This window comes from Jatropha curcas, chromosome 1 (assembly GCF_041381405.1).
Source record: "Jatropha curcas cultivar XTBG-Jc1 chromosome 1, XTBG_Jcur_1.0, whole genome shotgun sequence".
Lineage (NCBI taxonomy): Eukaryota > Viridiplantae > Streptophyta > Magnoliopsida > Malpighiales > Euphorbiaceae > Jatropha > Jatropha curcas.
The window spans coordinates 34,788,549-34,909,180 of record NC_143151.1 but is presented as its reverse complement, the minus strand read 5'-3'; the positions used below and the strand labels follow the sequence as shown (position 1 = coordinate 34,909,180).

The following is a 120,632-nucleotide window of genomic DNA, read 5'->3' as shown; positions in this document are numbered from 1 at the left end:
TCAAGTTGCCTCGACATTCTTTATGGAGAGGCTGCTTCTAAAAAAAAGAAAAAAAAAAAAAAAAAGGAAAAATGGGTCAAAAGGAACCTCTGCACAAAAGAAAGAAATCAAGGACAAAGCTACAGGAAATCAAGTTGTCAAAAAACGGGTCAACTGCAAGCTCTCCGTTAAATTCAAACCCATCAAGGGTAGATGACAAATCATCTCAGCCATAAGGACAAAGACCACAGCGGCTGCTCACATTTTGAAAAGCAAGTTAAAAGAAGCAGTCATTTCCACAAATTGGATGACAACAAACAACTTGAAAATGAAGCGCCTAGCATGGTACAAGTACAAGTGTCCTTATAAACAAGGATCATTTCTCAAAACAAAGGAAAGGAAGAGTCTCCTCAAAATTCCTTATGGAGAGGAGAACCATTGAGGAAATAAGTTTCAAATTCAGAGGAAGATAAAGTTCAAGAAAAAGAATCAAATTAACCTCAAGAATTCAAACATGGTGAAGCCAAAGCATAAAAGCTTCTTCAACACTCAAGCCACTCAAGTTACCACCACAATGTGGGTATTCAAAACTCTTTGTGATGAATACAAGTCATATTTCAGTCAACCAGTGGTAAAACCACTACAACAACAAAGTCAGATTCGCCTAAAGTCATCACTATCATACGAACTCGAGTCAATAAGTTGATTCAACATCAAATCGGGAAGGAATCCCGCGAAGAAATCAAGCCAGAAATGAATTCTGCATCAACACCCAGTCGGGAAGGAATCCCGCGAAGAAATCAAGCCAGAAATGAATTCTGCATCAACACCCAGTCGGGAAGGAATCCCGCGAAGAAATCAAGCCAGAAATGAATTCTGCATCAACATCAAATCGGGAAAGAATCCTGCATAGACATCCAGTCGGGAAGAAATCCCGCAAAGACATCAAGCCGGGAAGAAATCCCGCAAAGACATCAAGCCGGGAAGAAATCCCGCAAAGACATCAAGCCGGGAAGCAATCCCGCGGAGAAATCAAGTCGGGAAGGAATCCCGAAGAAATCAAATTGGAAATGAATTCCACAATCAGCATTAAGTCGGCATTGAATTTTGCCTCAACAGCAAGTCGGAAATAAATTTCGCACCAAGACGGAAAGGAATTCCGCACTAACATCAAGCCGGAGATGAATTCCGCATCAGCCGAGCACGAAGTTCGCATCCTGGAAGGAACTACGAAAGACCTGATTCTCCCCATCCCCCGAAGAGCTCTTGGAGATACGTAGGCAGCCACAAAGGCCCGGTCACAAACATAAGTTTGCATCATAAATAACATTTTCTCTTTGCCAACATAAATCCATGCATTTGATCATTTCATTTTAAAAAAAAAAAAAAAAAAAAAAAAAAAAAAAACAACGGCGGGGTTTCCTCCTCTGCCCATCCTCAAAATTTGCGTTTCGGACAACCACCGACTCCCATAAATCATTTTTATGGTCGACGGTGGGGGGCAACTGTGAATACTCAAATTTTGAGGCTCAAAAAGCCTATTGGTTGACTTTGCTACAGTAAATTTGACTGTGCTACAATGAATTTGCTACAGCAAATTTAATTGTGCTACAGTGCATTTTCTACAGTAACTTTGACTCACAAGGCTCAAAGAGCCAATTTTTCCGGACTGCAAACAGTCCGGCCGGACCGGAGGCCATTTCGGAAGTTCACCGAAAATATATCAATATGGTACTTGAAACGTCCGGAATTTTACGAGGATCGCGGAACAGGTCCCGGAATATTTTTCGGAGGTCCGAAACTCCCAAAACAGCTCCCGAAGCGACACACGGTGGCCGCACCGGCCACGGCGGCGCCAGCCCCCACCAAGCGCGGGCGACAGCCCTCGCCCAGCGCGGGCGGGGCCTGGCGCCCAGCGCGGGCGAGAACCCTCGCCCAGCGTGGGCGGGGACCCTCGCCCAGCGCGGGCGAGGCCCCTCGCACCGCGCGCGGGCGAGGCCCCTCGCCCCGCGCCCTGGGCGAGGCCTGCCGCCAGCACACGCGGGGCCTCTCGCCCTGCGCGGGCGGGGCCTGTCGCCCCACCGACAGGGCGGTAGCTACCGCCGAGCCTGGGCGGCAGCTACCGCCCAGATTTTCTGGCGGTGGCTACCGCCATGCACGGCGGCAGCCACCGCCCGGGACCCGAAAATGGCCTATAAATAGGCCATTTTCAGGCTGTTTTTGGGCACCTTGTCCGTTTTGACGGACGAATCCTTCTCCCTCTCACGCTCCTTGCATTTTCTTTACCGCTTTTTGCATTTAATTTAATTTTTATTGCATTTTTATTGTGATATTTGACCATTAAAATCAAACAAATTAAAATTAATTAATATTTCCTAAGCGAGGAGCTTAATCCGGAGTTAAGAAGCGGTCGTCGATTAAATCAGGTATGTAAACAAAACTCTGCCTATTTAATTTTAGCACTTCATGCATATTTCTCTTCTACTCTTAATAATTCTACAATTGCATAAATGCATCCACGTCATTATTTTTGGTAAATAAACTGCCTTAATTAATTTGATTAAGCTTAAATGCCCGGTTAATCAATAATCGTGGTATTAAAGTTTTAATCCGACAATATTGGCTAAAAGAGCCTAGTTAATTAATAACTACGGTTCAACTGCCTTATTTCGAACAAATCCGGCTTAAGTCCAATTAATCCATAAGTGTGACTAAAAGCCTAAATCAACATTTTTTGGCAAAATGCCTACAAATCAACCTTTTTCGGCTAAAAGTCGTAAAACCGAACCATTTTGGCGAAACGCCTTAAAATCAATCTTTTTTTCGACTAAAAGTCGTAGAATTGGACCATTTTGGCCAAAGGCCTAAAATCAACCATTTTAGCGACAAATCGCTTAAAATCGACATTTTTGGCAAAATGCCTTAAAATCAATCATTTTCGGTTTAAAACCGTAAAATCAACCATTTTAGCGACAAATCGTTTAAAATCGACATTTTTGGCAAAATGCCTCAAAATCAATCATTTTCGGTTTAAAACCGTAAAATCAACCATTTTAGCGACAAATCGCTTAAAATCGACATTTTTGGCAAAATGCCTTAAAATCAATCTTTTAAGCGACAAATCGTTTAAATGAACCATTTTGGCACAAATGCCTAAATCAATCAATTTTTGGCAAAATGCCTAAACAAAATGCACAAAGCATACACACACTCATGCACAAAGCATACACACTCATGCACAAAGCATACACACTCATGCACAAAGCATACACACTCATGCATTAAGCATACCCATTCAAAGCCCTCTAAAAGAGGCCTATCGAACTACGTTGACTTTGATCTTCCATTCAAACGGAAGTACGTAGGCACGTTCGGGATTTCACCCCGGGTGGCAAGTCGAAATCATCGAAATCACTCAAACATTTCATTAATCCATCATTCACCTTGCAAAGCATTCATTCATTGGTTAGTTCATCAGCATGACATAGTCTCGGGATCCATCTCGGGTTCGCAGACTGTGCCTTAAACATTGGGATAATTAATCTAGTAACTAGGTTAATTAAAAATGGAGTCACTTAGGGTTTTTTCCTAGTTTACCCTAAAATAATTAAACAAGGTGGCGACTCACACACTCACGTGCATTTCTTCCTTTAGTCACATGCATTCACATGCCTATATGACATTTGGGGAAGGGGTTCACAGCTGCTATAGGCTCAATGAGGCAATATTTTAGGGTCTTATGGTCCAATCGGTATGCCTATCTCGGCTGTTAGATGCTTCATTAAGGATTGCAAACTCAATATAAATTAATGCGCAAAATCGGTGCCACTCCGGAAGCATTTGGCAGTTTTAGCCCAATATCTCTCTGTCTGTCGCTTATCACGCCATTTCGAGGCCATAATATTTCCTTTAAGACATGCAGGAAACATTGTAATCATTTTTGAGCAATTTCGAGCCGGTGCTTTCGGGCCCCAAAATCGTAGGTATACCCCTTTGGTCTTAGAAGCCCTGTGTGAAGCCCTGTTCCGGAGCCAATATCTTCTGTACACCTGATGGGCAGCTCCTATAGGCTCAACGAGGCAATATTTTAGGGTCTTATGGTCCAATCGGTATGCCTATCTCGGCTGTTAGATGCTTCATTAAGGATTGCAAACTCAATATATATTAATGCGCAAAATCGGTGCCACTCCGAAAGCATTTGGCAGTTTTAGCCCAATATCTCTCTGTCTGTTGCTTATCACGCCATTTCGAGGCCATAATATTTCTTCTAAGACACGTAGGAAGCATTGTGATCATTTTCGAGCAATTCCGAACCGGTGCTTTCGGGCCCCAAAATCTTAGGTATACCCCTTTGGTCTTAGGAGCCGTGTGTGAAGCCCTGTTCCGGAGCCAATATCTTCTGTACGCCTGGCGGGGAGATCCTATAGGCTCATCTGGGGGATACTTTAGGGTCTTATGGTCCAATCGGTATGCCTATCTCGGTTGTTAGATGCTTTATTAAGGATTGCAAACTCAATATAAATTAATGCGCAAATTCGGTGCCACTCCGGAAGCATTTGGAAGTTTTCGCCCAATATCTCTCTGTATGTCGCTTATGATGCCATTTCGGGGCCATAATATTTCCTCTAAAACATGCAGGAAACATTGTAATCATTTTCGAGCAATTCCGAGCCGGTGCTTTCGGGCCCCAAAATCGTAGGTATACCCCTTTGGTCTTAGAAGCCCAGTGTGAAGCCCTATTCCGGAGCCAATATCTTCTGTACGCCTGACGGGCAGCTGATATAGGCTCAACGAGGCAATATTTTAGGGTCTTATGGTCCAATCGGTATGCCTATCTCGGCTGTTAGATGCTTCATTAAGGATTGCAAACTCAATATAAATTAATGCGCAAAATCGGTGCCACTACGGAAGCATTTGGCAGTTTTAGCCCAATATCTCTCTGTCTGTTGCTTATCACGCCATTTCGAGGCCATAATATTTCTTCTAAGACACGTAGGAAGCATTGTGATCATTTTTGAGCAATTCCGAGCCAGTGCTTTCGGGCCCCAAAATCTTAGGTATACCCCTTTGGTCTTAGGAGCCCTGTGTGAAGCCCTGTTCCGGAGCCAATATCTTCTGTACACCTGACGGGGAGCTCCTATAGGCCCATCTGGGGGATACTTTAGGGTCTTATGGTCCAATCGGTATGCCTATCTCGGCTGTTAGATGCTTCATTAAGGATTGCAAACTCAATATAAATTAATGCGCAAAATCAGTGCCACTCCGGAAGCATTTGGCAGTTTTAGCCCAATGTCTCTCTGTCTGTCGCTTATCACACCACTTCGAGGCCATAATATTTCCTCTAAGACATGCAGGAAACATTGTAATCATTTTCGAGCAATTCCGAGCCGGTGCTTTCGGGGCCCAAAATCGTAGGTATACCTCTTTGGTCTTAGAAGCCCCGTGTGAAGCCCTGTTCCGGAGCCCATATCTTCTGTACGCCTGACGGGCAGCTCCTATAGGCTTAACGAGGCAATATTTTAGGGTCTTATGGTCCAATCGGTATGCCTATCTCGGCTGTTAGATGCTTCATTAAGGATTGCAAACTCAATATAAATTAATGCGCAAAATCGGTGCCACTCCGGAAGCATTTGGCAGTTTTAGCCCAATATCTCTCTGTATGTCGCTTATCATGCCATTTCGGGGCCATAATATTTCCTCTAAGACATGCAGGAAACATTGTGATCATTTTCAAGCAATTTCGAGCCGGTACTTTTGGGCCCCAAAATCGTACGTATACCCCTTTGGTCTTAGAAGCCCAGTGTGAAGCCTTGTTCCGGAGCCAATATCTTCTGTACGCCTGACGGGCAGCTGCTATAGGCTCAATGAGGCAATATTTTAGGGTCTTATGGTCCAATCGGTATGCCTATCTCGGCTGTTAGATGCTTCATTAAGGATTGCAAACTCAATATAAATTAATGCGCAAAATCGGTGCCACTACGGAAGCATTTGGCAGTTTTAGCCCAATATCTCTCTGTCTGTTGCTTATCATGCCATTTTGAGGCCATAATATTTCTTCTAAGACACGTAGGAAGCATTGTGATCATTTTCGAGCAATTCCGAGCTGGTGCTTTCGGGCCCCAAAATCTTAGGTATACCCCTTTGGTCTTAGGAGCCCTGTGTGAAGCCCTGTTCCGGAGCCAATATCTTCTGTACGCCTGACGGGGAGCTCCTATGGGCCCATCTGGGGGATACTTTAGGGTCTTATGGTCCAATCGGTATGCCTATCTTGGCTGTTAGATGCTTCATTAAGGATTGCAAACTCAATATAAATTAATGCGCAAAATCAGTGCCACTCCGGAAGCATTTGGAAGTTTTAGCCCAATGTCTCTCTGTCTGTCGCTTATCACACCACTTCGAGGCCATAATATTTCCTCTAAGACATCCAGGAAACATTGTAATCATTTTCGAGCAATTCCGAGCCGGTGCTTTCGGGGCCCAAAATCGTAGGTATACCCCTTTGGTCTTAGAAGCCCCGTGTGAAGCCCTGTTTCGGAGCCCATATCTTCTGTACACCTGACGGGCAGCTCCTATAGGCTTAACGAGGCAATATTTTAGGGTTTTATGGTCCAATCGGTATGCCTATCTCGGCTGTTAGATGCTTCATTAAGGATTGCAAACTCAATATAAATTAATGCGCAAAATCGGTGCCACTCCGGAAGCATTTGGCAGTTTTAGCCCAATATCTCTCTGTCTGTCGCTTATCACGCCATTTTGAGGCCATAATATTTCCTCTAAGGCATGTAGGAAGCATTGTAATTATTTTCGGGCAATTCCGAGCCAGTGCTTTCGGGCCCCAAAATCGTAGGTATACCCCTTTGGTCTTCGGAGCCCTGTGTGAAGCCCTGTTCCGGAGCCAATATCTTCTGTACGCCTGACGGTCAGCTCCTATAGGCTCAACGAGGCAATATTTTAGGGTCTTATGGTCCAATCGGTATGCCTAACTCGGCTGTTAGATGCTTCATTAAGGATTGCAAACTCAATATAAATTAATGCGCAAAATCGGTGCCACTCCGGAAGCATTTGGCAGTTTTAGCCCAATATCTCTCTGTCTGTCGCTTATCACGCCATTTTGAGGCCATAATATTTCCTCTAAGACATGTAGACAGCATTGTAATAATTTTCGGGCAATTCCGAGCCTTTGCTTTTGGGCCCCAAAATCGTAGGTATACCCCTTTGGTCTTAGGAGCCCTGTGTGAAGCTCTGTTCCGGAGCCGATATCTTCTGTACGCCTGATGGTGAGCTCCTATAGGCTCATCTGGGGGATACTTTAGGGTCTTATGGTCCAATCGGTATGCCTATCTCGGCTGTTAGATGCTTCATTAAGGATTGCAAACTCAATATAAATTAATGCGCAAAATCGGTGCCACTCCGAAAGCATTTGGCAGTTTTAGCCCAATATCTCTCTGTCCGTCGCTTATCACGCCATTTTGAGGCCATAATATTTCCTCTAAGACATGTAGGAAGCATTGTAATTATTTTCGGGCAATTCCGAGCTAGTGCTTTCGGGCCCCAAAATCGTAGGTATACCCCTTTGGTCTTCGGAGCCCTGTGTTAAGCCCTGTTCCGGAGTCGATATCTTCTGTACGCCTGACAGGCAGCTCCTATAGGCTCAACGAGGCAATATTTTAGGGTCTTATGGTCCAATCGGTATGCCTATCTCGGCTGTTAGATGCTTCATTAAGGATTGCAAACTCAATATAAATTAATGCGCAAAATCGGTGCCACTCCGGAAGCATTTGGCAGTTTTAGCCCAATATCTCTCTGTCTGTCGCTTATCACGCCATTTGGAGGCCATAATATTTCCTCTAAGACATGTAGGAAGCATTGTAATTATTTTCGGGCAATTCCGAGCCAGTGCTTTCGGGCCCCAAAATCGTAGGTATACCCCTTTGGTCTTCGGAGCCCTGTGTGAAGCCCTGTTCCGGAGCCAATATCTTCTGTACGCCTGACGGGCAGCTCCTATAGGCTCAACGAGGCAATATTTTAGGGTCTTATGGTCCAATCGGTATGCCTAACTCGGCTGTTAGATGCTTCATTAAGGATTGCAAACTCAATATAAATTAATGCGCAAAATCGGTGCCACTCCGGAAGCATTTGGCAGTTTTAGCCCAATATCTCTCTGTCTGTCGCTTATCACGCCATTTTGAGGCCATAATATTTCCTCTAAGACATGTAGACAGCATTGTAATAATTTTCGGGCAATTCCGAGCCTTTGCTTTTGGGCCCCAAAATCGTAGGTATACCCCTTTGGTCTTAGGAGCCCTGTGTGAAGCTCTGTTCCGGAGCCGATATCTTCTGTACGCCTGATGGTGAGCTCCTATAGGCTCATCTGGGGGATACTTTAGGGTCTTATGGTCTAATCGGTATGCCTATCTCGGCTGTTAGATGCTTCATTAAGGATTGCAAACTCAATATAAATTAATGCGCAAAATCGGTGCCACTCCGGAAGCATTTGGCAGTTTTAGCCCAATATCTCTCTGTCGGTCGCTTATCACGCCATTTTGAGGCCATAATATTTCCTCTAAGACATGTAGGAAGCATTGTAATTATTTTCGGGCAATTCCGAGCCAGTGCTTTCGGGCCCCAAAATCGTAGGTATACCCCTTTGGTCTTCGGAGCCCTGTGTGAAGCCCTGTTCCGGAGTCGATATCTTCTGTACGCCTGACGGGCAGCTCCTATAGGTTCAACGAGGCAATATTTTAGGGTCTTATGGTCCAATCGGTATGCCTATCTCGGCTGTTAGATGCTTCATTAAGGATTGCAAACTCAATATAAATTAATGCGCAAAATCGGTGCCACTCCGGAAGCATTTGGCAGTTTTAGCCCAATATCTCTGTGTCTGTCGCTTATCACGCCATTTGGAGGCCATAATATTTCCTCTAAGACATGTAGGAAGCATTGTGATCATTTTCGGGCAATTCCGAGCCGGTGCTTTCGGGCCCCAAAATCGTAGGTATACCCCTTTGGTCTCAGGAGCCCTGTGTGAAGCCCTATTTCGGAGCCGATATCTTCTGTACGCCTGACGGTGAGCTCCTATAGGCTCATCTGGGGATACTTTAGGGTCTTATGGTCCAATCGGTATGCCTATCTTGGCTGTTAGATGCTTCATTAAGGATTGCAAACTCAATATAAATTAATGCGCAAAATCGGTGCCACTCCGAAAGCATTTGGCAGTTTTAGCCCAATATCTCTCTGTCTGTCGCTTATCACGCCATTTTGAGGCCATAATATTTCCTCTAAGACATGTAGGAAGCATTGTAATCATTTTCGGGCAATTTCGAGCCGGTGCTTTCGGGCCCCAAAATCTTGGGTATACCCCTTTAGTCTTAGGAGCCCTGTGTGAAGCCCTGTTCCGGAGCCAATATCTTCTGTACGCCTGATGGGCAGCTCCTATAGGCTCAACGAGGCAATATTTTAGGGTCTTATGGTCCAATCGATATGCCTATCTCGGCTGTTACATGCTTCATTAAGGATTGCAAACTCAATATAAATTAATGCGCAAAATCGGTGCCACTCCAGAAGCATTTAGCAGTTTTAGCCCAATATCTCTCTGTCTGTCGCTTATCACTCCATTTTGAGGCCATAATATTTCCTTTAAGACATGTAGGAAGCATTGTAATCATTTTCGGGCAATTCCGAGCCTGTGCTTTTGGGCCCCAAAATCGTAGGTATGCCCCTTTGGTCTTAGGAGCCCTGTGTGAAGCCCTGTTCCGGTGCTGATATCTTCTGTACACCTGATGGGCAGCTCCTATAGGCTCAACGAGGCATTATTTTAGGGTCTTATGGTCTAATCGGTATGCCTATCTCGGCTGTTAGATGCTTCTTTAAGGATTGCAAACTCAATATAAATTAATGCGGAAAATCGGTGCCACTCCGGAAGCATTTGGCAGTTTTAGCCCAATATCTCTCTGTCTGTCGCTTATCACGCCATTTGGAGGCCATAATATTTCCTCTAAGACATGTAGGAAGCATTGTGATCATTTTCGGGCAATTCCGAGCCGGTGCTTTCGGGCCCCAAAATCGTAGGTATACCCCTTTGGTCTTAGGAGCCCTGTGTGAAGCCCTGTTCCGGAGCTGATATCTTCTGTACGCCTAACGGGGAGCTCCTATAGGCTCATCTGGGGGATACTTTAGGGTCTTATGGTCCAATCGGTATGCCTATCACGGCTGTTAGAAGCTTCATTAAGGATTGCAAACTCAATATAAATTAATGCTCAAAATCGGTGCCACTGCGGAAGCATTTGGCAGTTTTGGCCCAATATCTCTCTGTCTGTCGCTTATCACTCCATTTTGAGGCCATAAAATTTCCTTTAAGACATGTAGGAAGCATTGTAATCATTTTCGGGCAATTCCGAGCCGGTGCTTTTGGGCCCCAAAATCGTAGGTATACCCCTTTGGTCTTTGGAGCCCTGTGTGAAGCCCTATTTCGGAGCCGATAACTTCTGTACGCCTGATGGGCAGCTCCTATAGGCTCAACGCGGCAATATTTTAGGGTCTTATGGTCCAATCGGTATGCCTATCTCGGCTGTTAGATGCTTCTTTAAGGATTGCAAACTCAATATAAATTAATGCGCAAAATCGGTGCCACTCCAGAAGCATTTAGCAGTTTTAGCCCAATATCTCTCTGTCTATCGCTTATCACTCCATTTTGAGGCCATAATATTTCCTTTAAGACATGTAGGAAGCATTGTAATTGTTTTCGGGCAATTCCGAGCCGGTGCTTTTGGGCCCCAAAATCGTAGGTATACCCCTTTGGTCTTAGGAGCCCTGTGTGAAGCCCTGTTCCGGTGCTGATATCTTCTGTACACCTGATGGGCAGCTCCTATAGGCTTAACAAGGCAATATTTTAGGGTCTTATGGTCTAATCGGTATGCCTATCTCGGCTGTTAGATGCTTCTTTAAGGATTGCAAACTCAATATAAATTAATGCGGAAAATCGGTGCCACTCCGGAAGCATTTGGCAGTTTTAGCCCAATATCTCTCTGTCTGTCGCTTATCACGCCATTTGGAGGCCATAATATTTCCTTTAAGACATGTAGGAAGCATTGTGATCATTTTCGGGCAATTCCGAGCCGGTGCTTTCGGGCCCCAAAATCGTAGGTATACCCCTTTGGTCTCAGGAGCCCCGTGTGAAGCCCTGTTCCGGAGCCCATATCTTCTGTACGCCTGACGGGCAGCTCCTATAGGCTTAACGAGGCAATATTTTAGGGTCTTATGGTCGAATTTGTATGCCTATCACGGCTGTTAGAAGCTTCATTAAGGATTGCAAACTCAGTATAAATTAATGCGCAAAATCGGTGCCACTGCGGAAGCATTTGGCAGTTTTAGCCCAATATCTCTCTGTCTGTCGCTTATCACTCCATTTTGAGGCCATAATATTTCCTTTAAGACATGTAGGAAGCATTGTAATCATTTTCGGGCAATTTCGAGCCGGTGCTTTTGGGCCCCAAAATTGTAGGTATACCCCTTTGGTCTTAGGAGCCCTGTGTGAAGCCCTATTTCGGAGCCGATAACTTCTGTACGCCTGATGGGCAGCTCCTATAGGCTCAACGCGGCAATATTTTAGGGTCTTATGGTCCAATCGGTATGCCTATCTCGGCTGTTAGATGCTTCTTTAAGGATTGCAAACTCAATATAAATTAATGCGGAAAATCGGTGCCACTCCGGAAGCATTTGCCAGTTTTAGCCCAATATCTCTCTGTCTGTCGCTTATCACGCCATTTGGAGGCCATAATATGTCCTCTAAGACATGTAGGAAGCATTGTGATCATTTTCGGGCAACTCCGAGCGGGTGCTTTCGGGCCCCAAAATCGTAGGTATACCCCTTTGGTCTCAGGAGCCCAGTGTGAAGCCCTGTTCCGGAGCCGATATCTTCTGTACGCCTGACGGGGAGCTCCTATAGGCTCATCTGGGGGATACTTTAGGGTCTTATGGTCCAGTCGGTATGCCTATCACGGCTGTTAGAAGCTTCATTAAGGATTGCAAACTCAATATAAATTAATGCGCAAAATCGGTGCCACTCCGGAAGCATTTGGCAGTTTTAGCCCAATATCTCTCTGTCTGTCGCTTATCACGCCATTTTGAGGCCATAATATTTCCTCTAAGACATGTAGGAAGCATTGTAATCATTTTCGGGCAATTCCAAGGCGGTGCTTTCGGGCCCCAAAATCGTAGGTATACCCCTTTGGTCTTAGGAGCCCAGTGTGAAGCCCTGTTCCGGAGCCGATATCTTCTGTACGCCTGACGGTGAGCTCTTAAAGGCTCATCTGGGGGATACTTTAGGGTCTTATGGTCCAATTGGTATGCCTATCTCAGGTGTTAGATGCTCCATTAAGGATTGCAAACTCAATATAAATTAATGCGCAAAATCGGTGCCACTCCGGAAGCATTTGGCAGTTTTAGCCCAATATCTCTCTGTCTGTCACTTATCACGCCATTTTGAGTCCATAATATTTCCTCTAAGACATGTAGGAAGCATTGTAATCATTTTCAGGCAATTCTGAGCCGGTGCTTTCGGGCCCCAAAATTGTAGGTATATCCCTTTGGTCTTAGGTGCCCTATGTGAAGCCATGTTCCGGAGCCGATATCTTCTGTGCGCCTGATGGGCAGCTCCTATAGGCTTAACGAGGCAATATTTTAGGGTCTTATGGTCCAATCGGTATGCCTATCTCGGCTGTTAGATGCTTTATTAAGGATTGCAAACTCAATATAAATTAATACGCAAAATCGGTGCCACTCCGGTAGCATTTGGCAGTTTTAGCCCAATATCTCTCTGTCTGTCGCTTATCACGCCATTTTGAGGCCATAATATTTCCTCTAAGACATGTAGGAAGCATTGTAATCATTTTCGGGCAATTCCAAGCCGGTGCTTTCGGGCCCCAAAATCGTAGGTATACCCCTTTGGTCTTAGGAGCCCAGTGTGAAGCCCTGTTCCGGAGCCGATATCCTCTGTATGCCTGACGGTGAGCTACTAAAGGCTCATCTGGGGGATACTTTAGGGTCTTATGGTCCAATTGGTATGCCTATCTCACTTGTTAGATGCTCCATTAAGGATTGCAAACTCAATATAAATTAATGCGCAAAATCGGTGCCACTCCGGAAGCATTTGGCAGTTTTAGCCCAATATCTCTCTGTCTGTCACTTATCACGCCATTTTGAGTCCATAATATTTCCTCTAAGACATGTAGGAAGCATTGTAATCATTTTTGGGCAATTACGAGCCGGTGCTTTCGGGCCCCAAAATCGTAGGTATACCCCTTTGGTCTTAAGAGCCCTGTGTGAAGCCCTGTTCCGGAGCCGATATCATCTGTACGCCTGACGGGCAGCTCCTATAGGCTCAACGAGGCAATATTTTAGGGTCTTATGGTCCAATCGGTGTGCCTATCTCGGCTGTTAGATGCTTTATTAAGGATTGCAAACTCAATATAAATTAATACGCAAAATCGGTGCCACTCCGGTAGCATTTGGCAGTTTTAGCCCAATATCTCTCTGTCTGTCGCTTATCACGCCATTTTGAGGTCACAATATTTCCTCTAAGACATGTAGGAATCATTGTAATCATTTTCGGGCAATTCCAAGCCGGTGCCTTCGGGCCCCAAAATCATAGGTATACCCCTTTGGTCTTAGGAGCCCAGTGTGAAGCCCTGTTCCGGAGCCGATATCTTCTGTACGCCTGACGGTGAGCTCCTAAAGGCTCATCTGGGGGATACTTTAGGGTCTTATGGTCCAATTGGTATGCCTATCTCAGTTGTTAGATGCTCCATTAAGGATTGCAAACTCAATATAAATTAATGCGCAAAATCGGTGCCACTCCGGAAGCATTTGGCAGTTTTAGCCCAATATCTCTCTGTCTGTCACTTATCACGCCATTTTGAGTCCATAATATTTCCTCTAAGACATGTTGGAAGCATTGTAATCATTTTCGGGCAATTACGAGCCGGTGCTTTCGGGCCCCAAAATCGTAGGTATACCCCTTTGGTCTTAGGAGCCGTGTGTGAAGCCCTGTTCCGGAGCCGATATCTTCTGTACGCCTGACGGGCAGCTCCTATAGGCTCAACGAGGCAATATTTTAGGGTCTTGTGGTCCAATCGGTATGCCTATCTCGGTTGTTAGATGCTTTATTAAGGATTGTAAACTCAATATAAATTAATACGCAAAATCGGTGCCACTCCGGTAGCATTTGGCAGTTTTAGCCCAATATCTCTCTGTCTGTCGCTTATCACGCCATTTTGAGGCCATAATATTTTCTCTAAGACATGTAGGAAGCATTGTAATCATTTTCGGGCAATTCCAAGTCGGTGCTTTCGGGCCCCAAAATCGTAGGTATACCCCTTTGGTCTTAGGAGCCCAGTGTGAAGCCCTGTTCCGGAGCCGATATCTTCTGTACGCCTGACGGTGAGCTCCTAAAGGCTCATCTGGGGGATACTTTAGGGTCTTATGGTCCAATTGGTATGCCTATCTCAGTTGTTAGATGCTCCATTAAGGATTGCAAACTCAATATAAATTAATGCGCAAAATCGGTGCCACTTCGGAAGCATTTGGCAGTTTTAGCCCAAAATCTCTCTGTCTGTCGCTTATCACGCCATTTTGAGGCCATAATATTTCCTCTAAGACATGTAGGAAGCATTGTAATCATTTTTGGGCAATTCCGAGCCGATGCTTTCGGGCCCCACAATCGTAGGTATACCCCTTTGGTCTTAGGAGCCCTGTGTGAAGCCCTGTTCCGGAGCCGATATCTTCTGTACGCCTGACGGGCAGCTCCTATAGGCTCAACGAGGCAATATTTTAGGGTCTTATGGTCCAATCGGTATGCCTATCTCGGCTGTTAGATGCTTTATTAAGGATTGCAAACTCAATATAAATTAATACGCAAAATCGGTGCCACTCCGGAAGCATTTAGCAGTTTTAGCCCAATATCTCTCTGTCTGTCACTTATCACGCCATTTTGAGTCCATAATATTTCTTCTAAGACATGTTGGAAGCATTGTAATCATTTTCGGGCAATTACGAGCCGGTGCTTTCGAGCCCCAAAATCGTAGGTATACCCCTTTGGTCTTAGGAGCCCTGTGTGAAGCCCTGTTCCGGAGCCGATATCTTCTGTACGCCTGACGGGCAGCTCCTATAGGCTCAACGAGGCAATATTTTAGGGTCTTATGGTCCAATCGGTATGCCTATCTCGGCTGTTAGATGCTTTATTAAGGATTGCAAACTCAATATAAATTAATACGCAAAATCGGTGCCACTCCGGTAGCATTTGGCAGTTTTAGCCCAATATCTCTCTGTCTGTCCCTTACCACGCCATTTCGAGGCCTTAATATTTCCCGTAAGATAGCATTGTAATCATTTTCGGGGCATTTCGAGCCGGTGCTTCCGGGCCCCAAAATCGTAGGTATCCCCTTTGGTGTTTGGAGCCCTGTTTGAAGGCCTGTTCCAGAGCCGATATCTTCTTTACGCCTGACGGGCAGCTCGTATAGGCTCTTCTAGGCAATATTTGAAGGTCTTATGGTCCAATCGGTATGCATGTCTCGGCTGCCCAGGGTGTCATTAATAGTATCATAGGCCATATAAATTCATGCGCAAAATCGGTGCCACTCCGGAAGCATTTGGCAGTTTTAGCCCAATATCTCTCTGTCTGTCCCTTACCATGCCATTTTGAGGCAGTAATATTTCATCTAAGACATGTAGGAAGCATTGTAATCGTTTTTGGGCCATTCCGAGCCGGTGCTTCTGGGCCCCAAAATCGTAGGTATACCCCTTTGGTGTTTGGAGCCCTATTTGAAGGCATGTTCCGGAGATGATATCTTCTTTACGCCTGACGGGCAGCTCGTATAGGCTCTTCTAGGCGATATTTGAATGTCTTATGGTCCAATCAGTATGCATCTCTCGGCTGCCCAGGGTGTCATTAAGAATATCATAGGCCATATAAATTCATGCGCAAAATCGGTGCTACTACGGAAGCATTTGGCAGTTTTAGCCCAATATCTCTCTGTCTGTCCCTTACCACGCCATTTCGAGGCCATAATATTTCCTCTAAGACATGTAGGAAGCATTGTAATCATTTTCGGGCCATTCCGAGTCGGTGCTTCCGGGCCCCAAAATCGTAGGTATACCCCTTTGGGGTTTGGAGCCCTATTTGAAGGCTTGTTCCGGAGCCGATATCTTCTTTACGCCTGACGGGCAGCTCGTATAGGCTCTTCTAGGTGATATTTGAAGGTCTTATGGTCCAATCGGTATGCATATTGACAGCGTTTTTCGCAAGTGTACGAAATCGCAACAAGTAGTATAGAGTAAGAGAGTATCGTATCCACAAGGATTATTTATCAATTACCAAAATTATGTTAACCTATTATTATTTAGACGATGATAAAAGAGATTCGCTGTAAGGTAATTAAAATTTAAAGTAAAAATAGAAGAGATCGAACACAAAATTTAGGTGAAAAGAAATCAGAGGATTAAGCTACTAGGGAATTTGATTTCACTTAATTCTATCCAGCTTATTCTATTAGTTCATTAATCAACTTTAATTGTTCAAGTAGGAGAAACAACCCTAAAGTTACTAACAAGTTCTCTCGATTTATTGTTAGCTATTCTAATCCAGTTTAATTACCTATCTTTAATAGTGAAATTAAACATAAATCAAATCATTAGGTTTTATGGTTGTTTTGTGAGTTCACAACTTAATGATTTATTAACTTGTGAAAACCCCCCTTGAGTCAAACCATATAGCTTCCGCATCAAGTTATTATTCTCAAGTAAATTATTATCTTTTTCATATCACTAGCCCTTCTCCCGAATGTGATTATTGAAATAATTCAATCCAGGGGAAATTTTCTGCCTGGAAGCATTAAGCACAATAATAAGTTATAACAAGAACAATGAAAAATAAATCTAATATTGTAAACTGGAATCGAATTAAATTACATCAAATCCCTAGTATAAGAGTTTAGCTGGACATAGTAATTAAATTAAATTCAATCATACTTGAGTCATTCATCATTTTTAAAGACAATAATAAAGAAAGAAACAAGATGAAGAGTTTAGAATAAAAACTGTATCACAACTATGTTGATGGCTTCCTTGAATCTTAGCACAATTATTTGATGCTTGAAATTCTTGAGAGAGAGAGAGAATTATGTAAAGAGTTGCACAAAAATGAGATCCCTAGCAATGAGAAGTTTTCCTCTTTATATAGAGCTCCTGGAGGTGAGTCTGATTCCTTTTAGGAAATAGAATCCTTATTTAGTGAAAAATCCTTTTTAGGAGATCATGACTGTTTAGGCTTTTGATTTCCTCTTGAATAGGACTCCTTCTTCTCCCAAAATAGGTCTAGGTCTTGTTTAGTGTGTTTAGGAAACTCCCCGAGGTCAGCCCATGTGAGAAAAAGCTTGTTTTGCGTATCTAGTTCACGCTGGTTCTGCCTGGGCAGCACGGGCGTGCTTCTTGGCACGGGCTGGGTGTGCCTTAGTCTAGAAGTCTGGCTAGTGAAACACGGGGTGTGCTAGGCAGCACGGGCTAATGATTTCCTGAGGCACGGGCGTGCTGTCAAGCACAGGCAGGGCGTGCTTTCTTCTGGAAGTCTGCCTAGAATTGCCATGGGCGTGCTAGGCTTGGCACGCCCTGGTCCCATTGTAGCACGGCCGTGCCTCTTGACACCACCCTGGTCGTGCTTTCTTTTGTCTCTCCTTTGGTTTCCTTGGCTTCTAGCATGGTTGTGCGTTCTAGCATGGCCTGGGCGTGCTAGAAGCTAAGTATCTTGCATTGTAAAGTTCTTTTCTGCGCCAAATTCCTACAATTATCTCTTAGATCAAGCAGATTAAGAATCAAGGAAGCTTTGAATACAATCATACTAGAAGTGAATTAAAATCAAATTAAAGTAATAAAAACTAACTGAAATTCTAATAAAAACTATATTAAAAACACTATGAAATTAACACCTATCACATATCTCGGCTGCCGAGGGTGTCATTAAGAATATCATAGGCCATATAAATTCATGAGCAAATTCGGTGCAACTCCGGAAGCATTTGGCAGTTTTAGCCCAATATCTCTCTGTCTGTCCCTTACCACGCCATTTCGAGGCCATAATATTTCATCTAAGACATGTAGGAAGCATTGTAATCATTTTAGGGCCATTCCGAGCCTGTGCTTGCGGGCCCCAAAATCATAGGTATACCCCTTTGGTGTTTGGAGCCCTGTTTGAAGGCTTGTTCCAGAGCCGATATCTTCTTATGCCTGACGGGCAGCTCGTATAGGCCCTTCTAGGCGATATTTGAAGGTCTTATGGTCCAATCGGTATGCATATATCGGCTGCCCAGGGTGTCATTAAGAATATCATAGGCCATATAAATTCATGCGCAAAATCAGTGCCACTCCGGAAGCATTTGGCAGTTTTAGCCCAATATCTCTCTGTCTGTCCCTTACCATGCCATTTCGAGGCCATAATATTTCCTCTAAGACATGTAGGAAGGATTGTAATCATTTTCAGGTTATTCCGAGCTGGTGCTTCCGGGCCCCAAAATCATAGGTATACCCCTTTAGTGTTTGGAGCCCTGTTCGAAGGCCTATTCCGGAGCCGATATCTTCTTATGCCTGACGGGCAGCTCATATAGGCCCTTCTAGGTGATATTTGAAGGTCTTATGGTCCAATCGGTATGCATATATCGGCTGCCCAGGGTGTCATTAAGAATATCATAGGCCATATAAATTCATGCGCAAAATCGGAGCCACTCCGGAAGCATTTGGCAGTTTTAGCCAAATATCTCTCTGTCTGTCCCTTACCAAGCCATTTCAAGGCCATAATATTTCTTCTAAGACATGTAGGAAGGATTGTAATCATTTTCAGGTTATTCCGAGCCGGTGCTTCCGGGCCCCAAAATCGTAGGTATACCCCTTTAGTGTTTGGAGCCCTGTTCGAAGGCCTATTCCGGAGCCGATATCTTCTTATGCCTGACGGGCAGCTCGTATAGGCTCTTCTAGGCGATATTTGAAGGTCTTATGGTCCAATTGGTATGCCTATCTGGGCTGCTTGTTGAGTCATTAAGAATTGCGTACGCCATATAAATTAATGCTCAAAACTCGTGCCACTACGGAAGCATTCGGCAGTTTTATCCCGATATCTCTTTGTCTGTCGCATACCACGCCATTTCGAGACCATAATATTTCCTCTAAGACATGTAGGAAGCATTGTAATCATTTTTGAGCTATTCCGAGCCGGTGCTTCCAGGCCCCAAAATCGTAGGTATACCCCTTTGGTCTTAGGAGCCCCGTGTGAAGGCCTGTTCCGGAGCCGATATGTTATTTACGCCAGACGGGCAGCTCGTATAGGCTCTTCTAGGCGATAGGTCTTATGGTCCAATCGGTATGCCCATCTCGGCTGCTTGTTAAGTCATTAAGAATTGCGTAAGCCATATAAATTAATGCTCAAAATCCGTGCCACTACGGAAGCATTCGGCAGTTTTATCCCAATATCTCTCTGTCTGTCGCATACCACGCCATTTCGAGACCATAATATTTCCTCTAAGACATGTAGGAAGCATTGTAATCATTTTTGGGCCATTCCGAGCCGGTGCTTCAGGGCCCCAAAATCGTAGGTATACCCCTTTGGTCTTAGGAGCCCTGAGTGAAGGCCTTTTCCGGAGCTGATATCTTCTTTACGCCAGACGGGCATCTCGTATAGGCTCTTCTATATGATATTTGAAGGGCTTATGGTCCAATCGGTATGCCTATCTCGGCTGCTTGTTGAGTCATTAACAATTGCATACGCCATATAAATTAATGCTCAAAATTCGTGCCACTCCGGAAGCATTTGGCAGTTTTAGCCCAATATCTCTCTGTCTATCGCTTACCATGCCTTTTTTGGGCCATAATATGTCCTCTAAGACATATAGGAAGCATTGTAATCCTTTTTCGGGCCATTTCGAGCCGGTGCTTCCGTGCCCCAAAATTGTAGGTATGCCCCTTTGGTCTTAGGAGCCTTGTGTGAAGGCCTGTTCCCAAGTCGATACCTTCTTTACGCCAGACGGGCAGCTCGTATTGGCTCTTCTAGGCGATATTTGAAGGTCTTATGGTCCAATCGGTATGCTTATCTCGGCTGCTTCTTGAGTCATTAAGAATTGCATACGCCATATAAATTAATGCTCAAAATTCGTGCCACTCCGTAAACATTCGGCAGTTTTAGCCCGACATCTCTCTGTCTGTTGCATACCATGCCATTTCGAGGCCATAATATTTCCTCTAAGACATGTAGGAAGCATTGTAATCATTTTCGGGCCATTCTACAGTAACTTTGACTTCACCACAGTGTCAGTGCCGGACTGCAAACAGTCCGGCCGGACCGGAGGCCATTTTGGACATTTACTGGAAGTATGCCAATATGGTACTTAAAACGTCTGGAATGTCGCGAGGATCACAAAACTGGTCCCGGAATAATTTTTGGAGGTCCAGAACTGCCAGAAAAGCCCCCGGAGCGAGATAAGGGGGGGGACCACCGCACACAACCAGGCGGCCACCTGTCGCCCAGCCAGGCGGCACCTGCCGCCCTGGGTCCGATTTTGGCCTATAAATAGGCCATTTTCAGCCTAATTTTGACACCCCTGTCTGTGTTGACGGACGATCTTTCTCCCCCCACGCTCTTTGCGATTCTTTTACCGCTTTTTGCATTTTAATTTAATTTTTATTGTGATAATTGTGAACCCCTCCCCCAAACATCACTGGCATATGAATGCATGTGACTAAGGACAAAAATGCACGTGAGTGTGTGAGTCGCCACCTTGTTTAATTATTTTAGGGTAAACTAGGAAAAAACCCTAAGTGACTCCATTTTTAATTAACCTAGTTACTAGATTAATTATCCCAATGATTAAGGCACAATCTACGAACCCGAGATGGATCCCGAGACTATGTCATGCTGATGAACTAACCGATGGATGAATGTTTTGCAAGGTGAATGATGGATTAATGAAATGTTTGAGTGATTTTGACTTGCCACCCGGGGTTAAATCCCGAATGTGCCTACGTACTTCCGTTTGAATGGAAGATCAAAGTCGACGTAGTTCGATAGGCCTTCTTTGAAGGGCTTTGAAGGTGTATGCTTAGGGCATGAGTGTGTGTATGCTTTGTGCATGTTTGTTTAGGCATTTTGCCAAAGGATCGATTGATTCGATTAGGCGTTCGCCGCCAAAAGTGTTGGTTTTAAGGCATTTGTGCCAAAAAGTGGTTGTCGGGCGATTTGTCGCCCAAAATCGGTGTTCGGGCTTATTATTGCCAAAATTGATGTTCGGGCTTATTATTGCCGAAAATGATTTTGTCGGGCGATTTGTCGCCAAAACGAGTGGTTTTAAGGCTTTTAGCCAAAATGTTGATTTAGGCGATTCGTTCGCCAAGAGTGTTGATTGGGCGATTGTCGCCAAAATGATTGATTTTAAGGCTTTGAGCCAAAACTGATTGAATTAGGCAATTAGTTTGCCAAAAGGTGTGATTTAGGCGATTGTCGCCAAAATGATTGATTTAAACGATTTGTCGCTAAAAACAGTTAATCTCATTTATAAGCAATTTATTTGCTAAAAAATCGATTAGACCGTAGGCAATTAGTTGCCAAAATTGATTGATTAAATGTAGGCAATTTTATTGCCGAAAAACATGATTGAATGAGGCCGTTAGCCACAATTATTGATTAATTGGACTTTTAGGCGAGACTGTTCGAAATAAAGGTAATTGAACCGTAGTTATTAATTAACTAGGCTCTTTAGCCAATATTGTCGGATTTAAGCTTTAATGCCACGATTATTAATTAACCGGGCATTTAAGCTTAATCACGTTTTTTTTTTATCAAAGCAGTTTATTTGCTAAAATAATAACATGAATGCATTTATGCAATTATAGAATTGTTAGGAGTAGAAGAGAAATGTGCATGAAGTGCTAAAATTAAATAGGCAGAGTTTCATTTACGTACCTGATTTAATCGTCGACCACTTCTTAACTCCAAATTAAGCTCCTCGTTTAGGTATATTAATTAATTTTAATTTTATTTAATTTTAGTGGTCAAATATCATAATAAAAATGCAATAAAAATTAAATTAAAATGCATAAAGCGGTAAAGAAAGGACGCAAAGAGCGTGAGAGGGAGAGGGTTTCGTCCGTCAACACAGACAGGAGTGGCCAAAAATGAAGAGGTAAGTGGCTATTTATAGGCCAAAAACGGGCCTGGGGCGGCAGCTGCCGCCGGCGCCGGCGGCAGGTGCCGCCGAGGCTGGGCGGCTGCTGCCGCCCAGGCGGTGGGGCGGCAGCTGCCGCCCATGCTGGGCGGCATGTGCCGCCGAGGCTGGGCGGCTGCTGCCGCCGTGACCGGCGGCCGGCGCCGTCGTGTCCGGCGGCCGACGCCGCCGTGTCCAGTGGTGGCCACCTTGTCTCGCTCCGGGAGCTTTTTTGGGAGTTCTGGACCTCCGAAAAATATTTCGGGACTGGTTCTGCGATCCTCGTGAAATTCCAGACGTTTTAAGTACCATATTGGCATACTTTCGGTGAGTTTCCAAAATGGCCTCCGGTCCGGCCGGACTGTTTGCACAGTTGCTGTAGCAAAGTCAAATTTACTGTAGCAAAGTCAAATTTACTATAGCAAAGTCAAATTCACTGTAGAAAAATTTTATTATTCACAGTCCGGGAAAGCTGGCTTTTTGAGCCTCAAAATTTGAGTATTCACAGTTGCCCCCCACCGCCGACCATAAAAATGATTTATGGGAGTCGGTGGTTGTCTGAAATGCAAATTTTGAGGATGTTGCCTCTTAGAGGACTTGAAAAAATGTTTTGCCTCTTAATGAGGGCTTGAAAAGAGATTTTGCCTCTAAGAGGACTTGAAAAGATGTTTTGCCTCTTAATGAGGGCTTCAAATGAGATTTTGATGTTTTGCCTCTTAATGAGGGCTTGAAAAGAGATGTTGCCTCTTAGAGGACTTAAAAAAATGTTTTGCCTCTTAATGAGGGCTTGAAAAGAGATTTTGCCTCTTAGAGGACTTGAGAAGATGTTTTGCCTCTTAATGAGGGCTTGAAATGAGATTTTGATGTTTTGCCTCTTACTGAGGGCTTAAAATGAGATTTTGCCTCTTAGAGGACTTGAAATGATGTTTTGCCTCTTAATGAGGGCTTGAAAAGAGATTTTGCCTCTTAGAGGACTTGAAAAGATGTTTTGCCTCTTAGAGGACTTGAAAAGATGTTTTGTTTTATTTTTGTTTTTTCTTTGAGAACCAAGGGTCCACCTAAAGTCGAAATGATCAAATAGCTTGGTTTTGGATGAAGAATGGTTGGCTATTGGTTAGGGTTTCACCCTAGGTTTTATGTAAAAAGAGGTCGACGATAGTTGGGTTTCACCCTGGGTTGTGTATGTTAACACTTGCCCCTGAATCCGACCTGGAGGATTTCACCCCCTGTTTGATGCCTTTATTAGCTGAAATAGAATTTCTTCTTAATGAAAGACTAGAAATTCCGTGATTACTTCTGTGATGGGAGAATGGTGAAGGTTCTTATCACTTCTTGCCCCCAGAATGGTGCTGACCATGGAATACTTCAAAACATTAGTGTTGTACTTGTCCAATCGATTGAGGAATCAAAGAGAACAAAGCCACTTATATGACTCGAGGAAACAGACAATGTTGATGACATCGCTCGTCTGAAAGGATCGAAGAAACGATGGTCCGAGTGGAGACGAGGTATTAAAGAATTACCTCTCAACGATTATGTTTGACATTTTTTTTTTCCGAGGAATGACTCAAAGAGTGACGCTTTCAAAATGAACTTTTGAGAATGACTCAATTTTTTGTGACTCCTTGTGGAATGACCACTGGTGATGGAGACTTGATTTTAGAGACTCGATTTAGAGACTCAAATTTTTCTTGTAGTGAATTTTGAGTCGAAGGAACTTAGTGTTCATCCTACAAAAATGGACTCTTTAAAAGAATTCATGAAAGCACTTTTTTTTTTTTTTTTTTTTTTTTTTACCTAGTAGCCGCCCTTTCGGGTTTTCGACTCTAGCAGGCTCTTTGCCCTAACTTTTGCCTAGACCGCCCCTTCAGGTGTTCAGCCTAGCGGGCTCAATTCTTGCCTGAAGCCGCCCTTTCGGGTTTTCAACTTCAGCTTTTATTTTTCTTTTCTTCTCTTTTTTATTTATTTATTACTTTTTATTGGCAAAGAGAAAATGCTTTTTATGATGCAAACTTATGTTTGTGACCGCGCCTTTGTGGCTGCTCACGTATCTCCAAGAACTCTTCGGGGGATGGGGAGAATCAGGTCTTTCGTAGTTCCTTCCGGGATGCGAACTTCGTGCTCGGCTAGTGCGAAATTCATCTCCGGCTTGATGTTAGTGCGGAATTCCTTTCCGGCTTGGTGCGGAATTTATTTCCGACTTGCTGTTGGGGCAAAATTCAATTCCGCCTTAATGCTGATTGTGGAATTCATTTCTGATTTGATTTCTTCGCGGGATTTCTTCCCGGCTTGATGTCTTTGCGGGATTCCTTCCCGATCGGATGTCTTTGCGGGATTCCTTCCCGACTTGATGTTGATGCAGAATTCATTTCTGACGTGATTTCTTCGCGGGATTCCTTCCCGGCTTGATGTCTTTGCGGGATTCCTTCCCGGCTGGATGTTAATGCAGAATTCATTTCTGACTTGATTTCTTCGCGGGTTTCCTTCCCGGCTTGATGTCTTTGCGAGATTCCTTCCCGACTTGATGTTGATGCAGAATTCATTTCTGACTTGATTTCTTCGTGGGGTTTCTTCCCGACTTGATGTTGATGCAGAATTCATTTCTGACTTGATTTATTCGTGGGGTTTCTTCCTGACTTGATGTTGATGCAGAATTCATTTCTGACTTGATGTTGATGCAGAATTCATTTCTGACTTGATTTCTTCGTGGGATTTCTTCCCGACTTGATGTCTTTACGGGATTCATTCCAGACTTTGATGACGTTGAATCAACTTATTGACTCGAGCTCGTATGATAGTGATGATCCTAGGCGAATCTGACTTTGTTGTTGTAGTGGTTTGACCACTGGTTGACTGAAATATGACTTGTATTCATCACAAAGAGTTTTGAATACCCACATTGTGGTGGTAACTTGAGTGGCTTGAGTGTTGAAGAAGCTTTTATGCTTTGAGTTTGTGGCTTCGCCATGTTTGAATTTTTGAGGTTAATTTGATTCCTTTTCTTGAACTTTATCTTCCTCTGAATTTGAAACTTATTTCCTCAATGGTTCTCCTCTCCATAAGGAATTTTGAGGAGACTCTTCCTTTTCCTTATTTTGGGAAATGATCCTTGTTTATAAGGACAGTTGTACTTGTGCCATGCTTGGCGCTTGATTTTCAAGGTGTTTGTTGTCATCTAATTTGTGGAAATGACTGCTTCTTTTAACTTGCTTTTTCAAAATGTGAGCAGCCGCTTGGTCTTTGTCCTTATGGCTGAAATGATTTGTCATCTACCCTTGATGGGCTTCAATTTAACGGAGAGCTTGCAGTTGACCTGTTGTTGACAACTTGATTTCCTATAGCTTTGTCCTTGATTTCTTTCTTTTGTGCAGAAGTTCCTTTTGACCCTTTTTTTTTCTTTGGCTTGTTTGGAAGCAGCCTCTCCATAAAGAATTTCGAGGCAACTTGATCCTGAGATGACTTGAGTAGTGTATGGATGGCATTGCGACTTCATGCAGACCCACCCAATTCCTAACATAACTTCTTTATTCTGTAGCTTTTAAGCTCAAAATTCAGACACCTCTCTGTCGGAGCTTCTTCCATTCTTGGGTTTTTGGAGAAACCATTCTGGCCCTAACCCCTTCAATCGGCTTCGCCTCGGTACTGTTTGAAGTCTTGCGTACCCTTTGCTGGATCCTTTCCATGATTACCCTTCAAAACTTCCCCTTTGATGGCGCTTCTTAGGATGCCCCCAGTTTTGATTGATGCAGAGCAAATGAAAGGATGAATGCATTTTTCTTTGCCAATTTTTATTATCTTTTTTTTTTGTCATCATTTTTTTTCAATTTTTTTATTATTATTTTTTTTTCGATTTTTTTTTCGATTTTTTTTTTTTTTGCTTTCACAGGAAAGAATATGGAAAGAGTATAAACATGATTAGAACGTAAACTGATCCCTTTTTATTGATAAGACAAAATTTGTGTACAAAAGACACTTAGATTTACAAATTTGAATTGAATGAAAACTTGAAAGGAAATGAAAATGAAAAGAAAAAAAGAAACTAGATCCTAAAAGATAGACTCTAGGTGGACTGGGATTGGATGGGCTGTAGTGGCTTTGTTCTTCTCGATGCTTCAATCGATCAAACATGTTGTTGTTGGTCTTGAACGATTCCTTTGTTCTTTCGGAGGTTTGACATCAATCTTCTCAGACACAAACTTCATTCATTTCTAAGAAAAGTTCGAAAGGATCGAACGATTCTTGTTCAGCAATTTTTTTTTTTGCATTAATCCCATGGTTAGGCAAGGGATTGGTTGATGTCCAGCTTGCTTTTGGGGATGATGGACCCATTGTCAACTAGGTCTTGTAGACAGTTTTTCAAAGTCCAGCATGATTCGGTCTTATGCCCATGTCCTTGATGGTACTCACAGTATTCATTGGCTTTGAAATTCCGAGGCAGGGGGTTTGGTAATGGCCTTGTTTCTAAGGGCTTTAGTAAATTTGCTTTCACTGTTTCTCGGAATACCAAAAGGATTGGCATGCCGAGGTCGGTATATTGCCTCCTTGGCTGATTGTTTCCCAAATTCCCAACACGTAAAGGATTCGTGGGGATTATACTGGCTATTTCATTTGTCTCACTGGACCCAGCATGATTCTGCTTCTTGTATGAGTCTTCTTTGAGTTGACCCAACTGGATTAAGTCTTCCACCTTAGTTGCAGTCGCAATGAGCGATTGGAACGTAGGCAAGAACTGTGTTTGAAGCCGTGACTGGTAGACAGGCAGTAAATTCTTGATTATTATGTCAACTTGTTCCTGTTCAGAGGGTCGATTGATCATTTGAGCAGCTTTGGCTCTCCACCTCGAAAGGAATGAGGAGAAGGGCTCATTGTTCTTTTGTTTAGTGGTTTCTAGCTCCCTCCGGGTAACATCCACTTCGATATTATAATGGTACTGCGTGTTGAAAGCATTGCATATGTCCTCCCAATTCTTCATTTTGGAACGATCCAAGCTTACAAACCATCTTAATGCAGCACTAGTCAAAGATTGCTGAAACAACTGAGCAAGGAGCTCGCTGTTCAGGCCAAACGGGTTGAGGGCACCCACATACATTTTCAGGTGCGTTTTGGGACAAGTGGTTCCGTCAAACTTATCCATATTGGGCATCTTGAATTTTGTCGGTAATCTTGCTTCGGGGAACAAGGACAAGGAGTCCATGTCCACCACTTCCTTGTGTGTCTTAAGGGCAGTGATTGACCTTTCCAGGAGTTCTAGTTTTTCTCTCATTTTTTGAGCTTCCAGCTCAGAAGCAGTTCTGGAGGGCATGTCATCCAGGTCAAGGGCAGGGTTTGTCGGTTTAGCACTAGGTCCCTGATTGGAGGTAGCAGGTCCACTTCCCCCAAGAGAAGCCCCATTTCCATTACCCAGCTCAGCTATTAGGGCAATCCTCTGTGCAGCTAAGGCCTCATTCATTCTGGCCTCCATCCTGGCTTCCATTTGTTCCATGAGGTTTTGGATGTCAGACAGTGATGCCATTGGTGCAATCGGGGTTGTTGGACTTGTGGGTGAGAGCTCAGTTGGTGTTTCGGGTACAGGTGGTCTTTGGAGGGGTACCTGTAAGAGGACATAGTCAAAATGATTAGACTATCCTATATAAGGTGTTTTCATAGGGTATGTGAGATAGTGTGAGGTAGGGTAATGTTGATATGCTAGGACACCTAGGATGGGACCCAATGGGATGTGATATCTAAGGTAGAGTGCTTAGGGCTAAACACCTCGACTTTTCGAAAGGCCCTAAGTTCTCAAAGAAGATATATATTTTTTTTTGGGCCTTAGGGCCAAAATGTGAACTTTTGGGCCTTTAAGGCCAAATTGGGAATTTTAGGGTCTTAGGGGCCAAATGGCGAAATTTTGGGCCTTAGGGGCCAAATTGGGAATTTTTAGGCCTTAGGGGCCAAAATGCGAATTTTTGGGCCTTTGGGGCCAAGAGGCGAATTTTTAGGCCTTAGGGGCCAAAATGTGAACTTTTAGGCCTTAGGGGCCAAAATGTGAACTTTCGGGCCTTTGGGGCCAAGTGGCAAATTTTTGGGCCTTAGGGGCCAAATTGTGAATTTTTGGGCCTTTGTGGCCAAATTGGGCATTTTTGGGCCTTAGTGGCCAAATTGGAAATTTTTGGGCCTTAGGGGCCAACTTGAGAATTTTTGGGCCTTTGAGGCCAAATTAGGAATTTTCGTGCCTTAGGGGCCAAGACGTGAATTTTTGGGCCTTTGTGGCCAAATTGGAAATTTTTGCGCCTTCAGGGCCAAATTGGAAATTTTTGGGCCTTTATGGGGCCAAATTGAGAATTTTTGGGCCTTTGAGGCCAAATTAGGAATTTTCGTGCCTTAGGGGCCAAGATGTGAATTTTTGGGCCTTTGTGGCCAAATTGAAAATTTTTGCGCCTTCGGGGCCAAATTGGAAATTTTTGGGCCTTTATGGGGCCAAATTGAGAATTTTTGGGCCTTTGGGGCCAAGATGTGAATTTTTGTGCCTCTGTGGCCAAATTGGGGAATTTTGGACTAAAATGTAATTTTCTAGGTCTCAGGGACCAAATGTAATTTTCTAGGTCTCAGGGACCAAAATGTGATTTTTCAGGTCTTAGGGACCAAAATGTGATTTTTCAGCTTTGAAATGGAATGATTTTTTTTTGTGAAGTATGGGATGAATGCGTGAATGCGCACAACATCACGTCATAATCTGTTTAATGATATGATTCACATCATTGGGTGCATACAGTCCTAAAGGATAGGTTCTATAGGCTATGACACAAATAGAGAATCGGCTTACTAAGAGACCCTTGAACCTTGAGTAAGGATATACCTAACCACATGTGAAACAAAGAGTTTCGCGTGGGTCCAACGGTACGCATACTCATGGGCCACCTCCAAAAGGATTAGAGATGGTTTGCGGTAACAGGGAGGACGCTTTGGCTGTCCGTCGGCATAATCAAAGAGACCTGCCGATCAGCGCTACTTGCTATCCAGACTCAGAAGTTTGAACAGAGGAGAAGAAATTCATTTGAAGTTCATTTTTTATGCAATGGAGAAAAGGATTCTCAATCGTGCAAATAAATCAACAAGTTTTAATGTCTTAATCATATTTTAAAATTAAGTCCAAATTTCCTTATCAAGTATTCTTAAAGAAAGAACACTTGATTCGTGCTAGGATATCCTGCAAAACAAGGCACAACAAAATAATACCCTAAAGAAGGGCAAGTTAGTTGATGCAGCAATTTAGTCCACTTTATGCAAAATGATTACAATTCTCCCCAGCAGAGTCGCCAAACTGTGAACCCCTCCCCCAAACATCACTGGCATATGAATGCATGTGACTAAGGACAGAAATGCACGTGAGTGTGTGAGTCGCCACCTTGTTTAATTATTTTAGGATAAACTAGGAAAAAACTCTAAGTGACTCCATTTTTAATTAACCTAGTTACTAGATTAATTATCCCAATGATTAAGGCACAATCTACGAACCCGAGATGGATCCTGAGACTATGTCATGCTGATGAACTAACCGATGCATGAATGTTTTGCAAGGTGAATGATGGATTAATGAAATGTTTGAGTGATTTTGACTTGCCACCCGGGGTTAAATCCCGAATGTGCCTACGTACTTCCGTTTGAATGGAAGATCAAAGTCGACGTAGTTCGATAGGCTTTCTTTGAAGGGCTTTGAAGGTGTATGCTTAGGGCATGAGTGTGTGTATGCTTTGTGCATGTTTGTTTAGGCATTTTGCCAAAGGATCGATTGATTCGATTAGACGTTCGCCGCCAAAAGTGTTGGTTTTAAGGCATTTGTGCCAAAAAGTGGTTGTCGGGCGATTTGTCGCCCAAAATCGGTGTTCGGGCTTATTATTGCCAAAATTGATGTTCGGGCTTATTATTGCCGAAAATGATTTTGTCGGGCGATTTGTCGCCAAAACGAGTGGTTTTAAGGCTTTTAGCCAAAATGTTGATTTAGGCGATTCGTTCGCCAAGAGTGTTGATTGGGCGATTGTCGCCAAAATGATTGATTTTAAGGCTTTGAGCCAAAACTGATTGAATTAGGCAATTAGTTTGCCAAAAGGTGTGATTTAGGCGATTGTCGCCAAAATGATTGATTTAAGCGATTTGTCGCTAAAAACGGTTAATCTCATTTATAAGCAATTTATTTGCTAAAAAATCGATTAGACCGTAGGCAATTAGTTGCCAAAATTGATTGATTAAATGTAGGCAATTTTATTGCCGAAAAACATGATTGAATGAGGCCGTTAGCCACAATTATTGATTAATTGGACTTTTAGGCGAGACTGTTCGAAATAAAGGTAATTGAACCGTAGTTATTAATTAACTAGGCTCTTTAGCCAATATTGTCGGATTTAAGCTTTAATGCCACGATTATTAATTAACCGGGCATTTAAGCTTAATCACGTTTTTTTTTTATCAAAGCAGTTTATTTGCTAAAATAATAACATGAATGCATTTATGCAATTATAGAATTGTTAGGAGTAGAAGAGAAATATGCATGAAGTGCTAAAATTAAATAGGCAGAGTTTCATTTACTTACCTGATTTAATCGTCGACCATTTCTTAACTCCAGATTAAGCTCCTCGTTTAGGTATATTAATTAATTTTAATTTTATTTAATTTTAGTGGTCAAATATCATAATAAAAATGCAATAAAAATTAAATTAAAATGCATAAAGCGGTAAAGAAAGGACGCAAAGAGCGTGAGAGGGAGAGGGTTTCGTCCGTCAACACAGACAGGAGTGGCCAAAAATGAAGAGGTAAGTGCCTATTTATAGGCCAAAAACGGGCCTGGGGCGGCAGGTGGCTGGCGGCAGGTGCCGCCCATGCTGGGCGGCAGGTGCCGCCGAGGCTGGGCGGCTGCTGCCGCCCATGCTGGGCGGCATGTGCCGCCGAGGCTGGGCGGCTGCTGCCGCCGTGACCGGCGGCCGGCGCCGCCGTGTCCGGTGGTGGCCACCTTGTCTCGCTCCGGGAGCTTTTTGGGAGTTTCGGACCTCCGAAAAATATTCCGGGACCGGTTCTGCGATCCTCGTGAAATTTCGGACGTTTTAAGTACCATATTGGCATACTTTCGGTGAGTTTCCAAAATGACCTCCGATCCGGCCGGACTGTTTGCACAGTTGCTGTAGCAAAGTCAATTTTACTGTAGCAAAGTCAAATTTACTATAGCAAAGTCAAATTCATTATAGAAAAATTTTATTATTCACAGTCCGGGAAAACTGGCTTTTTGAGCCTCAAAATTTGAGTATTCACAATAATTGGACACTAAAATTAAACAAATTAAAATTAATTAATATTCCCCAAGCAAGGAGCTTAAATCTGGAATTAAGAAGCGGTCGTCGATTAAATCAGGTATATAAACAAAACTCTGCCTATGAAATTTTAGCACTTCATGCATATTTCTCTTCTACTCCTAACAATTCTATAATTGCATAAATGCATTCATGTTATTATTTTAGCAAATAAACTGCTTTGATAAAAAAAACATGATTAAGCTGAATGACCGATTAATTAATAATCGTGGCAGTTAAGCTTAAATCCGACAATATTGGCGAAAGAGCCTAGTTAATTAATAACTACGGTTCAATTGCCTTATTTCGAATAAATATGGTTTAAAGTCCAATTAATCAATAATTGTGGCTAAAAGCCTAAATCAACACTTTTCGGCCAAAGACCTTAAAATCAACCATTTTGGCGACAAATCGCTTAAATTACACATTTTAGCAAACAAATTGCTTAAATCAACCAGTTTTGGCCAAAGGCCTTAAAATCAGTCATTTTGGCGACAATCGCCCAAAACAAACCTTTCGGCGAACTAATTGCCTAAATCAATCAATTTTGGCACAAATGCCCCAAAGTCAACAATTTTGGCGACAAATCGCTTAAATGAACCATTTTGGCACAAATGCCTTAAAATCAACAATTTTGGCGACAAATCGCTTAAACGAACCATTTTGGCACAAATGCCTTAAAATCAACCATTTTGGCGACAATCGCCCAATCACATCATTTTGGCAAACTAATTGCCTAAATCAACACATTTTGGCGAAAAACCTTAAAACCATTCGTTTTGGCTACAAATCTCCCGACAACCGTTTTTGGCACAAATGCCTTAAAACCAACACATTTGGCGACGAACGCCTAATCGAATTAATCGATCCTTTGGCAAAATGCCTAAACAAAATGCACAAAGCATACACACACTCATGCATTAAGCATACACCTTCAAAGCCCTTCAAAGAAGGCCTATCGAACTACGTTGACTTTGATCTTCCATTCAAACGGAAGTACGTAGGCACGTTCGGGATTTAACCCCGAATGGCAAGTCGAAATCACTTAAAACATTTCATTTTGTCGAATTACATCATTCACCCTGCAAAACATTCATTCATCGGTTAGTTCATCAGCATGACATAGTCTCGGGATCCATCTCGGGTTCGTAGATTGTGCCTTAATCATTGGGATAATTAATCTAGTAACTAGGTTAATTAAAATTGGAGTCACTCAGGGTTTTTTCCTAGTTTACCCTAAAATAATTAAACAAGGTGGCGACTCACACATTCACGTGCATTTCTTCCTTAGTCACATGCATTCACATGCCTATGTGTTTTCGGGGGAGGGGTTCACACAGGCGGGCAGCTCGTATAGGCTCTTCTAGGCGATATTTTAAGGTCTTATGGTCCAATCGGTATTCCTATCTCGGCTGCTTGTTGAGTCATTAAGAATTGCATACGCCATATAAATTAATGCTCAAAATTCGTGCCACTCTGTAAACATTCGGCAGTTCTAGCCCGATATCTCTCTGTCTGTCGCATACCACGCAATTTCGAGGCCATAATATTTCCTCTAAGACATATAGGAAGCATTGTAATCATTTTCGGGCCATTCTGAACCAGTGCTTCCGGGCCCCAAATTCGTAGGTATACCCCTTTGGTCTTAGGAGCCCCGTGTGAAGGCCTGTTCCGGAGCCGATATGTTCTTTACGCTAGACGGGCAGCTCGTATAGGCCCTTCTAGGCGATAGGTCTTATGGTCCAATTGGTATGCCTATCTGGGCTGCTTGTTGAGTCATTAAGAATTGCGTATGCCATATAAATTAATGCTCAAAATTCGTGTCACTACGGAAGCATTCGGCAGTTTTATCCCGATATCTCTTTGTCTGTCGCATACCACGCCATTTCGAGACCATAATATTTCCTCTAAGACATGTAGGAAGCATTGTAATCATTTTTGGGCTATTCCGAGCCGGTGCTTCCAGGCCCCAAAATCGTAGGTATACCCCTTTGGTCTTAGGAGCCCCGTGTGAAGGCCTGTTCCGGAGCCGATATGTTATTTACGCCAGACGGGCAGCTCGTATAGGCTCTTCTAGGCGATAGGTCTTATGGTCCAATCGGTATGCCTATTTCGGCTACTTGTTGAGTCATTAAGAATTGCGTAAGCCATATAAATTAATGCTCAAAATTCGTGCCACTACGGAAGCATTCGGCAGTTTTATCCCAATATCTCTCTGTCTGTCGCATACCACGCCATTTCGAGACCATAATATTTCCTCTAAGACATGTAGGAAGCATTGTAATCATTTTTGGGCCATTCCGAGCCGGTGCTTCAGGGCCCCAAAATCGTAGGTATACCCCTTTGGTCTTAGGAGCCCTGAGTGAAGGCATTTTCCGGAGCTGATATCTTCTTTACGCCAGACGGGCATCTCGTATAGGCTCTTCTATACGATATTTGAAGGGCTTATGGTCCAATCGGTATGCCTATCTCGGCTGCTTGTTGAGTCATTAACAATTGCATACGCCATATAAATTAATGCTCAAAATTCGTGCCACTCCGGAAGCATTTGGCAGTTTTAGCCCAATATCTCTCTGTCTATCGCTTACCATGCCTTTTTTGGGCCATAATATGTCCTCTAAGACATATAGGAAGCATTGTAATCCTTTTTCGGGCCATTTCGAGCCGGTGCTTCCGGGCCCCAAAATCGTAGGTATGCCCCTTTGGTCTTAGGAGCCTTGTGCGAAGGCCTGTTCCGAAGTCGATACCTTCTTTATGCCAGACGGGCAGCTCGTATTGGCTCTTCTAAGCGATATTTGAAGGTCTTATGGTCCAATCGGTATGCTTATCTCGGCTGCTTCTTGAGTCATTAAGAATTGCATACGCCGTATAAATTAATGCTCAAAATTCGTGCCACTCCGTAAACATTCGATAGTTTTAGCCCGATATCTCTCTGTCTGTTGCATACCATGCCATTTCGAGGCCATAATATTTCCTCTAAGACATGTAGGAAGCATTGTAATCATTTTCGGGCCATTCTGAGCCGGTGTTTCCGGGCCCCAAAATCATAGGTATACCCCTTTGGTCTTAGGAGCCCTGTGTGAAGGCCTGTTCCGGAGCCGATATCTTATTTACGCCTGACGGGCAGCTCGTATAGGCTCTTCTAGGCGATATTCAAAGGGCTTATGGTCCAATCAGTATGCCTATCTGGGCTGCTTGTTGAGTCATTAAGAATTGCGTACGCCATATAAATTAATGCTCAAAATCCGTGCCACTACGGAAGCATTTGGCAGTTTTAGCATAATATCTCTCTGTCTGTCGCTTACCACGCCATTTTTAGGCCATAATATGTCCTCTAAGACATATAGGAAGCATTGTAATCATTTTTCGGGCCATTCCGAGATGGTGCTACCAGGCCCCAAAATCGTAGGTATACCCCTTTGGTCTTAGGAGCCCTGTGTGAAGGCCTGTTCCAGAGCCGATATCTTTTTTACGCCAGATGGGCAGCTCGTATAGGCTCTTCTAGGCGATATTTGAAGGTCTTATGGTCCAATCGGTATGCCTATCTCGGCTGCTTGTTGAGTCATTAAAAATTGCGTACGCCATATAAATTAATGCTCAAAATTCGTGCCACTCCGGAAACATTTGGCAGTTTTAGCCCAATATCTCTCTGTATGTCGCATACCACTCCATTTCGAGGATATAATATTTCCTCTAAGACATGTAGGAAGCATTGTAATCATTTTTGGGCCATTTCGAGCTGGTGCTTCCGGGCCCCAAAATCGTAGGTTTACCCCTTTGGTCTTAGGAGCCCTGTGTGAAGGCCTGTTCTTGAGCCGATATCTTCTTTACACCAGACGGGCAGCTTATATAGGCTCTTTTAGGCGATATTTGAAGGTCTTATGGTCCAATCGGTATGCCTATCTCGGCTGCTTGTTGAGTCATTAAGAATTGCACGCGCCATATAAATTAATGCTCAAAATTCGTGCCACTCCGGAAGCATTTGGTAGCTTTAGCCCAATATCTCTCTGTCTGTCTCATACTATGCCATTTCGAGGCCATAATATTTACTCTAAGATATATAGGAAGCATTGTAATCATTTTTGGGCCATTCCGAGCCGGTGCTTCTGGGCCCTAAAATCGTAGGTATACCCCTTTGGTCTTAGGAGCCCTATGTGAAGGCCTGTTCTTGAGCCGATATCTTCTTTACGCCAGACGGGCAGCTTATATAGGCTCTTTTAGGCGATATTTGATGGTCTTATGGTCCAATCGGTATGCCTATCTCGGTTGCTTGTTGAGTCATTAAGAATTGCGTACGCCATATAAATTAATGCTCAAAATCTAAAGGTACCCCTTGGTCTAAAAAGCCCTGTCTGAAGGCTTGTTCCGGAGATGATACCGTTTGTACACCTGACAAGCAGCCCCTATAGGGTCTTCTAGGAGATAGTTTGGGGTCTCATGGTCAGCCAGGCATGCCTATCTCGCCTGATCGATTCGTCGTTAAGAATTGCATAGGTCATATAAATTCGTGAGCAAAATTGGTGCCACTCCTGAACCATTCGGCAGCTTTGACCCAATATCTCTCTGTCTTTTGGTTGGCACCTCAACTCGAGACAATATTATTTTGTCTATGACTAATAGGAAGCATTGAAATCATTTTTGGTTCATTCTGTGCCGGAGCTTTCGGGCCCAAAAATCCAAAGGTATACCCCTTTGGTCTAAGAAGCCCTGTTCGAAGGCCTATTCTGAAGCCGATATCGTTTATACGTGTGACTAGCAGCCCTTATAGGGTTTTCTAGGTCATAGTTTAGGGTCTCATGGTCAGCCCGGCATGCCTATCTTGCCTACTAGATCCGTCATTAAGAACTGCATACCCCATATAAATTCAAGCGCAAGCTTGGTGCCACTTAGGAAGCATTATGCAGTTTTGGGCCAATATCTCTCTATCTGTTGCTCGGCACCCCATTTCGAGGCAATAGTATTTTTTAAGACCTGTAGGAACTAGTGAAATCAATTTCAGGCTATTCCGTGCAGGAGAATCCGGGCCAAAAAAATCCAAAGGTATACCTTTTTGTCTAAAAAGCCCTATCTAAAGGCCTGTTCCAGAGATGATATCATTTGTACGCTTGACGGGCAGCTCCTATAAGCTTTTCTAGGAGACAGTTTGGGGTCTCATGGTCAGCCAGGCATGCCTATCTCACCTACTCAATTCGTCGTTAAGAATTGCATACACCATATAAATTCATGCGCAAAGTCAGTGCTACTCTAGAAGCATTAGGCAGTTTTGGACCAATATCTCTATGTCTATTGCTTGGCATACCATTTGGAGGTAATAATATTTCATCTAACACCTGAAGGAAGCATTGAAATCATTTTCGGGCTATTCTTTGTATGAGCTTTTAAACCCAAAAATCCAAATGTATAACCCTTTGATCAAAGAGGCCCTTTTTGAAGGCCTGTTTCAGAGCTGATATCGTCTGTATGCTTGATGGGCAGCTCGTATAGAGTCTTCTAGGTAATAGTTTGGGGTGTCTTGGTTAGCTCAGCATGCCTATCTCGCCTGCTCGATGAGTCGTTAAGAAATGCATATGCCATATGAATTCATGCATAAAAACGGTGCCACTACAAAAGCATTCAGTAGTTTTGGCCCAATATCTCTCCATCTATTGTTTGGCACGCCATCTTGAGGCAATAATATTTGGTTTAAGACCTGTAGAAAGGATTGAAATCATTTTTGGGTCATTTCGAACCGTAGCTCCCGAGCGCAAAATTCCAAAGTTATACTCATTTGGACTAACAAGCCCTATCTTAAGCCCTCTTCCAAAGTGGATATCATCTGTACGCCTGAACGGCAGCTCATATAGAGTCTTGTAAGCGATAGTTCAGGGTCTTTTGGTCAACCCAGCATGCCTATCTCACTTGCTCAATCCATCATTAAGAATTCAAAATTCATACGCAAAATCGGTGCCACTCCGGAAGCATTCAAAAGTTTTGGTGTAATATCTCTCTATCTGCTGCTTGGCACGCCATTTCGAGGAAGTAATATTTCTTTTAAAACCTGTAGGAACCATTGAAATCATTTTCAGGTCATTCCGTGCCAGAGCTTCCAGGAATAAAATTCCAAAGGCATAACCTTTTGGATTAAGAAGCCCTATCTGAAGGCCTGTTTCGGAGCCGATATCGTCTATATGCCTAAAAGGCAACTCATATAGGTTCTTGTAGGCGATAATTTAGGGTCTTGCGGTTAGCCCAACATGCCTACCTCGCCTACTCGATGTGTCATTGAGAATTGCACATGCCATATAAATTCATGCGCAAAATCTGTGCCACACCGAAAGCATTCTATAGTTTTGGCCCAATAAATCTTTGTCTGTTGCTTGGCATGCCATTTTGAGGCAATAATATTTCTTCTAAAACCTGTAGGAAGCATTGAAATCATTTTTGGGCCATTTTGTGCCGGAGCTTCTGGTCCCAAAATTCCAAATGTATACCCCCTTCGGACTAAGAAGCCCTCTTTGAATGCCTATTCTGGAGCTGATATCAAATGTCGCTGAAGGGCAGCTCGTATAGGGTCTTGTAGGCGATATTTTTGGGTCTTGTGGTTAGTTGGCATGCCTATCTTCCCTACTCGATGCGTCGTTAAGAATTGCATACGCCATATAAGTTCATGCGCAAGATTGGTGCCACTCTAGAAGCATTCAATAGTTTTGGCCAATATCTCTCTGTCTGTTGCTTGGCATACCATTTTGAGGCAATAATATTTCGTTTAAGACCTTAAAAAACATCGAAATCATTTTCAGGCCATTCCATGCTGGAGATCGCGGGCCCAAAAATCCAAAGGTATACCCCTTTGGTCTAAGAAGCTTGTCTGAAGGCCTGTTCTGAAGCTGATATCGTCTGTATGCTTGATAGGCAACTCATATAGGGTCTTCTAGGTGATATTTTGGGGTCTCATGGTCATCTCGGCATGTCTATGTCACCTGCTCGATGCGTCATTAAGAATTACATACACCATATAAATTCATGCGTAAAATCGGTGCCACTTCGGAAGCATTCGGTAGTGGGTAGCTCGTATGGAGTCTTGAGGTTAGCAAACATGCTTATCTCGTCTGCTCCATACGTCATTCAGAATTGCATACCAAACATAAATTCATCCCCGAACTTCATGCCACTCTAGAAGCATTCAGCAATGTTGACCCAATATAGCTTTGCATGACATTTTTTTAGACTATAATATTTCATTTTTTGACTTGTAGGAAGCATTAATATCATGCTAGCCATGCAGGAGCTTACGAGCTCAAAAATCCAAAGGTACACCCCTTTGGTTAAGAAGCCCTATAACAATGCCTGCTCCGGAGTCAATATCTTTTGTACGTTTGACGTGCAACTCGTAAGGTCTTCTGGTTGATAGTATGAGGTCTTATTATCAGCTAAACATGCTTATCTCGCCCGCTCGATACATATTGCATACAAAATATGAATTCATCCCAAAGTCGGTGCCACTCCGATAGCATTCAGTAGTTTTTAATCAATATCTCTTTGTCTATTGCTTAGGACAACATTTTGAGACTATAATATTTCGTTTATTGACATGTAGGAAGCATTGAAATCAAGTTCGAGTCATTCCATGCTAGAGCTTCCACACCTAAAAATTCAAAGGTAGACCCCTTTGGTTTAAGAAACCATATAAACAAACCTGCTCCGGAGCCAATATCTTCTATAAATCTAAAGGGCAACTCATATAGGGTGATAGCCTCGCAAAGCGGGCAAACTTTGTTATGTTATTTTCATATAAATTGCATGAATGCATGATGTTTTTATATATTTTACGTTTGTTCGTGTTGTTTTTGTTTCAAAGTAATTTTAGGAACACAATTGGAGCAAAGGAATAAAAAAGCTTGCTTTGTACAATGAGATCAAAACAAGTTGATTAAAAATAGAAGAAGTTCCTGAAACAGCCTTCGCGACGCGAAGCAGGTCGCAACGTGAAAAATTGCCAAAGTCGCGAGCGCTACCTGAGGTCGCGCGCGCAACTTACACCCAGAAGACTCAGCAGGAAAAGAAAAGCAATATTCGCGAGCGCGACATCCACAGGCGCGAGCGCGACATCCACAGGCGCGAGCGCGAGAAGCACTCCTGAGAGTCAGAAGGTTAGCAAGCAAAAGTCTCGAGCGCGACATCCACATGCGCGAGCGCGAAAAGCATTCCTGAGAGGCAGAGACATTTGGAGCAAAAATTGCGAGCGCGACCATCAACCTCGCGAGCGCGAGTCGAGATTTCCAGGAGACGTAATTGCTGTCTTTTCATCAAAAATACATATCTTTCCATGCAGGGATCGGGACTCTTCCCAAGAGAAGTCACCTCAAGCACATTTTGGCCAACCAATCACTACCAAAACCACCATCACTCTCCTCCTCTATAAATAGCAATCAAAGTGAAGAAAGAAAAATATAATTCATTCATATTCAGAGTTAGATTCAGAAACAGAAAAACTTAGATTGTATTAAGAGAAGTGTGATAGTAATACTTAGAACAAGTTGACGAGAGTCACTTGTTATTGATTGTGCCAAGAACATCAACAAGTTCCTCGAGGTGTGACGCCCTCCGGAGGCTTGAGTTAGATTACTTCTTTCTCTTGTTTTATAGACTTGTTGTATGTTGTTCTTCATAACTCTTCTATGCAAAGCAACAATTTAAGTTGGTAGCATTCAATAAAAGTTCCTTAAGTTATCTTTTGATCTTTGTTTAATCAAGGTTACTAAATTATATTCTCAGAAAGAAATAGTTTAGTAAAGATCAAAGAGATTTAATTCACTTAGTTGAATTTACATATGCATATTTCACTTATTTCTGTTAAAGTTAAATCTATCTTATTGAAATAATCAAAGAATAAGAACTAGGTTTAATATTTAACAAGATAAGGTATTTATTATAAGTAGAAATACATATAATAGATAGAATAATTCTATACTGAGAGGTTGAATTATATCTTACCATATGTAATTAAAGAATTATTCATTGTATGTTACAAGCTTTTGCATATAAAGGGAAAATCCTATGTATGATTAATTATTCTAAGTATCTTACTACACACTGATCTCTAGAGTTAATTAATAATTAGATTTAGCATAACTAGAAATTAAACAAAACTATTCTATATTCATATTTCTGTAAACATATCAATAAGAGTAAAGTAGCAAGTGAACTTAACCCGTTCCTCGTAGGATCGATCTTTTATTACTACGTTGCGATCCGTATACTTGCGGGAACTCAAAAGAGACGCAACATAGGGTCTTCAGGGTGATAGTATGGGATCTTGTGATCAGCCGAACATGCTTATCTCACCTGCTCGATGCGTTAATTAGAATTACATACGCAAGATAAATTAATTGCAAACCGTTTAACAGCTTTCAACGATAGATTTTAGCCAGAAAAAGTCGATAGCGAAGGGAGAGAGGTGATGGGATGGGCAAAGTCTTCATCACAAAGAGAGAGAAAAAAAGGGACATAGAGAGAGAATAAGAGAATAGAGATGATGTTATGATAAATAGCTTTAGTAAAATTTGTGCAAAAACGACAGCATGCTAATTGTGGTTTGAATCAATTAACCGTAAAGTTTTTCTCCAAAATCAAGCAAAATTGAAAATCCTAAATTATTTGAAAATATTTACCATATCTGAAATTGAGAATAATCGAACCAAAGATCCAAAAGATTCGATTTGGCTCAATTTTTCGATATTTTTTCAGAAGGTTGCTCAACCCTACTAAATCGAACGGAAGGTTTAAAAATTTAGGATGGAATGAAAATAGAGAGATTTCAACTGTATTTCTCAAACAGCAATGCATATTAATTGTAGTTTGAAAAATATAGGGATGTAATCGTAATTTTTCGTTATTATTTATTTCTCATAGGCACTGAACTATTATTTCTAGTTCAATTGACCGAGCACCTATGTATATAATATTTGGGAGGAAAGCTGGACTCATTAGTCATTACCGCAGCTAAGGAAAAGGAAAAGAAAACGAAGCGAAACAGAGGGGCCTATCCCTAAGGTGGATTTCAACTTTCAATGAATGAATCTTCCTCTCCTCCAGTTGTTAATGCTAATTCAATCTGAGAGGCTGCTATCGTCAAAAGGACAGTAGAGGATCTGTTTTGTATCAATACTCTGTAAGATTCTAAGGTAATTTAGCTCTCAATTCTCTGATTTCCCAATTTTATCCTATCCTGGTCATATATTGTTAGAACTTCATCAAATTTAATTTATCATTTTTGGGCGATACAAGTGAAATGAAAAATTGAAGTGCGAGTTGATCTGATCATTCCGATTAATGTACCGCCTTGCAAGTTGGAATTGGATCAAGCTCATGTGAGATAGCAAATTTCATTTATCAAACCAAGTACTCCGTTAGTCTCCAGCTCTTCATTCTTGTTCTTTGTGTTTTCATCAGTTGTCCACTTTCGCAATCATAGGAAGAAGAGCACAAGCAGAACAGATATGCATAAGAGTGGAAGTGTGTCGAGGAATGCTAGCAGCACTATTACTGGTATCCAGAATAGCAAATCCCTCTTTCATCAGCAGTCTATCAGGAGGCTGGGGTTGTGTTCCCAAATTGCAACGGCTGGAGGACAGCACTCGTCCCCAATTGTTTTCCCTGAGAAACGTAGTAAGAAGGTCAAAGCCTCTTCGAAACCCGATGATCCACTGGACAAAGCCAAGGTACCAGAGCATAGAATAGACATAATAGGAGGCGGAGATGAGAAGTCTGATTTGTTAGGATGCGTCGTCTTCTCTGGAAAACTCATTTTGGACAAGAGAAAGACTTCCTTCCATGATAACGCTTCTCCCAAAGATGCACAACAGCAAAGCCCTATAGATGTATCCAACCAAGAAGCTGTCGATGCTAAGCTTACTAGCAAGGCTCTTGTTTGGGGCTCTCAGATGCTGCATCTTGACGACATTATTTCGGTAATGCTATATATATATATATATATATATATATATATATATATATATATATATATATATATATATACACACACACATCATTTTGCTACCAAGAATATGAACTGATAAAAATTTTGCCCACATGATATTCACAGGTATCATACAATATTGGTCTAAGACATTTCACTGTTCATTCTTATCCAATAAAAAAGGGCTCTTGCTGTCTATCTTGTTTTATAAAACCTAAAAGAAGTCGGAAGGACTATCGCTTCTTGGCTTCTACAGTGGAAGAAGCACTTCAATGGGTTGGTTGTTTAGCAGATCAGCATTGTTACGTGAATTGTTTGCCTCATCCTTTAGTTTCTTCAAAGAAGCATGCTTCTTCTGAATTACTGCCAACAGACACTCCTCCAGAGTTGCTGTTCAAGTGTAAGAGTCCACCTAAAATGCTCGTCATCTTGAATCCACGCTCAGGACGTGGTCGTTCAAGTAAAGTTTTCCATGGCATCGTGGAACCGATATTTAAGGTCCGTAAATGTAATTTTATTTGCATTTCCATCTGATTTAACATCGTCATTTTTGCAAAAGTGTTCAGAAATTACCATCCAAAATGTCTTTGAGACTATTAGCATGAAATTCCTCTAGATTCATATAATTCACTGCTAATGTATGTCATTTGTATATTAGATAGTTTGTCATTCTTGATGCAAAATGCTTAGTGTTGTTTCTTCCACCTCTCCTCTTCCCCTCTCCCAATCCAACTAGAAAAGGGGATTGAAAAGGCCAAGTTTAACGAGAATTTCTTCTATTAGGTGAACTTGCATTTTCTCTTAACCTGCATATTATAGAATGTTTTTACACCACAAATGAAAAGATACTGGAATCTCTACTATTTCAGGCATCACCACCACTACTATAATTTTGTAATCAAACTCACGAGGCCTTTGATGCTAAAATGCCATGATTTCTGGACATTAACATAATTGCCAACAGGATACTGTCATTGCCATTGCTATGGGATTGCAATTATTGATGTTTCTTACCCTAGCTTTACTTTCCAGTTATTTGCCTTGCACTAAATTTTATGCCTGCTTTAATGTGTCAGTCCTTGATGTATGATTAGCCTAAATAGCCTGTACAAATGATTTATAATTATGCTTATCAAATACAGCATTTCAGCTTAATGAATCTTGGAAATTGCACCCCTTGTTCAACACATTGGCTAGCCCATTATGCTGCATGTACATTAACTTAAACCTAGATAATTTTGAGGAGTTGGCCCAGTTGGGACATCTAACCTTATATTATATCTATCAAGCATCATTCCCGCTGGATTCTCATAATTTGAAGCCATCCAGCCCCTTTTATGGATGTGCAAGATATGAACATTGGAGATAACTATAATCGCAAACCTTAATTGTAGGGTTTAGGAGGAAGGAATTTATGTGGAATTGTTATATTCCTAATGGTAAAATTCTATTGTTCAGTTTGGTCCTGCTAATAATGAATCTGCATTCTCTGTTCTCAACTAGTTATTGCAGTCGTGAAACTACTAATTCTATTTAATTTTGCTAATTCCGTTGAGTACTGAATTCAAATAAGTTCAGTTCATCCAACGGCTTTTACGGATATGAGAGACATGAACTTTTGAGCGTAAGTGCTATTATTATTAATAAAAACTATTATTGCAAACCTTTGTACTTCATAATTTTGGAATAAGTTGATATGAAACCTTTGCGGTTCATTCCTAATTATAAATTACTTGTGTAAGGCCTGATCTTGCTACTGTTTAGTGTTGTTTTAAAGAATCTGCATCCTTGTTCAGAATATATTTTTACCATTTCCATTTCCTGTTTGTGTTTTTTTTTTTTTTTTTTTTTTTTTTTGTGGTGGTGGTGGGGAGAGAGGGGCGTTTTACCCTGTCTTTTCCTTTCTTGTTGTACTTTATCATGAGCAATGAAAAGCTCAATAACATGTTGTGCTAAATATTGTTCCGACACTTAGAGTCAAAGTGTAAACTATGGCAGCTTGCTGGGTTCAAATTGGAGGTAGTCAAAACATCATCTGCAGGTCACGCTAGAAATCTTGCATCTAATGTTGACATTAGCACGTGTCCTGATGGTAATAAGCTACTGTATAACGCCCCTTTCTTTTTTTTCTTGCTTGTGCTTTTTGAGGACTTCCATGATCTTAACCAATTTGCCCATTTATCCATTGCCATACGTTCAGGGATTATATGCGTAGGCGGTGATGGAATTATCAATGAGGTTAGTCTTCTGCATCTAGTTTTGTATTGAAATCCTTGTTTCATGTAATATGTTAGCCTGCATTATGATATAGTATTCTGTCTATTCAGTTTTTATTTGTGGACTTTGTTGGAATGTGCCATGTTGGATCTAGTGAAAAGCCTAGTTATTAGTTCAATATTCCTGAAGTGTGTCACCAAGGGCCTATTTTTTCTTTATTTAATTGTGTTAAACAAATCATGTGAAACCACTTTTTATTTTGCAGGTTTTGAATGGTCTACTTAGTAGAGACAACCAGAAAGAAGGAATTTCCATACCAATTGGAATTATACCTGCTGGTTCAGATAATTCGCTAGTTTGGACTGTTTTGGGTGTTAGAGATCCAGTTTCTGCTGCTATAGCTATTGTGAAGGTAATTGACCAGCGGTTGCTGAAATTCCTAAACAATTTGATATGTTTGATTGTTCATGAATTTGAATAGCCGATTTGGTGCCAGGCCATTTGATCAGCTTGATAATAATCATGGCTATGGTTTTGATGCTTCCCTTATTTTTCTTTTATTTTCTTTTAAAAAAAAAAAAAAAGGAAAGGCAAATGACTCAAAAGGAAGGCTGCTATGATGTAACAATATATTTCCTTATCAGTGAATACTAATGCACTAGCACCATTTTGATCTGTACTGGTAATGCAATTTGCGAAGTTGCAAAATGGCACAGGCTGATAAATATTGTATTTTAGATTGCATCGTATACATACTGTACTAACTGATATGCACATGCACAGGCATGCTAATGGCATTTGAAGTTCTGAAATTACAAATTCCAAATTATGGTCTTCCTTTAAGTTTATATCTCGAGGAAAACCCCACTTGCTATTGACATTTTTTTTATTGTTTTCAGGGGGGTCTTACTGCTACAGATGTCTTTGCCGTTGAGTGGATACAGAGTGGCATTATTCACTTTGGGATGACAGTTTCATATTATGGTTTTGTCAGTGATGGTAAGTTCACAATGATTGTGTCAATGAATGGGGAAGTTAAAAAACCTTAGAAGAACTTTTTAGGTTCGAATTTATATTATCTGAATTGGACATGTAGCATGCAATATCTACAAAACTCACTTTATTATTCACCACGAGCTGTTGCTTGATTAAAGATATACATGTTGAATCTTGAAAATTAAATGAAGCATCTAAGACAAATGATATAACTATGATGTATTAAATGCTATGGTGTAGATGTTTCACACTTTCATAAAGAACATGCTCTTGCCCTAGTGAATGCATTATCAGTATCACATGAGCAATTAAAAGGTCTGTTTTCTTTTGAGGGTGGAAACCAAAGATTGAATCCTTTATGAAGGTTCCATTTATGTGATATGTTATTTAGGTGCTAAGAGATTGTTCATTATTGAAGTGAGATAATTAAATTCTATAAATATTCAGTCATTGATTGATGTCTAGTACAGTATATAACTAGTGGAGGGTGGATTCAATATTTGACATTTGTGTGATTACTGGCTGGAGCTGTTGTATTTCTTCCTTCAAATTCAGCCAGTACTACAGGTAAATGGTTGAGTTTTGTTTCTTGCTTTTTTCATTCTTTTTTTTTTTTTTTTTTTTTTTTTTTTTTTTTTTTTTTGTGGGGGGTTGTTGGGTGGTGTGTGTGTGTGTGTGTTATATAGATTGATGACTGCTCCCAGCTAGCCTGGAATTAAGGTGTAGTTGTTGTTCTAGACTGATGATAACATTTATATCTTGTTGTGGAGACGATTCATGCTTGTGAATTTCTTTACAAATGGTTTCTCAAGACATTCATAGAGATGATTTTTCAATCATCTTTATGTATTTTCTTAATCATTTTTATGTCTTTTCTATGTGCTGCAGTGTTGGAACTTTCTGAGAAATATCAGAAACGCTTCGGTCCTCTGCGTTACTTTGTTGCTGGATTTCTGAAGTTTTTATGCTTACCAAAATACAGCTATGATTTGGAATATCTACCTGCATCAGAAACAGATCGGGATGGAAAACAATCAGAGAGAGAGGTGGTTGACATGTCAGACCTTTACACAGATATCATGAGGAGATCAAACACAGAAGGAATGCCTAGAGCATCTAGTTTATCGAGTATTGACTCGATAATGACCCCTAGTCGAATGTCTGGGGGCGAGTTGGATACAACTTGCAGTAGCACTCATGCCAGCACTGAACCATCTGAATATGTTCGTGCCTTAGATCCAAAAGCAAAACGCCTGTCATCTGGGAGGAGCAATGTAATGGCAGAGCCGGAAGTTATTCATCCTCAATTACCTCTCTCAACAACTCCAAATTGGCCAAGAACGAGGTCAAAGTCGAGGACAGATAAAGGATGGACTGGATTGACCTCTACACATGATTCCTCTAGATGTTCCTGGGGAAATGCAGCAACAAATGATAGAGAGGATATCTCCTCAACATTATCTGATCCAGGTCCAATTTGGGATGCTGAACCAAAATGGGATAGTGAGCCTAATTGGGATCTGGAAAACCCTATTGAATTGCCAGGGCCATCAGATGATGTAGAAGCAGTGATGAAAAAGGAAGTTGTGCCTAGATTTGAAGATAAATGGGAAGTGAAGAAGGGACAATTTCTTGGCATACTGGTTTGTAATCATGCTTGCAGAACGGTTCAGAGTTCCCAGGTGGTAGCACCAAGGGCTGAACATGATGACAATACCATGGATTTGCTCTTAGTTCATGGGAGTGGACGACTAAGGTTATTGAGGTTTTTCTTGCTGTTGCAGATGGGGCGGCATCTTTCATTACCATATGTCGAATACATTAAGGTATGGTCATGTGCTTTTGCACGTAAAAACAAAAGTTTCATTTTAATTCCAGAGAACTGCATACTGAGTCTAGCTTTCTATAGAATTACATTAATCTGCAATTTAACTGACTGATATGACCATGTTCATAATTTAGCTCATTCAGTGAACTTAAGGAGATGGCAAATATATATGTATCATGAACTTGCTGTTTTTGTTTAGAGCATTTCTGCATCGGCAGGTTAATCCAGTAAACCTGAGAATATACAAACTGTAATTGAGACATGTACCATCAACTTGAGATATGGAAACTGTAAAAACCTGAGTGCTCGGACTATCATATCATTTCAAGACTGAAGCCTTAAAAAAATAAAAGTAAAGGGAGAAGTGGGGAGGCTTCTATGTTGGTTTCTGCTTACATGTGCTTATGCACATAAATGTGCTGAATGATCATCATCATTTCATTTTGTTTTTTTGGGGAATGTTTGGAGGTTGAATATATGACCTTGGTCCCAATGGGATTGGAGAGGCCAAGTAGGGGTATACTTAGGCATGCCCGGTTCATTGAACCGCCGGTTCTGGTTCACGGAACCGACGGTTCAAATTTTTTAAAATGTTGAACCTGAACCGGCCCTTGAACCGCCGGTTCCGGTTCCGTTCACGGTTTCCGGCGATATATGTTTTTTTAAAAAAAAAATCGGTTTTAATGTTACATCTTTCTTTTGTACATATTAATATGACTTTAAAAAATATTGGTAAATTTTATTTTAAGTAAATTTTAGAATGCTTATACTCATATAGGAATAAAATTAATTAATTTTACAAAATAATCAAATAAATTATCACTTTATTTTGTTTAAATGTTATTAATTAAATAAATTATAAGAATATTTTGAAAAATGCTTAAAAAGAATGTAATTTTAAACTTAGCAAACAATTTAAAAGGGTAAAAAAAAAGTTAAAAATAATATAAGTTTAAACTAAATATTTCTCTCTTTTTTTACCATTTTACTTTTTAGATTTTTAACTTTTAAAGTAAAGTGTATTTTTAAAAAAAAAATTTCTTAAATAAAGTATATCATGTAGTATAATATTATTGAGACTTTTAAAGATGTATAAAATAGGCTAAGTGATTATCATTTTGAAAATAAACATAAAAAATTTTCGGTTCGAATCAGACCAGAACCGCCGGTTAACTGCCGGTTCTGGTTCATATTTTAACATTCACATGAACCTTAACCGACCCTTGAACCGCCGGTTCCGGTTTAAAATTTTGAACCACCGGTTTCGGTTCGTCTACAGTATGGTTTGGTTCCGGTTCAAACCGAACCGGTGGCCTTGCCTAGGTATACTCGCTCTCTCTGTCGAGAGAAAGTTGGGGTTCCAACTTCCAAGATAGGTCCTTAACCCATCTCTACTCCCAAGATGGATCCAATTGGTTCCTCGTTGTTATTTCATTGTCCTGTTTGCGTGCAACTTTGAGGTAAAGAGAGTTGGTAGGGTAGTGTGAAAATCTCTGCATGATTTCCCTGCGTGTTTGAAGTTTAGGTTCCATGCTTCAAAGAGCCAGTTTTGGATTTTAGATACTAGGCATCCACTTCTTTAAGTGCAACATTTCCCAACTTTCAGTAATGTTCACAATCTAAATATCAAGTTTTCAATCAATATAATTGCTGATCTGAATTTGTCTCAACATCTTAATAAACAAACAACCTCTTAATAAACAAACATTTAAAGTTTTTTAGACATCTGCCAGCAGCCTCAATGATATTAGTTGGATGACAAGCATGAATGTGGGAACTCTAATAGCTGTTTTGGTTTAGGGTTTAAGGATACAACATGGTCACGATCTGGTGTTCTGTATTTGTATCTAGAGGGGAAAAAAATACACATATATGCATGCAGCATTCTAGTAGGCAGCATACTATTTAAGGGTGAAATAGATTTTGTTGCACCATCTAAACCCAACCTCTGCAGGTGAAGTCCGTGAAGATAAAAACTGGTAAACATTCCCACAATGGTTGTGGCATTGATGGTGAGCTTTTTCCCCTTAATGGACAAGTAATCTCTTACTTGCTGCCAGAACAGTGCAGACTTATTGGTCGGTCACCGAGCCATCACATATAGCAACTTCCAGCCATCTTTTTCAACTCTCTGCAAGGTTCTGGTGGTAATTTCTATCTCTCCAAATTGCGATTGTGCTATGTGCAGGGCATTATCTTTAAACAAGCAAAAATATACTTTCTTTTTTATTTTTTTATTTTTTATTTCTACCCCCTCATGATTGTGCCATTGCATACGAGGTCCTTGTAAATGTTTTCTGCGATCATGTATCAGTTGCCTGTTGTTTATTGTGATCCCTACTTTGTTCCATTGTGTATTCTCTTATTCGTTGGCATGAGCTGCTCAATGTATTGAAATTTCTGGCGTTTATTATTCTGTTTTTATGTGCGGGGTGTGGGTTTGTCTCTTTGCTTCCCTCATCATCAATTTGTGACGCATCATGATGTTGATATTGTAAAACACTGTGGTGACATTAGCATTTTTCCAGAATTCTTCATGTGGTGCTAATGTCAGTGGTAGAAACAAACAAACAAATGGGATTTTATATTTCAAAGTCTCGAGGATAAGGTTGTTACTTGAGATGGTAATGGCTGGGGCGTGCAGGTCGTGACTCCATGTTTTGAAAGGGGACGCTTAATGGGTGTGCATACGCTTTGTAGGTCGTCTTTTGCTATCCATAAAGATTGGATTAAGGGGCAACTTTCATCCTCTACCTCTCATTGGAGATCACAGATTTCTCATCCGATGACGTTACATTTGTGGATTTAAAGCTCTGTTAGGTATAAATAAATTCAAAATAAGCTAAACCAATTTCAATTAGAATTTATAATAAGCTAGCAGTGATGGATGCAGAATTCATCATCACAATTTCAAATAAACCTTCTATAGGCCGATTTAGCATTTTTTTTTTTTTTTCATAATATTTTTCTATTTTATATTTTTGGCTACAAAAAATGCTAGGTATATATTTTTTCTTTTATAGCCCTATTCCCAAATAATTAAAATCTCCATTAAATTGTTTTTGTTTTTTTATAAATTTTTGTTCTCGTAAAACTAGATCAAAAAGCAACTCAAAAAAAGTAGCAGTATAGGCAAAAATTATAAAAAACCAAGAAGAAAAGGATAAAATTAAAAAAACAGTCTAATAAATATCACTCAAATTATTTCTGCATTTAACAAAAACAATAATTTGAAAGCGAAATTATTGGCAAATCCTAAAACCTTTTGTCTGATATATAATCTCTAAACAAATAATTAGCATATTATCAAAAGGAAAACAATTGTGATCCAAGATTAAATAGAATACAATATTAGGGTTAATTTTTGTTAGGGAAATATATTTTAAAAAGATAATAATATATAATTTCTATTGCATAAATAAATGAAAAATGTCTAACAATAAAATAAATAAAAATTATCATTATTTTTTAAAACTTTAAATAACTTATTTTGGAAAAATGAATAAGATAGTAATAATTGTAAATCTTCAAAGGGAAAATAATTAATTCGTTTTAAGTTTGACCAAACTAACTAAGTCATCCCTGCGGTTTGATAATATTAATTAATTGGTTCTTAAGATTTAACTCCGTCAAACCACTTGGTCTTTCCATCCACTTTCTCCATATTTTGCCATTAAAACCATTGAAAACGTAAGAGGGATGAGAGATAATTAATCTAAAATGACAATAATTTACCCTTCAACCTAAACTATCTTTCTTCCTCTTCTTTGCGCAAACAACAACAGCAACGCCTCCTCAACGAGGAAGCCCACCATAGCTATTAGTCATTCAGTTGACACTAGCTTCTTTAGAGCTAGTGTCAACTGAATGCATAAACTCAGATCGGCATTGTCATTCAAAGCCGATCTGAGTTTATGCTTAAGTTAAATAATAGGGTGATTGGTGAAATAAGGCTTTGACAGTGAAAGTGGGGTGGGTCATAAGAGTTGAGTGAAATCTGATAATTATGATGACGGTAAATCTGATAAGTTCTCTTAATTTTACAATTTTGCATTGTTATTGTTCTCTACTTTTGAAGATTCAGAACACGTTTTGTAATATTTCATTGTGTTTTTGATAATTATGTCTCAAATATTACTGTGGTATCTATTTGTAGCAAATATTTTAATTTGAATATATGAATCTTTTGATGAATTATAGTTGACACATAATATGTTTAATAAAATGTTTCATAGAGATTTAGTTTCTTGAAACTTTTTAAAAATATATAAATTGTCGCATAGAGATTTAGTTTATTGGAACTCTTTAAAATGTTACTTAATTAATGACAATTAAGGAGAAAGATGATTATTTGATTGTTTGGGAGAAAGAGACAAAAAGGTTGTCTGGTCTTCTGTAGAAACGGAGAAAGATATAAACAAGGTTTTTAGTATTTTCACAACCAAATGTCAAATTTTAATTAATTGGACGTAAGAATCAAATAGTTTGATAGAGATAAATTTCAGCGACTACTAATTAATATTGTAAAACGGTAAGGACTAATTAATTAATTAATTTAGTCAAAAACGTCGAGACCATATAATTATTTTTCCAAATTTTTATTTTATATAGTTACGTTGGAGAGAAGGTTAACTCTGGGATACAAAAATTCAATAGAGGAAAGATCGTTGCCGTATGTACTACTTTACTGTGCGTCTATCCAACGGTTAGCTGAGAAAGTCATGGCCGCATGGAGATGGAGTAAAGGAGAAATCCAGCCCACATAGACTTCTATGACAAATCTAAAAAATTGAAGATCAGTATTTTTGGTAGAGAAAGTGCTGGGAATATGAGCGCAACAACTCTGGCTTTACCGTCGGCCGGGGGAGCAGCCTCAGCCTGTTCCCCCCTCAATCGCGCCACCACCGCAATGACCACCAACAATTTCACCACGACGAAATTACTTTTTAATCCATCATCATCTTCTTCTTGTTCTCTATGTGTGGCTGCTCCTCATAGCAAGATTAATAATGATATGATGATTATCAGCTCCAACATTAAACACCACCGCTGCTCCACTACCTCAGCTAGTATAACGACAAGTGGGAAAACAAATAGGCTGATTTCATGCAAATCGGCTATATCATCTTTGTCCTCTTCGTCAATAACAGTCACAGAAGGAGAAGACGAAGAAGAAGAGGAACAAGCTGAGAAGAAAATTGGGGCGAGGGTTAGGGTGAAGGTTCCTCTGAAGGTGTACCACGTGCCTCGAGTGCCGGAAGTAGATCTGACTGGGAAAGAAGGTAATCTCAAGCAGTACGTCGCTCTCTGGAAGGGCAAACGAATTTCCGCAAATCTTCCTTACAAGGTGGAGTTTACGATGGACATTGAGGGACGTGGCCCTGTCAAATTCTTTGCCCATCTCAAGGAGGACGAGTTTGAGTACCTTGATTAGCATTTTACAATTCAATATGCTTTGCTTCTTCTTCCTCTGTCATACCAGGCAAATACTTTTACCTCCCCTCTCTCTCAATATATCATTATATTAACTTGTCAAATTAATGCAGTGTTATATGTATTTAACATGCTTAATTATTTTGCTATTCTACACTTTCTTGGTATGTATAAATATAAGAAATTCATAACCGCTTCCTTCTATGACCCAATTTCGGGACATCAGTGAAACAACACGGGGGATGAGAAAACTTTTTCTCAAGTACGTTTTCCTCATTCTATCGTCATTTGATATAAAATAATTTGATGCTCTTCAGCCTCTTGCTGCAATTTATATGAATTCCTAGTTCAGTTTCTGAGCTTGTTAGGTCTGAATTAAATTCAATTACAAACCTAAATTCACTTGTCTGGTAAGCACAAAAACTCGTTTGGAATTTTACATCATTAATATTTAGTTATATTTTAGTCATATTGTTAGAATTTGCAAATATATGTTAAACAAGACGGATTAGAAATTTGAGGTTACTAAAAATAGAAGAATTTGCAAAGGGATTCTATGTTTAATGCATAACATGCAAAACACGGCATGTCATTTACAAAAATGAATTGTATTATTGAGAATGAAATGAATTCTATGTTCATTTCCCATTTCTTTGAGGCATTTCTTGTGCTGCTGAATTTAAAATTTCTATCTATTGTATGGATTGATGTTAATATATCCATGAATAATAAAATTATGGCTTTAAGAGAAAAATAAAATTGCTTACAACTTGTAGCTACTGACATATGATTGGTGATACTCTTAATTGTAAAGCATTAATGCTAATTTTGACTGCTAAATGGCTGATGTGAGTATGCCAAGACTGATGAGCTTCACCATAGAGCTTTAATTTCTGTTTCCATTCTTCTTTTGCTCGTCCCTTTTTGCTTCTACTGTACCATGCAATGTTTGATCACTGGCATATCTGAAGCTAATGCTGGTCATTTCCAATAAGATAACTGCTCACGCGCCTGGTTTTCCTGTCATTTTTGATGGGCAACAGTGTTGAAAGATGCAGATCTTTATCTTCTGGACGTGATATGCCTTTTGAATTTATCATATTATTACAATGCGAGGTGCTAATTTTGCCCCATTGTCTTTTTTCTGTTTAGAGAAATAACTACTTTACCCTTGAGTTATTGTAATATATCAAGTACACAGCGTGATGGAGTTCTTTGCCATGGAAGTCCACATTACATCCCTCCTCTATATCTTCACAACCTGCAACAGCCATAAAAATAAAGGTTGGATCCACTCCCTACATCCTTACCACCATTAATACTGTAATCACCGTCACTACATGACCCATAAAATTCCTTGTACAGATAAGTCCTCTCTTTACTCTATTTCTAGTCCTTGCCTCTTTTGAGATCTCTCATTTTCTTCAATACCCAGATGCAAATGAAATCATTACCCACAAGTAATAAATTTAGTGGTTGTAAAAGATCTTGTCCACCTGAATTCAAGTTGCATCTAGACCTATGCACAATATCACAAACTTGAACTCCAGGTACGAAAGAGTTCATATGTGAGAAAATGCTATTTATGTATCTGGATTTTGAAAGTTAACATTGAGATCAATATGGCTGTTTGAAGTTATACATTTATATTTTATAGACAGGGAAATGTTTAATAAAAGACGTGTATATATTGTGAAGAAAAATAAGGCGATTGACAGTGTTTGATGTTTTGGCATTTGATAATGGAAAATCCAAGAACTCGATGTTATTCCATGCTTGATAGCCGATTCTGGTGAGGGCAAATGAAGCTACTTAGACTTTCCATGTCTCCACAGAGCTGGTTGATGGTTCTTGAAAGAAATTAAATATGGGATAAAGTAGTTAACTCACAGAATAATAAAGAATAAGGAATGGGGCAAGTGTGGAGCACGAATTACTCCACCTTATCATAGTATTTCTTGAGCAATGATTTTCAGCATTTCAGATCGCAGCAGCAGTTTCATTTGTTGGGCATGCTGGATTTTGGTAATCATTTAATGTTAAACTGGTTTTTTGTATTCTTTTTTTGGAGAGTCGTTTGAATCTAGTTTGTCCTTGTGACAGTTCAGGTGCATATTCAAGTGGTAGGAATTCACTGAGTTTTCAAGGAATTTTCAAAAATTTTTGGATCTTGAATGAATTCTGCTTTTTGCGTATTGAATGCTCATTATCCAGAGATGCAATCATATCCGTTGTTTCCCTTTATGAACAAATGTTTGTTTGTGACTTCCGAACCAAGACTGCATTATTTGCAATGTCATTCCAATTCTTTAAGGGTTGCATGTTGTAATTGAACAATCCAAACTTCTTTCAAGCAGATAAAAGATATAGTGGTTGTGGTCGTTTAATTTTGCAGCTTCTCTCAAGGAAATTAATCACTAGTGCATTTCCAACGCCGTGCTCTGTAGGTGCCCCTTTCATAGGCCTTGGCACCACAAGCCTCTAGGGTCTTTGATGCAGAGACAAAGGAAATTTCATGTGGGAATTAAATTAATCGTTTTGGCAAGTAACTATTCATTTGTACAGCAGTTGGGAGTTTTTCAAAGAGCATAGAGCAGGGGCATTTGAGTGATTTTATGTTTTCCTAAGGTGCATACTTCAGTTTGTACCAGCCAAACCGGTTCGCTTTGGTCAGTTTTCTCAGAAAGAGCATCGGTTACCAGTTTAAATGGTTGAAAACTGAAATTTTCTTTGGTTGGTCTCGGTTTCATGAATCTGAATCAGTTGGCTTAAAATTGAATTGGCCCAAAAAAAATTTGTAGGAACTGAACCAGTTCGGTTTGATTTCAAATTGAACCTACCGTTATACACCCCATGAAAGAATAACTTTGACTCTAATTGATAGTTACCAAAAATTTAAGGATCCTTTTGGGAGCTAATATTGTAGGAATCTACAAGACAAAGAAGAAGTGAGGGAAAAGAAGGGCCTTTAAGCCTACGAGTAGATTGATATTGCATATTGCCTTCCAAGTATGCAGTCAATTGAGAGATCGTTATGTCCTTTAAAGAGATCTAAAGACCTTGTATACGAGTCTTGACTTCACTAAATCAGCGGACGATAGGAATCTCAATTTGACAAATCCATAACAAAGCGTTTTCTTGTCCAATGTGTTTTGAGAATTTTTTGATGTACCAAAACTTCGTTTTAGACCAATCATAGAACGCTTGGTGAAAAGTAAACCATAAAATTCCAATGAAACGCTGGTATTGACACTTCAGGTGTTACAAATTGATTCATCATACTAAATACTATGCTGTGAACCTTAAAGAACATGTATGCATGAACGTGCCCGTTTCTCTAGCTGCTTAAGCTTTCTTTTCCTGGGCAAGGGGAAGCACTCTAGGCCCAATGCTTGTCTTTTGAATACGACTTTCACAATTATCTTAATACAGGTCTCATACTACTAATTGACATATAATATGACCGAGAATATTCAATGTTCAATCACACAAATCAAAATGCTGCTTATAAGTTTTCATTGGTTCAACAATTTATGAACTTAGATTTTCCTCATCAAAACTAGATGTAGAAATTAAACATCTTACTAATATCATGTAAAAGATGAAAATATTCATCACAAAAACATTCAAAAAAACATCTCATCCAACTGGCAAAAGAAAAAAAAGACTTGTAAATAATACAGATTAAAACTTACTATCAACAGCTCCAAATTTAATTAGATCTTGAAGTACTTGTACCCATCATTAGGGTTGGTCATTCCCTCCTCCCAATCACCTATTCGGCGGCCTCCAAAAACTACCTGCTGAATGCCTAAATATCTGCCATCGAGAAATTAAGAAAATTACAGAACCAGCTTGGAAAACAAGCGAATGAGGGAATTCAGTGAAAAGCAACCCTTGGATCAGACTTACTCCGAACTCAATACAGTTAAGCAGTTGATAAGCACATCTATAGCAAAAAAATCAGATGTCCCAAGATCTACCCTGTTACACATGCATATAATTGATAGTTCAGAGATCTTCTATATGAGAACACGCCACAAGAATTCTTGCGCCACTCCATTCCTTATATAGTAAAGTCTAGGCACTCACCAAAAACGGCCCCAGCTATCTTGAAACTCAACATCACTGATATCATGGAAAGATGATGGCATCACTTTAAAGCCCTTATCTGCATCATAGAGGGGATTGTACTCCATTGATTGATTTGCCAGCTGCCACAAGTGAAATTAACACCTTTCAGTTTCATTTGCATGATAAAACCTATTATAGAGAGAATTTTATTCGACAGCATCTGTCAAATATTTTATGGTACAATTAAATTGTAACTTTTTTAAATGTTGTTATCAGAATATCTCCTTTCATCCTATTAAACATCACCAAAATATGCATGCAATTCAATCATTATGGATTAGAATGCCACAGAATTCGTTAAAACCACTTAGAATTTTTTTTTTTCCTTCTGTAGCTCAATGTTGTACATTCTTTGCTAGAGATATGGGGGTGTCTCATTACTCTTGCCAGTTGGTGGAAGGAAAGATGTTTCTCAATGATCTGCCTTGGTCCATTTCTACATTTTGGTGAATAAGAGAGCTGCTGGAACTTAGGAAACCAACAGCTAGAGGCCACTCTATCCCTTTTATTAATTATAGCTTTCAATGGAATTGGACGTAAAATTTAAACTTAAGCAAGGCTGATAACATGCGTCCTTATTGTGCAACAGACAAAGGATCAATAGGAGATAAAATCACCAAAACTGGGTGACAATGAGTCCTTGCTACAAATATTCACTATATTCATTTCCTTTTGTTTTTATTCCATTCTTTCCTTTTTTTTTTTTTTTTTTTTTTTTTTTTGCACAATACATTCTGCAAAGGAAGCTTCTTTTGCATTTCTATAGAGCTAAACCACTAGTTCCTCTATTACTGCGTTAGATTAGGTTCATTGATACATGGTAATTACAAGTTATTTGTGATTACTTTTGTTTTTCAATAATTTGTGCTTTTCTAGGATCATTGATTTTTCATATACCACCGTGCATTCTTTTTCAAATATGGCAATTCGCTATGATAACCTTCAATTTAACTAGAATTCATATATTTTGTTAAAATCCATCTGTAATACAAACTTTACCCAGATGTAAGAAACATGCAAAATATTTGTAAACTTGTAACGGCACAGGAAACTGGAATTAGAAAGCAAAAGCTTCCATCTCGAAACAAGTTACTCTTGCAGATGTAGGAGCTGTTTATTTCAGCTTATTGGACATCCAACTTATTCTTCAAACAATTAGAAATAAGCTTATTTTGTCTGAATGGAAAAGGCCTTTTGTTTTTTAGAGTTGATTAAATAAACTATATAACTTGTTGAGCATTCACAAGCCAGTAATACATAAAACATTCAATCAAAAAACATATGCATGCATAGAAAACTTGAGCAGTCTTAGGAGGAGACTATAGCCAAACCTGCAAATTTGAAGAATTGAAGGCACCCAAGCGCCCCATAACATACCATGACTGAATAGTCTGCATAGATCTCCAATGGTCAAGAACTATAGATTCTGAAGCAATAAAGCATACCCTTTCCAGTAATTTCCATCTCCAAGATGCTTACAATAAATCTAATAAGAATTTAGAACCACTGGAAATATCAAGAAGGGACATTAGGATATTTACTTACACTGCCGATGAGATCAACATCTCTATCAGATGGAGATCCATACAATTCAAACCATATGAAGGAATCCACAGGATTGAAGCTGTCAGGCACAAGAAAATTTTGAAAAAAAAAAAGAATTGAATGACACAATCCGAGTTAGATGATTACTAAGGCTCCCATTGGTTAGCTTGCTTTTATTACTGCGGAAGAAAAAGGAATAGACAACATTTTTCAGTGCAATATAGGAAAAGAAAAATAAACTCCTTGCTGTAATTCCATTATCTCATATAAAGTGAAAGACACACAAATATAAACTATGAGGAGGCAACAGTAAAATGGAAACATAACTAAAGGGAACTTAAAATGAAACATAAACGTTTTTTTTCTAAATCTAATATGACATGAGATAGAGAGGTGAACAAATGCACACAACTGAATTAGGGATACATACTCTCTAAAGCTGACTTTGAAGGCAAGGACTGAACCCGTTTTTGACTTGTAGAAGTCGCGACCTTTCTTCCTTACTCTATCTTCAACCTGTGTGATAACCAATTAAGGATTAGGGGCATCCTTGTAATAATTGATTTGTCTGTGATTAAGTATGTTATGTGTAAATACTCTTTTCCTCATGAGTTCGGGGTTGCCAATGCTATCTCCAAGAACAGCTCGAAGCTCTTCGTCGTTTTTGCAAGCATCTTCAAGAACTCTGCAACAAATCAAATATTAGTACTCATTGCGGCAATAAAACAAAAACAAAGTGGAGAGGACAGAGTTTGACTTGGCCCAGGAAGGATAGTTATGAAGACGATCGAGTTCGCGTTTCCTCTTCTCCTCCCGAATCCTTGCTAATCTCCGTCCTCTTGCCGTTGTCCCTGAGATAACCGCACTATTCTTTTTCTGAGCATCATCATCGCCAGAAGAAGAAAAAGAAGTAGCGCTGAGTAGCAGACGGCCAGGTATCAACTTTCTTTGGGAGTGACTCGGTGCATTTGCGCAGCTGCTGGAAATCCATCCAAACCGCAACTCCATTCCCAACCTTATCGACATTTTCTAATTTTGTGTTCTCTTACTCACTTCTACCCCGCGCTCCTCTCTCCGACTCTTCCTATGCCAATTCACTTATCCAACAGAAAATAACACATGCGTGCGGCCACTCTAAACGGCCTTGGCGTTGGCCTAGGGTATCAGAATTGGCTTATTGGGTTGTACAGAATCCATCCAATACACCACGTGGTTAGAGAGTCAACATTCATCTGGTAATCTTGCAAATACTATTTGAATACAAGCGCTAATTCATTCAATTAAATGAGCAGATTAGAAAAATTTATCAAATTAATTTCGGGATGGAATAATATTTGTATCCAAAGTCCTCGCGGATTCTTAGAGTCACATTTTGCAATATTTCGAGTTTTATAAGATTTAATGCCGATGAGCAATTATTCAGCTATATTACAATAAGTCAAATCTAAGGATAACGCCACTTCTTACAATAGCATGCTAAAAATTACTGATTTAATTGAATGATTGTTATTTGAATTTGGCTTCTTCCATCCATGCTATAGTTCAAATTTTTCCATTGCTAACATTATACACGCACAGACACCGATGTTCGAATGCTAAACTCTATGAGATAGGCTTCAAGATGTACATCTTGCACGCATGGGAATCCACGGTCGCTGTCAGGTTCCCCACGAATCGTGTCTTCAATGTCTTGTGCTGCATCAGATAACACAAAGCCCAAATACCAAATTAGTGTCAATGTTGGATGGATGCTCAACACTCGGTGCAAACAGAAAAACAGCTAAATAATACCTCCCAAACATCTCTTGCTTGGACTGAACTTTCAAGGGGAATCCCAACATCATCCCAGTTGGCGGTGATTGAACCGCGCCAAGGGCCTCGGTTGAGCAGTAGAACAACTATTCTGTAGCCTGTGAGAGGTCCAGCCCAAATCTGTTGCCAGAAGCAATAAATGATTTCTGATAAATATACAGGGTAAGCAAAACATGATCACTTATTTGAGATAATTCTTTATTAAATTTACCTCAAAGTCACCTTCCATCCTAACCTTCTTAGCTTGAACACCAAGTCGATCTATATTAAATGGTCAGGCAGAAGTCAGAATTTAGACACACAAAAAAGACAGATGAGATCACTCTTCAGCAAAATGCTACATGTTACCTTGGTTAATAGCAATAACCTCCTTATTGGAAATGATTTCCATTACCTCTTTTGTCATATTCCTTACATCGCAACCAAGAAGAAGAGGAGCCTGCACAAGTTTCCATTGGAATCAAATTTTGCTTTTGATTTGATATGAAGTGGTGGGAATCAAGAAGACGCTGTCATCTAACAATACCTTGGACATGGCCCAAATACTAAAATGGACTATGTATTCATCTTTCGTCATTCCTCCATTACCCACCTCAAGCATGTCAGGATCTATTCAAGCCATAATGAGACTCTAAGAGATGAATCCAATTTTATCAAAATCTAAAATTGTAAATTGCTGAATTTTGCTATTATAAAGAACTCAATAACAAACCATTCCAACCACCAGGCCTTGCAAGGTCAGCATAAACCTCATTCATATCTGCTCTAGAGACCATACTGCCAAAAAGAAAAGAATAGTGGTCAATAAAGAATTTTTTTTACCTGGAGTTTTTTGTTATTAACCATAACCTTCCTGAAAGTCCAATAATACCTTTCCCAATTATCAGAAATATCATTTGCTGTTCTCCAGCTATTTCCTACCTTAGCACCCCAAAGAGCAGGATGCATGTCTCCCCTAACAAAGACAAGCGAAATACCTTATCCAATTTTATTGCAAAAAAAGATGATACGGAGCTATAAAAAAAATAGTTGTTATTTACCATTCACAAAGTGAGAAGAATATAGGGCGTCCTGTCTTCATCAAAGCACGAGTCATTATCGGGTATCTGCAGAAACAAGAAAATTATAGAATTTTTTAGTATTGATATTTGGAAACTAGAATCTTAACTAAGAGAATATAGAGAACAGAACAATAATGATTTTGGCAGGATAAATTACCTAACAGTTGGCTTTGTACCATCGTTATTACAATTATCATACTTCAAATAATCAATACCCTGCAAACATAATGCATTACTAGTACAGAATACTGGGATATGGGATTTTCACTTGGTTAATAATTTTAATATTGTAGCTACAATCTATTGCTGGACCTTCCATATTAGTAGAGGCGGCTAAAATTCTTACCCACGAAGCGAAAGTCATAGCATCTTGTTCCTCACGGCCAAGTGAACCTGGCATAGTTTTGCTGCAAGTAAAATACCTGCAATATAATGTGAATCAACCTATTTACTTAGTCATATAAACAGAATAATTATTGAAAATTTTAAGAAAATCATATTCTCCTTGTTTCAGTTAGGTATATAGTAGAGCCACAATACCCTGCATCCGAGTAAATTCCTAACTTAAGACCTTTCCCGTGAACATAGTCTGCCAGAGCTTTCATGCCAGATGGAAATGTTGAGTTCTTAGGCACTAGGTTTCCCTGAAATGAATTAGGGATTAATCCCACTTGTTTCTTTCATCCCTTCATAACAAATAACAAGTTGGAGCATTTGGGAAAAATTGTACAAGAAACAATCCTCTTTGTAGTGGAATTGGAAGGAACAATAAGAAAATTTCAAACCTTTTCATCACGAGCAATTTCTGCCCAGCAATCATCTGTAAGTGCACGAAATTGTCAAGTTGGCTGCTTGTATTATTGACACATCTATGAAAATGTAAAGAGAAAAAGAGAAAGCAATTGGAACGTTACCTATATTAACATATTTATACCCAAGTTTATGAAGACCTGTTGAAACCAGGGCATCAGCTGTGACACAAACAAAATAATAGCAGTGAGATGTTGCGTTTTCAAAATAGAAAATAGAAATGGAATGCAGACTGCAAGCTCAAGGAAAATGATGGATTTACTAAAAGTCCTGCCATATATAGGAACTTGATTACATGATCCTTATTAAATACTAGTATATATGCTTCCTGACATGACAGGTGAAATTTAATTACAATCCGTTAATAAGTATGAATTGATGGTTAAGCCTGTAAGAGAAGAAAAAAAAATGGGAGAATCTGGGTTTTCAACTTTACCGGTTTCTTTGATGACATTCTCATCGATTTTGCAACTGAAGTGATTCCAACTATTCCAGCTGCATTAGTTAAGAGTAAAAAGAAAAGCATAAGGAATGAGAAAGAAAAAGCAGATTCCACATAGGATTATCAACATTCAACTAAAGAATCAGGATAAGAACAGAAGGTCGAACTAAATATTTTAAATTAATTAGTTTTCTTGAAAAATTCATTCGAGCAGATGAGAACCTACATCTATGTTTTTGCCACCAAAAAACCCCATTTACTGTATTTAATAATTCGTATTGGTATTTAAGCAATGTACTTCTAGATACCATTTGCAACTTAACAGCTCAGTTTAGGTTCCCCAATTATAATAATTATTAATTAAAAGAAGAAGAAGAAGGAGGAGGAGGAGGAGAAGATAACTACACTAGAAACTCCTGGAGTCGGAGAGTATATTTTGTAGAATGAATGAACATCACAGGGACAAAATAAATTGGAAGAAAAAAAAAATCTCAATGCTTCAATTCTGATCTAACAGAGGTGATGCGAGGCATAAGGTGGTGAGATTAACAAGAAAGAAACGGATTTATTTTAGACTACATGAGAGAAAGAAAAGAAAGTAATCAGAAATACCCCATGGGAGGAGTGATGGCGAGACCATTGGCAAGGAGGTTGCGTCTGTAGGAACTGTAGTCGGCAGTTATTTTCGTTGATGGGGATCCCTCCAGCATAACCATTTTTGCCATTGAGGACCATGATAACATTATCAGGAACAGACACTCTCCCAAAAGCGAACGTCTCACCATCTTAGCAAAAAGAGTAGAGTAGAGCAGAGTGAAGAGGCGTTGTGCTCGTCTCTGTACACTTGAATGAGTATTTATAGACTCATTTGGATTGATAAAGTTGTTGTTTACGACTTACTTCCTAATTTAATTTCTTTTTATCTTATCCCCAATGATGCGCGGGTGGGGATATCCTATCTATTTGTTTTTTAATTATTAATTATTATATAAAAACTTGCCTAATATAATAATTCCACCGACATTTTAAATGAGTATATTACCATTAGAGTAAATTCCAGCTGATACGACTAGCGAAATCGACCAAAGTTCTTCTCCTCAGAAAGAATCAGAGCAACGAAATCTTATGATTTTGGAAATATTTCTCTCGTTGATAAGCGTTAGAAAGCTAATAAGGAAACTAATATATGTAATTAAAATCATCATAGATTTGTCACAATCACCACCATTTTGTCTGCTGACGAGCACAATCACCATTTTGTCACAATCACCACCATTAAACTGTAAAGAGGGAAAGTTCAAGAAATACTTACCTGCTGAAGAGGACAAGTTGTCAAATTTGACCCACCACCATTTTGCAGGCAAGAAAGAAAAGCATTTGATTTGCTTAACTCTCATTTTGATGTGGATTTTACAAAAGAATATGAGATGTTGGATTCAATATATTTAGTTTTTGAATTAGGAAGAAAATGGGAAAAGAATAATTATAAATCAAATTAAAATTTTATGTTTCCATATTTGTATTCTTTTCAAAATTAAAAATAATTTTCTTCTATATTTATTCTTTTTGTAGGAGTTTCGGGTCAAAATTGGCTACTCACTGGTATTTAATTAAAATAAAACACACTAGAAAACTAAGAAACAACCTCTACCTATTAGAGACAAGAAACCTGAACAAGAAAAAGAAATTCTCAATGGTTCTATTCAGGCACAAAAGGAAAACAGAAGAAAAAACACAACTAATGTTGTCATCCGTGAAACTTTGGCAATTCTCTTTTCTGGTCCAACCGCGTCATTTTTTTCCTGTCCTTTTACGAGTCCCTCTTTTATACTTCCTACCAATCACAGAATGAAATTTGAGAGGTTGCGATGGAGAAGAACATGCCAACATCGACATCCACCTTCAGCAACAATATATCTTTTACAAGTACATTCCCTGAATTTGCACAAAAAATCAGAAAATGATATAGGGTCAGCAATACAACCAGATACCTATTAAAAGATGCCCTGGCCCCTGGCTGTTGGATTTTGCACAGCCCATCAAATCAAACAACTGAGCTGCACAATTATCCAAGTAAAATCACATTATTCAAGCACACCATTACCATGTAATATATATATCATGGACTGACAGTAAATAATTAAAATCCTCCAACGTCTGAAATACAGATCTCAAAGAAATAAAATAGAAGTCCATTTTCTGTAACCACTCCTCCCAGCCATATCTAAGGCATTCTGCATGTTCCATATCATTTCACAATGCATATCTTAATAACAGAGGCAGCTCCAATACGATGAAGGGCAACAACAGCATCACCAGGCTTGCACAACTCCCTCTCCGTTGCTGACTTTAAAGCAGCTTCCAAAATAACCTCAGTGGACTCAGCATCAGTAGCCTTAGCAGATCCTTCTGCCAGAAGAGGAATCAACCCCCTATATATCAGACTATGCCTTGCTGGGGTCTCATCACTGCAGGTCCAATCAAATGAATCGGTTGTCAAGACTGGGACAACCACAGACAGAATTGGAACAGCTGGTCTATACTTGGCAACCAACTTAGCAGTCGTCCCACCACGTGTCAAAACAACAATGAGCTTTGCTTTTGCCTTGTTAGCAGTTCGTACAGCAGAGGATGCCAGACTCTCCAGTGGGCTCATAGGAAGTGGAGTTGATCTTATCATCTCCTTGAAGATAGCTCCATAGTCAAGGGATGATTCTGCTTCAATACAAATTCGGCGCATAATCTTTACAGCAAGCTCTGGGTAGGCCCCAGCTGCGCTTTCACCACTGAGCATAACACAATCAGTGCCATCAAGAACAGCATTAGCAACATCAGTTGCTTCAGCACGGGTTGGTCGAGGAGACTTGATCATGGATTCAAGCATTTGAGTAGCAGTGACCACAGGCTTGCCCACAAGATTGCACTTGTATATCATCATTTTTTGTGCCAGGAAAATTTTCTCAACAGGAATTTCCATTCCAAGATCACCACGGGCAACCATGAATGAGTCAGTCTCCCGCAATATCTCGTCAAAGTTAACAACTCCTTCCTGGTTCTCAACCTGAGGAAAACCACAGAAATGAAATTATTAATTATTAACCAAACAAACAAGATCAGATAACTGTTGGAGAAACAAATAACAACTATCAACATCTCTAACTCAATTAATTTCCAAGATAAAATTAACTTCCACATAAACACATATAGGGAAAGCACAAAATCCCAAAAAGTCCGTAAAGTCACGGATTATGCAGATTGCCTAATGAATGAACTGATAACAACCAGAAATCAAGTACAAAAAGGGATCACCATACCTTTGACATTAATTGTATATGTTTAGCATGTGAACCAAGGACCTTACGCACGTGAACAAGATCCGACCCCTTGCGAACAAATGAAAGAGCAATCATATCAATCTTGTTGGGAACACCCCAATCCAAGATGTCTTCCTTATCCTTCTCTGTTAGAGTGGGAAGATCCACCACAACGCCAGGAAGATTGACATTTTTCCTCTCACCTAGTGTTGCTGTGTTCTCACACCGACATCTCACACTTCCAGCATCTGGATCACAAGATAACACAGTCAGAGAGATGGTACCATCTGCACACAAGATGGTATTTCCAGGTTTCACATCCACTGGCAGTTTTTTGTAGCTCATGGAGATCATCTCTGCATCACCCTTGATGCTATAATCAGTCGTGACAGTGATTTCCTGACCTTCCTTCAGTTGAATAGGTTTTCCATCCTTCAGGAAACCAGTCCGTATCTCAGGTCCCTACCAAAAGAAAAAAAAAAAAAAAAGAAGAAGATGAAAAGAAGAAAGTCAATATTAACTGTTACAATGATAACCCTATATCAGCATGAGTTTGTCAGTACAGCAAAAGCTTTTTGGCTGTAATGTTTGCACGAGAAGTGGAAACATATAGTGGATCACTCGAACAGGACAGAACCAAGAGTAACAAGATAGGGTTGGATTGAAGATACTATACCCTATTTCATTTTATAGCAATTGAACTCTTCAATCTCATCCTTCATAAAAGGAGAAGAAAAGGACTGCAAAAGGACTGCTAGCAGTCCGTACCAGCACAAGTAATTCAAGATCTTGTAGATGTTAGTAATTGTAACATCATGTAGATAGTCAGTGAATTTGTGAAGCTTCACTACAAAAGATCATCCCAAGTTCCAACACAGAAAACAAAACTGTATGAGCTTGAAGAAAAAAAATGAAAAAACCAAGAAAATCAAACACAAAATGCCAACTTCACAATCAATTGCAAAGTAAAAGGCCAGTTTCCCATTTCCTTGGCAGATATAGCTGCATGCCAGGAATATCTGCAATACCAATATGGATGCCTTAAGCATGTAGAGGAAAAGAAAAAGAAAGGTGGATTGTCATTGTTAGGGTTTGATCCCATGACATGGGCAAGACTTGACATTAACATGGATGCTTGAATATTATCAGAAGCAATAAATATATGACTATCCCCAATGACACCCCTTCAAGATGTATCAAACCAGTTCCTTGAGAACAATTTCTAAATAATGGAAAATCCTTAGAGCAGATACTCACATAAAGAACGCACTCGTCCCCTAAATGGCCATCCATTTACATTAGAAGTATATTGCTGCACTTAAATATCGTTTGGCCATGAAAAGGACCTTTATTCCCCAATACTAATCAAAGAGCTCCGTATCCAAGGATAATGTCATATCTTTTGGTTTGTAGGAATGCACATCTGCACTTCTGTATAAAGGAAACCACAAGCCCCAAAATAAAAAGCTGATACAGGAACAGCAGTTAACCACAATCCACAAAGCAGACAATTCTTGAAAAAATTGTTGAGGTGCTCCTCATCACCAACAAATTTTTTCACCACAACTCAGTCTCTCACCATAAACAACTTTAAGAAAACAAGTTCATAAACACTTCACATCCAATTTTGCTAGCCGAAAATAGTCAAATCACTAATGTGAATATGGACCGGGCCTAACATGCCCCAAAAGCTAGCTCAGTAGGAGGAGATACATCTTCTCACGCCCAAGCATGAATGTTTGGCCGTGAAGTTTGCAGACAAACACATCACAGGCGACCTAACATTGAAGCACGCAGACTCTCATACCATGCGAAGAAATGATTCCAAGCCTAACTTATCCCAAAAGCTAGCTCAAGGGGAGGATGTTTGCTTAAGTCTTATACATAGCAAAAAATCCTTATCCCCAACCAATGTAGGACAACAACCAACACTCAACTTCTCGATAAAGTAAACTCTTGCATCCTTTGGTAACACTATTCAATAAAACAATATACCCCAAAGGTGACCGAATCATTTTAAGAACGCACAAAATACAGAGAAAAACGTAAGCATTAGAGCTTAGAAAAACCAAATGACTATAGAGACCGTTCTAGCTGTCATTACAAACCAAATTACCCCCCGCACTGCTAAAGTTACAAAAGAAACAAATTGCTTTCTTCCCACAGTTTAAATATTAAATATAAAATAACGATTATGAATAAGAAGAAAAGTTATCAAATCGAGAAAGTAGCACAAACAGTAGTGAGAGGAAGGACAAGAAGTATAGCGTAAAAGCATAAGAGAGACCTTGGTGTCGAGCATGACAGCACAGAGTATCTGAGTGTTCTGCATGGCAATCCTGAGATTGTTCAAGGTCTCCTGGTGGTACTCGTGAGTACCATGGGAGAAATTGAAGCGAGCGACGTTCATCCCAGCCCTCAAAAGCTTCTCGAGCATAGGGACGGATCGGGATGCAGGTCCAAGCGTGCAAACGATCTTCGTCTTTGGAACACGCCCATCTTCAGGCAGCTCCTTCAGGAGTCCCTCGATGTCAATGTTGGCCATTCGCTGCTCTTCCAAATCACTTGAGCTTCAAATATGCTTCTATCTACGATCACAAGTCATCATATCAATACATGTATTTCTCAGTTCAGCATTTTAAATCCATAAAAATTACAATTTTTAAAAAAATTAGCTAATTATCTAATAGACGTATTTGATTGATTTTGTGGTTCATTTTAACAATACAATATGAGATCAAAAGGAACTACGAAGAAATGAAATTAGACAGGACAAAAATTGGGGAAAGCGTTAACTTAAAGTTCGCTGCCTATAGATCTCGAAGAAGAGAAAGATTATCGAATGCGGAGAGGAATTGAAAAGACAAAAACGAAGCCTGATGCAGTTAGCAACAGAAAATTTAAGATAAGAGCTGCAGTTATACTACAGATCAAAGAAGACGAAAAGCACCTGGTAATGGTAGGTTGCTTTGCTCTTTCTTCGAAGCAATTGGTTTGCAGATTTCTCTTTTCTTTTCTTTTTCCACTTCTTATTCTATGTTTTTTAAAGGTCAGCGAGTACTGGTATGGCATCGAGAACCTAATTAAAGACCGGACAACTCTATACCAGATGGACGGTCCTGATATGTCTAGCAGCAGCAGCACATAGATTTATTAGACAAAGGTGGAGTTGTTAGTAATATAACGATTAGTAGAGTATCAGGAGCATCCAGGAGAATATTATTCTCGAGTCTTACATAACTAGTCTAAAAATAAAGGCGTGGTGTATGCTATGCTATCATCAACCACGTGATTCCATTCCACACACATTGATAAAATAATTTATTTTAGTTTTCCAGTGAGAAATTATAATTAAATACATTCAATTATATATAAAAACCATTAATTTAGACATTAATTATAAACATTTATTTAAAAATTAAAATAAATAAAATTTTAAAATTTCACATAGTACAAACATAATTAACCCTTTGAATAATTGATATCGAAATGGGATGTCTTTTCCGTGTGCGGCCGCGACCCACCGATTTGATTTCACTAGTCGCAACACAAAAGTGTGAAGCTAGAAATACAAAAAGTAGATAAAAGTCTGGGCGTGCACCAACTCCTCAACGCCAATAGCGCCCACCGCATTTTCTATCCCCTTCCTACTCGACCAACCTCCCTTGCTTTCAAGAATCTCACCCTCCCAAGTACCAACAATTTTATATTTTTGGCAAACGAAAGGCCAATACTGGGTGGGGCCAGGGGCAACAATGATGCTTTTTTTAATACTCAATGAATTCTCATTCAAATTACAACTTGTTATTAAAAACTTAAAAGTCTCGTACCAAGTGTATTTACTTTATTTAATTATATTTATTGAAATCAAAATATTTTTTTCAAAAATTGGTTTTATTGTGCTCTTTGATGTAAATTTAAAAGGTTAAATTGTATGATAAGTTAATTTTTAGTCATGGTTGCTGAGTTGGCAAATTGAACTATATACTCCAAGCCCAAATAGAACATCAAATCAAATCTTAAATTCTTCGGCCACAGCCCGTCAATCTTGAAAGAAATAGCGGAGCACTGTTGAACTTGGGCCCATCTTAAGGTTTTGGAGTTGGGCTTTTAAAATTTGGGCTACATAAAAGAGAGCAAATTCACAACATGAAGAATTAAAATCAGAATCTGAAATCCACAACGGGAAGAAGCAGCAGCAGTAGCAGCGTCAATTGAATTTTGGAACTGGAGGGATTTGTTTAGTAACTTTCACCATGAGCAGCACCAAATCCAGAAACTTCCGCCGCCGAGGCGACGATGACGACGACAACAATGACACTGTCACCAACCACGCTTCCGCTCCCGCCGTCTCCCGCAAGCCTTCCGCTTCTTCGAAACCCAAGAAGCTCCTTAGCTTCGCGGACGATGAAGACGATGATACCCCATCTTCCCGTATCTCCTCCAAATCTTCGGCTCCTCGCAAACCTTCTTCTTCGCGGATTACCAAAGGCAGCTCCTCTCACAAGCTGACCGCCTCCAAGGACCGCCTACTTCCTACCCCATCCTCTACCACTTCCAATGTGCTTCCCCAAGCTGGAACTTACACCAAAGAAGCCCTTCTCGAGCTCCAGAAGAACACCCGCACCCTAGCTAAACCCTCTTCCTCTGCCTCCAAGGCTCCTCCTTCTGAGCCCAAAATCATTCTCAAGGGTCTCCTCAAACCCACTCATGAAGAACCTTCTGCGCAAACCCTAAAACCTACCCAGCAGTTAGATTCTGAGGAAGAAGACCAACAGCATGAAGACAGGAATGACGCAGAAAATCGATTGGCATCACTCGGGTTGGGAAAATCCAAGGATTATTCGTTGATTCCTGATGAAGAGACTATCAAGAAGATCAGGGCTAAAAGGGAACGCTTGAGGCAGTCGAGGGCCGCTGCTTCTGATTATATCTCCTTGGATGGAGGCTCTAATCATGGAGCGGCAGAAGGTTTGAGCGATGAGGAACCTGAGTTTAGGACTCGAATTGCCTTGATTGGAAAGAAAGAGAGCAGCGGCAGTCTTGGTGTTTTTGATGATTTCAACAATGGGGATGATAGTAATGATCATGTCAAAGCAATGATCAGTGCTGCTGCTGCTGTTAGATATCCCACTAGTCGTGTTAAGATAGAGGAGGGTATTGCTGGTGTTGATGATGAGGATGAAGAGGACAAGATTTGGGAGGAAGAGCAATTTAGGAAGGGTTTAGGAAAGAGGATGGATGATGGTTCAGGAACTAGCAAGGCTTTTACTAGTACTACCGCTACTGTAATGCATAATCAGCAGCACCAACAGCTGCAGCAAAGGCCGACGTATGGTTCAGTTCCAAGCATTGGAGGGGCATTTGGTGCATCTCAAGGTTTGGATAACTTGTCCATACCACAACAGGCTGAGATTGCTAGGAAAGCCTTGCAGGACAATGTCAGGAGGCTTAAGGTTTGTTGTTATCTCATACTATTCATTTATAATTTGAAATCATAGTGCGTGGACCTAGTATGTTTATATCACAGAGTTTTTCTCACATTTACTCAAAAACAGAGAATTGATATTCCTGAAAATGCATTTCATCTATGGTGGTAACTGTGGTGAATATTACCAAGTTTATTACTTCTGAACTAATTTGCAAATACAACAGAAGATATTAAGCAGCAAAACTTTTTAAGGACCAATTTGTGGCCTTTATAAATGCATTTACCATTGTATTGCTGCATATAATAGATTATATACTTCACTTTCACCCAGTTACTGTAATTCTCTTCTTCACATCAGACCTATATACACACACACACACACACACACACATACATACATGCACAGACATCAGATGATATAGAAGAAGCTAAAGTGAAGAAGGAATCACTGACGGGAACATAAGGGCCGAATGTGCTATTATAGTGGATATACGTTTTTGAATTCCCAACTGTGCTCTGAGATTGCTCAAAGTAGAGGAATGTAGTGTTTAGAGAACAGATGTGGTTTATCTGGAGAGTTAGGTTATGCAATTCCCCATCAACATTATTGGACCTGTGGTTTGATGTGGGTATTTATATTCCAATATTGAGATAGCCGGAGTTAGAGGAGACCGGGACTTCCGGCAGATTTGGTTCATTTAGAGTTAGATTTTTTGGGTCCATGCTGACATTATTGAGCTCTGATTGGCTTGACTTAATTTGCTTTGGAGCGAGGCCATTGAGTCAAACTATCTTCTTTGTTTATGTCTGCTTTTTATAACTCATCTATTCACATTTTATCTAGATGCTTGAATTCATGAGATTGCTTTGTCCTTAGAATTTTTATGAGAACAAAAAACTTGCTTTTGTGTCCATATAAGTTATAACCCAAAATTTTTGGCTCAGGAATCTCACAGAAGAACAGTTTCATTGCTGACAAATACTGATGAGAACTTATCTGCGTCCTTGATGAATATCACTGCACTTGAAAAATCTCTATCTGCTGCTGGTGAGAAGTTCATCTTTATGCAAAAGCTTCGTGACTTTGTTTCTGTTATATGTGAATTCCTGCAGGTATGAGTTTATCTAATTCTATGTCCTGCATGTACATATATTTTTATGAATGGACAATTGTATTACCAACATAATTCTATGAAGGAGTAAAACTTTTGTAACCTTTATACATCCATGTTGGACACCTAGTATGGAGGCCTTAGTTCACGTGTCTCATGCGTTTAACAAAAGTGGATGAAAATGTGTAGAATACAAAACACTGGAGCTTGGAGATGTATTTGACTTCAAGTGAAAAATAAAAACTCTAGGTTATCTTCTGAAGTTGTATGTTTATGCATCTGCATCTGGGTTTTCATATTTATACATGGCTCTCATCGGCAATATCAAAATTTCTTTAGTACTATTACATTCTTTTTTAGCAGCCTCTAGCCATATGACTTATTAGTTTGTGGTAATCTTTTTTCTTTGCAGCATAAAGCTCCTTACATTGAGGAACTGGAAGAGCAGATGCAAAAGCTTCATGAACGACGTGCATCTGCTATTTTAGAAAGAAGAACTGCTGATAATGATGATGAACTAATGGAGGTGGAAGCAGCTGTAAAGGCAGCAATGTTGGTTTTTGGTGAACGTGGGAGCAGTTCAGCAGTTATTACTGCTGCCTCAAGTGCTGCCCAAGCTGCATCACTGACCATGAAAGAACAAAACAACCTACCAGTGAAGTTAGATGAATTTGGTAGAGATATTAACCAGCAGAAACGTATGGATATGAAGAGGAGGGCTGAGGCCCGTCAGCGTAGGAAAGTTCAGTTTGACGTAAAGAGATTGTCTTCTATGGAGGTTGATGTTTCTGACCAGAAAATAGAGGGAGAATCTAGCATGGATCAGAGTGACAGTGAAAGTGCTGCTTACGAGTCAAACCGTGATTTGTTGCTCCAAACTGCTGATCAAATTTTTGGTGATGCTTCTGAAGATTATTCTCAACTTTCAGTGGTGAAAGAAAGATTTGAAAGATGGAAGAAAGAATATTCAACAAGCTACCGAGATGCTTACATGTCACTGAGTGCACCTGCCATCTTCTCGCCATACGTGAGATTAGAACTTCTAAAATGGGACCCTCTTCATCAGGATGCTGACTTTTTTGATATGAAATGGTATTACTTTGAATTTTGAATCTGTTCAATTTAATGTTATAAATTTCATTTTCAAGTCTCCTATTTTCATTTGCCCTTTCTCCCTCTGTCTCTTTGTTTTTCTTTCTGATGGGCAGACTTTGCCCTTGATGTTTTTGTAGTTTGATTTATTTTTTTTTTTCGTACTTTATTTTTCTGTAATTTGACATCTCAAACACAGTTATGCTTCTTACCTACTTAGGCTTTTAGTTTCATACTTCCTATTGCTTCTCCTGTTCAGGCATTCCTTGCTATTTAATTATGGTTTACCAGAAGATGGAAGTGATCTCAGTCCTGATGATGCTGATGGTAACCTCATTCCAGAACTTGTAGAAAAGGTTGCAATTCCTATTCTGCATCATGAAATTGCCCATTGTTGGGACATGCTCAGCACACGAGAAACTAAAAATGCTGTTTCTGCCACGAGCTTGGTAACAACTTATGTTCCAACTTCAAGTGAGGCATTAGCGGAGCTATTGGTTGCTATTCGCACACGTCTAGCTGATGCTGTTGCTCATATCATGGTATGTGGTCTGAACTTAGATCATCTCCTTTCTTCCATCCCTCTATATTTGTCTCTCTCTCTCTCACACACACACACATCCATATGTGTGTGCCATACATGTTTTCATGCTTTTTTTTTTTTCTCTTCTATCATAAAAAATTAAAAAAGTTTTGACGGAAAAAATCAGTGATGCTCGATATGAAAAGTATTAGTGCTCTTATTGTTCAATTCATTTCAATGCCATAGGTTCCAACATGGAGCCCGCTTGTGCTGAAGGCAGTGCCAGGTGCTGCACGAGTTGCAGCATATCGTTTTGGGATGTCAGTTCGTTTGATGAAAAATATCTGCTTGTGGAAAGATATCCTTGCATTGCCAGTTCTGGAGAAGCTTGCCCTTGATGAGCTTTTATGCGGGAAGGTTCTACCTCATGTTCGAAGCATTGCATCTAATGTTCATGATGCAGTCACAAGAACCGAAAGGATCATTGCTTCTTTATCTGGTGTGTGGGCAGGTCCCAGTGTCACCAGGGACCCCAGGTACAAAACATGTCCTTCTGATTTTTGCTTTATAACTGAACTTCATGTGCCTGTGGCTTGGAATTACATCAACCGTGTAATAAATGATTTAATCAAATAGTAGAGTTAATATAGTTTGAGTGAAATAGCAGTATCTAATTTTTGTATACTGGTTTTTCAGAATAATCATGTTCTAGTGATAATTATGATGTTAAAAAATTAGTTCTCATGGTCAGCACTAAAAGGGCCAATATTTTCTGCTATGGTTAGTGCGCTGGGCTTGCATCTTGAAGTTACAGGTTTTTCTCTAAAAGATTTCTAAGTGTGCAACTAATTAGGGGAAGTTTGTGTTTTATTGTTGGGTTCAGTTTTATTTTGGTAGATAGAAGTCAGAGCAGTGAAAAATAAATTGTAAAACAAAGACTGGAATTAAGAAATATGGGTCCAAGTTTTGTGTGGCTTGCTGGTAGAGTATATAAAACTGTAATTTTATATCTCGGGCAGCTTTGCCTTGTTCCATTAAGGAAAAGAAGGGTCTTGCAGAAATCACTGATCGTTTAGGCTGAATATAGTTTTCAAATTAATAGTCATGTACTTTCCTTTAGCATGTGTGTTATTTTTCCCAGTTTATCTTATTGTCCGGGTCTGTGTATTAGTGTGGCCTATCTTTCACTGGTTATTTATTCTTTATTGCTTGCTCCATTGTAATACTAAGTGGTCCTTACCTATATTCAACTATAATATTGCAGCCATAAGTTGCGAGCTTTGGTGGATTATGTAATGTCATTAGGAAGAGCACTGGAGAAGAAGCATATATCAGGCGTGACTGAATCTGAGACCAATGGACTGGCACGTCGATTGAAGAAGATGCTGGTTGAGCTTAATGATTATGACAATGCCAGGGACATAGCTAGAACATTCAGTCTGAGGGAGGCTTTATGAAACGGATGTGATTGAGGTAGACTGATGAACTCGCCATGTGTTATAAAGCTTGCTGGCAAACGCCATATTGCACGGACCCTGTATATACTGGATCTTCAATCTGAAGGAGGTATTTTGACCTTTGATAGGATCCTAGCTGGGTGAACTTAAAAGGAAGCATCAGTTTCTCTATTGTGCATATTCTGCCTGGAGGACCTGTGGTTAAAGAAAGGGGAGTGAATTCCCCAAGTTCTCTTGAAATGTGATGTCCATTCAGAATGCTGTTTGTATTGAGTGGTTTGGCTGTTAAAATAGGCCTCACATTGTAAGCGGAGGTTCTCAATCAATTTTCTGAGTAAACTTGTAAATGTTTTGCCAGGCAACGTGTTATTTATATAATATTTTTTAATGATCGCAAGAATGGAAATCCCCCAACCCTCCCCCTTCCCCCGCCGGGAGGTTCTTTTCTTTTGAAATTCCATCAGCAGACAGCATTAGGCATGGCCACCGGTTCGGTTCGAATTCGAACCGAATTGAAATTGAACTGTACTGTAGATGAATCGGAACCGGATCGAAATCGGACCGAAACCACTTCAAAATTTTAAATCGAAATCGGCGGTTCAAGGGCCAGTTAAAGTTTATGCAAATGTTAAAATATGAATCGGAACCAGTGGTTAACCGGCGGTTTTGGTCCGGTTTAAATCAAAAATTTTCTATTTTATGCATTTCTAAAAGTCTCAATAATATTATACTACATGATATACTTTACTTGAGAATTTTTTTTTTTAAAATACACTTTACTTTGAAAGTTAAAAATCTAAAAAGTAAAATGGTAAAAAAAGAGAGAAATATTTAGTCAAACTTATATTATTTTTAACTCTCTTTTTTTTTATCCTTTTAAATTGTTTGCTAAGTTTAAAATTACATTCTTTTGAAGCATTTTTCAAAATTTTCTTATAATTTATTTAATTGATAACATTTAAACAAAATAAAGTGATAATTTATTTGATTATTTTGTAAAATTAATTAATTTTATTCCTGTATGAGTATAAGTATTCTAAAATTTATTTAAAATAAAACTTATCAATATTTTTTAAACTCTTATCAATATGTATGAAAGAAAGATGTACCATTAAAATCGATTTAAAAAAAAAATATATATATATATATATATATATATATATATATATATATATATCGCTGGAAACCGTGAACGGAACTGTCGATTCATCGAAATCGCACCGGAACCGACAGTTCAAGGGCCAATTCAAATTCAATATTTTAAAAAATTTAAACCGTTGGTTCGGTGAACCAGAACCGGCGATTCAATGAACCGGACATACCTCGACAGCATCCCGCTTTACCTAAAGATATGAAGGTTATTTAATTATTACTTATTTTTCCCCAAGATATGGGGTGGGATTTGTGGGTTCTTTATTAAAATTTAGAAGCATGTTAACAGTCAGGCAAAGAAAAGATCCGATAAATTTTTATTTTTGCCTCGAGGTAGATGAAATCTTGATATGTTATTCTTGAAGCTTTATTTTAATTTCCATGGAAAAGGCATATTCCCATTTACCTTGTAAAGAAGGTTTCAGCTAAAAAAGAAATTTCAGTATGAGTGGTGGTAGCTGGAAGGCTGCTGGTGGGCGGTGGTGGCGCATGATTAGTGGTGAGTGCAATATACCAATCTGCACACAATCAAATTCTTGTGGACGTTATACAACGTGGTAGTGACATAGTATTAACTTAAGTTTGGTCCATTAAAATAATCAGTGAAGATGAAGGGTAGTTAATGCTCTAACATATGCCAAGGCACTTCTTGCGGCTTATTTTCAGTATATTCAAGAATTAGTCAATCACAATCAACATATTGGATTGGGTGCACCACACGTGGGTCTAGTAATGATAAGTGTCAGTAACTAGAAAATAACCCTTATGATCTACACTACATATATTATATATGATATGATATGATATTCCATTCTATTGGAGAGCCGCATTGCAGAGACTGAGATAGATGATGGGTAGACGCTGTGTTTTATTCTGCTCGTTTCTCTTTTACTCTTCTTGCATAGTTATAGTTGCATCTTCAAGGCACTTGGGAAATGGACCCAGTAGCAGGAAAATGCTGCTTGACAATGGCCTTGCTCTCACTCCTCCAATGGGGTAAGTCTGTGTGAACATCTCTTCCTTCTGGAATTCTTTCCACTGCCTTGAAAATTTGTTGGCTTATATTTGTTTGGCACAGCTGGAACAGTTGGAATCATTTCCACTGCCAGATAAATGAGAAGGTTGTCAGAGAAACAGGTATATGCAAATCGCTCACCACGTCTATTTCATTTGCATCACGCACATACACATAATCTTACGCTTCTCTTTCGGTCTTTTTTTATTTTTTTTTGGGTTTGAACAGCTGATGCTTTAGTCTCAACCGGGCTGGCTCAGCTTGGCTATGTGTACGTCAATATAGGTACTGTGATCATTTCACTTGAATTTTCTGATTAACAAATATATGTGCACCAAGTCATGCAATGCAAACAATAATCTCTTTATATATTTCTTTTTTTCAATTAGATGATTGCTGGGGTGAATCAAAACGAGACTACCAGGTTTGCTCCTTCTCTTTCACCTCTTTAAATCTTTCCAATCATATTTCGTAGTGAAAAAAAGAAAAACTTGATTTTCTTTTTATTAGGGCAATCTTGTGGCCAACAAGACCACATTTCCCTCTGGAATTCAAGCTCTAGCAGATTATGTTCATAGCAAAGGTCTCAAGTTAGGAATATATGCAGATGCAGGGTAAATTTTTAAACTCCTTTGTGTTGTGCTTGTAATTACAAAAGCAAAAGAATAATTACAAATGATCTGTTTACACATGAAGGCTTAGAACCTGTACAGGAAAAGTGGCGGGGTCACTTGGGCATGAAGAGCAAGACGCAAACACATTTGCTTCATGGGTACATTTACTTTTGCCATGAAGAGTTGAAGATGTTTTATGATTAATGCTCATTGATTAATTAATTAATTCCGTTGGAAGCAGGGGATCGACTACTTGAAGTATGATAATTGTTACAACAATGATGTGAAACCAACCGTTAGGTTAATATCTCGCAACCAGTATTTCTTTGATGCCTAATTGCATTTGCCTGTATTTTGAGTTTTGAGTAAATGAAAATAACTTCTTTACAGATACAAAGCAATGTCTAGCGCTCTAAAGAAGACAGGGCGCCCCATCTTTTTCTCTCTGTGTGAATGGTGCTCTACTCACTGCTTCCTTTTTATATATGTTGCATAAAACATTACATGATGGGTCTAGTTATTGACTATTTTGATAATTTAATTAGGGGGGACATGCGTCCAGCTCTGTGGGGAGCAGATGTTGGGAATAGCTGGAGAACCACTGATGATATTTCAGACTCATGGGAGAAGTATTTTTTCGAATAAATTGAATTGGATTTCTCTATAGTGTATGTAATATGTAATTAATAATCTTGAAATGGAATGGTGGTGTTGACAACAGAATGCTTAAGGCGGCTGACATGAACGAAGTGTTTGCTGAATATGCTAAGCCTGGTGGTTGGAATGGTTAGTGCATCACTCTCATTCATTCATTCATTTGGAATGCAAGTAATAAGTTTTTTTCTGCTAAAATGACTTCTTTTGTCCAGACCCTGATATGCTAGAAGTGGGAAATGGAGGAATGAAGTATAATGAATACGTGGTGCATTTTAGCATATGGGCCGTCTCTAAGGCAAGTGTGTGTGTGTGTGTGTGTATTTTGTTTTCTTGCTTAAGAATTTAAGTTCATTTGCTTGACATTGCAGGCACCACTCCTTTTAGGATGTGATATAAGATCTGTGACCAATGAGACTATGCAGATTATCAGCAACAAGGAGGTAATTGCTATTAATCAAGGTAATTAATGTTCATATTTACTCTTTTAATAATTAACCAATGATAATTGAATCCAAAATGGATTATATTACTATTACTAAATTGGTATTGAATTCCTATAGATTCATTGGGTGTTCAGGCAAGAAAAGTTAGAATGGAAGGCGAGAGAGATGTAAGATAAAGAGTAACTCCTTGATTCATTAATTCTTTTTTTATCAGAAGAACGATAATGGTCTGACTATGAGAAAAATTTGATCAGATATGGGCTGGACCGCTATCTGGGGACAGAGTAGTAGTACTCTTTGTAAACAGAAAGCCGTGGATATCTTCTATGACTGCTCATTGGGATGATATCGGTATCAATCCAGCTGGTGCACCAGTTGAAGCAAGAGATGTATGGGAGGTAATATCTCCACCTGATCTCTTTGCATTACGTTTGTTTGGCCCGAAGCATCAAAAAGATCCATTTATCACTAGTATATATATATATATATATATTAACTGTTGACTCTTTTTTTTCATCATAATATCAGCATCGGACTCTTCCAACTCCATTTCAAGAGAAATTAACAACAGAAGTGGATCCTCATGCATGCAAGCTCTATGTGCTGACCCCAATCTCATAGCGCATAGCTTCCTTTTCTTTTTCTCTCTCTTTTTAGCTTCTTCGTTTTATTGTTTTGAGTATCTGTAATTATATAAGCATTGAGCATTTAATGTATCCCCATATCATCAACTTAAAGTTACAATACAAATGTGTATTGAATTTGACTTTATCATGACAGCAACCCACCTCATAAAACATGGTCGGTGACCTCATACAGGAATCTGATCATAGCTTCCCCATAATATCATGCAATGCGAGAAATGAAATCTTCACTGCAGACAAAATAATAAAGAAATGAAAGAACAATGGTAATTAAATTTGTATTCTGTTGATAGATAGCTAGCTCACAATTGGTACCATTTTGCCAGCTATCAGATGCCATGAACACAAGTAAATCATCCAAGGTCTTTTACAAATTTCAATCAACTTAAAGAACATTAGTATTTTGGTAACTTTGGATAAACTCCGCATCTGTTCGGAAAATGTTTCAACTTCTTCCATTGCAGGCGTGAGTGATGCCATTGCTTTGATTTCTCTGCTCCAGGCTGTGATGGTTTAGACCCCATATTCGAATTGTACGGTCATCACTACCAGAAGCTAGCATGTGAAGATTTGCTGGATTCCAGCTCACGCAGTTAACAGCTCCAGAATGCCCAGGAAGTGCCAATAGGAGTTCTCCAGAGCCTCGATGCCATATATACACCTGCAACAAGAATCACCACATCCTGTCAATCAACAGTCATCTTGACAGATATATGGTCATACGAACCATTAAAGAAATTAGCAAGCCACACATGCACGGTACAAAACGTGGAACTCTCTCTTGCATGTAAACACGTGCAAACTTATGCTTGGAAACAGCAGCAAGTGCTGCTATTTAAGTAAACCCAAACATGGACAGACAAAAGTTTGCATCAAAAGCATTCATAAGATGCAATGTCCATGGACTATACAATACTGCAATAACTTATCAATCTGCAGCAAGTTAAACATTTGCAAAGAAATACCAGATATTGCATCTTTTATGAAATGCCATCCGGCACCCATTTCCAGGTACAACATATACAAAGGAAACACAATATAATAGTTGGACCATGCTTCACAAGGGCAAAAGCAAAATAAAATTAATGCACAGGCAGAACTAATTCAAGGGAACAGTAGACGCATATTTTTTATGCTATAACATTTGTCAGAAAGAGAGAGAACGTACCTGAGAATCCTCACTCCCACTTGCAATAAAAGCTTGCTCAAATCCACCAAAGCAGGATCTGATGACGAATCGAGCACGTGTATGACCTTTGTACTTGGACACAATCTTGGGATTGCCTTCAATGCTCCACAGGTGGATTTCTTGGTTTATAAGATTAACCAGAAGAAATTTGTTGTCTTTTGATAGACAGAACGAAGTAATCATTTGCTCCTCTTCAATCAGCCTTTCAAATTTCACTTCCCTGTCAAGCAACAGTATTGCAGTATCTCTACATATGCTTATGATCCTCTTTCCATCATCAGTTATGGCTGTGTCTGATATTTTGACTGCCCTCTGCCCTCTCCAACATTCCAGCTCCTTTCCATCTAAATCCCACAGGCAGATGCTTTTGTCAGTCATGCCAGCAAAAATCCCCCTACCATCAGGAAACCATCCACAGGAGACTGAGCCGATGCCAACTTTTTCATAAATATGGATGCATTCTCCAGAACTGGCATCCCAGCGTCTGATAACCTCTTCCTGTCCGCAAGTAAGGAGTTCGTTGTCATCAGGACTCCATGAAACCGTCAATACTGGTTTCTGGTGACCCCTTAACGCATGCTTCAATGACACTTGACCATCCTCTTTAATCTACAATAGTTAAATATAATGATTAACCAAAAAGTCAAATTAAAGCCAAATTCACTACACATTTAACTATAATCAGTCATACTAAAGTAAACATACAAAACAAAGTAAGATATGTACATGTCCACATTATCTGCAGAAGCATTTATAGCCTAAATATCCAATAATTACAATACACCATCAAGAAATGCATATATGTAAAGATGTGCACGTGGGCATTGATCTAGAAAAAGCACAAACGAGGAGCTCAGCCTGGTGAAAATACTCAGGCAAATTTAGTATGACATGGCTAACAATTAAAGCTAGGCATCTGGCAATCCATCACTTCATCGCATCACAGAAACAAAGACATCATATCCTTGTATTATAATAAAAATATCTCATAGTTCTCTGCAAACATACTTACTAGCTGAGAGACACCAATGGATCACTCATCTTTGATACCATAAGCATAGTTCTTCACATAATGTTGATTGTTAATAAGAATAGGATTATAAATCTCAAACAGGTTATATTGAAGGCCAATTACCAGAAAAAGAAATTCAAACCTTTTAGAGGAACTTAAATCCTAACCAGACTATATAAATTTATGTAACCAGTTGATTGAAATTAGATAAACAAAAATGTGTTGCCGAATAGAATACAAATTATTTTAATTTTTCCTCTATTTCCTCCCGACCCTCTCTCCATTATCCTCCGACAATGCAACCATTTATCTCTTCCCCCATCCCTGCCAAAGCTCCTCCTACAATCTAAGAAACCTACCTAGTAGCTAAGAAGCTAAATCTTGTCAAACCGAAGTGACGGCAGCCAGCAGAACTAGGTGGAAATCATCTTCTCAGGGAGGAAATCCCCAGAACTCCGAAAAAGAACAAGGAAATTGGCAGAGAAAAAGAAGTTATGCAAGATACAAATGCTGATAAAGGCAATGAGAGCAAGAAGGAAACCAAAGAATCAGGAGGATCCATGCTTCTGGATGGTGCAGGAAGGGTGGGCGATTGGGGTGATGATAATGAGTGGGTGCTACATGATGGTGACAAAAAGGGTGGATATATTGCGAATTTCTAGTATTTTGAATTCATTTTAAGGCCCACTGGAGAGATGACATGAACTGTCCATGATTATAAGTGAAGAATAACAGAGAAACCTTACCTCCCATATGATTGCTGACTGATCCTTGGACGATGAGGCCAAATATTTGCCCTTGTGTGAAAATTGCAAAAACCAAACTTCGTCACTGTGTGCTTCAAGAATCTGTTCATTAAGTATAAACAGAAAATTTATACATTGTGAATTTTCAATAAGATAAGGGCAGTATATGCCATAGAAGAGTAAATCCATGTTTTGTAATATTTTACAGTTCTTTCTTAAATATTGAACGTTTTCTCATAAAAAAATACAACTTTACTTAGAACGTAAAGTAGCAAATATCCAATAAACCATGTATAGTTTTATTTATGAATACAATAAAAACAACTAAACTTTTGTCCCAAACCAGTTCAGATCAGTTATACGAATTCTTTGTTTCAATATCCGCTATAGTCTAAATAGTAGTATTTAAAATTGTGAAAAGATTTGAAACACATCTCGTGGTAAAATTTGAAAGATAAATTTTAAAATCATTTGCTATATTAATAAATAAAAAAGCATAAGGCAAGCAACAACAACTAAATAGGGTCTGCTAGTGTTAGTGCACATTGAAATTGGGAATTGGGATTCTGCCTCATACCTTCTCTCTTTTTTCCACAAATCCATTTCTTAAAAAAGGGCATTTCTTTACAAGTAACCTAAGTTATACAACAGGAATCTCAACCAAAGCTTAAAATAAGCCTATATCAAAGCAAAGATAAACAAGATAAGTCATGAAAAAGAGATGTAAACCATGTACAACCCAATTTCTTGTTTCATCTTTAAAGATGTGGAAACGTGAAATTAAAAATCAAACAAATGAAACATTTAAGACTAAGTTTAAGAGGGAAAAATTGTTATCACTCCTTGAAAGTCTAACTATTAGGTTTTACATTTCTCATATGCAAACAAAATAATGATTCCAATTCAGCTTATTAGCTGAGTATTGAGAAGGCAAACAGAAATAGAACATGTAAGATATTGAAAGAAAAGGGCCATGAACCCAGAAGACACCTAACCTGCATTGTTTGAGAAGGAATCTGGTTTCGTCCACACTGATGATCCGAGTATAATGACAGATCACTATCCAAAGTATTGTGGAACACACAAGAATCACGTTGTACATCGAGAGCCTTCTCAACAAGATGTTCTAACCTTTTCTCAGGAATCATGACTGTAGGAGGTAGCAGCTTCTGTAGTTTTTCTATAATCTTTGACCTTGAATTTGCACCCTCAGTATCCTGAGCAAAAATTGAACACCGGGAAGGAGAAATAACACATGCAGCAAGCTCATGAACACGGTTAAAATTAATATGAAGAGGCACAATCTCATTCCTTAGGGTATCTAGGGCAGCAACAATATTATCCATTTTCAGAAATTTGAGGAACTTCTGTTCCAATAGCAAGAAAGAAGCCAATTTCACAGTTAGTCCATCCAAAATACCAATTTTATGTAACGTGGCCACACTTTCATCCCACTTTTCATCCATCACTTGCTGCAGAAACAAGCTAACCACAGGTGAGTGCAAGGGTATACCTGATTCTTCCTCCAAAAGAGCTCCACTCTTGTCATAACCAAGTGAGTACAGTGCCCTAGTTATGATTTTGACAAATTCCAATCTCTTAATGACTCCTCTTGATCCAACTGTTTCTCCATCTCCTTGGGAGGTTAGAGGACAAGCCATTAAATCTCCCAATGAGCGAGCTACTGGCTCTGTAACAGATGAGGGCTCCAAGAAGTTCTTTGATTTTCCTAAGGGCACCTTTACACGTTTCAAAGGCGGTTCATTATCCTCTACAACTCCCATGAAATGTCCAAATCAGCCCATATATACTCTACAAAAGAAATCTGAAGCAAGTATGAGAGGGAAACTTTTGATCCTACAAGTAATCCAAACAAAATAACAATACAAGAGATGTACATCCATGCATAAGACAGCAAGAGGAAAAGATTTCATACGGTAGAAGCAAATTGGGAACTTAGTAGTGAAAAACAAGAAACATGAAATGAAAGGACAAAATGTTGATTGATGAACTGTGTCCCCCCATCCATAAAAAGGGGTTCTTGGACAATAAACTAGCAGCGGAGACAAATAAGAAACAAGGTTGCAAAGCATTGTGCTTGCGAAAGACCTTAAGAGACGCAAAGAGGCAGCTACTTCTGGAGGGTTTGGTTGTGAAAGAACAGCATGAAAATTTAAATTACAAATTGATACCAAGAGCAGCGTAATACTTAACCTGTTCAATCATTTCAGATTAGATGTAGCCTAGTTTCATCGGTGATGGTAAATATGTGAAGGTCCGCCAACTGATAGAAAAAATGAAGTCTAATTTTTAAGCCTTTGCCGGTGAAGATTAAGCTGAATTGAATTGAAACCGTACGAACATAAGCATTAACAAACAATTTATTTCATATAGTATTCTTCTTCAAGTTAAGAAGAAGGTAATAAGCAAACAGATTCCGATTGAGTAATTAAGTGCTGATGCTAGTATTAGTTAATACATAAGAAAAGAGGAGATGGAAAAATTTCAATAATAATAATAATAATAATAAAAAGATAAATGGATAAAGTGGATTACACTGATCAGAGCAAAATCTATACCCAGAAGGAAAGAAAAAATGAAGAAGGGAAATTGAAAAGCAGAAAAAAGAGTAGAATAATGAGAGAGAATGACAATCAAGATTTCTTACCACAAAGCATTACCCAAACAGAGAGAGGAGCCCCCAAATGGAAATAGAAATCCAATGGAAAATTGGAAATGGGAATCCTCCCTTTTTTAATTAATAAGAACAAACAAGAAATAGAACGCGTACGGAGAAGGAGAAGGAGAAGGAGAAGACGAAATCCCCAAAAAGCACTCAACACCGAAAGGCGAAAGTTATGTACAGTAGGAATTATAAATATTAGTATTATTTTGTGGGGGTTTTACGTTTTCTTTGTTTTTTTTTTTCGTTTGTTTAATTGCTTTTGTATTGTATTGTTTATGTTACAGACAGTAATTATTTTTGCAGACAGTAATTAAAGCATTGGATAGGCATAGGCCGTAGCCTTACCCTTCCACGTTTTCGGCTAAGTAAGTTGGCAAAAAAAGAAAAAAGGAAAAAATGTTAAAAAAAACTTTAGGGTCATTGATCTTTCTCGCAGAAATTTGGTTGCGTCAATTAATCAAACAGGTACATGCACAAGACAAGATGCCTACACTTGTGATTGTCTTGCCACGCGGTGAAGGCATAAAGTTCAAAAAAATGTCATTTGGAAGCCCCCTCCCCTGACCTGTGCCTGTTATTTGAACGGAACCAAACCAGTTCAAAAAATAAATAGGAAATATTTGCTAGCAATGGCATCCTTCGCTTTGTTTTAACCATACAAGGGTTATTGCATTAATCACCTCATTTTAGTAGTTTCCCTGTCTACTCTAAATCTATTGATTTGAGTGGTGATGGAAATTCCACTTGCAATTTTAGCATACCATTACGACATCAAATAGCATTACATCCCGATATCAAAGAATAAAGACTCTCATTACAATTACAAACTTGCTAAATGCTCAAAGTTACGCCAAAAATTTTTATACAAAGTTCACGGCAAGCAAATTTAGATTTCAAGTATAGTGCCCAAAGCCATAACCAATGGCAAAACACTAGGTTTTGGCAGCAGTGGCACTGGCCATTTCTCTCACCATTGTCTTAACAAACAGTTCCCCTGCCCTATATGAGGACCGTACCTGGAAAAAAGAAATCAAAATGTTAACTTCTTCAAAAGATTTACACAGGTTAACTTGATTCAAGAAAGCTTATTAAATGAACTCAAGCTCTGGTAAATGATATTAGCTTCAAGAATTATAGTCTGCCAAATTTCCTCGGTTATCTTGTGGCAGCAGAGTTCCCAAACTTAGTTAAAATTCATATGGTCATGAATGGATTTTAACAGCGCACTAACTGGTATACAGATTACAACTCCTAATAATTTGCTTGTCTTCCTACACATTCATTCACGCAACGATATTTATTCACACAAGGATAAGACCCTGAGATACAACAAATATATATATATATATATATATATATATATATATATATATATCTAAACAGGCAGATAGAGCTTACCAGAGGACCACTGGCCACATATCTAAATCCAATAGACTCCCCATATTCCTTCCAGAAAGCAAATTTCTCCGGTGTAACGTACTCTTTGACAGTCAAGTGTAATGGAGTTGGCTGCAGTATAGCCACCCTCGGATTAGTAATTTTCTAGGAGTCCATTTGATATATAGTAAGACAAAATAACAAGACAACACTATCAATGCCTGAGCAGTTTAACTAGTAAGCTCAAACCACTTTGCAAAGTCAGAATCACCAAGGGCAAAACAGTACCAGATTAAGGTCAATCTCATACACCCAGTAAGGCTAACCTCAGTAAAAGTAGAGAACAGATTCTAGCATGCTTCTAAATGATAATCCAAAGCCTTACAATATTACAACCAAAACACTTGAGCTAAATGGCATGAAAACTAATTTGAATACAGTACCTGTAAATATTGTCCAAGTGTCAAAATGTCAACATCTATTGCCCTTAAATCGGCCATAGCTTCCTTCAATTCATCATCAGTTTCACCGAGACCTAACATTATAGAAGATTTTGTAATCATTCCCTCTTCAGTGAGCTTTGCATGTTTCAAAACTGATAAACTTTGTTCATACCTGCATTATCGGACAACATTATTAGAATTGCATTCGCACCTATAAGCAATCAGTTGTAATGTCAGTATTAACTTCAGCAACCTCAAAACTCAGTTCATTCATGCAATTGATTCGTGATATACTTAAATACAAAGGTCATATGATAATTTTCTAATTGAAATTGTTGCTTTTTACGAACACATTGTGTGTTCTACATCATACTTTCTGTCATATATAACCAGTCATGAAGTCAACCGAGTAAGTTATGGTTCAGGTTGACTGAAGAAAAACACAGAGTAATTGCATTGAATCTTGAAATCCAACCAGTAATTTTACTCCCATTTTCAGACTTTGAGTAACATCTTAAAACAAGAAGCAATTAAAATAAAATATAAACAAGTGAATTTGCAACCATGTTCCAACCATCAAACACACTACTCAATAGGGGTGTGCATCCAGTTAAAACAGGTTCTTTTATTTTAAGATTTCTTAAAGGTTTTTATATAATATACTTTAAAGTTTGTATAGTTGCTGGCGAACTTAAATCTTGTAATCAGGTCTAATATCACCCGATTGAACACCCGTGCTACTCACCCAGCTCGAGGGTCTCTAACAATTCGTTGGAGCCGTTTCACAGTCTCAATGTTGTGAGCAAAGACATCTAATCCCGAATGTACCAAAGCTTCTACAGCATCTAAGTCTCCCCGAAAATCAGAGGTTAAACACTCAACCATGATATCAGGTTTGAGTTTCTGCAAGAAAAGCCAAATCTGTCATTGATGTTCCTATACCAGATACAAGAACAAGAGAACCACAAATAGCCTAACAAAAACTTCATGATAGAAATAGAGACCTTCACAGCTTGAACAGTCTGAGCAAAATGTCCACTTCCACCATCAGGAAGATCATCACGATCTACACTTGTTAGAACTATATAATCCACACTACAAAAAATCCAAAGACAGCTGGTAAAGAAAAATATATTTGATAGGCATAGAGATCCAGTATGCAGCAGAAACAAAAGGAACAGGGATTGGAACGACTAAACATAAAATAAATATCTCTAAAACAATGAAGTTTAAAATCAGTCTGATCAGTAACTTTGTGGGGGGGGGGGGGGGGGGGCGCGGGGGGTGGTGTGGGGTGGTGGGGGTGGGAGTACTAGTATGCACATCTCACGGGACAGGGAGAGAAGCATGATAACTATAGATTGGATGTTTTTATCGGAGACAATACAGCATGCACTCGTAGCACCCGCATATACCAAAATTGATATGATAATTGTAAGGCCCTGATGCAGGAATAACTGATAAATTGAGCTGTCTAGGGTACCAAGAGTATAATGGAATGGCTTTATGTTGATTTCAGTTTAAACAAAATAAAGCCATTAAGATGAAGGACTAATGACCCTGAAATATTGTAGCAAGCAAAAAAAAAAAAAAAACTACAAAAATAATAAGAGATTGACTTGGGCAAGCGAAAAATTAGAAATAAAAAAGAAAAATTGAAGAGCAAAGAACTACCCCCAGCTTGCAATTGCTTCAGCAGTGTTTAGAGGCTCCATAGGATCAGGGGGTGCAGGATTTCTGCTGGTTTTAACGGCGCAGAATCTGCAGCCGCGAGTACAGGTATCTCCAAGAAGCATAATAGTAGCAGTCGCAATACCATCCCCGCCTCCATTCCAGCACTCCCCAATGTTGGGGCATTGAGCTTCCTCGCAAACGGTCTTGAGGTTCAAATGAGAGAGAGTGTGTTTGATCTCTTGAAACCTGTCCCCTTGAGGAGCTCTCTTCCGCAACCAATCAGGCTTATTCACATTGGGATCTCTGCCCGTATGTGGGCCCATCATTCCCTTCTTCGCAACGGCAGTATTGGATGAATCTACAGATTGGCATCGAATTCTTGAAGCAGGGGAGTATTTGCAATTAGAAAGAGGGGAAGAGAAATGGAAGTATTTGGGGATGGAGATTGAAGGATTGGAAAGGGCAATCTCCATCATTGTTGAAGAAAAAAGTTAAGGTTAGCAGGAGATGTTTCATAGGGTACAAAGTGTAGTAGATGTACAGGCCGTCAAGTCGGTGGCCTTGAATTCTCCGCCTCCACGCCACTCCACATGTGGTTGGGTTGTTGCACCAGTGCAGTCCCTTAGTTGCCTCGTTAGTGTTGTGCAAACCGGTTCTGGTTTGGTTTCCAATAAAACTGGAACCAAAGTAGTTCAGTTTTTTAATTTTCAGAATCAGAACCGAAACCAACGTTTATAGGTAAAAGTTAAAACCTTTGGGTAGAAATTTATCCAAATTCACTCATTATCCATTTGGTTGATGGCGTGATGTAAAATTTTGGGGGGATTTTCTTTCATCTAAACGAAAACCATTTTCCCCTTTGCTGATCTATTCCTTCAACTGTGAAAGAAACATCATGAATCCGTTTCACCCTGAAAATAATTTGCATTTTCATGAGGATCGAACTTCGTCTGCCAATATTCCTGCTGCTAAATGAATGTTTTACCTTTCTTTCATCTAAGCATGCTACATGACCATGCCTTTCTACCCACTTCCAACCACAAGTAACAGTCTCGAATCAAAAAATTTCACTCCACAATGATCATACAAAAATGACCTATAAACTCAATTTCCACAGAGTAGCATATTGAATCAATCAAAATTTTTAAAGTTCACATGATCATGAAAGCAAAAAAAATCACTCATCCATTTCCATCCCAACTAATTAACTAGAGGATAACTCCTGAGATCCTCTCTTGGCAGAATGTCTCTGCAACTATATCAATTCAAGGAACATTTGATGAGTGCTCATCTGAATCTTCTGAATCAGATCCATCAATCATCTTCTCAAGTGAATCCACATCACCAGCTTCAGAAAGAGTATGCATTCGAAGTTTGTAAGCATCCTCACTGTTGAAGGGCAAAAGGGGAGGGAAAAGCATTATTACTATTTTTTTTTTTTTAACTAAAACTGTAGAAAGTTGTGAAAAATGAAATGCTCGTATATAAGATTATCATAAACTTCAACTGTCATTCTTTAGGAGAATCAAATGGATAAAAGGCTTACTCTGTAACACCAAATATCTCCTTGACAATCAAGGAGCTTCCCCTCGAACAGAATTCTGGCAGCTGGCCACGAACACAGAACAAAGTACAATTTATTGGCATAGTATAGAAGGTTTTAAAACAACAAAACAACACAAGTGATGATCAAATTAAGCTTTAAGATATTAGAATTCAATGAGTCAGAAACAACATCCATCTCTAAATTCCCAATGGATGCATCAATTAGCTCATTTCACATCTCAATCTAGTATAGGCCACAATTGTGAGAGCCATAAACAAATCAAGGTCAATTCAACTACTTTCCTGAGGAAGTTCTAAAATCTAGAAAGTCCAATGGAATCGTTGTTCATAAAGAACAAAAGATCAAAGGGAAAAAGAAAGGAACACGATATGGTATAGCGATAAATGCAACTTGTCAAAAGTTAAAATTTTAAAACAAATCTATGTACAAGGTTATTAATATGCTTATTCAGCCACTTACCTCAGATAAATAATACACCTTCCCAAAAAGGGCCTGCACAGCAAGTTTTCTCTTAAATCCTTTTTCAGTATACCCTTCCACATCCATGACAACTGGGCCTGAAGAGCATAGAAAAGACGTCAGAATTTGAAATGAAAGCTGATACTTTTATATTGTATTTAATACTTTATATAGCCTAGTCAAAATGAAATACCAATATCCCAGACACAACGAATGAGAACATAATTAACCCAGTGACTCCAGTCCCTACCCTGAGCTCCTTTCCTCATCTTGTAGAAGATGAAAGACTAAGGCAAGGACGGAAATCCTAGTAGATAAGACCAACGTTAAGACAGGTAGTGATATCATATCAAGCACTTCCAAAATGAGTTACCTTTTTCCTTCACAATCCGTCTTGAGATGTCATTCAAAATTTCAGCAACCAGGGAGTCATCCAACATTGAAGCCTTCCTCAGCTGGATTAAGTTGGCAACCAATTCTGGATTAAATGGTTTCTCATTCAATGCATACCGAATGTACTTGCGGAAAATGTCCTCCATGCTAAAACCTGTCTGGATATGAATTAGCAGTTGCCATCAAAACTCAAATGGTAGTGATATCAATTCTTCACAACAGGACTAACAAGAATAAGCATGCAAAATCAACCAGAGTGTAAAATGCTCCCAAAAAAAGATTACAAATATTAATGCATTTTTGTTTTCCAATATTCAAGGGTTAAAAAACTGACAATAATGAACTGACAGTAAGCCTTTTGGGAGAACACTCCGCAGTCAGAGTGCTTAAACAACAGAGAGAAGGTGCCAAGGGCATAAAAAGAAAATTGGATAAATCCAAATCCTCATTTTTTAACTTCAATCAGACAAAGAGATTCACAAAATTAGCGTCGGGATGGAAATGACCCCTGTAAAATTGCTTTGAATCATAAATTGCACAAAGGGCTCTCTGCCTTCAAATAATTACCTTAGTTCTATCTGTTATAAAGATGAAAGGATCATTTCCAGACCACAGACTATGAAATGGAACCAGCAGCTTATTCAAAATCTTGAAATAGAGAATGCAGATTGATTGTAATTCACGACATTAAAAGTATCATAGATTTCAGCTGTAACGAGTGCTCACCTTATTTTCCAGTGCTTTAAGGGCTGAATGTTCTAAAGCATCTCCACCTTTTTGAAGCAATTCATCAATCGATTTGCAAAGCATAGCATTTTTATTGACCTGAAGATATGAACACCAAATTACTTTCTCAACAATGTAGCTAAAGTATGCAACGTGGAGAAAACATAGCTCAGAAAGAGCATCCCAAAATGTTTCATACACAAAACAAAACTGCTTCTAATTTCGAAATTAAGCGCACACATACGGCCAAATGAATTAAAACACAATATATGAGCAATGAATCTCTGACTGACCAGTCTCCTTCTCTTCTCTCTAGGAGAAGAGAACTTCTTGACAGTCTTAACAAAGGCAATAACAAAGGTGACGCCAGCATAAGCTAAAGGGAGAGCAAGAATCCAAGGCAAGGAACTCTGGCCAACTCTCGGGCCAGGAATAGCCTGAGTAACAGAGCCCGTGAACTCCACCAAGTCCAAGGCTTTCTCTTGAATCCAAGGCAGCTCCTCTTCAACCTCTATCTCTTCGTCTTCTTTAACGACTTTCTTATCTTCCGAGGTTGATTTCTGACTCCTGGTATCGTTCTGGATTGATTTGGAGCTGCTCTTAGCTGCGGAAACAATGAGAATTCCTCTCCGTCCGTACAAACAAGGAGAATTTAAGAATGATAAGGGCTTTGGCGTAGAACTACAAGGCAAGAACAGTTCGGGAATTTTGGGTCGGAGAAACAGTTGAGATGAAGAAGCAGCAAGGGAAGCCATTGCTAATCGGCGCTTGTCAGTCAGACTTTGGGAACGTTTGGCCAAATCACCTACTGACCGAGGTTTATGGGTTTTCCCCAAACATTTTATTTTCTTTTAATTTTTTTATTTATTTCTTTTTGAGGCATTTTATTTTGCCATAAACTGAAATAACTGTGTAATAAATAGGTAAAATTACCGTTCCAGGCATTCTTCTCCTCACTCGTGTGCAGATTGAAAATTCTCGTTGCATAGCTCACTCTATTATTTCGGTACATGTCCTCATTTGTTGTATGCAAAATCTGCCTATAACTAAAAAGCAATTATAATTAAACTCTCTGCTTAAAAAATTTTAATTTCAATTAGAAACTAAAATTATTTGTCTACTCCAGATTTTCTCTTGATTTGCACAATATATGTCAAACACCAGACCAATGACCAAAAGCACTTTAAGTTCCATTTCTATCTATTTCTGAAATAACAAGAAAATGGAAATAAGTTAGGAATAATAAACAGGGTCCATGTATGTTTTTCCCCAATCCTTCCCACAACAAAACCTTCTTCACATAACCTCAAAAACAGCATCAGGTTCCAGCTTACCATTCCCAGATAAGAATCCAAAATTATAAAAACAAGTACAATGCTCTTTCTCAGTTCCCTTCAGATTGTGTTTCAGAATCCAAATTCTAAACTACAAAAATAAACCATCTTCTTGAACTTTTTCACATCTATGAATCTTCATTCAATATGTAGAGTCATCAACAGATTGAAAGTTGGAATCAGAATTTCTCATTATGTCTTTTAAAGCTTGGAATTTGGGCTTGGAGATTCCCGTGACCACAGAGGCGGGATAATTTTGTATTCTTGGGCTGGCTCTTCACCTTTCTTCACTTCCTCTTCTAAAACGTCCTTGGAAAATGCATCGGGGTTAGCTTTCATACAATTCTGCAAAGCCACAAAAGGATGCACGCAGTCTGAACCCTGAGGAAACAAATACTTCTATAAATTTGGAGCAGTTTCAAAAATTTTAACCATTCTAAACTCAATACTGGAACGCCAACGCATTCACATTGGTGTAAAAAGAATGCCCAAGGGGCTGAATTGTCATGAATAGTCTCATAACTCCTGCTAGCAATTAGATTATACCATTAGCATTTGCAACTTGTCGAAAACTATCAACAATTCAGGGTTTAAGAAATTGATGCCTTTTGCCTGGTGAGATTCGCCCTTTAGAAATTAGATCACTTTCAATCCTTTCATGAATTCAATCAAGGCATAGGGCCCGACAGCAACAATAAATGTTGGTAACCAAAACTGCTAAATTCTTACTTGTCCTAATGTCTCCTTGGCATCTGAATGGGTAAAATACGTGGATAGTTTTTCATCAGAATAATATGGCGAACTCTACACGCTTCCAACAAGAACAACAATGTGCACCTTTTATAACAAATGGAAGGTGGGAGGGGTAGAGGCAGGAAAATATAAGGATAACAAAAATCTGTGATTGAATAATAAAAAAGGACAATCATCAATAGTACACAATGCATACCTTTTCCTCGGCAGTACTTTTGAGAAAACAAAGAAACGCATCTGAAAACTGAAGCCCACATGGGCTGTTACGCAAGTCAGCTATGCATGGGCATTCTAATGCTTTTCGAGCTTTTGCATCAAGAGACTGAAAAATCCATAATTCAACTCAGTTACATACAGTTCCAAATCATGAAGCAAACAAGGTATATATCTGAAGTGGATTAACCTCAGTCTCATCACTGCCATCACTGCCATATGCTGCTGCTTCTGCAAGCAAGAAACAATAAACTTATTCACAATAGAAAAATTTCGAAGTAGGACCCACCAAATCATATCCACCCTATCCTGCCTGAGGTGAGGTGCAGAGTCAGAACTCAGAATAATTTCTGCAATCTGTGACAGAACCCAACTCTTTCAAAAGATGTACAACAGCATCCCTTGGTGAAGCATTGGATTAGCTCAAAATAAGAGGTTTTCAAATGAATGGAACTGTACATTGTATAGTTAATTTTAATCATGTAAACTTTTTGTACAAGCCCAAGATATCAGTCGAAGAACTAACCAACATCTTTATCATACCATAAAGAAACAGACAGTTTTATCCAAGCAAGCAAAAATCAAACAGAAGAACATCCAATCATGAATTTTATGCTATTACATCTGAGTCACTGAATTGCAAAGCATAATCTTTCCTTTATTTCTACTGGTCCACTGCCACTGGTCTAGTTGAAGAGACTTCATTAATTAATTAAGATGGTCAACACCTTACCAGATTATTAACCATAAATGTATAAGCATGAACCTATAATATGACTCCTTATCTATCTGTGGATTTAGTTAGATATAGATTTCTAATGTTTCTCCAACAAGACACCAACCAGACAAAAAAAGATGAGAAATTTTCGATGATAAATTTTGCAAATAACATAGGCCTAACCGCATTATGATTTGCGGATCATTTAAAAAAAAAAAAAAATCCAAGGCTAACCAGAGCTTACAATAGTATTAGAATGACAAATTCACGGCAAGTCCACGACTCCACATGGAACTTTTCGCAACAACACCAAAAACCCACAATTGCTTTCACACAGAAAAAGATAACAGATTTATATTAAGAAATAAAGAAATTACCTGCAATAAGAGATCCTATAGGAGTAGGTTGCTGATAATTATGTGGTGCGACTAACGATGAATACTGGCTCTGAGTTTGATCTGCGGAGACCTGGCTTTGAGCTTGACCCATCATTCTTCCTCTCCGGGAAAGAGTTTTCCAGTGACCAGAAAGAGGATAGGACTTGGGCCTAGACTGTCGCTAAAACCGACCGAGCCTGCGTTGCAAGGAAAAGTGGCCAAACCCAGCCCTCTTCACATCGATTTATATCAACCTAGCTTTAGTATAGTCTTGATAAACTCCCTATGCTCCAATTCACACTTTTTTTTTTTCTTTTTTTTCTTTTTTTACAATGGCAAGAATAAAAGGAAATTGAAATCTAGGAATTAACTGCATCAAAATAAAAATAAAAATAATTTACTGGAAGAGAGTATTTTACTAATTTTTCAGTATAGTATAACTAATTTATAATCTTTCCTCTCTCTCCCCGACTACCATAAAGAAAATTTTAACACTAATATGATTTTGAGCTTCCTTCTGAATTCATAAACATTTAGAAAATTTAACCAGTCTTTTGTTGAAGCTGCCAACTCCTATTCACAGAGACTAATGATTGATTTTGTTAAATAAAATTTAATCACTAATTCAACATTTAACACACTCACTGCAGTCCATTGAGCTTTTGATTACTTAAATACAAAGGTCATATGAATAATTTTCTGATTGAAAATTTTGCTTATTACAAACACATTGTGTTCTGCACAGTGTTTAATGTCATATATAGCCAATCAAGAAGTCGGAAGTTACAGTTGATTATCATTCCTTGTTTATGAAACACTGAAAAATAGAAAGAACAAAAGCCACCAGCCATGGAGAGAAAATTGAGTTCAAGGCATACACATTTTTTCAGTCTTTTCAATATTCTGAATACAATTTTAAAATCTGAATTACAAATGACAAGCACCTTGAGTTGGCGTAAAGAATTTCTCAACTGTACATAGTCGACTATCTAATTCAACTTCAAGTGGTAACAAAACAGAAGGTAGAACAGATGATGTATTCCCCATATCAAACATTATCTGGCCAAAACTCCCGGAAAAAGGCTCTCTCAAATTCCTTTTCTAGTAGATGCTTTTCCAACTCCTGCATCTTCCTTTGTTTCTTAGAAACTGCTTTCAACTTTTTTGGAAGTGGCTGTTCCTGAAACTTGTAACAAAGTATCACTATTAGTGCCATTGAGCGGAAGGCAAAGCAAAGAGGATAACAAGTTAATTAATCATATCAAATTAATGTTTGTCAGCTAACTAGTTATCTATTTCACAAGGGATTAATGGAAGTCCTTCAAAATACCAACCATGAAACTACCTACACACTGGACAGCGAAACACATATATGTGTGCATAATGTTACATTATGTTTATTAACAAGATCTCAAGTGCTAGAAAGAGACCTTTCAATTTGTGCTTCCATATTAGGGGGAAAAATTGCGACTCCATTAAGTACACACTTACAAATTCCTCAGCAGGCCTTTTTTAACTTTCAAGGCATAAAAATTTTCACTTCTTGGCTTTGCTAAGAAGTATTTTCTTTTCTAAGGAGGTGCTCGAAGTCATTAATTGTGAATTTAATATCAGTAAGGCAGTCCACATTGTCAAGAAACTCACCTTCCCATTATTCTTGGAGGTAGAAGATTCAAGAGGCTTGGGAGTCTTCTTCTTTGCTTTATCTGCTCCTACGCCTCGTTTATTATTCTTCAGATACGCTTGTACCGGCTCCAACCTCCCCTGTTTATAGCAAAAGCTGATTAGTGATAATGCGGGAATATTTAAGTCAGGCACAGATGCTAAAGAGGAAGCCTTTGACTAAATTAGAGCATGAAATTACATGCATAAAAATACCCAGAAAAGAAAAACGATAAATGAAGATCAAAACACAAGACGCATAGGAGAGAACCTAACCTGCTCAGAAACTCCAAGACCTGTACCTTCTTTCCACCCATGCTTCTTCAGGAGCTGCAATCCCACCACATAACAATGAGAGCACATAGTTAAATAATTCCTACATAAAATATATATATAAAAAAAAAAAAAAACATGGAGAGTGAATGAATACCTGAAAGCCTATATTTGAGGAATCAATTGCTATCGTAGAGTGGCATGAACCCAATAATTCCTCTCCCATGAATGATGCTCCCCAGAACACAGACCAATTACTTCCCAATTAGAACCCTAAACAAATTCTTCAAGGAAACGGATTTTTCTTTTACAAAAATTGGAAGATAGACATGTCGGTTAAACTTAAATTAATAGAGAAAAATTTGTGGGATCTGGACTTGGGCCTTGGACAGACTCGGCCCATATATTCGTTCGTGGACGTTTTTTCTCCAATTTAGTAAATTTTTGGAAAAAAAGTAAGCATTGGTAGGTAGGCCAGGAATGGAAATATCAAATAGGAAGAAGACGAACAGGAGGCCTACTCGTCAACCACGTCGTCCTTTTCTCTTACTCCCATTGTTTAAAATCAAATTTATTTATTAATCGATAACATGAAAATGAAAAATCAAAATTAGATCTATAAATATTCTAATTTTTGCTTTTTAAATAGGAAAGAAATATAAATAGGAAAAAAATTAAATAAAAAAATAAAAAAAGCGAAAACAATAAAAAGTTGCTCTCCGTCTCGTCTCCTCTCCTCTCTGTCGCTGGAGTTTTCATTTTTCTTTTTGACTTTCTTTGGTTGTGTTGTTGTTCTTTACTTTAATATAGGTGGAAGATAAACACGAGTGAGTAAGAGACGGTCCAAATCCGAAGATAGAATAGAACTACGATAAAGAGAGATGGATTTGGATCAGTGGATTGTCAAGGTGAAGGAAGGGCAGCATCTGTTAGAGGACGAGCTTCAACTTCTCTGCGAATATGTAAATTTGCTTCTCTCTATTTCTTTTTGTAGGTTTTCTTTTCTTTTTTTTTTTTCTCATTTCTTTTTGCTTCTCTTGTTTGCGGCTCTCTTGTCTTATATGAATGGAATTAGGGTTTGCATCTGCTCCTTTCCTTTACTTTTTCTATCTTACTTACTTGCTTTCATCCAAACGGAGAGTTCGAGTTTTCCATGTGGTAGATGTCGCTGGAATTTAGACCCTTGTGCTCTCTGTTGTTTTTGTTTTTTTGTCAATGGACAATTTCAGCTGCAAACACTTTCGAAATTTTCGTTCTTTGGTATTTGGCTTAGCTACAATTTATCTTCTAACGGACCCAGATTATGGAATATATATTTAGTATTGTTTTATATCCTACATTTGCCAGATTCTCATCAAGAATGACTGTATTATGTAATTTAGTTTGTTTTGTTTCAGCAGAACACATAAAAGAATTGATTCGATGTCTTCTTTTTCCATCTTTCCTTTTGATCCCTTGTTAAAATTTTTGCCACAGAGAAAATTTGCTGACACTATCTCCACTATTAACACACTTTTGGCTTTACTAAAACTCCTTTTTTTTATGGGGGAGAAAAAAGAATGAGAAAGTTCATAAAATCAGAGACAACTTAGCATTTATTACTTAGTAAGGACTGATCCTTTGGCGCCACTACCGTTGTGAAACTGGTACTTGGCGGCTTACGAGCAACGTATAGACTAAGGTTGCCCATCACTCTATCGCCTGAAGGCCTTTAGTTACTATTGTTTTTAAATAACACAGGTAAAAGAGATCCTCATCGAGGAGTCCAATGTGCAGCCAGTTAACAGTCCAGTGACTGTTTGTGGCGATATTCATGGACAGTTTCATGATTTAATGAAACTTTTCCAGACTGGAGGCCACGTTCCTGAGACAAATTACATATTTATGGTATGTTTTATTCCCATTTTAGAGTTATTGTCATATGTTGTTGCATATTGCCATTTGATAATTTTCTGGGTGCTTAAGCATTCCTTACGCTTTGGCAGGGAGATTTCGTGGATCGAGGTTACAATAGTCTTGAAGTTTTCACTATTCTTTTGCTTCTCAAAGCAAGGTACAACTTTTATAATGTGCACTTGTCATGTAATTTTCACTTAATATGCCTGTGGTTCTCTCTACTAAGTATACATTTAGTGGGTGTATTTCTCAATTTGCTTGTTCTTGGCCCATTATGTGATTACTGGCTGAATTCTACTGCCTGGCAGAGCATAGTCTTGCTTACATATTTTCCAACAAAATGGTTGGAAGATAGAGCTTAGCGATTTTATGTGTAAAAGAAAGCAAACTGGCATAGAGTAGGGTGGACCTATGATATGCAAATTTAGACTAGTTGTTGACTCTTTTGGTCAAAGGAATTGAATGCGACCGCTGAATCTGTTTAATCAATTCCATTTATGTGGTGAACTCTGTTGATCAATGCTATGTTACACAAAAACGGAAACGTGGAAATGCGGAAACGGACACGGGGAAACGATATTTTTAAAAATATTCGAAATAGAACATGGGGGCTATGTTGCAAAAAAATGGAAATGCCGAAATGGACACGGGGAAATAGTATTAGAAATATAGGAAACTGAAACATGGGAGAAACGTGTAAATATGAAAATATAGGATTATATTTATAAATATAAAAAAAAAGTTATTATAAACCATTAAATATATTCAACAACAAGTCAAGTTCAATCGACATTTAATTATATCCAAAAGAATTATAAGTTTCATGCTCATAAAAAATACATATTTTTGTGAATTTGTATTTGTTTAAGTATTTATTTTAATTAGAGAAATGAGTTTTTGAGGATTTCCAGTTATAGAAACGTATTTACAAGAGGGGAAACGTGTTTCCAAATTACTAAATTTATGAAAATGCCCCGAAACGCTTCCGAGGAGTTTCTAAGCGTGCGTTTCCATGCAAGAAACGTTTTCGAAACGTGGAAACATCGGCTAGAGAAAGTTTCCGTGCAACAGTGTGGGGGAAACACGTAAATATGAAAAATATAGGGTTATATTTATAAATTTATAAAAAAAAAATTATAAACCATTAAATATGTTCAACAACAAGTCAAGTCCAATAAACATCTAATCATATCCAAAAGAATTACAAGTTCCATACTCATAACAAATACATGTTTTGTGAATTCGTGTTTATTTATTCCCATTTTAGAGTTATTATCATATCTTGTTGCATATTGCCATTTGATAATTTTCTGGCCGCATAAGCATTCCTAAAAATTGAATGCAACCGTTGAATCTGTTTAACCATTTCCATTTATGCGATGAACTCTGCTAATCAGTATGTTGCACAAAAACGGAAACGTGGGGAAACATGTAAATATGAAAAATATAGGTTTATATTTATCAATATAAAAAAATAAATTATTGTAAACTATTAAATATATTCAACAACAAGTCAAGTCCAATAAACATTTAATTGTATCCAAAAGAATTATAAGTTCCATACTCATAACAAATACATGTTTTGTGAATTTTTATTTATTTTATCAGAGAAATGAGTTTGTAAGAGTTTTTAGCTTATGGAAATGTATTTAATATGGAAATTTATTCGAAGTCCAATAAACGTGTTTCCAAATTATTCAATTTATGGAAACGGCCCCAAAATGTTTCCCGAGGAGTTTCCAAGCGTTTCCTTGTAGGAAATGTCTCCGAAACGCAGAAATGGCAGCCGTAGAAACCGTGCAACATAGGATCAATGCCTAATGAGTATCAAAATAAACTTTCCTACTGATGAATTTGTTGGCTGACATAGGATGATTCATGCTGACAGAATAAGTACTGCAAAAGATTCAAAAGTTTTTTAAGTATCACTTCTATACTTTATTATTGTTTGCTTGGCATTTTATGAGTCAAAATTGATAGCAACTTCAACATGGAAATAAGCTAGGATGACTAGAGGCAATAAGGTTTCTAGATAAGATTCACTATTTAGTCCATTTTGGTGGATTTGTGGGGTTTCAGTCATATTATATTTATAAAATTTGGAGCTAAAAGATGCTGATTTTATTCGTATTCCTTGTTTCTGCCGAGTCAAAGATTAGAAATTATATGTTCACCATTACCTCAAACTCACTGTGGATTAAAATTGTTATTCTAGATCTGTGGAACAACTATTTTGCTTGTAGTGATCCTGAGACCAGTAATTTGAAATATTGCATAAATCCTCACTTGTCTCTCCAAAGGCTCAAAATGTAAATGTCAGAAAATTTTCATGCTATTGCTAGTTTTAGAAATTTTTGCATATAAAGTTATTTTGTGAAGGAAAATTTTGCTTCGGTTTCTAATATTACATTTTTTCTATTTCTGGCTGTGTTTGTAGATATCCAGCTAATATCACACTTTTGCGTGGAAATCATGAGAGTAGGCAACTAACTCAGGTATGCATCTAGTTATTCCATGTTTATTTGTTCATCAAATTGATTCTGTTGCTGACAACAAAATAATTGTAAGAATGTGGAAATGGAAAGTTTCTCAAACACTGGTCTAGCTATAATGTTTTTTGGACTTTTTGGGTATCACGATGTACCATTGGTAAGACTATTTATTTACACTTTCTTATTTTTCTATGAACATTAATAGTTAATCTCTAGAATAGGAATGATATGTGTGTGTGTGTATGTGGGTGGAAGTTCTCATTTTTCTTGAGAATTTTGTTTAGTTTTTATAGCATGTCCTTTTTCTTTTTCATGAGAAGAACTTTTATATCATGTTCTGAAGTACAATCAAGAGTGATATCATATTTGGACATATCTGCATTCCATCAATTCTGGATTTTGTTATCATTAACTGTGGCTCAATTTGCAAAGGGTATCCTTTATTTGCTGGTGTGGAAACTGCTTTCTGAGTTCAGTAATTACATTAAATTCTGTGGGTGCCACGATAAACAGAAAGTGCATATTTGAGTGATTTCAGTCCCATGATTCTATACTTGCAGTAATAGATCCTTCAAGTCTTGCAGTAGCTTTTTAGCCTATGATATATTCATCTACAACTTCTATTTTTCCAGGTATATGGTTTCTATGATGAGTGCCAAAGGAAGTATGGAAATGCCAATGCATGGCGATATTGTACTGATGTCTTTGATTATCTAACACTCTCAGCAATCATTGATGGCACTGTAAGCCCCTCTCTGTTCCCCTTTTCACTGCTTTGGTTTGCATTTGTATCTATGTATGCATGTGCTGCATAGTTTTGCTTTTGAACTTGCATCCTTAAATATTGATGTTCTCTCTTTTTGCTTCTGTAGGTGCTTTGTGTCCATGGTGGTCTTTCTCCTGACATCCGAACAATCGATCAGGTGCTTTTTATTTTTTTTTCTGCAGTTATTATTTAGAAATTCCTACGTTTGTAGTTATACATTATATATGTTTCTGCGTATTTTTTTTTTTTCAAGGTTCTCTGTCTCATCAACCTGCTGTTTCTATAAGGTGTTTCTGATAAACAAGTAGGCTATTAATAAAGCACAGAAAGCATTTTCTTGAAGATTCTTTTCCCTTGCATAAAAATGTCCATCAAAATTTAGTTAAATTTGGCAAGTCTTTTTGCTCTGGGATGTCATTGCAGGAAAGTAAAACTCTCGCACGAAGTGTAAGTGCATGTATATATATTAGTCATTTCCCTAGACATGCCCATGGAGAGACTTTGTCGGAGTGTATGTGGAACTATCATGATCTTCATATTGCAGTCCCATGAAATATCTTAGCTGTTTTGTGGTTCATGTCTTTGTCAGATACACGGATTCTGTTATTAGCTAGCTGTGAATTACTAGATGATTATTTTACCCCTTTTTTTTTTTTTTTTGAGCTAAAATTCTTATGACACGGAATGGCAAATGCAAAGCTTAAATGAAATTGCTGCTTTTCCAACCTGGCCACCTGTACATGAGCTCCCTTTCTAGGGGAGTCGTGATGTGCCTGCAGTTTAATTGCAGTTGGTAGGAGTGGTTAGTGATTCATTTGGATATTTATATAGTCCCTGGATATATTGGGGTTTGCAAGTTCCTTCTTTTTTTTTTTTTTTTTTTTTCTCTTTTCTCGTGGATGGTATGTGAAATCTTGCATTTCCCAATTAATTGGCAGATAAGAGTAATCGAACGCAATTGTGAAATTCCACATGAAGGGCCATTCTGTGATCTAATGTGGAGTGATCCTGAAGATATTGAAACATGGGCAGTCAGTCCCCGAGGAGCAGGTTGGCTATTTGGATCCAGGGTGACTTCTGAGGTAAGATATTATGATCTCAGCTTTAATAGAATGATGTTCTATCTATGTGACACTTCATATTTTTCCTGCAGTTCAACCACATTAACAATCTTGATCTGGTTTGCCGAGCACACCAACTGGTACAAGAAGGTCTTAAGTACATGTTTCAAGACAAAGGCTTAGTAACTGTAAAGACTGTAACCTCTGTGCTTGTTTAATAGGCATATATATTAAAAGCAGTCCAGTAAAATGGTTTGGCTCCTAACTTTTGTAGGTCTGGTCTGCACCAAATTACTGTTATCGTTGCGGGAATGTAGCTTCGATATTGAGCTTCAATGAGAACATGGTAAGCATTACAAGCTTATGCCTTGCCCCTCTCTCTCTCTCTCTCTCACACACACACACACACACACACACACACTCTTTTTTAAACCAAGGGAAGCAATTAGATAATATATGCATGACATTTGTAATATAATGAATACCTAGGATATCCAGCTGTTACAAGTTCTTGTAGAAACGTTATGTAGAAAATCTTTGGTTTCACTCCAGATGAAATATTAATCATGTAGAAATGTTTTATGTGGAATGATTTCATTAAACCAAGCAAATATTAGGCCTAATAATGCGACCAGCCATAAGTGTTATAATTTACTGTACAGTCCAGTGACCGTTGATTAATATTGTTAACATTCTGTTAACAATGCTATATAGTTCTCAGTTTCCAGCTTCACCTTTTCTGTTCTCTTATCAATTTTATGTTAGGTATTGGGTTCTTTCAATACCTAACCAGACATGAAAGATTAGAATTGAAGAAGTTGAGAGAAACACAGAGAAGAGAGTGAAAGGAAGAGAGGGAAAGGTGTAGAAAGAGAAACTCAAATAAATATTCTGTTATTTCTCAAATTGATTTCAGCTTACTTTTTAAGCTGCTCATTTGTCACAAGACAGTTATTATTTACATGGAATCTGCCAACAGCTATTCTAAAATCAACATATAGCAGAATTGCCAGTTCATTTCATTCCACATAACAGTTCTATGGTTAATCATATCACTTTTAACATTTGATTATATTGAAATTCCCACAATAGTCTTGATGTATTGGAGGACTTATATCGCGAGTAGTGTTAGTGGCTGCTTATATGAAGTATCTTGGGAACAAATGTTTGTGGAAGAAACTTTTTATGCCATTTTAACCATGTAAACAGCGTCAGCACATTTTTTTGTTTCTTTCCCTCGTCTTTGTAGTTAGTAATCTTAAGGTCCATGAATGGTTGTAGGCTGCATAATGGCGATTAATCTGTTATTATCCCATAATTTCTCCTTATTTATGCCAATGAATAAAAACATGTGACCCTTTTAAAAATATCAAGTTCAAACCTTCCAGGTTCTCCCTCAGTGAATTAATTGTTTGGATGTTAGTACCGTCATATAATTCGGACAATGATTTGTGCATGTGCTTATGGTATCATGAAGCTAAGATTAATGGTTACCTGTTCATGCTTTTCAACTGGTGGGATTCTTGAATGCCATCTATGGATGGTGCTAATTCTGTGAAATCATGTTTAATGCTGTTTTTGAATTGTACCATAGTTCTGTGGAATCATGTTTACGGATAACCTTTTTTGTGTCATGTCTTAGGAAAGAGAAGTGAAATTTTTCACTGAAACAGAGGAGAACAACCAGATGAGAGGACCTAGGACTGGAGTTCCTTATTTCTTATGATGAAGGAGTCCTTGGGTGCATTTCTTGTAAAATTTGCTGAAGCATTGTGACCGCATATTGTGGGAGAGTTGTAATGGGGAGGTCAGGAGAAATACGACCTTATTACATGCTTTGCAGGCAGACCGCGCATTTGCTTGAGTGGACATTTTCTACACTCTGGGCTACTTTCAAGATTTGTGGCTTGTGTATTAGGCCTCCTAATTGTTTACATTGTTTTTTATTAGATGACAGCTCTTTTTTTTCCCCCCTTCCTAAGTGCACTCAAAGTTCTTTATCGTACCCAATGCCTTGGAATTCAGTGTGTATTAGTCTTTATATTACTTCATTAATTCTCAGATGCAGTTGATTTCATTCCAATGTTTCTTCCACCGTTATTTGAGTATTATTTTACTTAGTGTTGAATGACTGCAGGAGGTAACTGAAGATGCCATGAATTTTTGATTAAGGCCTTGTCCTTATTATCTAGTAGTTATTTTCCATTAATCCAATAAATTGAGAAGCACAAATAAATAAGGCAGGTCTATTAGTATTCGAAGTGGCAGATAATTGGCCATTTGTGGTTTCTTAGATACATTTGCATTACCTTCAGGTTCTCTCCCGTTGAGGACCAGTCCTGGGTTCTGGTTCTGAGCCTGAGACTGGCTATATTTGTAAGTTTTTCATAGTTGAAAATGAATTTAGGATGAAATACCTGGTAGTAATACTTAAGTGTAGGATTAGAAGGTTAATCACAATATGCCATATCTTTATCACTAAGTCCTCTGATTAAACAAGATTTTGATTTATTGATTATAACATAATGACAAGTACAAATTCTCTTCTTTCTTTTTTAGTTTAATTATGGGGTATAGAGGTTCTGTTACTCCATACCATAGCGACCAATGAGTCGGAGAAAAACGAGAACTTGGAGTTCGACTGACCCTATCATTGAACCTATCATTGAAATAAAATCGACCAAAAGGTCGTCTTTTTCTTCTAGTGTAACACAAAATTGGGACTACAAAATTATGCCAGGAGCCGAAGATGTTAATATATAATTGTTGCTCCCGTTTGTCAAGTCACAATCAACTCTTTCTTCTCGGCTCGCGTAGTCTTCCGACGACATTCTTCCACTTCTCCTCTACCCTGTCAATATCATCATCCACTTCGTCCCTTGCTGTTAAGATGAAGTCGGAGTCCAAGTCGCCGCCGGTAGCCAAGAAGGTGGAGCATGTCATGGAGTTGTTCGATGACGTTAGAGTTGACCACCATTACTGGCTCCGCGATGATTCTCGCTCCAATCCTGAGATCCTTTCCTATCTCCACGACGAGAATGCCTACACTGACTTTGTTATGTCTGGTCGGTGTTCAATTTTCTTTCTTGAGGAATTTATAAACTCAAAATCTTTAACTTTGCTCTGCATTGACCTTTTCAGGGACCAAAGAATTTGAGCAGCAGCTTTTTGCTGAAATAAGAGGTCGAATCAAGGAGGACGACATTTCTGCTCCAAGAAGACAAGGGCCTTACTACTACTATACAAAGACTTTGGAGGGCAAGGAGTATGTTCAGCATTGCCGCCGCTATATATCCAATAATGAAACGCCACCTTCAGTCCACGATGTCATGCAAACCGGACCTAATGATCCTCCTGAGCATCTTATTCTGGATGAGAATGCTAAGGCTGAAGGCCACGATTATTACAGTGTTGATGCTTTCGAGGTTAAATCTTCTTTAGAATTAGATTCATGTTCTCATTTTTTTTTTCTCTTTTGTTTCTCTATATTTAAATAACTATCTTATGTTCTTCAGGTTAGTCCAAATCATAAACTGGTCGCATATGCAGAGGATACCAAGGGAAATGAAATTTACACTGTTCATATCATTGATGTTGAGACTGGAGCCCCTATTGAGAAGCCTTTGACTGGTACAACGTCTTCTCTTCAGTGGGCTGGTAACGATTTTTTGGTTTACACCACAATGGATCACATACATCGCTCTGATAAGGTACTGTCATTATGTTTCTAGTCCTGTATTTAGGACTGAGAAGCACTTTATAAAACAAATGCAGCTGTTATAAAACAATTAATTTTCTTAGGAGATTGTAGTGTTTCTCATGCTCTATGGGTTTACTTCTTGTGTCTTTTGGTTGAATACCGCATGCAAGTCGCAAACGAAACCAAAAGATTGTTTCTTACTTCTTATTTTGAAATTATCATGTGGCACTTTTTGGTTTTTACCTTTCCCAGAAAATGGAAATCCCATTTGGAAATCTTTGCTTTAGCTTTCCTTCAATAATCACAAATGAAACTCAATGAACTTCATGTATCTAGCTACATTGACTCGGGCTTGGTTTGATTTCCTAGGTGTGGTTACACAAGTTGGGGACACATCAATCAAGTGACTCATGCCTTTATCACGAGAAGGATGACAAATTTACTGTGCATATTGAAGCTTCAGAGAGTGAAAAGTATCTTTTTGTTGTATCTGGCAGCAAAAATACTAGGTTTGCTTTCTATATTGATGTTACCAAGGCTGAAGAAGGTGTGAAGCCTTTGACACCTCGTGTCGATGGCATTAGTACATTAGTCAGCCATCGTGGAAATCATTTCTATATTCGTAGGAGAACTAATGAGTTTTTCAATTCTGAGCTACTAGCCTGTCCATTGCATAACATTTCTGCAACTACAGTTCTTATTCCTCATAGGGAAAGGTGACTTTTCCTCTGTTATAATATTCAGATTTCTTTTTCATTTTGATAAAGATGCATTGGCCAAGCTGCATAAGTGCATCTTTTGTTGTTTGCTGATATTTGGCACAGTATATCTTTTCACTAATAGCTTCCAAGACACTATCATATTGCTTTCCATATAACCACAAAAGTACCATATTAAGTTGCTAACAACTCTCATCATGCTATCATCTTTGGATTTCTTTTGTCCAGCGTAAAAATTTGGGATGTACAACTCTTTGCTGATCATCTAGTTGTATATGAGCGAGAGAATGGTCTACCCAAAATAACGGCATATAAACTTCCAGATGTCAATGAGCCACTTACAAGCCTAAAGGATGGTCGGGCTGTTGATTTTATTGACCCTGTATACTCTGTGGATTCAAAACCATCAGAGTTTTCTTCCAGCATTTTGAGGTTTTCATATAGCTCATTGCGGACACCTCCCTCTGTTTACGAATATGATATGAACATAGGCATTTGTGTTCTGAAGAAGATTGAGACAGTAAGTTGTAAAAATTCAGTTCCACATATTACCATCTATTTGTCATTTGCTTATTATAACTAGACTTGCAGTTGTCTTACCCACTCTCTTGCACGAGGCCTTACAGCTTTTCTTGTACTGTGTATTTCCTTGTCTGATGTATACTTGTGATACTCATCATATTTAGAGAAAATTTTGGATAATTTTAATGCTGGGACATGGTTTCATGACCATCTATGTGTCTACATTTGTACAAACATCATATATATGTGCTTGTATGTAATGCTTTGAGCCAGAAATTTTCAAAATCTTTCACATAATTTTTGTTTTTCTTCATGTGTAGAAAGCTGCATTAATGTATGCCATCCTATCCATCTATCTATCTATATATGTAGATATATACGTATACATACATATATGTATATATATTAACCTACAGAGTATTGTATGGAAGACAACTTATCTATCAACTCTGTTGCAGCATTTGTGTTTGCATTGTTTTATTGGCTGATGGACAGAACTTGCAGAGAGTAAAATATAAAAAAGAGATGGCCATCTATCTTAGTAATAGCGAAATCAAAACATACAAATTACAATCTAGATATAGTATTTTATACCAATATCTTTCAATTCTTAATAGTTTAAACTAAGACAGAAATGACTGGAGTATCTTAAATTTAAGCGTGTCATTGCCAATGCTAAGTTGACAAGGTATGCATGGGTTTTCATATTTTTACTTATGTATCTTCCCTCTGATTCCTTTTTGGGGTTTGATTTTTTTTTTTTTCTTCTTCATTATTATTATTATTATTATTATCTGAGCATAACATGCAATAGTTCCATGCAATATCTTTTTCAGATCTTGGGAGGTTTTGATTCTTCTAATTATGTTGCTGAAAGGAAATGGGCCACGGCTTCAGACGGTACCCAGATTCCTATATCAGTTGGTTATAGGAAGGATCTTGTGAAAATTGATGGCTCTCATCCATTACTGCTTTATGGCTATGGTTCATATGAGGTAAAATGAGAAAGGTAGAACCTTAGAGTAAAATTTTCAGTTTGTCTACTGCCAGTGGTTAGTGCTTGATATAGTATTTTGATTCAAGATTGAAGTCTCCGATGCACATTACTGAGTTACATTGATGCTTCACTGTATCATTGAGTTTCTTATCATTTCTCACTTGTATATTAGAATTTCCATTTGTACTTACTTAATAGAACTGTGTTTTATTTTTTAGATATGCATAGATACCAAATTTAAGGCGTCAAGGCTGTCTTTATTGGATCGCGGTTTCATCTTTGCAATCGCTCACGTTCGTGGTGGTGGTGAAATGGGAAGACAGTGGTATGAGAATGGGAAGTTTTTGAAGAAAAAAAATACTTTCACAGATTTTATTACTTGTGCAGAGTATTTAATAGGAGAAAAATACTGTTCCAAGGAAAAATTATGCATTGAAGGAAGGAGCGCAGGGGGATTGCTTATTGGTTCTGTTCTTAATATGAAGCCTGATCAGTTCAAGGCTGCCATAGCTGGAGTGCCTTTTGTGGATGTTCTGACCACTATGCTTGATCCAAGTATTCCTCTTACAACTGAAGAGTGGGAGGTACTATTAGTTTTCAGTTTTTAATTATTCTGGCATTGAGTTATATAAGAAAAATCCATTTTTATCTTGTGGTCTGAATAAGAGCTTGGAGATGGATATACCCTCAAGCTTTCTGGCTGGAAGGTTCTGCTTTCAATAATTGCATGATTGCATCTACACTGTTATTGATATCTTCTCGTTACTGCAGGAATGGGGAGACCCTCGGGTGGAGGAGTTCTATTACTATATGAAATCATATTCCCCTGTTGATAATGTGCGTGCCATGTAGTTCTAAATTGCTTCCTTGTTATTTTAATATTGTCTTAATAGTCATGAGGTTGGAATGACCAATATTTGTTGTTATTGGATCACTGTGACCCGTAAACTTGTTTTGTACAGGTTAAGCCTCAAAACTATCCTAACATCCTTGTTACAGCTGGCTTACATGGTAAGGACTTAGTTATGTTTATGTTGACTTAAGATTTTCCATTCTGTGTACATTGCATATACATTTTTTTAAAAGTAAATATATAGTTAAGTCAGGAGGGAAAGTTTATTCGTTTGACTCGATGAACTCCACCTGGTGATGCCGCTTCAGATACACAACAATTCCCATTCTAAACCTCTGCAATCAATAAGTGCTAAGTTGAATATTTTGACCCATCGTCCTGAGGCTGGTTCTTTGATGTAGGTCTATTATCTGATATTCAGTAGATAGTAGCCCTTTTATTTAGAAGAATAGGTAGTTTTTATTGTGTATGGTACACTGTTGGATAATTAGAGATTTTTCAATGGGATCAATGTTACTGAAAGAAAGTGATTTGCATAGAAATGAGCACAGAGAACATACGTTTCATTTAATACTCTTCTTCAATCATATCATAAGGTCTAAAGATCTGGTGAACTGTTGCAGATCCACGAGTTATGTATTCAGAACCTGCAAAATTCGTGGCAAAACTGAGGGATATGAAAACCGATGATAATCTGCTGCTGTTCAAATGTGAACTCGGTGCTGGGCATTTTTCAAAGTCAGGAAGGTAGGCTCTCTTTTTTCCTTAATATTTCTAAAGCTATTTTTTCTCTGAATTTGAATCTGGAGATATGGTTTCTTTCTTCATCTCCTCTGGTCCGTTTCTTCTCTTGAGCTGTTAGGTAATAGTGCATTTGTAAAGGACAATAGAAAATCTAAATTTACTGTACTCTAATGAAAGAAGTGATGATTATTTAAGTTGTTAAAGCTTCACATGGAGCTGTGGTACATGCCAGTTAGTCCAATTATTGGTCCTTTTCTCCATTTATATTAAGATTCATTGACATCGTTGCTATCTGAATTCTGAACTCAAGTGATGTCAACGTAATTGCAAATTTTTTCTGGATTAGGAATATAGTATTCAAATATAACTCATAGAATTTATAGAGAGCTTCTTACAATCTTTGAGTTCAAAGCCCGAAGTATTTGTAGATGTTTTTAATTAATAAATTAAAATGATGTATCTTGTAACATGCAGATTTGAGAGGCTTCAAGAAGATGCATTCATATATACTTTTCTTATGAAGGTTCTAAATATGATTCCTGACTCTGGTTCTGACCAGAGCTGATGAACTTGTTGTGGCGAGCAATGCAAATTTATGGCGCCCATCTTTGCAGGCAAACAGCGCACCCACTATTGTGGTTCTGCTCTAGAACATTGGATTTTGGGGTGTACTGAGATGTAAAGAAACATTTAAAGATACAATTTGCATTTTTTTTTTTTCTTTTTATTGGGCATTAGATGGTATGATTTTCCCCTTTTATGCATATTTGCATGGGAGTTAATAGCAATTGGAATTGAAAAAGATACAGTAAGTTTTTCTTTACTCTAATTATTATCATTTACAGAATCGTTATTCAAAATTAATATCTTTAAGCCATGTACCAACTAAAAATTATTGAACGATTACATTACTTATTGAATTGAATAAGCTCTGAAAAAAAATTTTCATTCAGACAAAATTGATTTATAAATAATGTTAAGACATTTTGATGATTCAAGTTTATTTCTTAGTAACTGAACGAATAAGTTTGAGATCCAGTAAGTTGTCATTAAGCTAAAACAGCTCCTCAATGTCTAGCTATGTAAGCAGGTACAACCTTTAGTTTCTGTTGGAAAGTGAAGAGAGTGCGGTCTTAAATACAGAGGGAAAATGAAAAATTTCTCACGACAGGAACTGTAATTGGTACATCTGCCCTATTCTTTTAAGGAAGCAACATAGATTGTTTTTTATTTAACTAAAAGAAATATGATTAGCTGAATGTAAGGATCACTTGTTCCCGTTCAAGTTCTTCCTCTTACAATGGGTCTTGCTGGGAGAATTAATCTTGACTTTGTATGTGGCCATTCCAAGATGGATCCACCGCAGGAAGCTGGTATTCATCAGGTTCTAACGACAAAGCAAATTCTGGCAAAGCTGGAGCAGTTCGTAGAATCCTGGATCCAAGACTCAATCAATCAATACAAAAATTCATATGCATGTCAATAAATCAAAACTCGTTTTCATCATACATTTCATGATTGTGCTGATCCTCATTACTTGATTTATCTCTTGGAATCTTTTCAGAAAGAAACTTGCTGGTTCCCCAAAGAATTGGATTTCTGGAAAGTACATAAACACAATGGAAGACACAACACATTATATGGGAAATCTTGGTCAAATAAATGTGTAAACAGAGCAGATTCACAGTTGTGTAAAGCGGGATAGGTCTCCGGTGACTTACCGCGACACTGGAGGGTTCCTATGGAAGGATTCACAGGCCTTCCTACTTCCATGCCATAACATCTGTGCTGCTTGTTGAGCAGCTACGGCCATTTCTGTACTTCCCTCTGTGATCCCCTCCTCGATGATCAAACCATGATAATAATACGCAGCTGCCTGATTAATGAAATTCTTCTATGTTATTTTTGTGTTATATAAAGGGAAAAGCTCAATTCATGTTATAGTTGGATCAGAGCATAAATCAGTGAAGGAAAGTAATTTCACTTGGCATTTGCCAAGGAAAAATTAACTGTCTATCCTTCATTGCTACCACTCAACATAAATATTGAGGTGTATTATACTCCATACAAGTAGGAGCCGCATATTCAAAGGTAAACTAATACATGTGGGAAAAAAAATATCAAGAAAGAACGTAAAGTTAGTGAAGGAGATGTACCTTGGCTTCAGCATATTTCCACTGAATAAAAAGTTTATGCTTCTCTCCCCATCCATTTGCTAATGGAAGGTCTACAATGCTCTCTTGAGCCTGAACAAAGTACGGACCACGATAAAAGTCAGGCTATAATATATATACATAAAGGCATCTCACAGAATAATGACTCTAGTCACTGCTGCGGCTGAGATTTGAACTTGCCAAGCCAAATTGTAATGCAATTGTCATTGTAACATTTAAGGACAAGCCTCCAGGCTTATCTAATTAGCATGCCATCGATTACATATTTACAATGAGTCGTTCCTGAATTATAAAGCTTTATGACATAGTAGAAAGAAGCTATACCTGATGCCAGTATTTTACCATCTCACATGCAAGCCTTCTTTTGACAGCCAGTGTGGCCTTGACACTATCAATTGCCATTCCAAGCTGTAGATCAACACCCTTTACCATGTGGAAAAATTTTTTTAGAAAAATCACAAACATAAAAATAAAATATACATAAAAGCTTTCATTTTACAAGGAAAAAGTCTAGTGACTCTAGTCTACCATATAAGAGTATGCATAATGATAAAGACCAGCCTGCAGACAAATCTTTCAAAAATCAAGTTTAACATATGAAAGATTGCAGGCGAAATGTAAAATGGCATAGGATAAAAATACAAATCAACGGCATGTTGCCTATAACTGAGCTATTACCTGGCCTAGTGCTTGCAGGCAAAGGGCTCGAAGCACTCCCTCTCCCAGGTCTAGTGGTAAATCTTTCCTACAATAACGACAGTTTCAAAAATCAACTTTTACCTTTAAAAGCATGAAAGTCTGTGTAAGAATAACCATATGATACATAATTCTCTGGAAATGAGATGGCAATATTTGAAGCAAAGATTTGTTCCATGAACCTGATATCAGGAGGAAAACGAGGGAGGACATGCTGGATGGAGAAATTCAAATATCCCGCTGCCTTCAATAATATATCAATGCAAGCTCGTCTGCTTTCTGTAGTGGAAAATAGATTAACAAAATCTATTCCTCTTAGCAGGATCCATAAAGAAGTACTTATGCAAATGCAGTGAAAGACAGTGAAGCACACGCCAATAGCAGCTTAAAGGCTACCTTTCTTAGAACCACAGGAAGAAACAATTCAAGTGGCTTTTGGCAAGTACATCGAGAAATGAAAAATGCATGGAAATTAAAGTTTTAGAACACAAGAAATATTATAAACTTGGAATGCAGAACTCTTGATAAAAGTAAAATAAAATACTGTACTCAAGTATCTTGAGCGAGCCTCCCTTTAGTTAAAAGCCAGATTAATGATAATAACTAGTCAGTAGTAGTAGGACCATAATTTTTCATCAGTGTCAGGAGTTGAATATAACTTCCCATAAAAATCTCTTATCAGACGGTAATATTTGTCTGTCAATGCTCACATGAAGCCCTTCATGTTCCATTTGACAGGATTTATTTTTGGTCCTGTTTTAGGTTGCATATGAAATAACTTGTTCTCAAATATGCAAGACACAGGGATTAATGTGAAAAAAGAGGGCAGGTACCTCTGCAATAATAATCAAGGATCAATGACAGACTACTTGCTGAAAACTTGCTCCCTATGATAGTGAGGCAGCTAGATAATTTAATTCATCTCTGACAGCGTCCACTTAAATATTGTTGTATATTATGTATTGGATATCATATAATCAATAAAATAATTTATTCTCAGAAACATAAGAATATCATCCTCACTTCTGTTACCTACTCTAAATAAAAATAAAAATTAAAAAAAAAATAAAAAAAAATAAAAACAATAAGAAATAAGAGTATTGAAATCAGTTAACGCTTGACCTCACCTTCTGATAATTTTGACAGATGACCGTCATTAGAGGTTATAGAAAGAAGCAATAAATTGGCCTGTGATAACGATAACATGGCCATCAAGTGCAAAACTGATAGTAACTCGTACCAAAAGTTTGACATGGTAGTCTCCTGCAAAGATTGTAATTGTGATCATAGGACAATCTTATAAAAGAAGAAAATCCCTATGTTTTGCAATGGCCTCAAATGATTAATTGAATCCTACAATAATAACCTCACCTCTGCAGTGTCCTCCTGGTTTAGCCAAGAGAATTGCAACTCTTGTTGTAGCTGGTTTCCTGGATGATATAATGATAAAGATAAAAGATTTGCTCGAGTAAAAATAAGATATCTTTTTCATATTTCTTCTTTTTCTTGGCAACAAAACAAGCCTGGCAAGTAATCTAATTTAGGCTCACACTCCAAATATAATTTGTTCAATCATGTACCATTTTCAACTAGCCCCAATAGCACTGGCAAGTAATCTTCAAGAGCCTGCTGAAGATCAAGCATTGTTGATCCTCCTGCATAAACAAACCAACCAATTTCAATGAATGAACTGCTAAGTTCTAACTATTGAAGGTTTCAGCTCCTTAATAACTTAACAGACCATGTTGTGTAGCTGTTCTTCTTGGTCTTGCAGCTACTGGTGCTTCTTGGCCCGCCATGACTACAATACGTGTTCTAAGAGCAGACAACCGTTCAATCAAATTCCTAGATAAACCATCACCAAGTGGCTGAGTGAAATCAACTGGTTTAGGTATCCTCATCCCAGGAACAAACAATGCAACCTCCCCAACATTTCTGGGCCACTTTCCATTCCCCCCAGAATCCCTTTGTGTTGATGACAGGCACCCCATATGCTCAAGATTTAGTTCCTTGATTTAATCCCAAATGGAACAAAAAGTAATAATCATAACCAGAGAATTGAATAAAATACAGTCCGGATTGAAAGTTTGGCTATTAAGGATTCCCGCAATAAATTTACAATTAGAAGTAACACGGACTTTGATTCTTTTTACTTATACAGTACCTGGAATGACTTCACAACTTGTTATCAAGAGGAAAAGAGATGCAGTCATGCTCCAACTGCAACTTCAGGGAGGATATTTAAACATGTAATGTGATCCCAATAGCAATATGGTGTCAAACTGCCACAAGTGAAACAGGATATCACTTTGTACGTAATGAAAGATGACAAAAAGTCTGAACTGAGCAAGCACATTGACTGAATCAGGATGCCTTGAAACAAAACCAAAATTGATTGTCGGAAATCGCCAACGTTTTGAATTCACGTGATCCAATGACAACTTTAGAGCATAATAAATAACCCCAAGATAGACATATTATGAGCAATAATATAGAAAATCATCGTACAAGGGAATAAAGCCATAATGAGGACCAACTAAATGCTGACAAGAACATAGTGGGCAACTCACGGGCACCCGTCATCTAAGAATAAATAAAACCAAAGAGAATAGCGATCCAAAATCTGTTCTGGGGTCCTTAGATGTTCTTTCTAGCTCATGTTAAAAGTGGTTTAGAATTGAATAATTAATAATTGTATACTAAAGTATAACCATTGCATATGTGAATCATGCCATGAAAACAAACATATTAGTGATCAACCATTTCAAATACATCCAAATATACAGTAGCAAGGAATACTAGTCCAAAATCGTTTCAGGGTATTATAACCTATGACTGGGTACTTAAAAAAGATGAAAACTTGAATAGCATAAGGTTAACATATACCTCATCCTGTGCTCTTAACAAAGTGTTTTTGTGCCTGTGCAGGAATATATAAATGGACAAGCAAGAGAAAAGTATGAAATGACAAAAAGAAGAAGGAAAAGGAGGATGGGATTTGTTTGTAAAAATATAATTTTGCCTCTGGAGTTTTGTGTAATCAAAAAGCAAGAGTTAGGTTGCTTTGCTTGGTGGGAATGATTATCGCCTAATGCTCAATATGACTTTTTGCTGTACACTGAACCAGATTGTAAGGCACAAACATCCAAAACGTCACAATTCAGAAAGCTGCGAAATTTTTTAAATGGATTTTAATAAGAAGAAAAGAAGGGGAACACAGAGACAGATCATAAAACCTGGTGCAGTTGGACATTTTCTTCTTTGTTTATTGGGTTTGGGTGGTTAAGTGTGACAACGGTGGAAGCTAAAAGAAAAGCAAGTTGTCATTTGCAATATCAGAGAGGAAAGGAAGTCTGATTGACTAGTGATTATAAATTAAAACTGAAAGCAACATCCTGTCCAACAAATAAAGTCCAGATAAGTGTATTATTGGGTTGGTACCTGTCCTATGTTATTGACATAAAAAAAGTGACTCTGCCAATACTTTTCTTTTCTTTTCTTTTCTTAGTGCTTCTCCTCGTCTCATGTGATTGTGAAGTTCGGAGCCACTAAGTTAAAGGGCATGCATCTCTTTGATCGAATATTTTCCTCTGTTTTTTTCCAACTTCATATATATGTTAGGCTATTAACAATCAGTTAGCTCCTCACCCTCCATTTTCATCTTCATATGCGCTTTTGTCCAAAATAATAGTAATATTTCAAGCCCATTTTGCTTTCTCCCACTATGACTACTATATTTTACATTTTTGTTTCCCTTCCAATAATATGCCAGAGAGAATAAACATAATATTCATATTTTTTTTCAAAAAAAAAAAAAAAAAAAATTACTAGTATTGACTTGGTTGTACGGAATCCACAATTTTATAATCGCTATCAAATGCAATCCAATACTAAGCCAAGTGCCAACTAATCAAACAAACAAACAAATAAGCACAAACAAAAGCCTCATCCTATCTCTTGAGCGTCAGACTAGGAAAATGGGAATCCAAGCTCACTACGTCTCTCTCCACTCTCTTCATTTCCTTATTATTTCAGATGGGAACATCACATTTCCATCTCTAAGCTTCAATTATTCACTCAATCCTCTAAAGCTTAATCAAACTCAATCATGCCATCTCCACAATCCAGTTACCTCCAAACCCTTTTAGCCTCTACTCGCCCCTTCCTTCGCGGAGAGCTTGAATCCGTCGACGAAAATCTCCCTGCTTTGGTTTCCGTCTTGCGTTCAGTCGGCGCCGGAGAGTGCTGGCACAAGCACGGCAGCTTTCTTGATCATCTCGTTGACATCTATCGGATTCTCAAGATTTGGAAAGCCCCAGACTGTGTTTGTCTTTGCGGCCTCTTCCATTCTGCTTATTCTAATTCCTATGTTAATCTCGCTATCTTTGATCCTAACACGGGCCGCGATGTGGTTCGCGCCCACGTTGGTGAAGCTGCCGAGAAATTGATTCACTTATTTTGCATCGTCCCTCGCCAACCTCTAATCCACGATGATCTCTTGTTCAAGTATTCCGATTCTGAACTCGTCGAACACCTCAAACTGTCTGAGCTATCATTGAGAAATGCGAAGGAGAAAGGTCTGTTCAATGGAGAGGAGCCTTGGAGGAAGAAAATCAATTCTCTTTTGCCAGCGAAAGGGATCACAGTCAAGCATATAAAGACTGGAGAGGATGTTCTTGTTACGAGAAGAGTGGCGGCTGTATTTCTGATGATGACGATGGCTGATTTCAGTGACCAACTGTTTGGATTTCAAGATTCGTTGTTTGACAACATTGATGGAAGGCTCGAGTTCACTGGTAATAACTTTACTGCTTTATGGCCAGGAGATGGCAAGCCGGGGCTATGGGTTAATTCCATATCGAGGATGGGTGCGATTTACAGTTTGTTACAGAGAGAGGAGGAGATATACGTGGAAGAACGGAAAAGGGGTGGTGGCGTCAAGATCGATAAGGAGAGAGATGAGGAGATAGAGCTGGTGGTGCCTCCAGTTTTTGAGAGATGCACTAAGATTTTGGATGCCAACGATCAGATAGTGGCGAGAGACTTGTATTGGGAAGGCGTTTGTGATATGTCTAGAAGAGGGGTCGACAAAGTTGAGGAGCTGTTGTTGAGCTGTGTTGAGAAGAACCCATTTGTTGGGGAGCCGCATGTGTTGCTGGGTCAGATTTACTTGGGAAAAGGGAGGTTTGAAGAGGCGGAGAGACAGGCAGAGAGAGGACTTATGCTCATGTTGGAATGGGGGAGTACTTGGGATAAGAGGACATCTTGGGAAGGGTGGATTGCTTGGGCTAGAGTCCTTCTGATGAAGGCAAAAGAGAAGTCTTGGCCCCAAACTTCTTGGGGCATCCTCAATTTAGGGCTCGTTAGATAAAGCAATATGTGATGTGATGTTGCTGGCTGCAAGGAAAGTCTTCAATGCTGGAAAAAATAACAATATAACATATTGTGTTGTTTCATTCCATGTTTTTATTTAGTTAGTTAACTGCAAGATAGGAGAAATAAGAAGGTTAAACCTGTAATGGAAGTTCTTGTGAACCATTTTCTGGTAGAAAATGAAGTTCTCTACCATTTTCTTACATGCTATTAATATAGACCCATACAAACTCGAAGTTGAGCCCATATTGATAAGGACCCAAAACCATATGAGAAATGGATCATGTCTAAATATACAAATATAGAGCCAAGCCCACAGAAACAAAGTATCATCTCTCTATGTGTGTGATGCCAGTCATTTTCCATCAACAACAGACACTTTGCTAATTAAATGCATTAGGTAAGATCAAAAGAAGATAATGTTGTGGACCATAATATGAGTCAAATCTCCACTCTGTGTTTGATTAATACAATAATCAATCCATTTTTTATTAAAAACAATTTGATTTGGGTTTGTGCATGTAACATTGATCATGTAGGACCGACGGTAAATGATGCAAGGATTAGATTAGACCCTTTTCAAATTCGTCTAACATGCCCACCCTATTTGCTTTCTCTCACTTAAACAAGGCTTCCTCGTGTGTTAATTGTTTAATTTTTCATTTATTAATACTAATTACTTTTTATATTTGTAATCTTATAACGATCCGCAAATAATATAAATTTTAAATAATATAAATTTTGAGATCAAACTCGACTCCTTCGATAATAAAATTTGAGTTTGATTTGTTAAATTTATAGAATGAACTCTTTTCAAATC

The 120,632-nt window shown here is 38.6% G+C and overlaps 16 protein-coding genes across 31 annotated transcripts; 7 read left to right on the top strand and 9 right to left on the bottom strand.

Annotated features, from left to right (window-relative positions):
• The first annotated feature begins 41,468 nt into the window (after positions 1–41,468).
• On the top strand, positions 41,469–49,936 carry LCBK1 (long-chain base (LCB) kinase 1). Of its 4 annotated transcripts, none has more exons than XM_012213142.4 (10): positions 41,469–41,691; positions 41,795–41,877; positions 41,982–42,477; positions 42,612–42,983; positions 44,484–44,577; positions 44,686–44,723; positions 44,968–45,114; positions 45,602–45,701; positions 46,587–47,524; positions 49,481–49,936. In XM_012213142.4, exons 2-10 carry the CDS (start codon positions 41,840–41,842, stop codon positions 49,628–49,630), a joined length of 2,373 nt encoding a protein of 790 aa, XP_012068532.1. In that variant the 5' UTR covers positions 41,469–41,691; positions 41,795–41,839; the 3' UTR covers positions 49,631–49,936. The 4 variants fall into 4 exon arrangements, with proteins under 4 accessions (XP_012068532.1, XP_012068535.1, XP_012068536.1 ...); XM_012213145.4 differs by having other exon boundaries at positions 41,960–42,477; XM_012213146.4 differs by lacking the exon at positions 41,795–41,877.
• Positions 49,937–52,298: 2,362 nt separating this feature from the next.
• On the top strand, positions 52,299–53,186 carry LOC105631144 (ferredoxin-thioredoxin reductase, variable chain, chloroplastic). Its single transcript, NM_001308773.1, is given in 1 exon segment — positions 52,299–53,186. A coding segment is annotated over 1 exon segment (606 nt). The 5' UTR covers positions 52,299–52,354; the 3' UTR covers positions 52,961–53,186.
• A 313-nt stretch (positions 53,187–53,499) lies between these two features.
• On the bottom strand, positions 53,500–59,859 carry LOC105631146 (structural maintenance of chromosomes-like protein, putative (DUF3531)). Of its 2 annotated transcripts, XM_012213150.4 has the most exons (9): positions 59,396–59,859; positions 59,236–59,323; positions 59,069–59,154; positions 58,639–58,717; positions 58,425–58,484; positions 57,052–57,173; positions 56,872–56,943; positions 56,655–56,778; positions 53,500–54,220 (listed from the first exon to the last, which is right to left on the bottom strand). In XM_012213150.4, exons 1-8 carry the CDS (start codon positions 59,662–59,664, stop codon positions 56,676–56,678), a joined length of 879 nt encoding a protein of 292 aa, XP_012068540.1. In that variant the 5' UTR covers positions 59,665–59,859; the 3' UTR covers positions 53,500–54,220; positions 56,655–56,675. The 2 variants fall into 2 exon arrangements, with proteins under 2 accessions (XP_012068540.1, XP_012068539.1); XM_012213149.4 differs by lacking the exon at positions 53,500–54,220 and having other exon boundaries at positions 56,526–56,778.
• Positions 59,860–60,008: 149 nt separating this feature from the next.
• Positions 60,009–63,874, bottom strand: LOC105631145 (alpha-galactosidase 1). The gene is made up of 15 exons (XM_012213148.3): positions 63,376–63,874; positions 62,758–62,816; positions 62,426–62,482; positions 62,297–62,331; positions 62,052–62,155; positions 61,858–61,933; positions 61,669–61,727; positions 61,491–61,556; positions 61,322–61,405; positions 61,163–61,227; positions 60,977–61,059; positions 60,799–60,889; positions 60,662–60,711; positions 60,430–60,570; positions 60,009–60,333 (listed from the first exon to the last, which is right to left on the bottom strand). Exons 1-15 carry the CDS (start codon positions 63,546–63,548, stop codon positions 60,241–60,243), a joined length of 1,236 nt encoding a protein of 411 aa, XP_012068538.1. The 5' UTR covers positions 63,549–63,874; the 3' UTR covers positions 60,009–60,240.
• Positions 63,875–64,632: 758 nt separating this feature from the next.
• Positions 64,633–69,187, bottom strand: LOC105631147 (Pyruvate kinase family protein). Of its 2 annotated transcripts, none has more exons than XM_012213151.3 (4): positions 69,028–69,187; positions 68,365–68,665; positions 66,078–66,539; positions 64,633–65,824 (listed from the first exon to the last, which is right to left on the bottom strand). In XM_012213151.3, exons 2-4 carry the CDS (start codon positions 68,620–68,622, stop codon positions 65,012–65,014), a joined length of 1,533 nt encoding a protein of 510 aa, XP_012068541.1. In that variant the 5' UTR covers positions 68,623–68,665; positions 69,028–69,187; the 3' UTR covers positions 64,633–65,011. The 2 variants fall into 2 exon arrangements, with proteins under 2 accessions (XP_012068541.1, XP_020533925.1); XM_020678266.3 differs by lacking the exon at positions 69,028–69,187 and adding an exon at positions 68,874–68,986.
• Positions 69,188–70,230: 1,043 nt separating this feature from the next.
• LOC105631148 (GC-rich sequence DNA-binding factor-like protein) lies at positions 70,231–76,092 on the top strand. The gene is made up of 6 exons (XM_012213152.4): positions 70,231–71,533; positions 72,454–72,621; positions 73,033–73,712; positions 73,972–74,254; positions 74,482–74,771; positions 75,500–76,092. Exons 1-6 carry the CDS (start codon positions 70,334–70,336, stop codon positions 75,690–75,692), a joined length of 2,814 nt encoding a protein of 937 aa, XP_012068542.1. The 5' UTR covers positions 70,231–70,333; the 3' UTR covers positions 75,693–76,092.
• A 1,602-nt stretch (positions 76,093–77,694) lies between these two features.
• LOC105631150 (alpha-galactosidase 1) lies at positions 77,695–80,344 on the top strand. Its single transcript, XM_012213153.4, has 15 exons — positions 77,695–77,840; positions 77,923–77,981; positions 78,088–78,144; positions 78,249–78,283; positions 78,370–78,473; positions 78,556–78,631; positions 78,715–78,773; positions 78,864–78,929; positions 79,019–79,102; positions 79,195–79,259; positions 79,343–79,425; positions 79,499–79,589; positions 79,691–79,740; positions 79,828–79,971; positions 80,102–80,344. Exons 1-15 carry the CDS (start codon positions 77,695–77,697, stop codon positions 80,192–80,194), a joined length of 1,212 nt encoding a protein of 403 aa, XP_012068543.2. The 3' UTR covers positions 80,195–80,344.
• Positions 80,345–80,462: 118 nt separating this feature from the next.
• Positions 80,463–86,011, bottom strand: LOC105631151 (transducin family protein / WD-40 repeat family protein). Of its 9 annotated transcripts, none has more exons than XM_012213154.4 (6): positions 85,833–86,011; positions 85,379–85,500; positions 84,160–84,989; positions 83,165–83,266; positions 81,386–82,015; positions 80,463–80,878 (listed from the first exon to the last, which is right to left on the bottom strand). In XM_012213154.4, the coding sequence occupies exons 3-6, from the start codon at positions 84,946–84,948 to the stop codon at positions 80,663–80,665; spliced, it is 1,737 nt and encodes a 578-aa protein (XP_012068544.1). In that variant the 5' UTR covers positions 84,949–84,989; positions 85,379–85,500; positions 85,833–86,011; the 3' UTR covers positions 80,463–80,662. The 9 variants fall into 9 exon arrangements, with proteins under 9 accessions (XP_012068544.1, XP_012068548.1, XP_012068553.1 ...); XM_012213158.4 differs by having other exon boundaries at positions 84,160–84,976; XM_012213163.4 differs by having other exon boundaries at positions 84,160–84,935.
• Positions 86,012–86,588: 577 nt separating this feature from the next.
• Positions 86,589–90,059, bottom strand: LOC105631152 (Radical SAM superfamily protein). Its single transcript, XM_012213165.3, has 6 exons — positions 89,345–90,059; positions 88,675–88,765; positions 88,416–88,573; positions 87,671–87,842; positions 87,249–87,359; positions 86,589–86,866 (listed from the first exon to the last, which is right to left on the bottom strand). Exons 1-6 carry the CDS (start codon positions 89,818–89,820, stop codon positions 86,783–86,785), a joined length of 1,092 nt encoding a protein of 363 aa, XP_012068555.1. The 5' UTR covers positions 89,821–90,059; the 3' UTR covers positions 86,589–86,782.
• Positions 90,060–90,436: 377 nt separating this feature from the next.
• LOC105631153 (ribosomal RNA small subunit methyltransferase J) lies at positions 90,437–93,350 on the bottom strand. Its single transcript, XM_012213166.3, has 6 exons — positions 92,783–93,350; positions 92,490–92,588; positions 91,744–91,921; positions 91,371–91,468; positions 90,891–90,952; positions 90,437–90,733 (listed from the first exon to the last, which is right to left on the bottom strand). Exons 1-6 carry the CDS (start codon positions 93,242–93,244, stop codon positions 90,610–90,612), a joined length of 1,023 nt encoding a protein of 340 aa, XP_012068556.1. The 5' UTR covers positions 93,245–93,350; the 3' UTR covers positions 90,437–90,609.
• Positions 93,351–93,658: 308 nt separating this feature from the next.
• On the bottom strand, positions 93,659–96,144 carry MIA40 (Cox19-like CHCH family protein). The gene is made up of 4 exons (XM_012213168.4): positions 95,885–96,144; positions 94,980–95,020; positions 94,773–94,898; positions 93,659–94,204 (listed from the first exon to the last, which is right to left on the bottom strand). Exons 1-4 carry the CDS (start codon positions 95,997–95,999, stop codon positions 94,025–94,027), a joined length of 462 nt encoding a protein of 153 aa, XP_012068558.1. The 5' UTR covers positions 96,000–96,144; the 3' UTR covers positions 93,659–94,024.
• A 601-nt stretch (positions 96,145–96,745) lies between these two features.
• Positions 96,746–98,213, bottom strand: LOC105631156 (D111/G-patch domain-containing protein). Of its 2 annotated transcripts, none has more exons than XM_020678407.3 (4): positions 97,977–98,213; positions 97,823–97,876; positions 97,529–97,648; positions 96,746–97,070 (listed from the first exon to the last, which is right to left on the bottom strand). In XM_020678407.3, exons 1-4 carry the CDS (start codon positions 98,043–98,045, stop codon positions 96,933–96,935), a joined length of 381 nt encoding a protein of 126 aa, XP_020534066.1. In that variant the 5' UTR covers positions 98,046–98,213; the 3' UTR covers positions 96,746–96,932. The 2 variants fall into 2 exon arrangements, with proteins under 2 accessions (XP_020534066.1, XP_012068559.1); XM_012213169.4 differs by having other exon boundaries at positions 96,746–97,064; positions 97,977–98,152.
• A 274-nt stretch (positions 98,214–98,487) lies between these two features.
• On the top strand, positions 98,488–106,117 carry FYPP3 (flower-specific, phytochrome-associated protein phosphatase 3). The gene is made up of 10 exons (XM_012213171.4): positions 98,488–98,781; positions 99,560–99,706; positions 99,805–99,872; positions 102,153–102,210; positions 102,840–102,950; positions 103,080–103,130; positions 103,912–104,055; positions 104,127–104,222; positions 104,309–104,380; positions 105,677–106,117. The coding sequence occupies exons 1-10, from the start codon at positions 98,701–98,703 to the stop codon at positions 105,758–105,760; spliced, it is 912 nt and encodes a 303-aa protein (XP_012068561.1). The 5' UTR covers positions 98,488–98,700; the 3' UTR covers positions 105,761–106,117.
• A 491-nt stretch (positions 106,118–106,608) lies between these two features.
• LOC105631159 (uncharacterized) lies at positions 106,609–112,392 on the top strand. The gene is made up of 11 exons (XM_012213172.4): positions 106,609–107,099; positions 107,176–107,459; positions 107,550–107,744; positions 108,104–108,450; positions 108,682–108,973; positions 109,812–109,970; positions 110,191–110,556; positions 110,744–110,809; positions 110,935–110,983; positions 111,449–111,572; positions 112,044–112,392. The coding sequence occupies exons 1-11, from the start codon at positions 106,784–106,786 to the stop codon at positions 112,132–112,134; spliced, it is 2,289 nt and encodes a 762-aa protein (XP_012068562.1). The 5' UTR covers positions 106,609–106,783; the 3' UTR covers positions 112,135–112,392.
• Positions 112,393–112,532: 140 nt separating this feature from the next.
• Positions 112,533–117,774, bottom strand: LOC105631160 (uncharacterized). 2 transcript variants are annotated; one of them, XM_012213174.4, is made up of 13 exons: positions 117,326–117,774; positions 116,604–116,721; positions 116,181–116,448; positions 116,020–116,094; positions 115,811–115,869; positions 115,567–115,702; positions 114,622–114,718; positions 114,422–114,488; positions 114,068–114,166; positions 113,726–113,815; positions 113,291–113,445; positions 113,079–113,168; positions 112,533–113,003 (listed from the first exon to the last, which is right to left on the bottom strand). In XM_012213174.4, the coding sequence occupies exons 3-13, from the start codon at positions 116,428–116,430 to the stop codon at positions 112,889–112,891; spliced, it is 1,233 nt and encodes a 410-aa protein (XP_012068564.1). In that variant the 5' UTR covers positions 116,431–116,448; positions 116,604–116,721; positions 117,326–117,774; the 3' UTR covers positions 112,533–112,888. The 2 variants fall into 2 exon arrangements, with proteins under 2 accessions (XP_012068564.1, XP_020533914.1); XM_020678255.3 differs by having other exon boundaries at positions 117,676–117,694.
• Positions 117,775–118,261: 487 nt separating this feature from the next.
• LOC105631161 (E3 ubiquitin-protein ligase) lies at positions 118,262–120,015 on the top strand. Its single transcript, XM_012213176.4, has one exon. The coding sequence runs from the start codon at positions 118,548–118,550 to the stop codon at positions 119,808–119,810; it is 1,263 nt and encodes a 420-aa protein (XP_012068566.1). The 5' UTR covers positions 118,262–118,547; the 3' UTR covers positions 119,811–120,015.
• Positions 120,016–120,632: the final 617 nt, after the last annotated feature.

Bases quoted from the DNA above. Each gene is read 5' to 3' on its own strand.
- LOC105631150 (XM_012213153.4), top strand. From the start codon at position 77,695: ATGGGTAGACGCTGTGTTTTATTCTGCTCGTTTCTCTTTTACTCTTCT. The intron at 77,841-77,922 runs GTAAGTCTGTGT...TGTTTGGCACAG, and splicing joins GCTCTCACTCCTCCAATGGG to CTGGAACAGTTGGAATCATT. The intron at 78,632-78,714 runs GTACATTTACTT...CGTTGGAAGCAG, and splicing joins CAAACACATTTGCTTCATGG to GGGATCGACTACTTGAAGTA.
- LOC105631159 (XM_012213172.4), top strand. From the start codon at position 106,784: ATGTTAATATATAATTGTTGCTCCCGTTTGTCAAGTCACAATCAACTC. The intron at 108,451-108,681 runs GTGACTTTTCCT...TCTTTTGTCCAG, and splicing joins CTTATTCCTCATAGGGAAAG to CGTAAAAATTTGGGATGTAC. The intron at 111,573-112,043 runs GTAGGCTCTCTT...TGTAACATGCAG, and splicing joins CATTTTTCAAAGTCAGGAAG to ATTTGAGAGGCTTCAAGAAG.
- LOC105631153 (XM_012213166.3), bottom strand. From the start codon at position 93,244: ATGGCTTCCCTTGCTGCTTCTTCATCTCAACTGTTTCTCCGACCCAAA. The intron at 92,589-92,782 runs GTCAGTCAGAGA...TCATATCTTCAG, and splicing joins GAGAGAAGAGAAGGAGACTG to GTCAATAAAAATGCTATGCT. The intron at 90,953-91,370 runs GTAAGTGGCTGA...GTTCGTGGCCAG, and splicing joins AGGTGTATTATTTATCTGAG to CTGCCAGAATTCTGTTCGAG.
- LOC105631156 (XM_020678407.3), bottom strand. From the start codon at position 98,045: ATGGGAGAGGAATTATTGGGTTCATGCCACTCTACGATAGCAATTGAT. The intron at 97,649-97,822 runs GTTAGGTTCTCT...TGCTATAAACAG, and splicing joins GTCTTGGAGTTTCTGAGCAG to GGGAGGTTGGAGCCGGTACA. The intron at 97,071-97,528 runs GTGAGTTTCTTG...CTTTGTTACAAG, and splicing joins CCTCCAAGAATAATGGGAAG to TTTCAGGAACAGCCACTTCC.
- FYPP3 (XM_012213171.4), top strand. From the start codon at position 98,701: ATGGATTTGGATCAGTGGATTGTCAAGGTGAAGGAAGGGCAGCATCTG. The intron at 102,211-102,839 runs GTATGCATCTAG...CTATTTTTCCAG, and splicing joins AGAGTAGGCAACTAACTCAG to GTATATGGTTTCTATGATGA. The intron at 104,223-104,308 runs GTAAAGACTGTA...TAACTTTTGTAG, and splicing joins AAGACAAAGGCTTAGTAACT to GTCTGGTCTGCACCAAATTA.
- LOC105631148 (XM_012213152.4), top strand. From the start codon at position 70,334: ATGAGCAGCACCAAATCCAGAAACTTCCGCCGCCGAGGCGACGATGAC. The intron at 72,622-73,032 runs GTATGAGTTTAT...TTTTCTTTGCAG, and splicing joins TTATATGTGAATTCCTGCAG to CATAAAGCTCCTTACATTGA. The intron at 74,255-74,481 runs GTATGTGGTCTG...TCAATGCCATAG, and splicing joins ATGCTGTTGCTCATATCATG to GTTCCAACATGGAGCCCGCT.
- LCBK1 (XM_012213142.4), top strand. From the start codon at position 41,840: ATGTACCGCCTTGCAAGTTGGAATTGGATCAAGCTCAT. The intron at 42,984-44,483 runs GTCCGTAAATGT...AAACTATGGCAG, and splicing joins TCGTGGAACCGATATTTAAG to CTTGCTGGGTTCAAATTGGA. The intron at 45,702-46,586 runs GTAAGTTCACAA...TATGTGCTGCAG, and splicing joins TTATGGTTTTGTCAGTGATG to TGTTGGAACTTTCTGAGAAA.
- LOC105631160 (XM_012213174.4), bottom strand. From the start codon at position 116,430: ATGGGGTGCCTGTCATCAACACAAAGGGATTCTGGGGGGAATGGAAAG. The intron at 114,719-115,566 runs GTGAGGTCAAGC...TTTCCACTACAG, and splicing joins TCTGTCAAAATTATCAGAAG to AAAGCAGACGAGCTTGCATT. The intron at 114,167-114,421 runs GTAATAGCTCAG...CACATGGTAAAG, and splicing joins GCCTGCAAGCACTAGGCCAG to GGTGTTGATCTACAGCTTGG.
- LOC105631145 (XM_012213148.3), bottom strand. From the start codon at position 63,548: ATGGTGAGACGTTCGCTTTTGGGAGAGTGTCTGTTCCTGATAATGTTA. The intron at 62,817-63,375 runs GTATTTCTGATT...TAACTAATGCAG, and splicing joins GCCATCACTCCTCCCATGGG to CTGGAATAGTTGGAATCACT. The intron at 60,334-60,429 runs GTATTATTTAGC...TATCTGATGCAG, and splicing joins AAGCAAGAGATGTTTGGGAG to CACAAGACATTGAAGACACG.
- LOC105631152 (XM_012213165.3), bottom strand. From the start codon at position 89,820: ATGATGGAGATTGCCCTTTCCAATCCTTCAATCTCCATCCCCAAATAC. The intron at 88,574-88,674 runs GTCTCTATTTCT...CTTTTCTTGCAG, and splicing joins AGACTGTTCAAGCTGTGAAG to AAACTCAAACCTGATATCAT. The intron at 86,867-87,248 runs GTAAGCTCTATC...TCTTTTTTCCAG, and splicing joins ATGTGGCCAGTGGTCCTCTG to GTACGGTCCTCATATAGGGC.
- LOC105631147 (XM_012213151.3), bottom strand. From the start codon at position 68,622: ATGGCCAACATTGACATCGAGGGACTCCTGAAGGAGCTGCCTGAAGAT. The intron at 66,540-68,364 runs GTCTCTCTTATG...TTCTTTTGGTAG, and splicing joins CTGTCATGCTCGACACCAAG to GGACCTGAGATACGGACTGG. The intron at 65,825-66,077 runs GTATGGTGATCC...GGTTTTCCTCAG, and splicing joins ATATACAATTAATGTCAAAG to GTTGAGAACCAGGAAGGAGT.
- LOC105631161 (XM_012213176.4), top strand. From the start codon at position 118,548: ATGCCATCTCCACAATCCAGTTACCTCCAAACCCTTTTAGCCTCTACT.
- LOC105631146 (XM_012213150.4), bottom strand. From the start codon at position 59,664: ATGTCGATAAGGTTGGGAATGGAGTTGCGGTTTGGATGGATTTCCAGC. The intron at 56,944-57,051 runs GTGAGTGCCTAG...CATGTGTAACAG, and splicing joins GATAGCTGGGGCCGTTTTTG to GGTAGATCTTGGGACATCTG. The intron at 56,779-56,871 runs GTAAGTCTGATC...TCTCGATGGCAG, and splicing joins TTAACTGTATTGAGTTCGGA to ATATTTAGGCATTCAGCAGG.
- LOC105631151 (XM_012213154.4), bottom strand. From the start codon at position 84,948: ATGGGAGTTGTAGAGGATAATGAACCGCCTTTGAAACGTGTAAAGGTG. The intron at 82,016-83,164 runs GTAAGGTTTCTC...TAACTATTGTAG, and splicing joins AGTCAGCAATCATATGGGAG to ATTAAAGAGGATGGTCAAGT. The intron at 80,879-81,385 runs GTACGTTCTCTC...TTCTTGTTGCAG, and splicing joins GTGGGAGTGAGGATTCTCAG to GTGTATATATGGCATCGAGG.
- MIA40 (XM_012213168.4), bottom strand. From the start codon at position 95,999: ATGATGGGTCAAGCTCAAAGCCAGGTCTCCGCAGATCAAACTCAGAGC. The intron at 95,021-95,884 runs GTAATTTCTTTA...TCTTGCTTGCAG, and splicing joins TATAGGATCTCTTATTGCAG to AAGCAGCAGCATATGGCAGT. The intron at 94,899-94,979 runs GTTAATCCACTT...TGGATTTTTCAG, and splicing joins ATGGCAGTGATGAGACTGAG to TCTCTTGATGCAAAAGCTCG.